Source organism: Camelus ferus, chromosome 31, assembly GCF_009834535.1.
Source record: "Camelus ferus isolate YT-003-E chromosome 31, BCGSAC_Cfer_1.0, whole genome shotgun sequence".
Classification (NCBI taxonomy): domain Eukaryota; kingdom Metazoa; phylum Chordata; class Mammalia; order Artiodactyla; family Camelidae; genus Camelus; species Camelus ferus.
Window position 1 is genome coordinate 10,880,106 of NC_045726.1, and position 144,179 is coordinate 11,024,284.

Here is a 144,179-nt window from a genome sequence, read left to right on the forward strand (position 1 = left end):
AGAAGTCTTATAACGGCACTTTCTACATTCCTCCACCAAAACTTCACTGGGTGAGTATTTAGTAAATGTTTTGTGAAACTAAATCTATTAATACAACTTAACAGAACTCCCTTCATTACCCTTCCCAGTCAAAATTACTGTCCTGTTTCAACCCAATGTCTCCTTTCCTATCGCTATTCCCAAGTGTTGACCAGGATACTAAGCTCCTGTTAAATTCATGACTCCCAACAGCTAACGGACATTAAACACTGATCAGCAATGCTACCTCATTTTCCTAATAAGTATGCTTTGCACCTTCTAGAACAATTAAATATTGCATACCTTCTCCTCTGTCATCACAAGTTTATCCCCCAACAGTCTTGGCTGAGAATCTTGCTTCTCAATGTATTGATAAAACTGAAGCAGTCTTCCCATCCACAAATGTATAATCAGCTGGCATCCATATTCATATCTCTGTCTCTCCTCGTGTTACAGTTTGTCCTATCGGACACTACTCCATTTGGATAGAGTCTTGTAACCCTTCTGAAAGACCTCACTCCAATTAGCCCTTCTTTCCATCATGAGCTCTCCCTCCACGGATCAGTCCTGCCAGTATCCAGGCATGGTCTAGGAGCTCTAATACCTTACGAATAAATGCTTCCTTGGCCCGAGAGTCTTCCTCGATTTGGTATCTTTTTCTCTACTCCCCTTTTCAGTGATTCTTTTTCATTTTTCAACCCATTTTCCATCGGTTTCATTTCTCATTACTCTATGGACTCTACCCATGTTGTCAATCATTGATTATCGCTGTACCCTTAGTTTCTCTAAATTTATTTGAACAATTTCCCTGTTCTTTGCTGATATCTGCATATTTTATTTTTTATTATACTATATTATTTATTTTATATTTTATTATTTATATTATATATTTTTTATTGTATCAAAAAGTGACTTCCTTTTTTTTGCTATATACAATTTATGCAGAAATAAAATCCTACAACCCATCTACCTCAGCTTTCCACTTGGGGGGCAGACTTTTTTAAATTTTGGAGGACTGCTAAATTATGTACATATCTGTTTTACCAACGGCATTTAAATACGCTCTGTGGTATAAATTCTATACATCATGCAAAATGGTCATTGGGTTCTAAAATGTACCAGAATTCTGAATAATTATCTTTGAAAATGGCAGGACCTTTGCTTCCAGTAGAGATGATTGAAGTGTGACTTTTTGTGCAAATTAGATTGTTAAATTATTTCTCTGGCTCAAGAGGGTCTAAATATATCTCTACAAGTACAAATTTGGATAACTCTTCTTAGTTTTCAAGGAAATTTCATATCCATTATTCTATCTGATCCTTACAATAGCCCTGCAAGATACTGGTATTTATCTAATTTTCATAAACAGGAAGAAAGAGGCCCCCAGAGTCTTCATGACTCACCAAACACCCTTCGGCTAGTTCTCAACCTAAACCCATGACCGTTACCCCAGTGGTTCCACCAAGAGTGCCCATCAGAATCACCTGGGGAGCTTTGGAAAATCTTGACACTCAGGCTGTACCCCACACCAATTAAATCAGAATCTCAGGGAAGTGAGACTAAGGCATTAGTAATTTTGAAAACTCTGCAGGTAACTGTAGTGTGCAGCTAAGGCAGAGAACCAGGAGGTTACCCTGCTCTTTCTGGAGGACTGCTGTCTCTCCAACTCAACCCCTTCTGCTCTCCCCTTCAAAAAGGATTTTTACAGCCAGTTAAAGGGGAAGATGACCCTCTTGGAACCAAGTTGCTTGCAACACAGTTATCAGCCTTTTATAAGAAAAAAAAGAATAAAGAAACAGTATCCCAGTCTCTTTAGGTATATAATCTTCTCCCAAGCCTCTGATGGATGTTTCTACATCTGTATTGCTTGGAAGATAAAAGATGTCAAAAAGTACACTGCAACTTGTGTAAAATATCAAAACATTCAGACCCATCTCATAGGTTTCTACATATCACATGGATACTCACATTCAAATTTACATTTACATATCTTATGAGTATCATCATCTTTTTCTAAAAGAATTACAAATGTGCCTCTGATAATATGGCTTACCTGTTTCTTTTTAATAGCGAGGGATGACATTAGAATAGTCTGAGAAAGAATATAAATATCTTAACATGCCCTGGAAACATACCTGACATATGTAAGGTCTGAGAACTGTTGGTTGTGAAATAATTTTTGCATTTCTCCACTTGGCTCCGAGGCTGAACTGGAAAATGGTAATGATTCTGCTGTGACGATGAAATGGCTCAGTTCCTAAGCTTGCACTGGGGAGAGGCAATGCTGGAAAAATGTAAACCGGGAACACACTGCAGTTTTTCAGTTATTAAGAGAGCGTTTTCCTTGAAAAGTCTGGCTACAAATAAAAAGTAAATAAAAAATAAATATTCCCAGGGTACAAGTATATTCTAAGGTGGATAGCAATATTATTGAGAGAAGAAGAAAATAAAAATTGAATTAAAAATGATGATCCTTAAATCCTTAAAATGGTGATCCTTAAAATGATTATGAGTTCTGAAGACTATAAGGTCACATTGCACATCATATTCTGAAACCATTGCCTCAGTTTGCTGTATGTAAAAATGGGGATAGAGTTGTTAAATTCACACAAAGCCTGAAGAGTTTGCTTCTTAATTTTCTCAGCACATAAAGAGCAGAATAAAATCAATTTTTTGTTACTGAATGAGTTTCCATGACTGTATTGTAAGTGAAATACATTTAATTACGATTGCCTAGGGGATTGATTACAAGGCAGCTGTTGGAAGCTAGTGCTCTGACCATTTATTTGTCTCAAGTATTGTGCTGAAATGGCAGGCGACTCTTTCTGGAATGCCAGTTTCATCAGATGAATGCCCAGCTCCAGAACATGGCCTGTTATTATTAAATGAAGTCTAAATACTTTCACCCTGATTTCTAAGGCTCCGTGTCTATCCATCTCGTTTCTTCCTGTTTCCCAGCACACGTTCTGTTCCAGACAGTCAGGCTGTTTTCTGCCACCCTTCCCACTTCCTCATGCGAATCCTCAGACCTGTGGCTTTGTTCTTGCTGCTTTCTCATCTGGATTTCCTTCTCTCACTTCCTGAGTGAAGGAATAGTCATCTTTCTTCAAGGTACCGCTCAATGCACATTACCTCAACCCCTTCCCACTGCTCTGGACCACCCTGATCTTGCCATTTTTCTAAGCCTCCATTATACACTGGCAGCAGATTCTCCTTGTCCTTCTACATTAAGATGCCAAGAGGAATGCATACAGATGTCCAACGCTGAGACAGCAAAGCTTGCTCTCTACCACTCCCACACACACACTGAAGAAAGGCCCTGTGTGGCAGTGAGCAGGCGGCCGTCTGTAAGCCAGTAAGAGAGCCCTCACCAAGAACTGAACCCTGCCATAGACTTCCCAGCCTCCATAACTGTGAGAGGTTAGATGTGTGTTAAGCCACCCATTGTAGAGTGTTTTGTTATGGCACCGAGCTGCCAAAGACTCTGCCCTCCCTCCTCAGTAACTGCCTCTTAATAAAACAGGAGTCAGACCACTAATTGCACGACCAGGCAGGTGTGTCCATCACTAAGAGGGGGATGGGAAATAAACGGGGAAGTGGGTTAGATATATCTTTAGTCAGCTCACATTCTCAGATGTAGCCTTCACACGTGACTCACTCAACTAATTCAGTGGCTTAAACTTGATGTTTATAATAGCTATCACTACCACATCCTTTTCAACATTCCAGAAGAGATCCAAACTGTCTTTTCCTGTTGTCTTGTTCTTTGGGCACGATGACGGTGGGGGCAGGAACAATCAGGGAAAGACAAGCTGTTCTTTTCCCGTTCAGTCCATCAGCCTCCCTGGGTAATCCACCCAGTGTGGAAGCAATGAAGCATAGATTTCACTTGTAATGATACAGACCCAGGCATATTAACCCAATTATTTTATTAAATTACTTAACAGAAAATTTCTCTTATCTGGTGCTCTAATATTACCTTTTTATTCCTAAAACTGAAAAAGAAAACTGAAGACTCAATTCTTATTTTAGATGAATCCCTGCCGGCCAAAATATTGATATCTGAAGCCTGGGTTTGGGGGTTAGAAAATAAGGGAGATTACATTAGAATTCAATTCAATTCGCCCACTGTTTATAAACTGTAAATGATAAGCAAAGCATTGGTTATGCTGTAGAAAATACAAGAAAACCTAAGGCTTGCTCTGCAGTCTAGTTAGAGATACATATAAGAACCAACAGAAAGCATTCACTTCTGGATATTTACCCAAAGGAAATAAAAACACTAATTTGAGAAGATATATACACACCGATGTTCACTGCAGCATTATCTACAATAGCAAAGATATGGAAGCAACTTAAATATCTATCAATAGATGAATGGATAAAGAAAATGTAAGATATATATATATATATATATATATACACACACACATAAATTTATATATATATAAATTATTCAGCCATAAAAAGAATGAAATCTTGCCATTTGCAACAACATAAATGGACCTAAAGGGTATTATGCCAAGTGAAATAAACCAGACAGAGAAAGACAAATACTGTATGATTTCACTTATGTGTGGAATCTAAAAAGCAAAGCAAAGAAACAAACATAAAACAGAAACAGACTCATAGATACAGAGAAAAAATGAGTGGTTGCCAGAGGGGAAGGGAGTTGGTGGCGGGGCACAAAATTGGTGTAGGGGATTAAGACGTACACACCTCCAGTTATAAAATAAACAGACCAGAGAATATGACATACAGCATAAGGAATATGGTCAATAACACCGTAATAATTTTGTATGAAGACAGATGGTTATTAGATTTATTGTGGTGATCATTTCATGGTGTATTCAAATCTCAAATCAATATATAATACACCTGAAACTAACATTATGTAACATCATATTGTACATCAACAATATATATTTAAACAATAACAGAAAGATATTAACAATCACAGCCCTTCATCTGTAAAGCAGATGAGGACTGTGTAGGCATAAGTGACAATTTGCACAATGTCTGCTATGGATTACATGTTTCTGTTCCCCTAAAATCTACATATTTTTCTAAATTGAAGTATAATCAATTACAATGTGTCAATCTCTGGGGTACAGCGCAATGTCTCAGTCATGCATATGCATACATATATTCATTTTCATATTTTTTCCCATTCCCTAAAATCTACATATTAAAGCCCTAATGCCAGATGTGATGGTATTTGGAGGTGGGGCCTTTTCAACATAATTAGGGTTAGAATAGGTCGTGAGGGTGGGACCAGCATCATCCTATTAATGCCCTTAGAAAAAGAGGAAGGAACATAAGATCTGTCTCTACCATTTAAAACAGCAAAAAGGCAGCCTGACAGCTGCCAACCAGGAAGAAGGCCAACCAGGAACCAGACACCGGATCTGCCGCCACCTTGATCTTGGACTTTCAAGCCCCCAGAGCTATGAGAAATAAATCTGCTGTTTAAGCCACCAGGTCTGTGGCAGTTTGTTAGCGCAGACAATGCCCAACACACAGTAAGTGCTAAATAAATACTGGCAGCTACTCTTATCCAGATTTCCAGCCCCTTAGAGAAAGTTTCCAGGATCCACCTACAGTCTCTCTTCTGAAGCCGCTTGATTTGTCTCAAAATCTCCTTTAATAGCTCCATTGCCTTGTGTGTAATTTTACCTCTTCTCGGTCTGTCTAATGCTCAGTCTGGCAGCCCACCTGGTTCCTGATTCTTTGCCTCTGGCAGCATCCCCCTGACTCCATGACCAAGGGCTGCAGACTAGCTCTACTCATCTCATTTTCCTCCCCAGGCTCCTTAAAGCTGACCTTTAGTCAGATCCAGCCTTCCAGGAGGCAGTTCAGGCAAAATACTTTATACAGACTGTGTTCCAATATTCATTTGATAGCAAAACATTAGAAAAATGTAAATATCCAACAATTTGGGAATGCATCAACAGCATTTGTATGGTAGAATATTGTGAAACCTATAAAAAATATATTTTTAGAGTTTTGAACAGAATGAAAAAATGTTTTGCTACAGTCAGGGAAGATTAAGAGCAGATTTGGGGGGATGTGTGGTCACAAAAACCTTTATGGAATTCTGGCTCCATTATTCATTAACTATGTGAGAAACAGCAGATTGTTTAACCTTAGTTTCTTCATCTGTTAAATGAGGATGTATCAGCTACTCTTAGGATCACTCTGATGATTAAGTTAGGTAACATATGTGAATCTTTAGTAATCAGGATATTTCAGTAAGAAACAACTCCTTTCTCGTGGCTTAAAACAGCAAAAATTTGTTTCTTGCTCATACTTGATGTGCATTAAGAGATGCGTGGGGGCTGTGCCCCAGATCATCCCTGACCAGGCATTCAGGCTGACAGAGCCTCTGCTGTCTGGACCACCACCTGCCCCCATGGCAGAGGGAAGGAACTTAGCAAACCATGTAGCTGATCTAAAGTTGAAATGCCTCATGCCTACACCTAAGTTCAAGGGGCAGAGAGTTGCAACTTTACCCACATGGAAAAGGAGGAAAACTAGAAATACAGGTAAATAGCACAAAAGACTACCACAAATGCCTATTTCAGTGCAGGCACCTAGAGGCTTTCGATAATAAATATTATGTATAAAACACTGCACATCCTTACATGTAACTATTTTAAATGAGTAAAAATGAGAACAAAATACGTCACCATTTCAACAATGACTTTAGCTGATCAGACCCTTTCTGCTTCTATACTTGTTCTGTAATTTGTAATTTTATGCAGTGTGTCTATGTGACTTTTTAAATGAAGATAAATGAAAAGGACTAATATTTGTTACTGCTTATGCTTAGTGATTTTCATCAAGATTTTTAAAGGTAAAATTGAATTTAAAAATCGTTCTTCCCTCTCTGTTAACCATAACTCTGGGAAGTCAGCTGTTTGGATGGTAAAGTTGTAACCAGGGGACTACTAATCAGAAAAAAAAAAAGGATATACAAACTGAAGGCAGAAAAGCAAAGAAAGACATAAGCAGACTATGTATAGCTAGCATTAAAGATTCTAATGTTCAATTGATAGCAAATGCCAGAACATGAGAGTAACAAGCTGCACTGCAAGTAGCCTTGTGATAAGATACCACTAATGAGCATCTTGTATAAGGAACAATCTCCTTTCAAATTGTTTGACCAAAGTTTAAAATCCTCCTAAAATCTCATCTTCCTTATATTCAATAAAATCAAAACATAGTCTTTGCTTAAAATATCCTTAAGAAGCATATTAAAAATTATAGCTTTTGTAATGGAAAAAGGTAGCCAAATGTTTCCAAAAAAGTCCCCTAGGACTGAAGAAACTCTAAGCTTGTATCTAATAACATAGAAACTCCTTTAAATGATATTGCAGGTTTAATGTTCTCCATTAAATTTCTCCCCATTCAGCAAGGAAAACATTTTCCTTCTGTCTCCTTTTGCAGTTATCAGCCTTTGACCTTGCACCCCAGTCTGACTCCCTGGAGAATTGTGGCCCCAGGGTATGGGGACAGGAGCTGGTTGCTTTGAGTCACAGCTGTCTCAGCCAAAGATGTCAGTTTTGTTCTGTTTTGTTTCTTGCTGAGGACAGGGTTATCGGAGAGGGGACTTTGAGTTACATGGTGCTTATAATCCAATGCAGCTTAATAATGCATCTCTGCTATTGAAAAGGATGCAGACTAATAGTTTATTTGCCACCAAAATTTTATTTTCTCCACCAAATTAATGTTATGGGAAGAAAAAGGGTAGAGGAGATTGCTTGTATTAAAGGAGAACTTTAAAGCATAACAGCCCTATGAAATGTGTGGACCCCACTTGGTTCAAACAAACCAAAGATAGAACTTTGACTAAAGGTTGAATATTAGGCAATGTCCGAGAATTGTTATTAATTTTACCAGTTGTGATGATGGTATTGTGGTTATGTAGGCAAACATTTTTATTATTTAGGTGTGAATGTCAAGACATCCGATTTTTTTTTAAGTTAAGAAAAAAATAGATAAAGCAAAAGTAGCAAAATGTTAATAATTATTGAAGGTAAATAAGGCATATTTAGAGGATTGTTTTGGCATTTTTTCTACTTCTCACTGTGCTTAAGTTTTTGTTTTTATTATAAAAATTTTAAGCTTTTCAGTAGTAGAAAAAGTACAAAGCATGAGAATACATTGATAATATCAGAGAATTTTAGAACCAGGAAAGATATTAAGGAACATTTAGTCCAACACCCTCACTTAGAGATATGGAAATTGCTGCCTCCAGTGATTGACAAGGTACCCAAGGCTACATAATTGGTTGGTGACAGAATCCAAAGAAGAAACCAGGTCTTCTCACTCCCAAGTGCCAGTTTACAAGTACATTCTGATTCCTAGATGCTGTATTGCCCACACAGGACATGTAACTGAGCCAACACCATTGCCACTCCAGAGCCACAAGCGCCACCTCTCCTGGACCACCTGCTGTGGCCTCAGGCACAGTCACCACAGGTGTATCTGCTGGTACTGCTCGGTCACAGGAGCTTCAGTGAGGAACAGCATCCCTATGCCCCGTCCCAGCTCAGATGCTGTCCCTGCCAACAATTCAGCGATGAGAAATCAGCACCCCCGCCTCTTCCTTCCAACACTCAAACTCCTTCCACCTCTCATTGCTTAGATTCTACCAGAGTGAAGTGAAGTGAAGTTTCACTGTCATTTTTTAACAAAAATGCTTTTCCTCCAAAAATACTTTACTCCCAAGAGATACATAAATTTAGCTATACTTGCCTTTCTCTAATATAATGATTCTGCTTTTTCTTTTAATTTATGAATCTTTAAGATATGTTGGCAACGAATAGAAATGATATAAACTAAATGATCAATTAATATTAGACTTCGATAGTTCAAGCTGAATTTCCAGGATTCCAGAACTTACTAAATAATAGTAAAACAGTGTATAAATTCCAAACAGAGGAAATAAATGGAATAATATGGTAAATCCAAAAGAAGCCAAAAATCAGAAGAAAAAGAAACATACAACCAGTAGGGCAAATGGAAAGTACACATTAAGATCTTCTGAAAGATTATCAACCTGCGTGGCTAACCTGAAAAATAAAGAGATACCACTTTTTTGTTGTTTTTTTTTTTTTACATTTTTTTTTATTGAGTTATAGTCATTTGAGATATCACTTTGTAAAGGCAAAGAGTGCTGGTTCTAGTGCAGCTCGGGGACCGTGTCTGAGGACAGGCAACGCAAGACTTAAGAAACAAAGAGACAAAGTAAAGAGCAAAGATGGGACCAGGGGACTCAAGATCTCACGGATCTACGGCGCTGAAAGCCTGGTTGAAATCATATTTATTAGGAGTACACAGCTCAGAAAAAAATGCAGTCGAAGAGGTGGGGCTTTGGATATTCCACACGATTAGCACTAAATTCTGCTTGCTGATCAACTGATTAACTTCAGGTCTATCCATTCCAGGAACAATCACCCTCCTCGGGGTATGCAAAATCTCTAAGTCTATCCTGTTATTGCGTCAGGGACATCTCGAGATAGCAAATATTTCCCCTGGGTTAAACCACATGCTTTCATGCCAGAACAAAGTTCTGTTAATGGACAATCTGGCTTTCCAGGACCGTCCATTGTTTTGCCCTAAAGAAATATCTCCCTCCTTCGTGCCCTTATGATCAATCTCAGGATTGCCCCTCACAAACTTTCTTTAGCATAATACATGTTGTAGGTCATCTATTGTGAAAAACATTAAAACAAAGCAAGTATGTGCATTTTAAGCAAGTAAGTGTGAGTATAGTATTTTAAGCTCATGGAAATTTAGATGTGGCACGTTTTCCAGCAGCTTGTTTCCCAGCAAAAGAGTTATGAAGTGATTTGCTCTAGTTTGCAAGCTGACTCTGGGGGTGTTTATCTTCTTTGGCTTGAGCTTCAGATCCTTCTGCTATTGGGTAACTGTGGTACATTTCAGGGAGCAGGGAGATTGAAAATCCCAGGAAAGCCATCTGTGGTTCTGACTGAACCATCTATGGTTCTCCACAAAGATTTGTGCAAGGGGAGAACTCAGAAGAGAGTCCGCTTTCTTCCATGGCTTTTGGTGACCAACTCTTCCTTTTCCCACACTCATCCAGAAGGTATGTAATAGACAAACCTTGCCTTAAATTGACAGCCTGCCACAAAAATGAATTGGGACAAATTGACTTGAGCTGGACATAATCTAAAAGCAAAGGAAATTTTTTGCTTAATCCTTCTGAATTTCTTCCTCTTCAATGAACGATCTCTTCCAGATGCTCCTGCACCTGGAGTAGTGGTCCATCTGTCAGCCGCCATCACTGTGTCTCCCCACAGTACCAACTGGTTGTAGCACAGCATGGGATAAACTTTCTCACAAACTGGGACTGGAACCTATTTGCATTTCTTCCTACAACCATGAAGATTCCAAAATGTCTTAGATTAGTTTTGCTTTTGCCTATGAAATGGAGTCCACTTACTTTTCCAGCTCACTTAGCTCCATGTGGACTTCCTTGCAGTGGAAGAGACTCTTAGTGGATACATGCTGCAACCAGGATGTGCACCAGTAAATATCTGTTGGGTGATATAGGGAAGGAAGCCTTCCTCTGAATGTTTCACATAAACGTAAGTTTTCATTGGCCTAAAAGGAGAATGACTATTTCCATTTGAACTTGGCTTGGCATCAACACTTTTTGCTTCTCTGGTTTTGATACCACTGCTCCCTTTGCCAATTTCTCATAATTCATCTGGAAGCCTGGGACAACTCAGAATGCCCTGATAGCCAAAGGAACTCCAGAGCGTGAGAGAGTAATTCTGTGAGCATCAGCAACATCCAGGGACTTGGGGCCAGTTTAGAAGGAAGCAATTCTGGAATCTCTGAGTACAGAGGGAAATAAATTGCAATGGGTATATTTGGTTCTCATATAAAGTAGAAACTGTGACATCTCAAAGTGAGTGAGCAAAACTGGAAAGTGACAAGGCAGAGCCAGTCTGGGATGGCAGCAGATAAAACGTATATTTGCATGTTATGTGAAACACTAAGGACAGAGCCACCCCAAGTAGCTGTCATGTAACCAGTGCAGCCATGGGACAGTGTCCCAGCTATTCCCTCTACCAAACCCTCTCACTTTCTCAAACTCGCTTTGACTGCGAGATGTGAATTGCCATGGGATTCCTTGTAACTTTCTCAGATTTGGTTGCTGCGAGTGCCAGCCTGAGTTGCCATTTGGCAGTGGTGGGATTCCTCGTTCAACACTTAAGTGGAAGCTTACGTGGGTTTTGAGGTTGGTGCTACTTGCCGTTTTATTTGTAGAACTTTCTTAGCTGGAAGGGCAAAAGCCTGCCTGGGATACAGGATGTTCTTAGTAAATGTTTGCGGTATTTCCTGGACCTCCTCTGAACAGTCATTGGTAAAGGGCTATGTCTAAAATTCATTTTAGCACTTAAAAGCTATGGGTGTTGTCAAGATTCAGGTATATTTGATACCAAAAATGCATTTATATGTATAACTGAATTTCTCTTTAATACCTATGATAATGTGTTAATGCAGTTATTCACATGTCTACCTCCCTGGCTGGTCCATGAAGTCTTGAGAGCAGGTATGTTGTTTTTATTCATCTTCAGAAAGAGACCTGAACACTTCCCAAAGAAGATAGTTGACTGATAAACGTATGAAACGTTTCTCAAATTCATTAGTAATCAGGAAAATGCAAACTAATGCCATAATAAGCTATTTCTACACACACACCAAAATGGTTCAAATAAGAAGATGGGCACTAGAGACCTGAACATCTGACAGGCGTGCCATTGATACAGCTACTTTGGAAAAGTATGTGTTAATATCTACTAAAGTAGAACACCTAGAGTTTACACTTTGCCCTAGGGTCCCGGAAGTCCATTTCTAAGAAAATATACCCAATGGAAATTCTGGCACATGTGCACCAGGAATCTTTGAAGTTCAGAGCAACATTATCCATAATTATACATAATTAGCAAATATCCATATTATACATAATAGGGAAACACTGGACAAAGAAAGGATAAATAAATACTGGCTTATTTACTCTGAAATACTACAAAGTAGTATCAGCGAATGATCTACATGATTTATATGAAAAGCACAATTGAATCTCACAAATATAATCTTGAAGTAAAGCCAGGTATGGCTGATAATCCATCAAGCTGTAATTTAAAATTGGTGCACTTTTCTGCATGTGTGTTTTATTTCAATCTTAGAAGTTTAAACAAAGAATAACAGATGAGGATTGTCCAGAAATAATTATGTGACTCTTCACTTTGGAAAGACATAGTAGTGCCCAACAGAGTAGGAAAAATTTCACATTTTTTTGAAACTGCAGAACATAAAAGGTAAAAATAAAAACTACTGGAGAGATAAAAGATTACATACAGATGCCAATTAGACTGATAGCAAAATCGCCAGCAGCAAAAATGAATAACAGCAGAAAAGGAATTAATCTTCTAAATACTAAAGAGAGAATAAATGTTAACTTAGAATTTTATCACCAGTGATACTATCTTTCAAGAGTAAATATGAAATAAAGATATTTTCAGACATATATACTCTCAGAAAGTTTTACATCATTATAGAACTTCTATGAAAGAACTATTAGACAGTATATTTTAATAAGAATTTTTAAATCTATAAAAGAAGAGATTTTTGTCTCCTTTGTTCATTGATTTTTTCAACTGCTTAAAGTAATGCCTGATACAGAAGTTCTCAATAAATATTTATTGAATGGAGAAAACTGAACACACAGGAAAAAAATATGACAATGAACAAAGTGAGGAAAAATTAGAAAAGATGCTGCTAAGTTTAATATAATATTGTTAATTTTTATTTGTAAAAGATGGAATTAAATTCTAATCGGCAAGAATGAAGAATTGGGAAGTATAGTTCAATGGGTAATTAAAACATAATAAAATGATTAGTTTTAGGATGGGAAAGAGAAACAGCGTAACTCTAGCTTTTGCTGGTGAAAAACATACATCTAAGTACAAATAACAAAAATTTGATAGTAACTACTAACAAAATATGAAAAAATACATGCAAAAAATTCAAACAAAGATTAAAGGAAGGGAAGAATACAGAATAACTTTATCAATATAATAGAAAGAAGAAAAACCAGGGAGGAGAGTAGAGAGAAGTGATAATCAGAAAGCAAAATAATATTTGCAGTAAATCCAATTTTGAAAACAGATAAGTGAAACCAAGCAGTCTGTAGTTGTAATACATGTGAACAGGTGAAACTTATGTCTTAAAATACAGAACTGCCCAATTATATTTACAAAAAAAAGTAAAGAAGAATTACAGCACCTACACAGAAATACCTATACAGAACAGTCCAATAACAAAATGACTCAGAGAAGCTGAAAATAAAGGTCTGGAAAGACATAAATCAAAAATAGGCTGCCTAAAACAAAGCTGGCATTGCAATGTTAATATGAGACCATTCCCCAGGGACATCCACGTTGCTGCAAATGGCATTATGTTGTCATTTTTATGGCTGAATAGTATTCCATTGTATAAATATACCACATCTTCTTTATCTAGTCATCCATTGATGGACATTTAGGCTGTTTCGATGTCTTGGCTATTGTAAATAGTGCTGCTATGAACATTGGAGTGCAGCTGTCTTTTTGCAGTAGGGTTCCTTCTGGACAGACTGGGATTTCAAAATTTGTGGATACTGACAGGCATATGCACAACAGATAAACAAGATTATACTGTATAGCACAGGGAAATATATACAAGATCTTGTGGTAGCTCAGAGTGAAAAAAAACATGTGACAGTGAATATATTTACATTCATGTATAACTGAAAAATTGTGCTCTACACTGGAATTTGACACAACATTGTAAAATGACTGTAACTCAATAAAAAAAGGTCTAAAAAATTAAAAAAATAAAATTGGTGATGTCAACTTTTCACACTCCAACTATTAATGAATCAAAGAGAATTATAGAGAAGTAACACTCTTAAAGGGTACATTTTCTTATGGAAACTGGAAAATAATGTTTAGCACTTTAAAAACACTAAACCACGTAAGAAATTACAGTGGGATTATCATGTTTTCTAAATCCATTTATCTGAAGAAACGAGATAGAGATCATATTTCATAAGGTTTAGATATGCTTACTTTGTTTTCCTGGAATTATGATTTTATTGCAGTCAGACTTACTGAGTTTTATCTGATTTTACGTTCATCTTAAAATATCTGCAGATAATTTACCTGCATATTTGGCATAAAAATATGCTGCTTCTTGATTTTAACAGAACCTAATCCAATTGTTAATTGAATTAAGCTGTTTAAAAGTAACTTTATTGGGCATTTCTTTGAACACATCAGACAGGAATATCTCTCTGACAAGTGTCGATTTTTCTTTATTTTTAAAATCAGATCATTTAAAGAAGCTATTTACCACAAATAAAAAAACCCTCCTACACTGCTGGTGGGAATGCAGTTTGGTGCAGCCACTATGGAAAACAGTGTGGAGATTCCTCAAAAGACTAGGAATAGACTTACCGTATGACCCAGGAATCCCACTCCTGGGCTTGTATCCAGAAGGAACCCTACTTCAAAAAGACACCTGCACCCCAGTGTTCATAGCAGCACTATTTACAATAGCCAAAAGATGGAAACAGCCTAAATGTCCATCAACAGGTGACTGGATAAAGAAGATGCGGTATATTTATACAATGGAATACTACTCAGCCATAAAAACTGACAACATAACGCCATTTGCAGCAACATGGATGCTGCTGGAGAATGTCATTCTAAGTGAAGTAAGTCAGAAAGAGAAAGAAAAATACCATATGAGATCGCTCATATGTGGAATCTAAAAAACAAACAAACAAACAAACAAAAACAAAGCATAAATACAGGACGGAAATAGACTCATAGACAGAGAATACAGACTTGTGGTTGCCAGGGGGGCGGGAGTGGGAAGGGATAGACTGGGATTTCAAAATTGTAGAACAGATAAACAAGATTATACTGTATAGCACAGGGAAATACACACAAAACGTTATGGTAGCTCACAGAGAAAAAAATGTGACAATGAGTGTGTATATGTCCATGTATGACAAAAATGTGCTGAACACTGGAATTGACACATTGTAAAATGATTATAAATCAATAAAAAATGTTTTTAAAAAAGTCCTTTCTCTCTCCCACTTTTTTAAAGTAAAGCGAGAATCCAATTCACTCAAAGCAAGGGGGTAAAAAAATGCATGCATTATATATATACACATACACACACAGTTGTGTGCATTATGCCTGCTATCACAGAATAATACGGTAACAGCAGGAGATTACGGTACTAGCTGGGGCTACCGACTGTTACGTCAGCGAGAGCTGCAAAGTTCCTTGCCATTCTTTGCTGATGTCGGGGAGCTGAATATTAAAAGGGTGAAGGTGGAGTTATTACTTGGCTGTATTTTTTTTCTTTTTCCATTTTCTCCTTTATTTTGAAAATCTCCAGGTAAAGCGTCTGCGAGCTAGAAGCTTACAAAGGTCTGTGGTACAGAGGTGAGTCAGCGGGCGCAAAAGGATTAGGAATTGGTGCGTCGGAGAGACGGTCCTCTCTTCCCCGAGGAAGGAGGCGGCAGGGCTGCTGCTGGGACCGAAAGCCGGTCCCCTCCCCGCCGCGCGCGGGCTGGCGGCTCTGCATCCGCGCTCCAGGTGAGTGCGCTGCAGCGCCGGCGTCCAGCAGGGCCGGGTGGCTGAGGGCAGACCTCCCTGGGCCTCGGGGTGAGACCGAACTCCCACTTTCCCCAAGCTCCTCCCGCTTTTTGCATCCGCATCCTCACCCCACCTCGTTTCCCTTATAGATTCTGGGAAGTTACCTCCTAGTTAACAAGTGTGTTTTTAACCCCATGTTTATATATTCCCGAGACAGGGGAAACGAGTTTCTGCAGTTGCTTGCTTTTAGTACCACCTGTGAGCTCTAGAACTTACGATTTTCACATTAGCCTTTGCCTGGGAATCCCGCCTCAGGGCCCAACCGCAGAGTCCTTACAAGGCTAAGTGGGTCCCCACTCCCCGGATTCCTGCGTGAGTCCCTGCGATCGGCTTGCAGCTGTGGAAACCTAGCTTTTCTTACGCAGACCGTGGCCCCCATCCCAGAAAATACACGGCGTCCCCTGTCCGCTGGCGCGGGGACTTGCTTTTTACGCTTACAAATTCCGCAGCGGTTGCTACTTGCAAAGCCCCTTGGGCGGAGTAATGCTTCCGGCTCCCACTCCTCCCCCTGTACCCCCTCCCCACTCGAGCCCGTCTGGGTGTGGCTCGAGGCTCCGGTCCTCTGGGACCGCTGATCCCTTGGCTTGGAAAGGAATCCTGGACCGACCTAGGTCGCGTTCAGCCCTCGTTGGGTCCCGAGGGCTTTGCTCTGGACCCGGGTCTCAGGCCGGTTTGGCTGGTCGACAGACCGGCGCGCTCCGCACACTCAAGTGTGAATTCCTCCGGCGTGAGCGCGCGCGTGGCACAGGCCCTGCGGTCCCAGGGCCGCAGCGGTTCCCTCTCCCAGGCCGCCCCCTCCAGGTGACTGCCAAGCAACCTGTTTGAAACGCAACTGGATAGATTCTCCCTGTTTTCACCGGCTTGGCTCCGTGCGACATAACCGCCGGCCGCAGTCGCGCTTCCCGTGCTCGGGGCTTTTAATTTCACCGTACGGTCGCGGAGCGCTGCAGCTTGGGGTTGGTTTGCTCCGGATCTTGAACCCGCCGGAGGCCGCGCGGCGGAGCGCGCCAGGCAGGTTCCCAGCGGCGGGACGCGGCTCGCGGTCCCCGCACGCGCGCTCGGCTGCGGCAGGGCGAGCGGCTTTGGGCCCGCAGAGTCGGCGGGGCTCCCAGCCTCGTCAGGCCGCCCGTCGAGCCAGGCACAGCCTCGCTCGCCCGGGCGCCTGGCTTACAAGCCGCATTTCTCTTTGGGCTCTTTCAGGAGGACGCTGGCAAACACCGCTCCGCAGCCGCCCGGGTCTTGGCTAACATTTCGCATCCACGTCTCCCGGCCTGCGCGCCTAGAAGCTGGATCTAGCATGAGTCCAGCCACGCTGTGGGTAACTGCGGGCAGGGAGAAGTGCCCAGATGCCAACGGTCCCCGCCTTTGAGAGTCGACGGCAGACCAGTACTTGCTTGTGGTTTGGGGGGAGACGGCGCTGGAGTTTTGAATTCCAAGTTATGCGCAAAATGCCGAATCTTCTAACCTGGACTAATCAGACAGTGCAGAAAAGGGGACGCCTGTAATTCTGGGATTGCATTTTGCAACACGTCTTTTCGAGCTTCTTGCCAAGTCTCGGGTAGGGAGGGAGCTGGGGCCCCGGGCCAGTGCAGCGGGTGGAGAGGGTCTGCGGGCAGCCCCGCGCACCCCTGCCATGTCGCCTTTAAATGCCCTGCCCCTTTGCGTGTCCATCCGAGGATTTCCAGGGCTGGCAGGGGTTGCTTCCCACCTGCACGCTCTCTCTTACCCCTAGACAACCCCAGCAGGCAAGGCTCCCCCGAGCTGAGACCTTTTGACTCCCTGCTCCCTGGCTCCCGCCTCCGCCCCCGCCTGGGGGTGGCCCTCAAGAGCAGGACGTCGCCCGGCCCGGCTGGGACCATGGTGTTTCTCTCTGGAAATGTTTCCGACAGCTCCAACTGCACCCACCCGCCGCCACCGGTGAACATTTCAAAGGCCATTCTGCTCGGGGTGATCTTGGGGAGCCTCATCATTTTCGGGGTACTGGGGAACATCCTGGTGATCCTTTCCGTGGCCTGCCACCGGCATCTTCACTCGGTCACTCACTACTACATCGTCAACCTGGCGGTGGCCGACCTTTTACTCACTTCCACGGTGCTGCCCTTCTCCGCTATCTTCGAGATCCTGGGCTACTGGGCCTTCGGCAGGGTCTTCTGCAATATCTGGGCGGCGGTGGACGTCCTGTGCTGCACTGCGTCCATCCTGGGACTCTGCATCATCTCCATCGACCGCTACATCGGCGTGAGCTACCCGCTCCGCTACCCCACCATCGTCACCCAGAAGAGAGGTCTCATGGCTCTGCTCTGCGTCTGGGCGCTCTCCCTGGTCATCTCCGTCGGGCCTCTGTTCGGCTGGAGGCAGCCGGCCCCCGAAGATGAGACCATCTGTCAGATCACGGAAGAGCCGGGCTACGTGCTCTTCTCCGCGCTGGGCTCCTTCTACGTGCCGCTGGCCATCATCCTGGTCATGTACTGCCGGGTCTACGTGGTGGCCAAGAGGGAGAGCCGGGGCCTCAAGTCCGGCCTGAAGACCGACAAGTCGGACTCGGAGCAGGTGACGCTCCGCATCCATCGGAAAAATGCCCCCGCGGGAGGCAGCGGGGTGTCCAGCGCCAAGAACAAGACGCACTTCTCCGTGAGACTCCTCAAGTTCTCCCGGGAGAAGAAAGCGGCCAAAACCCTGGGCATCGTGGTCGGCTGCTTCGTCCTCTGCTGGCTGCCTTTCTTCTTAGTGATGCCCATTGGTGAGTCTTTACAACACAGCATTTAGGGGTCTCCGCTCTCTTTTGCTACCCAAGACTAACGGTCAGGGGCGGAAGAGAAAGGATCTGCATTTCAAACAGCAAAGCTAGGAGGGCAGTTAGGAAAGACTCCTCTGTAGAAAAAGTGAATTTTCATTCCCTTTCTGCTCTGGTCTCATTTATTTTATGTCCTAGGGGACGGGACTTTTTCAACTACTGCAAAGAGGCTTCCAACCGGTGCAGATTAATTGGTCTCTTTAATAAGAATGTCAACTTTTTCTTAACGCTTTTAAGCATGTGTTTAATTTAAATACATCCATCCTCGGATTTCAAGTCTGAGTCTCCACCAGACACTTAGGCAGGGGCTGTGAAATGCCGCTTTCACGTCTGCTGCTGTAAGCTGCAAATTCTTTTGGCCTAAAAATAAGCACCAGGTTTATTCTGAACAAACCGTGCAGTTTTATTGTTTAATTAGATTATTCCTAAGGATTAGTTACACCAGTCTGCTTTTGTTCTATATCTGGGTTCATTTTATTTTCTCGCTTCAGTGTGAAAGGAGGTATGGTTGAGCCACTGACAGGGAAAAAAAACGATGAAAACCAATTTCACCTTTAAAGAATTCAACATAACATTTGCAATAAGCAAATACCTTCCCCTTTCTTTTAATAGTAAGTATTAAGCAAACACTACTCTGATCCAGAATCATTCAGGAAGCTGCAGATGACACTATTTGAAAATAATACAGTAATGTTACAAATCCAATTTTCACAAATGCTAAATTAGCTGTTGTCAAAACTAATTAGCTCATTATAAATGTCAGCAAGCTGATCCACTTGGAAGAGTCATCTGTCTCTGAAAGGCCTTCATGAGATCCCCAAGTGGCTGTTTGCTATTTTTAGCTTGTGCATTCAAATGTAGACCCACACATTGGTTATCCACTAACCCTAGTGAACAAAAAATTATAATAAAAATTAGTGAAAGTCTGTTTCTGCACTTTCGAGCCAATTTAAATGGCATATATACTGAAAGCATTTTAATTTGCAACTCTGTGTAGTAATAGCAGCTGGTTTTTTTGAGGGCTAACTATGTTTCATTTTATATCATTAATTCTCTCAATAACTCAGTGAGGTATGCATTATTATCCTGAAATCACACGTTGGGAGAAGGAATTCTTCAGATACCAGAGCTTTGCCGTCTAATACCATAGCCACCAACCCATGTGGCTATTTAATATGACTTAAAATTAAAGAAAATTAATATTCAGCTCCTCAGTCCCACTAGCCACATTTCGAGTGTTCAGTAGCCACCTGTGGCCAGTGGCTACTGTTTGGAACAGAAGAGACATAGAACATTTTCATCATGGCAGAAACTTCCACCCAAAAAGTCTGCTCAGGGGGCCCTTCCAAGTCCACTACCTGGCCTTCCATCACTATTGCTTATTCTAGAATAACATCACAGATTTTTTTAAAAAATACATTTTTATTGACGTATAGTCAGTTTACAACGTTGTGTCAATTTCTAGTGTACAGCACAATGCTTCAGTAACATTGGAACATACATATATCGTTTTCATATTCTTTTTCACCATAAGTTACTGTAAGATATTGAATATAATTCCCTGTGCTATACAGTATAAACTTGCTGTTTATCGGATTTTGTGAGAATCCTCCTGTATTTTGAAACAAGAGACATTCTGCCAGAGTTCAGTAGGTGTTCTGTATGATTCAGTGGGTTTATAGACATAATTCTTGGTGTATTTGTGGGAGAGGGCAAGCTGGGAGTCTCTCTACTCTGCCATCTTGGCTCAGTTCCCCCAACATCACAGCTTTGAATGTATTTAAACAGCATTCTTTACCTGAGCCACTGCTTACTTACCTACCTCTCTGTATTCTGTCTGTTCCTCCTGAAGTTTGCACGTTTATTCATGCATCCATTCACTTGTCAAGTATTTAGTAAGCATTTATTCTAGACACTTAGGATGAACAGGGCAGAAAAATCCTTGTAGTAAGATGTTTGCAATCTTTGGGGGGAAGTAGACAGAAACAAAAAATACATGCCGAGAAGTCAAAGATTAATAAGCACTATTTAAAAAGTCAGCGGGATCAGAGGATAGAGAGTGGTGTGACAACGTGGTGGGTGGTCAGGAAAGTCCTCTCTGAAGAGCTGCTATCTGAGCAGAGACTTGACTGAAATGAAGAGCAAGGATTTCAAAGTCTCACGGGGAAGAGATTTCCGGGCAGAGGGACCACCAAGTTCAGAGATGGGAAGGAAACTGATCTAGTCATGGCAGAGCAAAGAGGCCAGTGTGGCCAAATTACAGAGAATGAGGGGGAAGATGAGTTCAGAAAGAGATTAGGGGGCCAGACATGGTCAAGGTAATGTGGGTCTTTTAGGCCAAAGCAGAATCTGCATGTTATTCTAATTGTGATGGAAAGCCATCCAATCAGAGGGGCTTTAGCAGGGGCGTGGCTGGTCTTCCATTTTTAAAGGATCATTCTGGTTCCTGGGAGAAGAGAGGGCTGTTGAGGGGTGAGTGTGGAAAAAGGGAGACCAGTTCGTGGGCTGTTAGAAAAGTCAAGGGGAGAAAGGTGGGGATGCCCTGGACGCAGGTGAGGGGGGTGGAGGTGCTGCGAAGTGATCACATTTCAGCACTTATTTCAAAGGTGAAACTGACAAGTTCAGGCACAGGGTAGGAGAAGAGGAGAGGCGTGAAGATAACTTCCAGGTTTGGGGCCCTAACAGCTGGGTAACTAATAGTGCATTTTATGGAGCTTGAGAAAACTAGAGAATGACAGGTTGTGAGGGGCTTCCGGGAGTGTGAGGTACAAGGGCTTATTTTGTACAGTCCATGTTGAGAAGTGTCTATTAGATGTCTAAGCAGAGATGTCAAGCAGGCAGTTAGATACATGAATTTAGCGCTAAGGGGGGAAGCTGGGTCATGATATAAACTTGGGACAATCAACATATTTAAAGCCACAGAAATGGAAGGATCTGCAAGAGAGAGTGTGGAGAGAAAAGAGAGACATCTGGGGCATCCTGGTATTTGAAGGTTGGGGAAAGGAGGAGAAGGAATCAGCACAAGAAATTGAGAAGGAGTGGCCAGGGACGTAGGACAGTGTGGTGTCCCTGAAGCCAAATGGAAATGTTTGACAAAGGCTAGAGCCATCAGCTCTGTCACACACAGCTGCCAGGCCAAGTCAGAGGAAGACTGGGAGTCAGCATTGAGCTTGGCCATGTGGAGGTCCTTGGTGATCTGAGGAGGTCCCTTGAAGAGAGTAGTTTCAGTGGAGTGATGGAGACAAAAGCCTGATTGTCTGCTTTCTTGACAGAATGCAAGACGAAGTGGGAACAGTGAAAATAGGCAACTCTTTGGAAAGGTTTTCCTAGACAAGAAAGCAAGGAATGGAGTGTAGCTAATGGGATCTAGAGAGTTTTCAAAGGTGGGAGATAGGATAGCATGTTTAAATTCTGATGGAGATGAAGGAATAGGGAGATCCTGATGTAGGCGAGGGAGGAGACGGGAGGGTTGGGAAGTGACAGGGAAGCTGGGGGGTATGAGCACAGATGCGAGTACATATGGAGGAGGAAAGGTCCAGATTTGTTTGAAATATGTTATGTCCTCAATGAAATAAGAAGTAAGATCATTGACTAAGAGTGCGGAAGGAATAGGAAATGATGGTGGCTTGAGGAGAAAAGAATACATGAAATATTCATCTTTGAGGTGAGAGAGTAAATAGATTACGGAAATTTAGTAGAGTCACCAAGAGGTTCCAAAGACGTTTGAGAGTTTGGGTCATAAACTTAAAGCTAAGACCAGTCAAAAAGGTTGGACGTTGCGTTCTAACAGCTGAGAGGCTGAGAATTACAGGGAATGTAGCTGATGACTGACTGTATTTAGGGACTGCAGTAAAGAAAAGTTTGTGAAGGGACATACACTGGATCGGGTTGGGGTCATACAGAGTCAGATGAGGAAAAGCTCAGGTAATGGTAGGTGCCTGGGCATTTGGGACTTGGGTGGTAGCTTTGCTATCCAAGGATAGTCTGCATCCTGAGGTCCTCTAGGGGAAGGGAGACTCAGGTCTACCCATAGCCTTCCTCTTGGATCTGCTCTCTTGGGAAGTTAGTAATGTTGAGGTGAAGATGTTATGGCAGAGGGCAACACCCTGACATCATCACTGGTCTTCCTTTAAGTCCTAATAATGTGGTTACAACAGGAGGGAAATTACAAATGTATAGTTAACAGTGTCTGACCAGACTGCCAAGTAGAGCAAGAGATCCCTAAACCTATGGACCATAGATTTAGGACCACAGGTTTCTTCCTGACACCAAACAAGTAAGACACTATTTCCTCCAGGAATTTTTGACTGTATAATAAGTAGCAGGCACTGAGTTAGACGGAACAGAAAGATGAATAAAGCACATTCGCTGCCCTCAAGGGCCTCACAATCTAGTTAAGGAGACACATTGAAACTGATTATCCCAAGTCTGCGGGATGGGTCCTCAAAGTGGGCATTACAAGTGCTAACAGCTAACTGTGTTTGGAGATCACTGCAGAAGCTACCAGAAGTATCATGGTTGACTAAGCAGGGACTTGAAGACTGTACCACTTCTCCTGGGCAGAGCAGCATGCCAGTGAGAGGTTTTTGGGTTTTTTTTTTTTTAGTATCTAAAGTACATTTTTCATGCAAAATGTGAGCAGAAGAATAAATATGCCATTATATTATTATACACAAGGGACATGAGCTCTTAAGTATGACAAGTACTCTCTTGGGAGGAAAAGCTTATCGGTCTGTGCTGGGCTGCCGGGAAACAGCAGAATTAGAGACTAAAACCAGAGCAGGGATGAGTGTAGGATCCAAAGCTGAGAGGTGAAGCACCCACCTGTGTGGGAACCAGCCCAGGATAATCAGGCACGTGAGGACTTCCCTTGTCATTGCCAAAGGTCCCCCTCTGTGCTGTGAGAAGGCTCTGTCTCCCCGTGGACCCCACCCTTCAGTGTCTCCCCAGCTCCCCCGACCAGGGCAGGATGGGGAGCCAGGCTGAACAGTGTGATTGCAGGTAGGAATCTGACTTGCCTGCACTCAGGTCTAAATCTTGCTAGTCTTATTTTCTTTCTGCATCTTTAATGTTTGGTTGAAATTTAGAACCCCTTCAGGGGAGGGGGATCACACTGGAGGTTGTTATCAGTCATTTATAGCTTAGAGTCAATGTTTCTGAAAAAAAAAGAACAAGTGTCAATCATGAAGATGAACAGAGAGAACTTGGAGGCGTTAGCCTTCAATATGTGAAAGAAGAAAGGGTGTAAACTGTTCCTCAAGGAAGCTTGGGCACGGGAAGTATGCGCGGCGTCTCTGCCCATTTCATCCTTTTGTCTGGAGCTCGCTAGGACCAGAGGTAGAGTGCTGGGTGGAAAAAGTGTTGCCCTGAGACCTAAGCTTTCTTTTTCATAAAATATGGAATCTTATACAGGTCAGCTGCCTAGCATACTGTCTGACACAGAGCAAACGACAATACATGTTAATCTTAGAATTCGTATGATTTACAGACCATTACTGACATATGTTGACATCAGATGTTGCCACAAGGAGCAGGTGTCCTTGGTGGTCTGAGAAAGAGAAGGCATCAGAAAGGGATGGAGGGGGGGCAACATTTACCGAACGTATAGTTGCGTGTCTGAACTCTGGACCCATTGTCTGACTTAAATACAAAATAAGCATTACCATTGGACCTAGCCAATGCTATTATCTCTGAATCAAAGGAGGCAGCATTGGGCTGAGCTGTGGCTCAGGTGGACCTGGACTATTTGAGAATTATTTTAAAATTAAAAAGACAGCAGGCAGCACATGGTAAGGAAGGAGGATGTGTTTTGAAATGGGATGTTTGGGGGAAGGCAGCGCTGGCCAGGGGATGAGCAGGTGGAAGCAGTGAAGCAGAGAATGATCCATCTGTTCATTCATTCAGCAAAATTTCATTGAGCATCTACTTTGTGCCCAGCAGCCAGAGAATCACCGGAGATAAAGACAAACAAATCTTTCCCCTAATGGACCTGAGAATCTATGCAGTTAGATATACAGCAGAGTTTCAGACGGTGACATGTAAAACCGGCGAGGACGTAGAATGACAGACAATGACTCAACTCCTGTGGACGCCCAGGACGATGAGAGATTGGGTGGCCCTGCTGCAGGTACACAAGGGTCAGGCCCCTGATTCTTATGGAAAAGACTGCCCTCTTAGAGATGATGGTGTGGAGAGAACCCAGGAGCTGCTATGAGTCTAAGATGAGAGATCAGTTAACTTGGTTACCCTTGCTGCATCACAAATCATCTCAAAACATAGTAACTTACGACAACGATTGTGTTACGGTTGGTGACTCAGTGGGGTCAGGGATAAGTCAAGGGCCGGTTCATCCGGCTGTCGGGGGCTGGACATCAGAATTGGGGGTCTCTCTTCCTCCCCTGGCCGAGACCAGCTCTCCTGCCTTGTACACGCAGTTCTCCCCAGGAGAGCCAGGGCAGAAGCTGTCAGGCTTTTGAAGAGCTGGGCCCAGGCCTGGCCCAGTGTCACTGCTGCCTCATTCTGCAGTAAAAGCAAGTCACGAGGCCCGTATGGGTTCAAGGCGGAGGGAAATAGACTCATCTCCTGATGGACAAGCAGCAGATCCATAAAGAAACGAGGGGATTCCTGTGGCCATCTTGCAGAACATCGACCTCACAAGCATATCGAATAGTGTTTTTCTTAGCCTCCAGTTATTTATTGAAAACTTCCCATGTGCTGGGCTTTATGCACCATGTCAAAACGGTCTGGGTCCTTGCCTTCCTGCAGGCTTCTAATCTCCACGGGGAGATAGACGTTAATCAGATAACCACATAAAAAAAACTGTGTACAATGAAGAGGGTGGAGTGGTACCTTGAAAATGTATGCTGTGGATAAGGGTGACCCCGGGCAGAAAAGGCTTGCTGGGAAGGAGAGATTGACTGTTGTAGGAGAATCTGTAGAAGGAGGAATTCTTCGTTGGCTAAACAGGGAAGGGAGGGATGGGTAAAGGCTCTCACAGCGCTGGCCTGATGTTCATGAGGGTTTTCCAGAAGGCCAGTATGACCAGGGCTGAAAGGCTGATAGAAAACTGGTGTCCAGTGGAGCCTGAAAGAATGGGTCTAGACCAAATGAGCTGTTAGAGACCTTTTATGAGTTTATGTCTTTGTCTGAAGATGATCAGGGACAGGGATGACATGATCGAGTCTGTAATTCAAACTGTCAAAGGCTTAGTGAAAAGAAGACGGCAGGTAGACCGGCTGGCAGACCTTTACGCAGGACAGGTGAGCGAGAGCCTGCCAAGGAGGGTTCTTTTTCCTCACACTTGAAAATATTTATTTCCATGAGCAGCCACATAGTTCTCAGATGCCTCTCCTGTTGTTGCCTCCAGAGCAGATTTACAAGAAGACCTTTCTGTGGTCACAAATAGTATAACCAGACTTGGCTTTAAATGAATTTTAGCTCTTTCCACAAGACGGATCTGTCAATGGAGATTTACTGTCATATTCAAAAGAATGTGTTGCAGGCTCAGAAGACGAGTTCTAACAGAGCTTTGAACAATAGCCACCTCTTTCAAACCAGGCTGCAGGCAGGCAAGTCATATCTGGGAAGGAGACAACACTTAATGACATTGCTCTGTTTTGTTACTTCGTGGTTTCAGGTTTGGATGTGAGAACATTGCTCTAAAACATTTTCCTCGTTGGGCAGGTTCACTGTCTTTTAGCCCCTCTGCTTGGTTTTCCAGCTGGACTCTCACATAGTGGCTTCTCATCTTCGAATTGCATTATTTCTGTACCATTTGAAAGTGTCTCCCCATATTTTTATTAGTTATTTATATTTCAACTTTTGTGATGTGAAATGGCTCATCTGTGCCCTTTGGCCACTTTTTATTAAGTCAGTGATTTTTATTTCTTTTCTGTTTGTGAGATTGTCATATATATTAAACATATTAATCACTTATTACGGTATAGCCTGGGTAGCCAGTTTTCTCATGCTCTATTCGGACGTGCTGAGAAAATGTAGCTTCTTTATTTTTCAAAAACTGATGTGATCTTTTTCATGAACTCCCATGGAAACACACACACACACACACAGACACACACACTTTTATAGTTAAATCCATTAAGTTCAGTCAGATCCAATCAAGTAAGCAGCATCTTTATATACCCAGCCTCTGTTGGCTCACTCAGACTTTCAGATTTGCCTGCTAAGTTGTTAATCAGCCCAGGGCTCACATAACTGCATGGTTATTGGGACGGGGTGGGGGAGATAGGAAATTATCAGGCCCTCAGTTGACCTTTCATTGTGGTTTTTAGTTTCCTGCACTGGGGATGCTGGTTTAGTCTAGTGACCGGTCCCCAGGCGCCAGTCCTCAGTCATCATGCAGTTGTGTCTCGGTGAGTCTGAGGCTGCTCTCCCGTGGACCTGATGGCCCAGCCCCACTCAGTCCTCACTGCGACTACAGGCCCTCAGGGTCTGTCTGGGACTCCATTTGGTTCCTGGCTGGGGTGACACTTGCTCTGTTACCATTGACCAGGGAGTCACTTTGTCCACCATGTGATCACCTTTCACAGGCTCCTGAGCTAAACCCTCAGCCATGTTTCATCCCTGTCTCAAGGCATGGAGAGCCCTGTGGGTTCCTCCCACAGCACACACCATGCCAACCACCCAGGCTTGCCAACCCTGGCTTGCTCTCTGCCCAGGCAGGCTGGCTGTCACTTTAATATGTATGGTGGTGCCCTGTGCTGTCTTCCGGATGCCCAGAATGGAAAGTGGGGAAAAGAACCTTCACTTCCACCTTTATCTCTTTAAATACCTCTGCGGTCCGTTTGAGAGGGGAGCTCAGAACAAACACCTGGCTGCCTCCTGTCTCTAACTCCTTCCCCACTTTTCTCCACAGTCCACCTGTGGAAGATGGATGCAGAAGACATCCCCTTCCTTTTTCTGACCTTCCTCTGAACCATGTCTTCCTCCTTCCCTGGGTGGCTTCCATCTTCTATGGAATATCAATGGTACATGATTGCAGACAGAAAGAGAGAGAGGTTTACTAAAAAGGGAATAAAGATGAAGAGTATTTAACAGTGTTACAATCCTTATACATATTTAGCAACTATTTTTCCCACTGAGGTTTTCTCTTTTTTTTTTTCATTGTATTATTTTTGCGGTTTTTCCAAATACGTGGACATTTAAAATTTTTAGGTAGTCGTGTATTTTCATCTGTTTCTTAATGGATTGTACCTTCTCAGGGATGCTTGGAGAGATCTTATCCGCCCCTCCCCACCAGTGTGAGTCAGATAACCTCTATTTTCTCCTAGTTCTTTAGAGCATCATTTGTAATCCACCTGGAATTTATTTTTGTATTTTGGTAAGTAATGTCTAACTGTATTTATATTGAAATGGTTAGCCAGATAGATATTCTTAAAAGATTTATTGAATAATATATCCTTTCCTGTCTTATTTGGAAAACCATCTTTGTTATATTAGAAAGAATCTTGAGTCTAGTTTGAGACCCCCACTTCTGTTAACATTTATCAGTCTCTCTACTCAAGTATTGGTGCCAAGTTACCGTCATTACTGTGGTTTTCATAATACATTTTAATATGGGTTAAGGCCTCTGAGTGAATATTCTTTTTCCAAAGTATCTGGTCAGTCTTTACACGTTTATTCTGGAAATATTCCAGGAAAAGTCTGGGCTCATTTTGTCAAGTTACATCCCCTAAGCCACCCACACCACCACAAACACACACACCCATACACACACAAAAATCCCTTGTTAATCATACATTTTTAATATGTGTAGATTAATTTGAAAAGTGACATCTTTATCACAGTGAGACTTCCTACTGAGAAAAATGACGTATGTTCATCAACTATTCTTCAATAAAAGAAAAAATAATAGCCTGTTTCTCCATTTACTTCCCAAACTACTTTTGAACTATCATTTACACTTTACTTTTAATCACACTTGCTAACGTGTCCTGGAAAAATGGTTATTACAGTGAAGTTGGGAAATGCAGCTTTGGTATTTTAACATTAGCTAAGACACTGATTATTGGTTTTTAGGTCAATAACCTTCATTATATCAAGGTGGTATCTTTCCGTAGTTTATAGAACAATTTTATCAAAAACGAATGTTTAATTTTATCAAATGCTGCCTTTTAATAGCCATCAATATAATCTTTTTTCATGGACATAGATTTGATACATTTTATTTCCTAGTATTACTCTATCCATGTATTCTTGGATGAAATTCTATCTCTGATCAGTGGCATTATTCTTTTTTATGTCACTGCATTTATACTAAATATTTTATCTCTGTTTTGCATCTATATATCTACGTGAAATGTGTATACTATTTTAGTTTATAGTGCTGTTTTTGTTGCATTTTGGCTTCAAGTTTATGTTACCTTTATAAAACAAATTGTGACACTTTCCATTTTTTCTGCAATCTGTAGCAATTTAAATAGCATAAGAATTATGTGTTCCTTGAAGTTTTGAAAAAACTTGCCCATAAAACATTTGGGCCCGGCTCCTTTTATGGTGCAAATCTTGGAGACTAGTTTCTATTTCTTCCTGAATAGTGGTTTATTCTGATTGTCGGATTTGATAATCTTTGTTTTTCTTATTTTCCATTTTCTTTCTCACTGAGGTTTAACATTTCAGCACAGAATTCAACATGAAAGTCTGTAATTGTTCCATTTCTTTTCTGTCTTTCTCATTTCCCACATCATATACTTGTGTTTTCTTTCTTTTTGTCTTCACTGAAGTGCTTTGGACAATTGTCTATTTTATGAGTTTTTTTTAAAAGAACCCATATCCTGGATTTATTTGTATTGTTTTCATCTGTTTTCCTGTGCGTTAACTTAATCTCGGGAAATGTCTTTTATTTTTCTGGTTACATTTTGTCCCTTTACATTAACTTGAGCAGAACGTCTGGTTCGCGTGTTTTCCATTTTTTTCTTATCTGAGATGACAGTTCACCAAACTTCTACCTTGTCCTCTAAGCCAACTTGAGTTCCTTACCTGACGCTTCGCTCAGCAGTGCTCTCATCCAGCCGTTCTGTTTTCCGTCTTTTAATGGCTCCTTTGTCCTCTGTGGACAGAAAAGGATTCGTTGTATTGCTGTTACTTGTTAATTTGAAAATAATTGGTATTTTTATCCCCCACATTTAAAAACTAATTTCAAATTTGCTGCACTGGGGTCAATGTGAACTAAATACTTTCTAGCTTGTGAGATGTAGTGAAGGTTTTTTTAAAATGATGATTTATGGTCAATAATTAGCACTTTTGATAGATTTCATGTTTAATAGAAATATATTAATTAAACATTATCAGTGATGCTGTTAAGATTTTCTTTATCCATTATTCATTATCTTTACCTTTATCCATCATCTACCCTACTTGTCAAATATCAAGAGAGGTGTGGTAAACCTTCCTACTGCTACTGGGAAAAAATTCTTCCAATTATTTCTCATTTTTTAACAGATTTTGTTTTGTATATGTTGAGGCAGTTGCATGATACTTGAAAGATTAAGTCAATAGTATCGTTCTTTAAAGGGAGACTTTTTGTCTTATTTATTTTTCCTTGATATGTACATTTAAAACATTAATGTTGTAACCTCTACTATATTTTTGTTTGCATTTGCCAACATACCTTTCCCCATCTTTCTGTACATCGGCCTGTGTATCTTGTATCAAACGGTTTTTTAGAGTCTGTGTTTCTAATCTGGCCATTTGTCTTTTAGTAAAGATTTAACTAATTTCCGTTGATTGTAACAGATACATCTGGATGGATTTTTATCTCCTGGTTTTATGCTTTCTGGCTATGTTTGTTTCTCTTTCTTTGTTTTCTGCCTCTTGCAAACTGAATCATTTTATTTTTTGCTTTTGAAAAATTCTGCAATATTTTGGAAAGGTGGTCTCCTATTTTTAATTCTACTAGAGATTATCTTGGAGCTTTTCAAACTTTTTTTTTTAACCTTCATTTCTCTCTTAAACAACTGCGTGTATCACCCAATTTTGCCCATGTAAGGGAGGAAGTTTCTCACACTCCCATTTTCTCTTTCCTAAAATCTACATCTTTGGGTTAATAAAATTTTGTTTTATATCTAGATTATTGCTACTAAATGTTTATATTACCTGTCCTGTCTTTCATAACTTTCTGATTTAGTTTAGTAATACAAATAACCCTCTCATTATATACTGTGATTTACTCACTCGTGAGCTCTGGATTTTGCTTTATCTCTATGTGGAACAGCGGCCAGCAGACTGTGGCCTGTTTTTGTAAATAAAGTTTTATCGGAACCCACCCATGCCCACTTGCTTGCAAATCATCCATGGTGGCTTCCCTGCTACAGGGGCAGAGTTGAGTGGTTGCCATGGAGACCGCACAGCCCCCCCCCCCATTTAAAATACTACCGTATTAAAGAAGAGCATAATGCCAAATAAAATTTTATCAATAAAGACATAAGCAAAACGCATGTTTAAGTTCATGTGTACCTGAGCCTAAACACGTGAAAGGCAACTTATCTGAGTATAGAACTTGAGTTACATTTTTTTTTTTAATTTCAAAATACTGTTGTCATTACTCCTCTGTCTCTTGGTTTTTAGTGCTTTATAAATGACTTGAGGCCAACCTGATTATTTTCTTTTGTCAGGTATTCTTTATTTATGTGTTTATCGTCTAACCAAGATGTTTATAGAATTTTTTCCCAATTAAATTTTTAAAAATGTCTTCTTTGAAAATTTTCTGGCTTGGCAGTAACTTTTTCATTGCTATTCCCTGTGCACATTTTTTCTCCTGAAGCTAAAGACACACATCCTTCGGTGATCATTTCTTCTTCTCTTTCTCTTGGTATTCATGTTAATTGTGTTTTGGGCCTCCTGTGTCTTCCCCTCTTTTCTTTTCTTTGTTCTTTTTTTACTGAAGTACAGTCGATTACAATGTGTCAATCTCTGGTGTACAGAACAGTGTCCCAGTCATGCATCTACAGATATATATTCGTTTTCATTCTTCTATTAAAGGTTATTACAAGATATTGAACATAGTTCCCTGTGCTATACAGAAGAAACTTTTAAATTCAATTTTTATATATAGTGGCTAACATTTGTAAATCTCAAACTTCCAAATTTATCCCTTCCCACCCCTTTTCCCCAGTAACTATAAGATTGTTTACTAAGTCTGCGAGTCTGTTTCTGTTTTTCCCCTCTTTTTTTTTGCTTTTTTTCTCCTATTAGTCATCCTCTCACTATTTCCTTCTGGCATTCGTTCGAGGTTCTCAAGCTGGTGTTCCATTTCACCCCGTTAGCCTTAGTAACAAACTGCCTCCACCATTTTCCCTCCACTCCACTCCATGTTACTGGCACATTGTCCCACCTCCTTATTACCTACACTCAACCTATAAACCCAGTAGCTCCTCAAGTCTCATTTCAGTACAAGCTAGAGATTTTTCTTCCAGACCACTGTTTTAAAAGTAGGGTTCTGCTCACATTCCCCCAGATCGATCCCGTCTACCAAACAGCTAAATCTTTTCACATGAGCAGTAATTCTCTTTCTCTTCAGCCTCACCGAGGGTGAAGCAGGAATAAACTTGGAAATGGACTCTGTTTAGAACTGGTTGGGTCCCTGTCCACATCATTCAAACTCAGATTCAGGGGAGAAGGAAGAGAATTATCTTTGTTGTAGTTTCAATTTGCCAGAGCGTAGATCTGTTCCTCCACAGGGAGCAGAGAAGGAGCTAGAAAGCCAAGGATTCACTTTTGCACAGCAGAGTGTCCTTGTCCTGTTTGGTTGACACAGTGGTGCTGTGGCCTCTCTTCCAGGGGACATGATAGGCCCCCCTGGGAGCCAAGTCCCCGAGACCCTCCTCTTACTTGTTGCTCTTCTTGATGGGAAAACTGAGGGGCTGTTCCCCCTGCATGGACATCAGCAGCAGTGATCTCCTCAGGCACTCAAATGCAGTTGGAAGTTGAGATTCATCCTTGAAAAGCCACCCTTGAATCAGCCTGTGTCTCCAGCATCCATTACACCAAGGCCCTGGGGGGTGTCACCCGGCAGCACCTGGGAGACATCATCCCTTCACCCCCTTTCCTTGAGGTAAACCGAGGACTCATCAGTTCTTCATTCAGGCTGGTGGTGACCACACTGTCATTTCTGGAAATCTGTCAAAAGTTCTGGCTTACAGATATGGCCCTTCCCTCGTGTTTTTAATAGTGATGTAAAATTTCACCTATACGCATATTCTTTTGGATTTATTAAGATTTTAGGAGAAGGGTGAGGAAGTTCAGTTCGATCCACACATCAGTGCCTCAGCCCTGGTACCTTCTCACGTTGATATCAGAGTGTGAAGCAGGCATGAGAGCAACCTGACGTGTGGTCTTTTCCTTTGGTTTCCTGGAAGTTTGTGGTTCAAGGCAAAGCCATTAAAGGAAGATACATACAGGGTCAGAGCGTGGCAAGTCCCTGTGCGGGTCAGCGGGCTGAGCGTTCTCTTGATCACAGGAGGATGAGATGAAATTGTGTGAAGAGTTTAAGTCTCTTTCTAGGAAAAAATCAAAGAAGTCCAAGTGTAGGGTGGGAGAGGTGGTTGTGCTTGTCAGTTCAGGCTGCTGTAACAGAGCATCACAGACCAGGTGTCTTAAACAGCACACATTTATTTCTTACACTTTTGGAGGCTGGGAAGATGAGGATGCAGTATGGTCAGGTTCTTGTGAGGACTCTCTTTCTGGTTCACAGACGGCCGGTTTCTTGCTCTGTCCTCACCCAGCAGAGAGAGAGAGGAGCTCTGGTCCCCTCCTCTCCTTATAAGAACACTGATCTCATTGTGGGGACTCCACCCTCACGACCCCATCTAAACCTAATTACCTCCCAAAGGTCACACCTCCAAATACCATCACAGGGTTAAGGCTTCAACAGATGAATTTGGGCGGAGGGGGGAATACAAACGTCAGTCCATAGCAGTGGTGCTTGCAAGTCACCTTTTGTGTCTAATTTAATTCCTCGAACAAGTCTGTAAGATACAAGTCGCTGAAGCCAGAAAAAGAAAGAAAAATACCACATAATATCGCTTATATGTGGAATCTAAAAAAAAAAAAAAAAGCCACAAATATATTTATCTACAAAACAGAAACAGACTCACAAACATAAGAGAACAAACTTCTGGTTACCAGTGGGTAAAGGGGGTGGGAACAGATAAATCAGGAGTTTGAAATTTATACCTCTTGGAGAGTGAGGGAAATGCTAGCCATCTATTTTTTCTTTTAATTTTGGGTTTTTTGGGTTTTTTTTTCTTTGCAAGGGGGAGGTAATTAGGTTTATTTATTTATTTGCTTTTTCAATGGAGGTGCTGGGGATTGAACCCAGAACCTCAGGCATGCTAGGCATGCACTCTACCAATTGAGCTATAACCTCCCCGCCAGCTATCTTGATTGTGGTGGTGGTTTCATAGGTGTAGACATCTATCAAAATTCATCAAATTGTATGTCTGAAATCTGTGTAGTTTACTATACAAAAATTATACCACAATAAAAGTGTTAAAACAAAAAGAAAGATAGAAGTCACTGTGCTCATGTAGAGAAGTAGAAACCAAGATGCGTCAGAGAGGAAGCGACATCTTACTGGAACTCTCTGGCTGGAATAGAGGGAAGGGCTCCGGCTATGAGTCAAAAGCCCTGGGTTCCATCTCCTCATCCGCAGAAAAAGGGGCTTGTGGGGGACCAGTAGCTTTCAAACTTCTCAGCTTCAGAAGTCCCCGTTCCCATGAAACCTTGCTCAGAAGCCCAAGACATAAAATGGATAACGATGGCCCTGCGCCTGTGGAAGCAGCCAGGGAGCCCTAAGTCCTGGACACTCAGCCCTGGCCTTCCTGCCGCAGCGGGGCTGGGGGGTCCGCAGCAAGGCTTCCTGTCTGTGCTGACGGTATCTGACTCCAGACTCAGTAAACGGTATCAGAAGAAGTTCTGGAAGGAGTTGGGTTTGCATTTTCAAAGGAGAAGGAGGGAAAGCTGACAAAGGGCACATCAGCTGTCATTATTCTGGAATGCTGGCAGAGCAGTAGTCTTTGCCCAAAAAGGGTTTGAAAAGGGAACATTGCACACTAACTTTCTTTCTTTCTTTTTTTTTATGTGCTCTCCGCATTTAGCTCATTGCCAGGCACCGAGTTGCCAGTGAGAAACCTGCTATTTACAAGTTGGTCAAATAGTTGGATCCCTGACCATGAGAAATGTTTTTGCAGGTTACCTGCCACCTGCAGGCGTGTTGCTTTATAACCTGGTTTTGTTGTCATTAAGAGATAACTAAACGGGAGTCTCAGAAATGGATTTTTTTTTTTAATGGAAACTCTAGGAGAGGATGAAATCCCAGAATAACAAGCCATTCCTAAAGAAGTCATGGCAGTAGTTCTCAACCAGGGCGATTTTGACCCCAGGGCACATTTGGCAATATGTAGAGACATTTTTGGTTATCACGATGTCACAGTTGGAGTGGGAAATGCTACTGGCATCTACTGGATGGCGGCCCGGACACTGCTAGACGCACAACAGCATGCAGGACAGCCCCACACAGCAAAGAATCCAGCCCAAAACGACAACACGGCCGAGATGGATAAACTGTAGTTTATAGTATAAGAATTCTTAAAATCAATCACAATCTTTAGAAACATCACATTTAAAGCAAAATCACCAATTTTGATTGAGATTCAGACTTTTTTTTTTAACTGTGTTTCCAACATCTTGACTAGTGATTCCAAAAAAACCAAAACCAAAACCAAACAAACAAAAAAACGGGTCTCCAGATGCCTCAAGTTCCCTAAAAAGGTAATAATTGTCTACCCACTATTTTTTTTATCTTGGTAAAATTTACCTAGTCTAAAATTCACCATTTTAGCCATTTTAAAGCATGCAATTCAGTAGCATTTGGTACATTAGCAAAGTTGTGCAATCGTCACCACTGTCTACTTCCAAATCACTTCTTCACCCCTCAGTGAAACCCTAGTCCCACTTTCCCATTGGCGGTCAGTCTCCAGTTCCCCCTTCCCAAGCCCCCTCGGCAACCATGAAACTGCTTTTGTCCGTATGCGTTTGCCGATTCCTGATCATGCATGTAAATGAAATCATACGGTAGGTGGCCTTTTCTGTCGGCTTCTTTCACTCAGCGTAATGTTTTCAAGCCTCAGCCGTGGGTGGCATGGCTCAGAAATGTAATCCTGTTTTACGACTGAATAATATTTCTTTGTGTGGGTATACTATATTTCACTTATCCGTGCATCAGCTGAAGGACATTTGAGCTGTTTCTACCTTTTAGCTATTGTGAATTGGGCTACTATATATATTCAGGTAAAAGTTTTTGTTTGAATGTCTGTTTTCAGTTTTTTTCAATCTAAACCTAAGGGGGGGAATTGCTGAGTCATACGGTATGACTGTGTGTAACTTACTGAGAAACCAGCAAACCGTTTTTCACATCAGCCACCCCAGTTTACGTACCTACCAGCAATGTATGAAGGTTCCACATACTCACCAATCCTTATCTCCCCCTTTTTTTCCATTTAATTATAACCATCCTAGTGGACATAAAGTAGTACCTCGTGGTTTTGATTTGCATTTCCCTAATGATGAATGAAGAATATCTCTTCTTGTGCTTGTTGGCCATTTGTGTATCTTCTTTGGCGTAATGTCTGTTCAAGTCCTTGCTCATTTTTAAATTAGGCAGTTTGTCTTTTTATTGTTGAGTTGTAGGAGTTCTTCTTATATTTAGGATTCTAGAACCTTATATGACAAATATGTTCTCTCATTCCGTGGGTTGTCCTTTCACTTTCTTAACAGTGTCCTCTGATGTATAAATGTGTAATTTTTATGAAGTCCAATTTACCTACTTTTTCTTTTGTTGCTTGTGTTTTTGGTGCCTTATCTAAGAAATCATTGCCTGACCCCAGGTCACAGAGACTTAGCCTAAACCTTTCTTCTAAGAGTTCATTGTCTTAGCTCTTACAGTCAGGCTTTTGATCCAGTTTGAGTTAAGTTTGATGTATGGTGTGAGGTAAGGTTTGAACTGGATTCTTCTGCATCAGAAATCTGGTTGTTCCAGCACCACTTCTTCGCCTCATTGAATGGTCTTGGCACCCTTGTAGAAATTCAATTGACTGCAGATATATGGGTCATTTCTGAACTCTCTCTTCCATATTCCTTATGTCTGTTAATCTTATGCCAGTACCTCACTGATTTGATTACTGTAGCTTTGTAGTACTTTTGAAATCACTACCCACTAGTTTCTACATTTCCTAAAGCTTAATGGAGGCTTTAAAAAATACCACTCTTAAAAAAAAAAAATGACATAGAATAATGCAGGTACATGATTCCTTTGGAATTCCTAAGTTCAGAAACTCTGAAGATGGAAATTACTAACTTGGGGCCAAAATCTGACTTGATCAGAACTCACTTGGCACTGAACCCAATCTGAACTCACATGAATCTGTAGCTTCTATGAGCTCTATAAGAATGTAGATTTCAGGATATAGAGATAATAGATGTAAAACCTATATTTTAATAATTTTGTATATTTATATTTTTTCTAGATTTTATATTTTATATTTATCTTAAAAAAGATTTGTGAGTTTGATTGTGGGGTGCTGCCCCCCACTTCTCTGGTGGTGTTATGCAATGTATAGTATATGACCCATGTTACTTTCATAAAATCTAAAAAATCCTGAATTCCAAAACATACCTGCGGGGAAAAATAATTAAGTGACCCTGATAGTCAAAAGTTGGGAGTAGTTTTTCTGATCCTCTTTTTATAAGTCAAGCAAATCTTGAAAGGAAAACTCTGCCACAAGTTCAAGGTCCTGCTTAGCTCCGGTGGGAGGGAAACCGAAGATGATGTCTCCTGATGAAGATGACGTCTGGCTTCTGCGTGGGGACTGCTCCTTTCCCTTTCCCTTTCCCTTTCCCAGTTCTGTTCTGCCTCATCGCTCCTGAAAGGCAGCAGACCTGCTCAGATTCCCTCTCACCTCCTCGTGCCCCTCTGCCACCCTCCTGGGCTGTCTGTGATTTGCAGATGATTCTCTTCCTTCAGATTCGTTTACACAGTCTGGAATTTTGCATCTTTATGGGTTATTTTGGTTTAAATATTGCCCTTCTGGGACATTCTTTAAAGTGAAAATACTTCGGCCATCCATAGGGTGCATGCATTTTGCCTCTGGTACACCCAATCCTATATCCTCAGCCCATTATTCAAATGTTATTGTACTTAGCGCCATAGATTCCCTATAAAGTTGGGAAGAGGCATTTTTATTCTTGTTTTATTTGCCCAAAAAATAAGACTCATCAGGGTTAAATAGTTTATCCAGTGCCACCAAGCTAGTGACAGAAGGTCCATCGTGATTGTCCCTCTATAGCATGTTAACTTCTTCAATAGAACCATGTTGATCGTATGGCAGACAAGGGATTCGTCATGGCCACCATCCCCAGGAGAAAACAGCAAGTCCTACACTGTCTGTCAGCCCTCACCCTGTCATGATTAGCTCGTATAATTTTCTAGATGAAGGGAAGAAGGAGTTACATGAGAGGAACTGAAGCTGGAAAAAGCCAGGACAAGTAGAGGGATAGGCAGAAAATGAGAGGGAACAGGGAGTAAATTATTAGCAATGTGAGTCAAATGTTCACTGAGTTCCCAGATGTTTTCATGTCCAATTCTTCTCTGAACTTGCTGATTAATCAGAAATGTTTATGAAGCACTCAGCATCTACTGTGTGCTCAGCTCTGAGCTAAGTCTTATGGGGCATCCTGAAGAACACGACCCACTGCCTTCAAGTCTAATTGGGGAGAAAAGGACCAACGCCCATGATACAATAGTTTGCAGATCAAGGTCTAGGATTCAGAGGCAAGACATGCCAGGCAGGGCTTTAGTGGTCATGGAAATCTCAGTGGAAGGAGAGTCTTCAGTTGGGTCTTGAGGGGTAGGATTTGAAAAGCCAAGCTTCAAGGCAAGAGCGAGCATGGCATGTCCATGGGCTAGTCAGATCATCCCCCCGGAGAGGACGGTGAGTGTGTATGTGTGCAGTGTGAATGCATGCGGGGGACAGGCAGAGACCACTGGGTTTGGTGGGACAACATTTTCCTGGGTGTCTTTTTGAAAACCAGGTGAGGATTTTGGTCTTGAAGTAAGAGAACCTGGGGCAGCACCAGGGGATGGAGGTTAGGGCAGGCGAGCAACATGGCAGAGCGGTGTTAGAGTAAGGTTAGACCAGTAGTGGGGGGCAAGACCCAGGCTGATTGTTTAGGTTTGAATGAGAACCTGAACAGAGGTGTGGCCGTGAAACACAAAGGATGGCACAGGAAGTAGTGATATTTCAAGGTCCAGCCAGTGGGAATCAGAGACTGCTTATGAAGAATCAGAGTAAGATAAATGAAAGGTAGTGTTTGAGCTTTGAGTGTGGAGTGGAGTTGTGGTGCTAAGGACAGAGGTGCTGGGAGGAGGAGTACATTCTGGAAGGTCCTCCGTTTTGATCGTGCCTGAGATCATGGTGTTCAAGTGAAACTGTCTAGAACTGCCCTGTTCACTGTGGTAGACTCCAGCCACATGTGGTGAATTCAAGTTAAGTCAGAATTCATTGGAATTAGGCAACGTTAAAAACTTAGTTCCTCATTCAGGCTTACCACATTTCAAGTGCTCATTAGTGACATATGGCTAATGGCTACCATATTGGACTGTGGCAGGTCTAGAACAGTTTCCATCATTGCAGGATGTTCAAGTGGACAGGACTGATCTAGAGATCAGTAGCAAATAGCAGCATTTTGGTGATGGCAGAGCTCTTGGGATGGGAATGGGGACATGGTGATTTTAAGTCAATGGGTCATCTCTCTAGGGGTGAATTTAGGGCATGTATGGAGTTGAGAGAACAAGGTTTTGGGAAAGCAGGAGACAGCATAGCATAAAATCCTGGCAACAAAATGAGGAAAAAATGTCAGTTAGGAGGGAGCAGTGCCAATGTCAAATGCTGCAAAGACGTCAAGGAGCAAGAGAACCAGAAAAGAAAAAGTTGTGTTTAATAATCTGATGTCATTTGTGACCTATCAAACTCAATGGAGGAGGGAGGGAGAGATGTAGTTAAATAGGAAAGCCACCAGCTTTCTCTGAAACAAGCGTAGGCATTCAGGGACCAAGAACTGTTTCAAGAGAGTGGTGGGATGGGGGCTTGTTAAGTAGGATGTGGGGGATGGAGAACCTGGAGCAGGGGAGCAGAACCAGCTGCCAAGAGACGGGAAAAGGATGAAGGAGATTGAACGGTCACCACCAAGGGCTTTCTGGTCAAATTTCTTTCCCCAAGAGAAGGAAGATGGATACAAAAGAAGAGAGAATTTTCAGGGATTGGTTGAGAGGATTAGAAGAAGAGGGTAGCTGTGAAAACCAGATGCCTTTCTGGTTGGGATGGAATGAGAAAGGGAGCACGAGGAAAGGGGTCAGACTTTTGGGGACCTGGTGTATGGGCGGTGAGGGGAGCTGCTTGTGGCCGTTGTCCTCTGAGATGGGAGCAGGTGCATGATGCCGGAGGAGGCGTCCGCTCGGTCTGCTTGCTTTTGCGCTCCTCTCTTCCCCACTTCCTTTCCTCTGGATTCTTCCTTTAGACTCATTTAATTTTGCCTTTTTTCCCCTAATGCATTAGACTTTGACATTTCTGCCTGGTGCTACTCCCTAGCTTTCTAGATTTCTCTAAAATTGTTGCAGCTGAACGCGTGCACTTAATATTTGTCCAAGTCAGTGTCATCTGTTTTAGATTGGAAGGACAAGGACAGGGTCTGTTTCACTTGTCCTTATCATTCTATTAGGAACATATCAGCCAATTAATTCAATACTATTTAATTACAAACATTAGCGGTTGCACTTGTATTTGAAGAACTGCTTCTAAAAATAGATGTATGCAGCTGACTGTGTGTGCACGCATACGCACGTATTTGTTGGCAACTCCACTGACCACACAAAGATAATTTGTCCTCCTTGCCATTAGGGTAAAGAGTTGTTAGACATTGATTTGATTTTGGATTTTAGTTTATTAAGGGCTGATACCAGATGCTTTGTGTGCATTATTTCATTGAATCCTTGCAGTTGGAGCGACAGGCATTCTGGTTCTCATTTCAGAGTTGAGGAAACTGTAGCAGACGCTGGTTAAGGAACTCGCCCAGGGTCATGCAGCAAATACAAATGGCAGAGGAGGAATTGGAACCTGGTTCTGTCTGGCGCCCAGTCTCATGCTCTTAATGTCCTCTGTGTTCTCAGGCCAGTGCGCTGAAGCGACCAGTCTATTCCTGCTACCGTGACTGCGCTGGCCACAGCTGCGATCATGCCCACATAAGGACATGCTTGCTCTTTATAGACATAATTCTCGTGTCGTTACTGAGAGGTGGAGAAATGGTTATGGGAAAATAACACAAATAACACCTCCTGGTGTCAACCCAGCCTCCATGGGGGGACAAAATGCTTAGCAACTCTTTTGGAGTATCCAAGACAAAACTTGACCTTTAAGCAGTTTCTCCATTTAGAGTTCAATGTGTCTTCAACAAATATGGTTTGAATAAATCAGGCCCTCCTGTTTTAGCTCTTTAGCTGGGAAGGTAATATTTTCAATCTGATTTTAAAATTTTCTCTTGCCAAATTCCACAGGGCAAAGGAACAAAAGGGATGATAAAGTTCAGGAGAAAAAGAAACTCCCCAGGAAGTGCACTGATAACAAAACGTAGTCGTAAAGATCACTTTTACTTTGCAAACCGAAGTCCTGGGGTCTCTATGGTGACTGCTTTTACCCCAGCTAGTGTGCATCGTGTTTTTTGTATAGAAGCCAGTGGAGCAGGACCCGGCTATGTCACAAAGTTCAGGTGTCAATATCAGATGGCTCTCCTGGGACAAAGCCCAGAATATTGCGCACGAACCCTCTCCACCCAGCCACTACCCTCCCACACCCTTGCACAGCTACTGAGCTGACCAAGTGCCCAGAGCTTCTGAGAGTCAGCCGTCCTCCCTAAGTTAAACCGTCGGTTATGTTCAACTGTGACTTCTCTTTCTGTCTAACTGTGTGCATTGGAAGGGAATTAGAGCCACACGCTTTGATTTACCAATCATCCATCAGTGTTCTTGGGCAATCGTGTTTCATAAGGGTCAGAATGTGGATGCAACAGTTCAGGCCAATTGCAAGCTGGAAAAATTGCATCTTGCCTTCCTGTGACTCACCCTGGCTTCCAGATGGAAGTGATTTCCCAAGGTCAGTTCAAAGGTGTCTTGTATGCAGAACATATGGCTTGACGGTCAAGGGAATTTGTGTCGAAGGTCAGAACTGTCTTCCCTGTTTTCACCCTTGACCTTGGCAGAGTGCGCCTTCCTCTGAGAACTTCCTTCCAATCTTGGAAGAATCACAGGAGCCACGAGTGCCTTTCCTCTCCCTTACGCCCTTCCCACCACCCCTGCCCCAAGCCCTGCTCCTGCTTTCTCGGCGTCGTGAAGGAACCAAGGAAGAAATGTGCCTCCTTCCACCAAATCATTTCCATTTCTTAAAATAAACCTCAGCTTTCCTCTTCTGGGAAGTCACCCCACAGTGGACTGGGATCTCAAAATATCTTTTATTTACTTTATGCAAGAAACATATTGAGAACCTACTGGGTGGCAGACTCAAGCAGACCATGACTTCATGGTGGAGACCGATGCGTAACTGAGCCCAATCAAGGCACCATCGGAACAGGTTCCTTTTCCAATTTGGGGGACAGGGTGTCAGAAAGTCTTCATAAAGGAAGTGACTTCACTAGTGTGATCTTTTTCATATAATTAGCATGCACATTGCATAAATATAAGGTAGGTTTTGAAATACACATGTCTGCATGCCAGTCTGTCTTGATAGCTCCTTAGAGTACAGAAATCTTCAGCATGAAAACCTGGTCTTCATTACTCTGAGCTAAGTATCTGACTTCCCTAGAATAGAGCTGAGGACATGCTGAAGCTCATCGTGGCCTTGACTCTGCCTTCAGAACCAGGGGGACAGGCTGGAGACCCCACAGGCAGTTTATGTGAAGGGATGGCCCGGGGCAGACAGCGCGGACCTCTGAGTGTGCAGTGTCCAGCTGGGAAATGGTTTCATAACGAAGCCCCAGAGGGAACCTGCACACACTACCCTTATTTTCCACCATTTTTCTTTTCTACCACGTCTTGCAAAGTAATGGCGCCTACATTTTAACTGTGATTTTAAACTTTTGAATTTCCCTGCTTCAGAAGCACGATTTTAAAGGTTCCCACTTGCAGCTGTGTGGCTCCGGGAGGGTTTCCTCTCTCCAAGCCTGAATTCTGCACCCACAGAATGATGAGGCTGGCTTAGGTGATGTCGCGTGAGCTCTGAATTATATTCTTCAGACCTCGCCTGAGTTGGTCTTAATCGGCTTTGAATCCTCAGGTCCGATGCACTGTACGGAGTACTGAATAATATGTGTTTAATTAAAGAGACTCAAAGCCCAGTCCTATGGTGATAAAACTGGTCTTAAGGTAGAGTTTGAAGAGCCTGATCAACTGTGTCATATTGTGTCTGAAGATCAGAACCAAAAGTTGGGGTTCTGCCCCTGCCTCAGAGGCTCAGAAGCTGCTGTGACTTGGCTTTTCAGGTTGGCCCACCTTTGACCTTCAGATGTAAATGCCGGCCAAGACTGGCCTGAGCGTCGTGCTGTTAAATATTTAAATGTAAAAGGAAAAAGAAATGCAATTATCCAAAATACTTAAATGCAGTCTTGTAATCTGAAAAGAAGTCTCTAAGTTTCTTTTGGTGCCAGAAAAGGCAACATGGTGCGAAACATCTGTATGATTGAAAGCCTGTCCTGGTTTGTACTCAGTTCCTTGGCTTAACTACACAGCCCTAAGAAACAAGAGTCTTGTGATCAGTATAGACAGCCAACTGGAACAACTCAAGCCAAAAAAAAAAAAAAAAAAAAGAGAGAGAGAGAGAGAGAGAAGAAATCTGAATTGTCCTAATCGTATGTCAGTAGGGCTTCCAGTAACTTAAAGACCATTCTATTTCCCTGTCCTCTGAGTTGCCTTGTTAGAGAGTAAAATGTTAAGATAGGAATCACAAAGCCAGAAAAGGCAGGGACACTCCGAGTCCTAGGTGTTACGTCTCCTCCTTGTGTGTTACCTCGTTGGGCGGGCATTGGTGGGCTCTGCCAAATTGTTCTATAAAGCAAACCTTTATTTCCAGTTTTATTAAGAACCCCTGTTGTGGACATTAGTCAGCCCTCTGGCTGTCTACGGAGCACCGAATGGCTGGTGCAGACTTCAGTGCAACTCTCACTCCTTCCCCTTTTAACTGCCGTTTCCTGTAGATTTCACTCTCCTCCCGGCACTATTTTAATACTATGGAATTGGTGTGGGACAAAAATAAAACGAAAATCTTTTCAGAAGGGGCTTTTGGAAGAGATGCAGGCAGAAGCCTGGTAGAGGAAGTGAACTCTATCTGCTTTTCTAAAAATTTATTTACTAACGACAAGTATTTTCCAGCACTTATGTGCTAAGCCATTTACCTATACCTTTGTTTAATAATTACTGTTCTGTTAGGCACAGCAAACTGAAGGCCCATTTACCCAGTTAGGGCTGGCAGGGATGGGATTCAAACCAGGACCCGCGGACTCTGCACCCACATCCCCGCACCACGCTGCCTTCCTGGGCTGGTCATCTGCTTCCTTGCAGCCCTATGGAGGAAGCCCTAGGTGACCGGAGCACTTAGCTTTGCTCTCACCCATGCCAAACGCCAGCGCTGGCCCCTCCTGTAGAAAACAGAGAAAAGTATCCCTTTCTGCATAAAGAGCAAAGATTTTGTTTGAAATTTCTGAGATCTCTTTGTAGTTGAATTTGCAAACTTGGCACATGAAAGGCTACTTACTTGCTCTTGTATAATATACCTGCAGGTTGAGAAAGACAGCTGGGTGAGCAGTGCCACCTTGGGCATGGTCACATAGCCTCAGTAATTTGCTACACTTCTCGAAGAGTTCGGTGAGAGTTTTCAGTGACATTGCTGCAGTGTGATATTTGCTATTTTTAAAAAACTTTTATTGAAGTGTAGTGATTTACAATGTTAGTTTCAGGTATACAGCAAAGTGATTCAGTTATATATATACATACATATATATTTTTTCTTTTCAGATTCTTTTCCATTATATGTTATTATAAGAAATTGAATATAGTTCCCTGTGCTGTACAGTAGGTCCTGATTGTTTATCTATTTTATATATAGTCATGTGTGTCTGTTAATCCCAACTCTAATACATCCCTCCCTTTTGGTAATCTTTTTTTTTATTTTTTGAAAACTATAGATCATTTGAAATTTTTCTACCAACACAAGGATGCAATGTAAGAACAATATCCCTAGCCCCAGGGCTCTGGACAATTTGACGGGCTTTCCCTTCAAGTATATGGGATTGAGAAACGTGGGAAGGGACTTTTACAGTTTGAGCACTTACAATGCTTTGTGGACCAGGTCGATGAGATTAGACTCATCACATAGATCAGCATCCAGTTCATCAGCACCTGCGTGGCTCCCTTAAGGAGTGGGGAACAACTCGGGGCTGTGAATCACAACACTTCAGGTGAGTGGTTCCAGCTTCACCGCTAACCACTCTGGCCACATCACTGAGTATCTCTGCCAGGATCTAAGTCTCACAAATGGGGTTTGTTTAAAAGCGGTCCCAGTTGCCTAAGAATTATATTATTGGAGAGTCACGTGCGGGAAAAGATTTGAGTGCTATAAAAAGTTAAGTGTTATACAAATGTAACGTTGTCTTGTTACCTAGATCACAGGATGTGAAGAATCCTTTCCTAAAGTGGTAGCCAGTTTGGTGGTGATGGGGTTAGAGTGTGCAGTCAGTGGACGGGTGCCCGGCCGGTGACGGTTTGTCACTGGTCTGGGAAGAGAGTAAGTGTTTAAAAATGTTTATAGCAATATGACAGAGCATTTTTGTGTCTGTTGAATGTAGTAATAAAACTCGGAGTTTGTATTTGCTTGGCATTTAAGGGTTTTTTTTTATAATTTGTTTTTTTTTACATTAAATAAAAAAGGACTGGTACATGTTGGATTTGGATAAAATTGGCCCTCCGTGTAGATTTGAGAAGCCGTGGTATGTGAGGCATCAGAAGTCCAGGAGACAAGTGAAAAATGAAAATGAAAGTTGTTGCACATTTTACAATCCAGCAAGAGGCTGACAGCAAGTGGAAAATATGAGTTTGTTCCAATGGGATGGGTCACTTCTCTCAAAGATGTCTGGTGTCCTATAGGCAGAACCAAAGGACATGTTCTAATGTCCCCACCCTGGAGGCTGACCCAGTACCATCAAAAGGGATAAAAGTCCACGGGGTGGGACCACAGCTGCTTTTCCTGTGGGCCCTGGGCGGCGGTGGCCGGGAGACGAAATGCCATCCACAGGAGGCCGTGGTCAGCTGAAGAGAGAGAGAGTGCTGGACCATGCCTGGACCAGTCGGAAGTGGCTGAACGATCAGCAGACAGCCTGCTGTCTGTTTTGGTACCACTATTTACAAATTAATGTAGAGTTGGCCCTTGAACAACATGGGGTGAAACTGCACAGATCCACGTATATGTGGATTTTTTTTTCAGTAAATACCTACCACAGTACTACATGATCCCAGGTTGCTTGGATCTGCAGACACGGAACCCTGTGTACGGAGGATAAAGATATTCGTGGATTTTCCGCTCCACGAGGGGTTGGCGCCCCTGAACCCCCATGTTGTTCCATGGTCAACTGTAATTTTAGAATGTATTTTCATGTTGAATAAGACAATCTCCATCTCATTTTGACTTTTCATCCACATTTATTCTTCCACATAAAATTTAGATTTTTCTTGTCTAAATGAGCTCTAATTTGGAACTATATTAACTTACATATTAAAATGAATGAAAATGCTGTCTTCACAATATAAAGACGCCTCATCCAAGCACGGACCACTTCATTCAAGTCAGTCAGTTTTTGTAACTTTCCTTTTGTTTATCCCATACACTTCTTGTTAAACGCATCCCTAGGTATTTTATATTTTTATTGTTACTCTGAATGGAATCTTGTCCCCCATTATATTCTAAGGATTCCTTCTGTATAAGAAAGCTTAGATTTTAATATGCTTTAGGTTTAACCAGCCACATTCCTGCTCGCTTAATACAGTTCTAGTAATTATTTTTTTAGCTAATCTTTTTCGGTTATCCAGGTATACAAAAATCATCTGCCTTTACTCACTCTGTTCCTCCTTTCTAGTATGTATAAATCACCTTTTTCTTGGCTAATCGCATTAGCTCTTATTTCTAGAACAATGTTAAATAAGTGAAGATGTCCTATCAGAACATAGCAAAGTGTCAGATCTTTTTTTTTCCTACCAATGGAGACATGGAACTTTAAGCTCTGGGTCAGCCTCCTCTTCCTCTGCATTGTCCCTCAGGCACCTGCCGGTAGAAGTAAAATCTCCCTCAGGTGACTGTGAACGGCAGTCTTGGGAGAAATACGCAAGCTCAGTGCTTTCTCTCTGCTTTGCCTTAGTGATGGGGTGCAAGGAGCCGCTGGGAGAAGGATTGATTGTATGTCTGATTATGAGTTTCCCATTTTTAAATAGCATCTTGTAATTGACTGGACTTCAATTTAAAATTTTTTTAAATAAATTAATTTTAAAAATAAAAATAAATAAATGGCATTTTGGTCTCAAGAGGGTGCTGCACTGAGTCACCTGCTGGGCTTCCCAGTGCGGGCTGGGTCAGAGCAATTGTAAAATTGCTCAGTTTTACAGCATCCTATATTGTTCTGCTTTCAGGGAGACCGGGCGGGGGGGGGGGTCCCCGGCGGTCTTCACTTTGCATTTTGTGCTTGATTTCGATTCAAACTCGTATTCAAGGTACCCACCGCTGACAAGCAAAAAGGGAGATGAAATGTGTCCCTTGGTTCTATTTCTAACCCATTCAAAAATAGAAGGCAGGCAGCGTTCTCAGGAGGGGACGCTGGTTCCGCGGGGAGACTGGGCGCCTGGTTTCCATTGTGACAAGGCCAGGGGAAGCCACCAGGCAGTGTTTCCACCAGAACTGCCCCGGCTGACCGTCTCCGCTACTTCCCCTTGGTGTGGAGCCTGGTTAGGCTTCAGAATTGGCCGTGTTAGAAGTAAATGGAAAATCTGACTCTTCTCTTCTGCTTACTCTTTATACACCTGCACACACGCTGCTGTCATTTCTCAAGTACACATAAATGGGATCGTGTCCCGCGCAGTGGATGCTGTGCCGTGCTGGGCCCCTCCCCTCCGGGACCGAAGCAGCCACCACCCCCCCCCCAGCGCTGGGGGTGCCGATGGCTCAGGGCTCGGTCTCCCCTCTGCCGTGGGGGCTGCCTCCTTCCTGGGAGCAGCCACATCCAATGACAGCCTTCGTCCCAGTTTGGGGCAACTGTCCAGAGCTCTCCCAGCTCCACTGGGCTTGGCTTCACTTCCCCACAGGCGTGATCCTGAGGTCACATCCCATAAACCGCCTGCAGGCAAAGCTCCATCTCAGAGTCAGCTTTGCAAGAGTGGAGTCTACTTCCCAGAGTCTGAACCTCAATCCACTTCCCTGATCTATATAATCTGCTTGAATTTTTAGTGTCATCCTTTGGTTTCTTTTTTCCTTTTTGCCCACTCCTCCCTCACAGAGGTGCTTATGTACACAGGTGCTTTGGCTTCTATGAGATAGATTTCAAAAACTGAAGACTGCTGGTTTAAAGGGTACACCTGTGTTTTCAAATTTAAAAGATGCTGCCAGATAACCTTCTTAAGACGCAGGGACATCCTTTCACCAGCAACGTGGGAGAGCTCCCTGATGCTTGTATGCCTGCTTGAAGACCTAAGTGCTCATCTTTGAGTAGGGTTTTGTTCTGATTTTCGTCCTTTCTCACTACAAACCCAACCTTGTCTCTTCCCTGTTGAAAGGAAGGAGTTTGGTGAGGGGAAGACAAGGCTGATGGACTTGAGAGAGTCCCTAGGTCTCCAGGTGACTCCTTCCTCTAAATGGATGGGAGACGTGAAGGGGAGGCCAGCAGGACCAGCCCCCAGCCCGGAGCGCGCGTGTGGCTGTCCAGGGCGGGACAGCCTGCAGCCGGTGGGGCTGCTGCCACTGCCACCAGCCCAGGAACGTGAAAAAGAGCACCGCGGGGCAAAGGCAGGCAGGACGGGCATGGAAGGAGCTTCCGGGCTTGCTCCCCACCCCAGGCCCAAGAGGGTCCCTAGCTGGTTCCCTGTGAGTGGGATTCTGCTCTTCTTGTCCCTAAAAACAAACAGGAGAAGTGGCATGTCACTGACGTGCCCACAGAGGGAGGATTGAAGCAACTATTCTTAAATTGGGAAAAATCCACTTAGGATATTTGGGCACAGATTCACCTCCTCCAGTGTCCAAGACGTGGGATGTGACCTGGCACTTCTGTCACCTCCACACCCTCTCCAAGTTGGCCATGATCAGCGATGGGGTGTGGGGGGCTCGCTGCCAGGCGCTGTGTCTCTGCCTGGCTGGCTGGGCGCTGGCCACACAGCGTCCCCCTGTCTGGCCATCACAGCCCCTCCTCCCCTCTTCTCCGTGTGTGAAACCGCACTGACCCTCTGAGCCCCAGCTGTGACACAGAATCATTATCCCTAATAAGCATTTCACAACTCGATCTATTTTTGCCAATTGTTTTAAATCTTTCTTATTAGCTATGTTAGGACATGCTATTATCTTAATCTTCTTAACATCCATGTGAGAGTTTGACAAGTCAGCAGGGGATCTGGCCTTAGCTGCCAAGGATCCGCGACGGGGTTACAGCTCCAGTGACCTGTGCTCCAGAGCTTCGCTGCACCCCCATCCCCACCCCCGCAGACAATTCATCTCCCGAGCGTATTTCTTTATAAAAGACCTCAGTCTGGGAAGTAACGATGCATCAGTGAGAACAAAGACACTTAGGAAGACCAATATCTTGGGCTTCCATCAGATAATTTAATCTTCTGAAAGTAAGTGAATAAAGAGGAAAAAAGATGTGTGCGTGTCTGTAAGAGAGAGACTGGGAGAGAGGCAGGGCCCCCAGCCATCCCCAGTCACCCACATCAGTGTTGAGAGGCTGCAGAATCATATTTTAAAATTTTGTAGAAAGAGTAGTTGACACTGTGATAAAACTTGAGCAATTCTTTTCCTAAAATCGGTTCAGGGTAGGAAAATAATCAAGGTCTTGGAAGCTGAGCTGACTGGGCAGAACAGCTTATTTCTCAGCTAATTCCTTAAGTAAACCATCATCTCTGCCAACTCTCGCCTTAGCCGCGCTGAGGAAGCTTCCACTGTGCTGTCCCTGCAGCCCAAACATCTTTGGTTTTACCTTCTGCTAACTCTTCCCCTTTTTGTATTGAAGCCATACAGTCAGGCTCCAGAGCTTCATCCTCTCACAGCCACTTCCCTGGGGTCCAGATGTGGTCAAACTCACACTCAAGAACAAAGGAGTCCTGATGACTAAGTTTGTGGTCCCGGAAGCAGCAGAAGAAAGCGGGACTTGGAATGGGAGTTGACAAGAGCGAGTTCTTAGGGAGCATCATGGTTTCATAGCCAGGTCCCTCCAGGTCCTCCCCTTTCTTTGAAAGCAGGGTATCCATGGCTTCCTCCAAGGATCAAGCACAGGTGCAGACAGAATAGACCACGAAGCATCTTCTGTTAACAATGGTCTTGGGTGTTGATCCAGCCTTCTGCACTCCCCCAACAGGGGACCAACGGGCCCTGCCCAAAAGCAGACGTTGGTATCTCGGTGGCAGGTGCTAAAACTCTGGTGAATGTAAGCATGACCTAGGAAGCTTATTAACTGTAGAGATGCCCAGCCTCACGCCCAGAAATTCTGCCTCATGCAGGTGGGTGGGTCCTCACGGTTCTGACAGAGAGAGTTGAATCAAGTCTGTAAGAGGCTTGCTCACGCACCCGTCATGTTCTCCCCAAGCATTTGACATTTCTTCTCCCTGCAACACCCAATCCACCCTCTTCTGCGTTTAGGGATGTAAAGCCACTATTTCCCTCATGAACCTGCCTCCAGTCAGCTTGCCTGCACCTTAGATTAGGGTTTTCAGTATTTCCCCTGAAGACACTTAGCAGGAGTGTGTGGGGTTGTCTGTCAGTGGAGCGTGTGTTATGAAATTACTTACCTCTTCCTAGTATCCATTTTCTGAGGTCTTCTTCTGAGTCCCGAGACTATTTCTTTGCCCTTGTTCCTAAAAAAACTCCAAATGCAGGCTCCGTGTGTTCGGAAGTGGAATGAAGCGTTTCTTTGATGTCAGATTGAGCTTTTTATACTATTGTTTATTGTTCCTTTGTCATTATTTTATTTATCCACTTATTGAAACTTTTCCTTGCCCTTTCTTCTTAGGAGTGAAGTTTATAACATAATTTTAAGGGCCAATGAATATTCCATTAAAATTTAATTTATGAAAAATATGGGATGACCTGGAATCTGCAATATTGCTCTTTGCTGTAAGGAACATGCACCTCTCTTCACTTTCTCATTTTTTTTATAACGTTCTTTTGGAGCTGTCTTGTCTCCCCATTGCTTCCTTCCCGGGCAGCTCTGCTCTGTGGGGACCACTAGTAGCCATTAGAATTTGTGGTCATTTTCTTGCCTGCCCTGTATTCCCCCTCTTGTCATACGATCTTGTATCCAGCAGGGTTTATCCGGACTCTGGCTTTGCCAGCAAGTGAGGCAGGCACGTTGGTCAGGGTGCATGGTGGTTTGGTCCTCAGTTCAGGTGACAGCTAGAAGGCACCACGGCTCCTGGTGTCTCCCAGTTTCCAGCAATAGTTTATGTAGCACGGCTCTGCTGTACTGTAGGGTGATGCTTTTGCAAAATTACATGTTAGACACTGTATGCTTGACCGGCCCCGCCTCATGCACACAGCCCTGGAGGTCCTGTTATTATTCACATTCAAAGGAAGAAACATAAATGGAGGAACCCCAAGATGTGGCTCATATTGCTTGCATGTGGCGAAGGCAGGGCTGGGATCAGGTCCCGGGCTCTAACCGAGGACGTCCAGCGTGAGGTGATGCTGTGTCCCTGGCAAATGCACGTGCTCGCACAGCAGTGGGCATGGTTGCTGTTCCCAGTGTTTAGGTCAGTTGACTCTTGGCCACTGACCGCAAAGTCTAGAAAGAATTGAAATACACACCCTACGACTTCATTTCTCAGAGAAGAGGTCCATGGGGAGTGTAGTCACTCTAAAACCAGGAGGACTTCATCATATTGTGGTGAAGCCAATAGCACAGGAACGACATATGCACAAAGAAAGAAACGCAGTCAGTCCTCAGCACCCAGGTTTCTGCCCCCAGCCCTGGATTCTGAAATCTTCCCTCCTTCCACCAGCTGCTGGAGAAGCAATTTTATGCTAAAGTGTTAATGACCGATGAAGGACCTGTGCGTCACCCCTTCCAGGTGTACAGTGTTTTTATTTTAACACAAATGGGACTGGGAAAAGGAGCTAGCATCCTTGAGCTTAATACCAAACCTCCTGGTCTCCCATGAAGACTTTGAGGCATTTGCCTGAACCACAGGCAAGTAGGAGGCATTTGTTTAGACCAATCTTCTTCCTTAACAGAAAAAGAGGGGAGGCAGCGTGGGACAGGGAGACCCAGGACAGGTTTTTAGTGCTTCTAAAGTAACTGCTGTGATGATCTGATTTCACAGATGAGAAACTGAAGTCTCAGAGAGATTAAATACGTGTTGCATGTCACCTAGCTGGTAGGTGGCAGAGTGGAACTTGAATCCACATCTGTCTTACTCTAGAGCCTTTCTGCTAAATCTCAACATTCTCCATAAACCAGCTTTGGCTGCAGTGAGACATGAAAACTATAGTCACGGCGTCATCCTGTGGCTGTTCTTTGAAAACCCTAGCATTCTATAAATAAGAATCATTGTCACATTAAATCATAATGATTTAAAAAATTAACATCTCCGTAGTGCTTACCAAGTGACAGGTTCTGTGTTAAATATGAATCATATCATTTCACCCACAGTAATACCATGAGGAGGGTGCAAATCATGCGCTCCATTTTCTAGATGAGGAAACTGAGGTTTACTGAGTCAAGGAAATTGTCCAGTCATGCACAGTTGTGTTCTTGATGCACATAGAGCCCCAGCTCTGGGCAGAGCACTGTGCCGTGTGCTGGAGAGCTAGCAAGAGGCCAGGACCCTGCTATCTGTCTACTGTGTACCCCCATGTGTGCAAATCAAGCCCCGTGAGCCAGGTGTCAGAGGCATGGGCAGCCCAGCACCACGGAGGTTTGGACCACGAAGAGGTGATCTCAGGCTGGATGAGCACTGTACCGACGGGCCACGATGTTTCTAAGGGCTCATGGAAAGTTTTAATTTCTTTAAAATCCGAATCAGAAAATAAATACTTAGCTCAAAGAAAATGTAGTCATACATAATATATTCATCTTTCTACCAACAGAGTCATAAACCATAATTTTTTGTATTTTGTATGGAAGAAGAGGCTCATGGAGGCAAAAGCTAGAACCATGAAAGTCATGATGTGGTCCTTTATTATTATGACCTGGATGCAGGTGACCCCAAGCTCTGAGGGGGTGGCAGGGCCACAGGTGGGAGGAGCCTACCCAAGAGCTGCCTGCCAATCAGAACACCCAACCGCCAAGAGGAAATAGATTCAAAAGATCATCCCATGAAACTATCACCTTTGTCAATTCCTCTAGCATTCCTCATTTCATTTCCTTGGGAGAAATGAAGGAACTTACGGCTGCACAGCCTGAGGAAGGTCACGGAAGGAAATCCAACTTAAGCTGAGCCTTGGCATTTACTGGCTCAGCTGTAAGGTGCCCTGTTTTCATTATCTCCACGATGAGAATAAGGTCCGCGTGTAGGAGGGCAGGCCATACCCTGAGCAAGGGGAGGCTAAGGCTGCACTGCGCAGTGTGTTTCTGATCTGACCAGGGGCCAGCTCGGTACCTGGAATGCTGGAGGAACTCAAGAAGGGTGTTCTGTGTTGAACTGAACCATTGCACCCCGAAAGCCATTTCTGTGGCTTACCTCGTTCCCATCCTTGTGCAGACACCAGCGTGCGGAAATTGGAGGGTTGTCTGTTTTAAGCAGTTATCAAATAGGCAACCATGTCTGTGCCTAGCACTGAACCAGGACACCTGTGGAGGATGCAAGAGAGATGGGAGATTTGGTCACCTCATTTCAGGACCATTAAATCAGGACACGGAGTCTAAATTACATGACAATACAACCGGTGCATAATTACAAAGTGAACTTTTATGTAAAAAGCAGAAGGAGGTGTATGAGGGCTGATGTAACCAAGGAAGACTTTGAGGAGGTGGCACTTGATTTGGACTTAGGGAGTGAGTAGGACTTAAGTAGGAGGGACTAGGACATTTTGACAAAAATGGCTGATGGCTTGCCGGGCAGTAAACACGACCTCTGGGGGATGAGAGACCCAAGGCTGACCAGCCAGACGTGTTCACTGTGTCTTTGTAGGTAAGGAAGTCGGGCAGAATTAAGAAACGAAGGGAATCAGTCCTCCTCCCTGCTTGCCTTACACCTTTTGTAATGCAACCCGACTCTCTCGCTTTGGTGTTGAATGGATGGGTGGTTAAAGGCAGGAAGGAGAAGAAAGAAGAAGAGAAATGAACTACAGTTGGAAGGTGGAAAACGAGCGAGGGGGCAGGAGCGATGACTCACAGCAGTCCTTGGCGAAGAGAGCTCATGAAACCCTCCTAAAGCAGGTACCCTCCCCTCCCCCTCTCTCAGCACAGACATGGGGACGGAGGCCTGGAAGGTCAAGGTGAGACATGTGGGTGTTGGTGGCTTCTTTGCAGCATGCAGGCACCGCTGTTTTGTGCAGTACTTGAATTCAGGAAAATCAGATGCTTACAGAGTGGAGCTGGCACATTATCATGCTGGTAATTCAGTTCCCTGATGTAAATCTGCCCACTAGCTTAAGAACAATTACCGATGCAACTGAAATCCAACGTCCAGTTGGGAACGGAAGCCACCCTCTTTCTGCAGATGAAGAAGCAAGCATACTCATGGATCAGAGATGCTTGCTGTCTTTTTCCCCAGAAATAAAGATGGGCTCATTGAACGTGATTCCTACCTGTCCTCCTGCAATTAGTGCTTAAGTGACCATCTCTGGGTATTAGTCACTCCCAGGAAATGAAATGATGCCATGGTAATTGGCCATGTGGGTTTCTTTGCATCCCCGAGGATTCCACTTGGCTCAGGGAGCGTTTTTTACATAGGCCCTGTCTGCACTCTTTATTTAGTTAATTAGAGGGCTTAAGGGAATGAGCTGGCATTGAGGTAGGAGGGAGGGGAGAGGAAGGCGGTATATTATATCAGGAAGATCACTTGGTTGAAACACTCTCTGGGTTCTACTCCAAACTAATAAATTTTCTCTTCTATTACGTTCTTATCTTGGACAGCTCTGTTACATACATTGTCGCATTTAATCCACACAGTCACCCTAGGAAGCTGGTATCATGACCCCCGTTACAGAGATGAGAAAAATAAAGTTCAGAGAGGCAGCCCTGACAAGGTTTCCTGGCCGGAGAGCAGCAGAGGAGACTGGAACTCTGGCCTTAATTCCCAGGCCCTGCTGTCCCTTGTTAAATAAATGCTAAATACTAAATAAACCCCCGTTACCTGGGACAAGTCACTTCTCCTCCTCGTCTTCACTTTCTTTAACTGTTCATCTGAACAGATGGAAGCTACTTAAGCATCCTTTCTACTTTGTGTGTGTGTGTGTGTGTGTGCTCTCTGTTTCTTTTGTTCTGCATTCTTTCCCTTCCTCTTTCCTACATACCTAAACCAGGGCTGGTGTTAACAGATGTGGGGGGTGAGCAGGAGGGGTGCGGGAAGGAGAAAGAAGCAAATCTATTCACCAGGCATTGTGTTTTCCATCCCCGAGGAGTTCTTTCCTCCAAATGCGCTCAGAGCAACTACGGTGCGGGGCAAAGACCTGAGGGCTTGGAGTTCGAGATTCTGTTGCCACCGTCTTATTGTAAGGCTTTGACCAAATCATGGTCTCATTGCACCTCTGGTGCCTCATCTCTACAACTGTAACCATAACATACATCAGGTAACGTTGTCTCCTTGTTGTCACAAAAATGTGCACATGTCAGGTGTAAATAATAGAATTATGGGGCTGGTGGGGGTCTTGAGCCATCGAGTTCTGATCCTCCATTTTCCATTGGAAGAAAGGGAGCTGAACTTCCTGGTGCCACATACATAACTGGTGGCACAAACATCAAGAACCCAAGCAGCCTCATAGCTATCCCAGTGCCCCTGGAGCCAGGCCACTTGTCCCCATTTCCAAGGTGGAAGAAAGGTTCTTTTTCTTCATGGAATTTGCACTTGTCATGGGGGAATAATGAACTATCTGTCAGTGAACCTCAGCTACTTTCTTTCTGCAACTTTTTGAGAGGAGGAATCAGAGATAAGGCTCACTGGGGACGTGTTTCATGCCAGAGCACGTAAATAATGAATTCTGTGAGGTGATGCTTTGTGAAAAAGCAGAAGAAACTTGCTACCCATGCCCAGCCTCCAGCACAGTGCCAGCATGTAGGGCGGAGCTCAGCAGGTGGCAGTGTGGAAGGCAGGTGCTGTGTTGTGCAGCTACCTGCTGATAACCTGTATGGGCAGTCTCTTTTAACCCTTAAAACTATTCATGAGATAAGTGCAGTTTGACAGATGAAGAATGTAGGTCTTGGAGTTATTCGTTCACTTGCCAAGATCATACATGGTGGAAGAGTGGTGAATATTGGCTAGACTGCATCCAAAAATCTCCTCTCAAAACCACCATAGTATATACTATACTCCTGATGGATAAATAGCAACAAAAAATGCTCACAAAATGTGACTAGGTACTTCTTCCAGAAGATGGAGTAGATGTAGTTTTGCCTACTCGTCCCACTAATTCCAACTAAAAATCCTGCAAATTATTTATAAAGTAAACTTAAGAAGATCCTGAAAGGTGGAGCGAAGGTATACCAGCTGGAGACCTTCAGACCCAAGGAATAACACAGTGATGAGTTTCCTGTGTTTTCTCTTTTTGCCTCTTGTATCACAGACTTGGCAGAGTGGATTTTAAAGACATGACCAATCTATATATTGTCTACAAGAAACTGACTTCAAATATACTGATATATGAGAATTAAAAATAAAGCAACGGTCAAAAAACAGACTATGCAAACATTAATCAAAAGAAGGAAAGGGAATGGAAGGAAAGAAGGGAGGAAGACAGGAAGGAGGAAAAGAAGGAAGGAGAGGAGAAAAAGAAAGCTACAGTCTAATATCTTTCATGAATATAATGCACAATTCCTTAACAAAATAATAGCAAATAAAATTCAGCAACATATAGTAAGAACTGTATATCATTACCAAGATTTATTCCAAGGCTGCAAGGCTAGTTTAACATTTGAAAATCAATCAGTGTAATCCATCATATTAACACAATAAAGAAAAATCATATGCTCATAAAGCATTTGACAAATGCTTTATAATATCATGCAGATATTATAAGAAGTCTCAGAAAACTAGGAGCAGATGAGGGAATGTCCTCACCTTGATACAGATTATCCGCAACAAACCTACAAGTAACATTCGACATAATGGTGAGAAGAGTAAATGCTTTTGCCCTAAAATCAGGAACAAGGCACTGATGTGCACTCTCACTCTGCTTATTCAGCATACTGCTGGGAGGTCTAGCCCATGCAATAAGTCAAGAAAAAAGAAAGAGAAGGCATACAGGTTGTACATGCATGACTGGGACATTGTGCTGTCCACCGGAAACTGACACATTGTAACTGACTGCACTGCAACAAAAAAAATTTTTTTCAAGACATACAGGTTAGGTAGGAAGACATGAAACTGTCATTACTTGTAGATGACATGATATATATGTTGAAAATTCCAAGGAATCTTTTCTTTTTCTTAACTTGAATATCGTTAGTGATTACTATTTGATATAGTGATGAAACACTCCCTGGAATTAAATGATTACTTCAGTTTGATTTTAGTGTATCTTTCTTCTGCCAAATAAATTTAATTTAATATTTTTAAGTTAAAAAAGCACATATGTCGCCATTTTATAAGTTTTTTTCCATCCATCCATCCATCCATCCATCCATTTTTTTCATTTTCAGACTGTACTGGCCAATGATAATGGTAGTTATTTATGGATGCTGAAGTCTTAGATGACCTTTAACTTTCTTTTTGTATTTTTCTGAGTTGCTGTCATTTTTAGTATTCAAAAAAATCATTTTTACATAACAGTAGTCCTTGTCACTTAAAAATTCTTTAAAATTCAGATTGTATCTCCTTTCTTTTATCTCTTGAACTGAACTTTTAATGGATATGATTTGGTGAAATCGAAAGTAATAATAAATGTCATTTTTCAGATTATCAGAAAAACTAAAAACCCAGAGTTTCTCTGTTGGATAGCTTTCACCTCTAATACCAAATGTTATATATTTAACTAATTTTAACAATTTAGAAAAACATGTGTTTTATTCCTTTTATTGGTCAATGGACCAAATTTCAAAATTTTTCACTATCAAATTCTCATCAAGACATATTGAATTAACCTCTATGATAAAAACTTCTAAAATAATACTCTTAAAAAGACTTAAAGATCACATGTAGACTCTAATTTTTGGAAATAGGACAGAGAAGGCATATTGAAAAACCTTTTGTAACAAAACACCTAGACGTAATGGATAAAATTTAATAATCCCCCTTTAAGTATATAGTTAAGTTTAACGACAGCAAAAAAAATTCTCTACAGTCCAGCAGGAAGAGGTAGCTGGAAACAAAGCATCAATGTCACACTGACCTAATGCTGCTTGATGGGCATTTGTTGGTGTTGATTATCAAGAGATGTGGGTTTCTTGAACCACATGGGGACAGATCATGAAGCCTTGGGCTTATTTTAGAAATACGGTGCTGGCCAAACAAAACAAATTTGTGAGCCCCAGGCTACAAAACTTGACCTAATGAGAATCAAGACCTTGTCACTTGTAGAGAAATTATTCTCCTGCTCCAAATCTTATAGAGAAATGTCCGCTCTAAGACTTGCCCTTCATTTTTGTCTAGGTTTTAGATTCCAGTCTTAAAAGACCTTTACATATGAAATTGCCTTTTGTTTTTAATGCCCTATTACACAGTGGCTGAAACAAAGGTTAGAGCAATGGAGAATAAAATAACGAGAAAAACGCAAGGATGCTAACTTATCAGAGCTACTTGACCTTGTTACGTTCAGGAATAAGCTGGCTATTTGATTTATGTGGGTCCTATACTGGGAAGAATGAAACACAGACTGAATGTCCACATTCAGCTGGATACTGAAGCTTTGGACTCTTTACAAATCTTCAGTTAAATCTCAATTTGCAGGGGGAGGGTATGGCTCAGTGGTAGAGTGCATACTTAGCACGCACAAGGTCCTGGGTTCAATCCCCAGTACCTCTACTTAAAAAAATAAATACATAAATAAACCTAATTACCTCCCCCTGCCTCAAAGAAAAGATAATACAAAAGAAAAATTGGTATTAAAAAAAAAGTAATCATTAAAAAAAACTCAATTTGTTTTAAATGGAAGAAATTTGAGAGTAGATCCCCACTTACATACATGTGTTGATGAAAAGTGTTGTGAGTGGACTCTGAGTGGACTGGAGTTTAGTGGCAATGACTGAAGAGAGATTGGTATAAGGGTCAGTTTCGCTTTAGGCAGCTGGAGGGTGAGCCCCCTACAGGCAGGGTCCAGCCTCTGTCTCTGTTTCCCTCTCAAGGGCCTCACACAAAATGATAACGAACACATAAATGCACCCAGAGTGAGTTTATGTTTGTTAATGGATTTAGTGTTTCATATGAAATGTCCTGCCTGGATGCAAAGCATTTCCTTTCAATTCACGTTAATTAACCCCCAAAACTGACTGAGCACAGAAACACATTTGGAGGAAATCATGAAAGAATAAAATGCCATGCCAGGTGAATCTTGATTTTTTTTTCCAAACAATTGGTTAATCATAGTTTAAATTACGGCAATTCTTGGGGAGGATATAGCTTAATGGTAGAATTCATGCTTAGTATGCAGGAGATCTTGGGTTCAATCCTCAGTACCTCCATTAAAATTAAAATTAAAAAATAACCTAAATTAAGGCAACTCTGTTACTTTCAAACTCTTTGGGGGCAGTCAAGTAGGAAGCACACAAATTAAACATAACTGCAAAACCTGCCATCCAAGGAACAAAGATGTGTTGTCTATACGTGATTCTATGGGAGTAGGGGTGTTGGATTTGGAAGTTGGACATGAACTATGGGTTCCTGTCTCTGCTAAAATCTCTATGCCATCTCTCTAATGAACTACTTGGTTTTCTGCAAGGAAAAATCACTGTGCACGCTTTAGGCTGGAACATGCCAGGTCTGCCTTGCCAGTATGACTTAGGAGTGGGCTGTTAATAAGGGCCTGCCTTCTTATTCAAGATGCTTCAGCTCATCCCTTAAATATTCAGCTACCTTTAACTGAGCTTCTTGAAAGATTCTCCACTTCCCCCCTTAGTGCACTGCTGGAAGAGTCTAACATACGGTTTCGTTCAGGGTCCGTGTGCAACCGTTCTCCCCAGTGAAACGGAGCAGCTGTTTTAAGCTTATTGCTTGTCACCAGCTCTTAGGATGGAGCAAGGGAAAAAAATCCATAGTCACCATTACACCCAGTAGAAATTGCAGTGGGAATTCAGAAATGCAGCGTGAAATTAACCCAGAGTGGAAACTGCCTGCCCGAGAACTTACATGACTACTTTTTTGTTTAAAAAATATTACTTTGGTACTTGAGATAACCACATTACAAGTTGGTCAAGATATTGGTTTTTATTGACTTGACCTCTGAGCTTAAAGCATTCACAGTTAACAAAAAAAGATGTGCCCAAGCCAGTGGGGCTTAGTTAAGAAGAGGGCAGTTTTCAAGGGCAGATCTCCTTCTTAGAACCCAACTTCCACTGCTGTGATAAAATTTACAGGCTGAGACACAAAAGAGTGTTGAATAATCTAAGGAAGATGTTCTATTAACCATCTAGGAAATCTGAGAACCAAATTGCTGGAGAGACTTTGCCAAAATTATACAGCAAGCCATTTACAGAGGTAAGCCATGTTCAGGATGGTCACTCGTTCATCTTCCTTCGAGTAGGTGACATCATTTTGCATTTTACGAGGCTAACTTGGTGGCCATGACTGTCTCTCAGTTCTCTGAGGGAACAGACCATCCCTGCACTCCATGTGTGGCCCTGTGCCTGTGCTAGCATTCACAGAGGTAGAAGCTGAATATATGTTTATTTAAGTGTCACTTGTACATCACTGAAGTAGAGAAGATTTTATGTTCTCCCATCAAAATTATGGTGATCTGCCCCCCAAAAGCTTCTGTATGATTATAGTAGAAAAAACTAATTATATTATATTTTTTAGATGTCTAAGTATGAGTTAACAAGGACCTGAACTAGATAGTAGCAATTAGAATGAAAAGAAAGGATGATGGGGAGGGTATAGCTCAGTGGTAGGATGCAGTGCTTAGTATGCACGGGGTCCTGGGTTCAATCCCTGGTACCTCTATCAAAAAATAATGGTAATAAATAAATAAACCTAACCCCTCCCCCTAAAAAAAACTAAAAAAAAATTTTAATTAAAAAAAAGAAAGGATGTATGCCCCAAATTTTTGTACAAGAAAAAAAAAATTGAGTTTGTTGCCTCACTGGATACGGAGATGAAAGGAGAAACGTCACAGAAGTTTGAAATCTTAGTAGTAGAAGAAAGAGTGTGACATCTCGGCGCAAATGCCTTTTTCTTAGGAAAACCTACCAAAGCAGAGGAAGGCAGAGGACAAAATGAAGTGAAGTTTAGAGCTGTGGTTGAGATGTCTGTAAGATAACAACACTGTAATATTCTGCAGGCAGCTGGAACAGGGGAGGGAACACACAAAGGCAAGAGGGCTTTGTCACCTGTGTGGAAATCATCTGTGGGGTCTTAAGGGAGATTGCCAAGAGGCAAAAGCAACAACAAGTAAAAGACCAAATTTTAAAACTCCAAAATTCTTAGGTTATCCATTTCCACAATGTGTATAGTAAGAAAAAGACAGATCAAGCCAAGTATTCAGCAAGAGGGGACTGGTTTAATAAACTATGCTAAATACACACAATAGGAATACTATCCAGCTATGAAAAAGGGTGAAAAGCTCTTTACAACATTGATAAGGAAGTGAGTACCAGGATGTATTAAGTGGGGGGGGGGGGAAGCAAGATGTAACAGTTTATACAGTAGGCTACATATTATGTAGGAAATGTAAGCAAATAAAACTATATAGGCATACTTTCTTTTATTTGCATAAAATAAAACATTGGAAGAATAAACAAGAAATGAGTAAAAATGGTTTCCTGCCAGGGTTGAGGGGGAATTGCGTAGATGGAGTCTCTGGGGGTATGACATCTCAGTGCCTTCCTTGTTATATTGTTCTCATTTTTGAACCAAGTAAATATATAAGCTATTCCAAGTATGAACTTAAAAAATAAGGAATTGCAGAGAATATAGCTTAAGGGACTTGGGAACTGGTTTTATTTCCAGAGAGGAGCAGCAGAGAGGAGCAGAAGGTGGTGATGGAAAGAATTCGCCATCTTGTGTGGGCTTGAAAAGGCAGGAGGGAACAGAATTTACAGGGGAGGAGCTATAGCAGGTGGGTCCTAGCCTCTGGGGCAGGTCTGTTTCTCAGGACTCCCTCTAGCCAGGCCACCTCCCTTGCTTTTTCCTTAGTACTCTAAGGATGCTCCTGCTTTTGTTCATGCCACATCCCACCCAAGGGAACACTTTCCCATTGTTTCTCATCAACACAAATCTTCATTCATTCCCTTATCCAATAAATAAAGCACCTCCATCCACTAGACAAGGTGACAGACCCAGAACTGAATGAGGCACAGTCCCTCTCCTGAAGGGATCTACCTGCCTGTTACGAGGGATCAATAATACAGCATGGCATTCCAGAGCAGCTTCTCAGATAGGTGACGTTGAGTCTAAATCATAAAAATTAGCAAGAATTGACAGCGGGAGAGATGCCTTGTCGTCAAATCCGAAAGCATCAAAGTGACATCACTCTTTCCAATTTAATGGTACCAATCATGTGTATTACTTTCATTTCTTAAATTAAGAAATCAGCAAGCATCCATAACTTTTATTTTAGGTACAGCTGCAACTGCACAGAACAATGAATTTTTTTTTAGACTAGTTTCATTTCAGGATGGCTTCTGTTACATAAGGAAGTACTTCACAAGCAATTTTTCGCAAAACAAAGAACTCAGAAATCTGTAGTAACTTTTAAAGAGGTACTTATTTTCAAATCAGATTACAACCTAAGGTTACAAAACAATCTAGATCGCATCCACCAGGACGCTTAGTCACCTTCCCTGATTCTTGCACATAATTGCTATTTAACTGCTAAAAGAAGTCCAGTGAAAACGGCTATGATCATCCTCATTATCCAGATAAAGAAGGGAGGCTTGGAGAGGCACGCGGCTCACCCAAGGCCAGAAGCTACTTTCTCATAGGAGGCCCTGCTTAATGAAAAGGGGGAAAGTTTGCAATCTTTATGAAGGAAAGTAATCATCTTTGGAAAACTATTATAAGGCTTGTTTTTCTTATATTGATTCTACCTAATTATAGGACCTTGATGAGCCACGGGCTTTTGGAATTTTAAGCTCATGCATGGAGCACATTTTCTTCTGTAGCAACTTCCTCTGCAGAAGTTTTACATTATGAACAAGGCCACAGTGAAGCTCTGCAGGCCCCCAGGAAAGAAGCAGAGAGTCCACACAGATGCGAGCCCCGGCCCTCCTCCCACCCATCCATCCTCTTTCAGTGCTTACAAACGTCTGCCCCTTCCCCGCCCGCTCTGGTGACCTGTGGCGGTGGGCTCTGCCCTGTTCTCCGTTTACTTCCCTTAAGTGGAGTCTAGGATGTCACTTTCCTTTATCTGGATTCATGGCAGGTTCCTTCCCCTTTTCCAGGACTTTCCCTCACGCCATTTCTCACCAGGCTCAACTGCACCAGCTCTTCCTGTTTGGTCCTTCAAGGCATGTGGCTGCTTTATACAGTCAGTGACTGAGCTCTTAATTAATCCAAAGACTTGCTCCCAAAGAGACTCAGGGAGCATCTCCGATTCTCCGGCATTATCAGCAGCTCTGAACTCTGAGCCACCTTCACTTACTGCCCGGTGTGAAGACGACATCTTCCCACTAATTAATGGTGACCCTCTCAGTGATGAGTTACTGTCCGGATTCCCATGCACCATCTGGAGAAGAGCCTGGACACCAGAGAGTTTCTATTTTTATCAGACTCTGGCATTGCACTAACATTCCACTAAAACTGAGCCAGAAGCCACAGAAAACTTGAACTGTGCTTTTTCTTCCCCCTACCTAGGGCCACTGTATTAACTGATACTTTTTACACCTTCTGATCTATTATACCACAAAGCAAGAGAGAAACAGAAGCCTGCTTTCAATTTAAAAAATAAACTCTAAAGCGTAAACACTCAGCTCCTGGGTCTGATTTCACCGCAGCATCCAAAGGAAGGCTGGGGTGGAAATTATTTACATACAAACACAATTAGAAAGCTGAATGAATTGCAGCCCAGTTAAAAATAGGACGGTGACGATTCCCCACAGTGGGTCATGCTGGGGCCGGGGAGAGAGCAGAGGTGGCGCGGGAGGCGGGGACACAATAGAGAGTTTCTTTCTTCCTTCCGAGGACGAAAACTGTTACAGCGACGTGCCAGCTCAGTCTTCAGACAAAGAGGATGTGGCCACAGGTGGGAAAGCCAAGGGGTAGAGGCTGACAGCCCAGGTCCTGGATGCCTGGGTTGCGGGAATTCAAACCCTCTTCCATTTCCTTCTTGCGTGACCTCAGGCAAGTTACTCAGCGGCTCCTGTTGTTTCCTTGTCTGTAATAATACTTCATAGGATTGGGGGAAAATTAAATGAGATAATACGTGGGACACATTTAGAAAGTTCTAGGCACATAGTGAACATGCAAAGAGTGCTAGGTCTTGGTCTCTTTCTTTACTACAGCAAATGATTTGCTTCATCTTTAAAGTGCAAACGATACACCCATCTTGTTGATCCTAACCAAGTAAATATTGATTCAGTGTTAATTTGTTGTCCAACCTGTGACACTTTAGAGCACGGAAGAGAGTGTTATGAATAATTATGCCACGACAGCAGGCATGAACTTCCTGGGCAAACTAGGAAGATGACTTTAAGTAAAGAGGGAGGCATAGGGGACCCTCAATCTCACTGGTCACAATGAAGTTCCATCGAACTGATCTTTCAGGATTTGATTCCTAAACTGAGCATCCAAGTCACCAGCAGCATCAGGAAAAAATGTCAGAGCGATGCCCCAGATCCCCAGAATCAACATCCATGGAGCCTGGGAGGGATGCCTCTGTGTGTGTGTGTGTGTGTGTGTGTGTGTGTTTCTGTGACTCCAGAGCTGATTTTAATGCACCCCCATCGTTGACACTCACTGATGACCTATGAAATCCCAATTTCATGGCTTCTCTCTGGCTGTTACTAACAAAACAATAAAAATAAATTAAATTTCTATCAGACCTGATAATTGCTGTTACTTTTCGTAAGTCAGCTCATGTGATCTCTAATGCAGCCAACCTCTACGGCATCAGATATTCTCCCGATGGGATACACCATGCTTACCTGACTTAGTGGTCATTCTGGAATTAGACCCCAAACTTTTAGTTTAGAGATCCCCCATTTTATATGATCATTTGTTCATTAAATAAATAGTGACATATGTTAGAATAATTAAGACCTCAACTCTGGAGTCGTGGAGTTGTGCCCCCAGGCAAACACTAGTCTGCAACCCTTGTACGTTAGTGGTTGGAATGTAAATTAATACAGCTACTATGGGAAACCGTGGAGATTCCTCAAAAAAATTACAAGTGCTACTATGTGATTGAGTAATCTCACTTGGTACCTACTCAAAGGAAGTAGCAAGATGACAGAGAGAGAACAGCACTTGCATGTTCATCGCAGCATTATTCGTGGTAGCCAAGTTACCGAAACCGCCCAAGTCCGTTAACAGGTGAATGGATAAAGATGTGGTGCATATGCACAATGGAAAATTATTTATCCATGAGAAAGAGGGAAAGCCTGACTTTTGTGACTACATGGATGACACTGGAGGACATTTTGCTAAGTAAAACAAGCCAGATAAATACAAATACAGCATGATCTCACTTATATGTGGAATCTACAAAAAGAAATTCTAACTTACAGAAATAGAAGGTAAAGTGATGGTCACCAGGATCCGGGCGGGGGTAGGGCAGGAGGGGGTGCGGAGATGCTGGCCGAAGGATCCAAAGCTTCAATTATGTAGGATGGATAAGTCTAGAGATCTAATGTATAGACAGGATTACTACACTTAATAATACTGTATTAAACACTGGAAATTTGCTAAGAGAGTGATTTCAAGTACAGTCATCACACACAAAAATACATAGAAGTTCTTGACGATTTTTTTAATGTATTCCTAAGTTTTTTGTGTTTTAGGTGATTTTGTAAGTGGGATTTTTTTAACTTTATATTTTACAAGTGTTTCCTGCTAGCATTTAAGAGTACAATTGATTTTTATATACTAATCACATATCCTGCGACTTTTGCTAAATGCGTTTATTAGTTTCCGTAATTATTTTGTAGAGTCAGTCTTTGAGATTTTCTATATACACAATTACATCATCTGCAAATAAGGATAGTCTTCCTTCATCCTAAGGAACTTCCTTTAACAATTCTTGTAGAGCAGGTCCACAGCTGACAAATTCTCTCACTTTTGAAACATACTTTCATTGCACAAAAATTCTGGGCTGCCAGTTGCTTTTTTTTTTTTAGAACTTTAAAGATGTTTCATTGTCTTCTGATCCACGGTTTCTGATAAGATATTTGCAAGAATTTGAATCACTTCTGTGTGTAATCTTTTTCCTTTAACTACTTCAAAATCTTCTGTCTTTACCTTTGGTCCTCAGCAGTTTGATTATGATGTATTTAGCATGGTTTTCTTTAAGTTTATTCTGTTTGAGATTCACTGAGCTTCTTGGATCTGTAAATTTCTGTCTCTTGTCAAATTTGGGATGCTTTTGGCCATTATGTCTTCAAATATTCTATTCTGTCTTTGCTTTTCACTTTACAGAATTCCAGTGATGTGTAGGTCAGATTCTTTAGTATTGGTCCATAGATGCCTGAGACTCTGTTCATTTTTTTTTCAGTTTTTTCCTCTGTTCTTCAGATTGGATACTTTCTATTGATTTATCTCTAAGCTCTGCTATCTACCCTACTAGTGAGCTCATCCAGTGTTGTTTTTTTTTTTTTTCAGTTTCAGGTATTATATTTTCAATTCTAAAACGTCCATTTGGTTCTTCTTTATGGTTTCTACCTCTCTGCTGATAACTCACATCTTTTTGTTCATTTCAAATGTTTTCTTTAATAGAAAATAGTTTTAATAGATGTTTTAAAGTCTTTCCTTATACTTCAAACATCTTAGTCATCCCAGGGTTGGCATCTTTTCGTTGAGTTTTTCTTTGACAGTGAGTTACATTTTTCTGGTTCTTTGTATTCTGAGTAATTTTAGATTGTATTCTGGATATTACGAACATTCTGTTCTGCAGACTCTAGGTCTTCTTGTAATCCCCTGGAAATTGTCGACATTTTTGAATTTGCAAATTCTGACTTGCTTTCTGTGGGAAGTGATTCAGTTCAGTTCTCTAAGCTTTTGCTGTATTTGTTTGGGTATCTCCCACACATGCACAGTGCATGGTGGCTCGGATAAGAGCCTGAGATTTCTCTGGGTTCATATGCAAAATTAGGGAATATACTTCTCCAGTTATCTTTTTTTGGTATTTCCTCCAACCTCTGGCCCACAAGGACTTCTTTTTATGGTACCTCTGGCCAGAAAATTTGTTTTTTATTGAAAGTTTAGTTACCGATGTAACCACCACCATTCAGCCCCACAGCTAGGACCAACCCTCCAGGCAGAGCCATGAGGAAGAAGCAAGCAAACACATTGGAAACTTGCCCCATCCAACCCTATCCCCTCCAGTTGCTTCTCCAAGTTTTGACACCCACTCACAGTCTAGCATCTTTCACTCTTATCTTTTATTTATTTTATTGAGTCTTCAGTTTAGTTTTTGTTTTTAAATACCTGTCCAGAAATTTTAGTTTTCCTCAGCAAAAGGAACAAGGCATCAGGGGATTACACTGCCATGCTAAGACAAGAACGCTCTCTTTTCCTCAGCCTTTTATGATGAAAATTATCAAACACAGAGAAAAGTTGAAAGCCTTGCACAGTTAATGCCCATATGCCCACCCTTAGCACATTTCTAGCTATACCTCTGTATAACCATTAATCTACCTTATTTCCCAATGTGATTTACTTTTGTATTGTTTCTCATACAGTTTTATGTTGAGATATAATTCACACACTGTAAAATTCACATACTTTTTTAGGTGTACAATTCAGTGGAATGAATTACATTCACAGTGTTGCACAACCATCACCACACTCTACTTCCAGAAGTTTTTATCACTACAAATAGAAACTCTGTACTCAGTCAATAGTATATCCCCATCATCCTCTCCCCACAGAAATATAGAATATTTAATCACTCCCTGCCCCTTCTTGATGAATCTCTGCTCTTCTTAATCAAACCACAGTACTGGTTTTCATGTCCATAGATTCGTTTTGCAGATTCTCAAAGTTCATGTAAACACAGTCAGAGTTTATACTAGTTTGTGCTTCTCTGATTTCACTTGGCATAATCTTTTTTATGATTCATCCTTTTTGTTACAAGTATCAATAACTTGCTGGTTTTTAAAGCTGAGTATTTTCCACTGTATAATATGTGGTAATTTACTCATCCATTTTCCTGTTGATGGATGCTTGGGTTGTTTTCAGTTTGGGGTCTATTATGGATAAAACTGCTTTGAACATTCGTGTACTGATCTTTTTGTGAGTATATACTTTTATTTCTTTCTCTTAGGTAAATACCTAGGAATTGTTGAGTCATATAATAGGTATCAACTTACATTATAAGAAGCTGTCAGACAACTTTCCAGTGTTTTTTGACATTCCCACCAGCAACGTATGAGAATTCCAGTCACTCCACCATAATTTGGTGTTGTCGGTCTCCTTTATTATAGCCATTGCAGTGGGCATGCTGTGGCGTCTCACTGTACTTCTGAATTACATGCTTCTGATGGCTGATTGTGCTAAGCATATATTCATGTACCTAATAATCATTACCTGTCTTCCTATGTCAAGTGTCTATTCAATTCTTGAATCTATTTTTTACTGCATTCTTTGTTTCTTATTATTGAGTTGTAGGATCTCTTCATATATTCTGGATACAAGTATTTTCTCAGACATTTATATTGTGTGTATTATCCCCAGGCTATGTTTTGTCTAGTCATGTTCTTAATGTTATCTTTTGATGAGCAAAAATTTTAGTTGTGATGAAGCTTAGTTATCTGCTTTTATGGTTATTGCTTTCCAAGTCCTGCTGTGAAATGTTACCCTACTCTAAGATCACAAAGGTAATTTGCTGTTTCTTTCCTCTAAAAGCTTTATATACTTTTAACTTTCATGTTTAGGTTCATAATCTATATTAAATTGTTTATTTGTGAATATGATGTAAGGCGCAATTCAAAGTTCATCTTTGTTTTTGTACAGGCATCCAATTATTCCTACACCATTTGTTGAAAAGACTTTTCTTTCCCCTATTGAATTGCTTTTGTACCTTTTTTGAAAATCAGTTGACTCCATGTGTGTAGCCTATTCCCGGAATCTCTGTTCCCTTCCATTCATCCGTTAGCCCCTCCTCACTCCCATACAATGCTGTTTTGATTGCCAGTATCTTTGTAGTAAGTCATGAAGTTAGGAAACATCATTCCTCCAACTTTGTTCTTCTTTTCCAAATCGTATTGGCAATTTTAGCTCATTGGTATTTCCAAATAATTGGATATATTCAAAGGTTCTATTTTTTCATATATCAGCTTTGAAAATTTGTGTGTTTCAAGGAATTTATCCATTCCATACAGGTTGTTGAATTTATTGGTGTAAAGTCCAGAATATTCACTTATTATCCCTGGGGGCTGTGAGCTCAACAGAGATTGCAGAGGCCACACATGTGAGGACACGCTGAAGGTGAAACCAGCTAGAGTGGAGACCTTGTTCCATACTCCGGGCTCAGGCGAGACCCCAGAAAAGCATTAACTTCGGAGCAGGGCTACACAACCCCTAGAAGCAATGACAGAGGCTAACGCCAGCTTCAACAGAATCAAGTTGATTCTGCATGATCTGCTCACAGGCACCTACCCTGTGCTTGCACAGCTTGGCCATAGATTCAGGAGGAACCATTTGCAGATTGCTGAGACTTTCCTACCTGGATTTCTCCTCCCCAGGACTCTGCTTGCAGATGTCATCCGTCTCAGTATCCCTGAGCAACAGTTTCTGTTTCCTCCACCCAGAAAGTTGCTCTCTGTTTGAGCCTCGCTTCCCTGTGCCACAGTTTAGAAAATGCTCTTAGGGAGAAAGCCAGGAACACATCTAATGCAGTTCCTTCTTTCAGGGATCAAAACCCTAAATGCCTAAAAACAGATACTGCATACAATGTGTCCAATACTATCTTTTTTTTTTTTAAATGGCAGGAGAGCATGTCGATAACCATTACATTGTCATGACTGGAACCCAGTTGAAACTTTTGAATAACTACATACATTAAATAAATAAATAAATGCAGAATAGATGACTCTTAGGATTTTTTGTTTAAGCTAATGAAATTTAACATCCATTATTGACACTTGGCAGTGTGTAAGGCGTTGTTGAGAATCAAATATGAATAATGCAAAATATCTGCTCTAAAAGACCTTCCTAGGCAAGGAAGCAAAGCAAGAGGAAGTGTAACAAATTGTCACATGTGAGAAATTAATAAATGACATAAGATGAATATCAAAGTGCTCAGAGGAGCAAAAGGGGAGTGTTTACTTTTGACTTGGGGTTGATGGTAGGTGAGTCGTGTTTTGGAAAAGTTTCTTAAAGGAGTGACTCTCCATTTGGGTTTTGAAGAATGGGAACCTACAGAATTCCAAAAATACCCTCTTCTTGTAAACTTTAGAACATTTTATATGCTTTAATGTCTTTTTTGTAGGCATATACCATCCTAACTCTATTTTTCATTAGATTCCAGATAGTCAAATAAGTTGACTTTCCATACATACACTTTAAATGATACGTCAAGGCGAATGAATAATAATCTCTGTCTGGAGAAATAATTTGGGAATGAAAAATGTCCTTGGAACAAAAGTAAATGAGAATAAGCAGGAGGTAGGTGGGAGGTGACAGTGTTTATGACTTGTGTAAACAAAGGGATAAGTGTATTTGGATCTGCTGAATATATTAGAAGTCCTTTTAAGAACATGTTCTTTCTACAGGTTAATAAAGCTATGCTTTTCTTAGCGAGAGAGGTGCCACACTTTGCCATCCACTCAGCTAAAAGAGCAGATCATTTGGAGCATCACTAGGAGCTACTGAAAACCAACTTATGTGTCAATGCAGATAACAATCTGTGTCTGACTTTGAATCAAACAGACAGCCAGCTTGACAGCCCGAAGACATCTTTCATTTTCCCTGCCTCATTTCAGTACCTTGGACATAATGAGTGCCTAATGATTATTTGTGGAAGTAATTACCACGTCGTGACCTCTTTTCCCTTGAAATTTCCCTTGACTCCCTTTTTTCCTCCATATCCTTAATAAACACTCAATTATAGCCTTTCTCAGACTTTTTGGTCTCAGACCTCCTTTGCACTTTTAAAAATTATTGAGACCCTCAAAGAGCTCTTGTTTAGTGGATTATACCTGTTGATGTTACCATAGTAGAAGTTAAAACTGAAAATTTTTAATACTTATTAATTCTTTTGAAATGACAATAATAAACCTATTACATGTTAACATAAATAACATACTTTTGTGCTGAGAAACTATGTTTTCTAAACTAAAAAAAGAAATAGTGAAAAGAGTGATATTGTTTTACATTTTTGCACATCTGTTATATCCGGCTATAAAAGACAGCTGAATCCTCATATCTGCTTCGGCATCCATCCGTCACAATAACACACACATCATGTCATCATCTCTGGCACATTCCGCTATACTCTTGTAGAGGGTGAGAGTGAAAAAGGAAATAATGTCTTAGTGTTATTATGAATGTATCTTCCACCTCGCATCCCCTCTGGAAGAGAGCTTTGAGAACTGATGCTGTAATGTGACTTCACTTCACACTCGATGCCGGTCTCATCTCTAAATTTGTTCAGTATGTAAAGAAGTCTCTCCATTATACCCTGAACATAGCTTCCTTTAAAAGCAAGACTATCCAAGTTTCCTGCTATCACACATTGCAAAGGCTGCTGAATGATCATTGTATCAAATCTAAATGTCTCTGCCTGATTTCCGGAGCCTCCTCATCTCTGCCCACCCCTCCCCCCGCACACCCCCCCCCAACAACTAACTTAATCGTGTTTCTACCCAGGTTCTTTGTAATCCTCCTTTTGCATGGTTGCCTTCACTTGAAATGCAAAACTAACCCACAAGAGCGTTTTAAGAAACTTAGAACTGCAGATAAACACAAAAATCAGGTAATAAGTGAACTGTTCTGATAATTACATGCCTTCATTCTTTTTTAATTTTTAAAATATTATCATGGAAATTATCAAATGCAAATACAAAAGTAGAGAGAACAGCGTAATGAGACTGCTCTACCAAGCACCCAGTTTTAACAATTATAAATAGGTATGTAGGCTGTTTCGTTTTATTCAAATTCCCCACTCCATGCAGATTTTTTTGAAGCCAATTCTAGACAGCGCATTGCTTCATCTGCAAATAATTTTACTGTGTACCTCTACACAATCTATTTTGAAAGGCATAACCATAATATTATCATCTCTAAGACAAAAGTCAACAATAAATACTTATCATCAAATATCTAGTCAGTGTTCACATTTCTCTAATTTCCTTATAATACTGTTATATTTGGTTTGAATTGAGATCCAAATAAGGTGCACGTGTTATGATTTTATGTCTCTTAACTCTTTTTCACTCTGCAAGTTCCCCCTTCACCTGCTTTTTACCCCCTTTCCCTGAAACATATTATTTTTATTTTACTGGAACAGTTTTCCATAGTCTAGATTCTGCTGACTTCATTCCTGTGTTATGTTCCTTTTCTCCTCGTGCTTCCTGGAAATTGCTCATCAGAACCAGAAGGCTTTATCAAATGTTGTTCATTTGTTTCAAAATTAATGCATAGATGGTGACCTTCCATCAGGAGGCACATCATGTTTTACTGACTCTCTGAGATATCAGTAATGATGACCATTGCCTCGATTCATCAATTTGCTGTTTTATTAGGCTCGCAAAATAGTTACATTCTAGCCTGTTCTCCACCATTCTGTCTTCATTTATTATTAGCTGGGAAACATCTAAAAAGAGCAGCTTCTGCTCATCCACTATTTGATTAACTGAGGTAGAGATTTTTCAAGAGAGGCAGGATAAATGCTTGATTCAAACTTACAGATTGAAACTCATTATTAATCCTTATTGTGATGGTTAATACTTTTAAAAATCCTTCTCGAGCCTCAGACTGTAGCAACTTGGGCCAGTGGTGACTTCTCCAGATTCCTGAGTCCTTTTGACATGATCCCGTGGTCTCTCGTGACTAACATAGTTGGATTTGTTTTTGTCTATTTACTGCCCAGACCTGCAATCAGCCATTTCTCCAAGAATCTATGATTCTTTTTCATGGGAAACAGTATTTGAGGACACAGTCTAGTGGGGTGCTTGTTACAACTGCATTGATCACTGTTTCCAGGTCTTTTTAGTAGTCAGAGATAAGAAATACGATTTTTTTTTAATAAAATACACCATCTGTTTTCCAGGTAACAAACCATTAGTATACAGTAAACAAATAATAATTTGTCTTTTCCGTTATACAGCCTGTTTCTTTTCTTCTGTCATTGCATTGACTAAGACTTCTGGATCATTGTTCATTAATGATAATGTTAGACATCTTTGTTCATAAAAAACATTTTTAATAACCAAGGGAGGGACAGAAAAAATATTTCCGATCTCAGACGAATTCCTCTTAAAGTGAGAAATAAATCCTTCTTTGGGGTTAGCAAAGTATGGCCCATGGACCAAATACAGCCCACTTTCTTTTTTTTGAAGGCCTGTGAATTAAGAATGATTTTTACACTTTTAAAAGATTGAAAAAAATCAAAAGAAGAATATATTTTGCAACACATGAAAATTACATAAAATTCAAATTTCAGTATTTTCTAAGTTGTGTGTAGTTGCAGTTTTGATTTACTCTTCGACTGAAAAATTATCAATAGGTGTTTCACTGAGTCTATATTTTAGTCTACTTTAAGTATAGCTTTATCAATTTTTTCTGAAAGCATTTTTAATATATATGTATATACACACATACATATACATTTGATATCTTTTGGTGCATAAAATTCAACACATATAGCTCTGTTGGGAAGGATGCCTTTTATCAACATAAAATGAGCATCTTTATCCCATGAAATGCCGTGTGCCTTGGATTCTATTTTGTTTGATTCTAATATTGCTGCCCCAGGTTGGTTGGTTGGTTTTGTTTTGTTTTGGGCCTTGGCTTAATATCTATTTCCAAACCACATTATTCTTTTAACCATATGATGATATTCTGTTTTTTTTAATTTTTCTTGTATTTTGGTTCTTTCACAAATAGTACATATTTCATTTTTGAATTTGGAGAGGTTTTGTCTTTTATTATATTCAAGTTTTTACTTTTTAAACCAGTTTTTGATTCACAGCAAAATTGAAAGGAAAGTATGGAGGTTTCCTATATAAGCCCTGCCCCGCCACACACACAGTTCCCCTCATTATCAACCGCCCCCTCCGCAGTCGTACATTTGTCACAATTTATGAACCTGCATTGGCACAACCTAATCACTCAACGCCCATAGTTTACATTAGAGTTCACCCTTGGTGTTCTACGGGTTTGGACAAATGTAGAATGACATGTACCCACCATTACAGTATCATGCAGAACAGTTTCACTGCCTTAAAAATTCTCTGTGCTTCACCTACTTACCCACCTCTCCCCCCCAGCCTCTGGCAACCACTGATCTTTTTGCTGTCTTCATAGTTTTGTCTTTTCCAGAATATCTTATCATATCATTGGAATCATACAGTATGTACCTTTCAGATTGGCCCCTTTCAGTTAGGCAGATGCATTTGAGGTTCCTCCACCTCTTTTCACAACTTGATAGCTCATTTCTTTTTAGCACTGAATAGTTTTCCATCATCTGGATGTACCACAGTGTTTTTATCCATTCACCCACCGAAGGACACCTTGGTTGATCCCAAGTTTTGACGATTATGAATCAAGCTGCTGTTAACATTCATGTGCAGGGTTCTTTTCTGGACATAAGTTTCAACCCCTTTGGGTAAATATCAAGGAGCACGAGTTACTGGATCGCATGGTTAAGAGTACATTTAGTTTCATAAAGAGTATATTTAGTTTTCAGGTGTACAGCAAAGTGATTCAGTTATATATATTTTCTCAGATTATTTTTCTTTATAGATCATTATAAGATATGGAATATAGTTCCCTGTGCTATGCAGTAAGTCCTTGTTGCTTATCTATTTTATGTATAGTAGTTTGCACCTACTAAACCCATACTTTAGATTCCTTATATTGTATAATGTCTGTCTTTCTCTGCCTAACTTACTTCACTTAGTATGATCATCTCTAGGTCCGTCCATGTTGCTGCAAGTGGCAATATTTCATTCCTTTTTATGGCCGAGTAATATTCCATTGTGTATATATACCACATCTTCTTAAACCAATCATCTGTTGACGGGCATCTGGATTGTTTCCATGTTTTGGCTCTTATAAATAGTACTGCTATGAATATTAGCATGCATATATCTTTTTAATTACAGTTCTCATCTTTTTTGGTTATATGTCCAGGAGTGGGATGTCTGGATCATATGATAGCCCTGTTTTTAGTTTTTTTAAGGCACATTCATACTGTTTTCCACAGTGGCTCCACCAACTACACTCCCACCAACAATGTAGGAGTCTTCCCTTTTCCCCACACCCTCTTCAGCATTTACTACTTGTAGACTTTTTGATGATGGCCATTCTGACTGGTGTGAGGTGGTACCTCATTGTGGTTTTGACTTACATTTCTCTAGTGATTACAGATGTTGAGCATCTTCTCATGTGCCTGTTGGCCATCGGTATGTCTTCGTTGGTGAAATGTCTATTTAGGTCTTCTGCCCATTTTTTGATCGGGTTGTTTGGCAAATCAGTATTAGGGGATGCAGTGCAGGGTCAGGAGCCAGGCAGAGGTGGATTAGAACCCAGCTCCACTCCTACTGCCTGAATTGTTCTTTTGCAAGTTATTAAACTCCCTAAGTCCTATTTTCCTCATCTGCAAAATGGGGATAAACAGTGTAACCTTAAAGGACTGTGATGAAGTAATGAGATGATTCATGAAAAGCACTTAACACGATGCTGGACACTTGAAAGTGCTCAATAGTTAACATCTAGTTTTGCAGTTATGACCTGCCAGAACCACTGTAGTCACTCTCCTGGTCGCTGAAGAATTCTTGCAGGTTTTATGGGATCATGAAACTTTTAAAGCTTTAAAAACAAAACAAAAGAACTATGTCTCATTCCTAGGAGCCTTTTCATCTAAAACAGACAGACTGTCATGTGCTGGAAAGGCCAGGTGCCCTTTGTGAGGAAGGAATTCCAGAGGGAGACACAGTGGAACAAGCGTGTGGCTCTCGCTCTAGTCTGGACACAGCACAACCTGGAAAAACACCTACCATTTACCTAACTAGACTCACTCCAGTCCAAGAAAACTCCCAAAAGGACAAAATCATACCTCTCCTTTTTATTGCCACAGTTAGACGTTATCAGGCAGCAGGCTATTGAAGAAATGTGAACCCATGTCAATGTGAATGTACTTTTTCCCCCAGTGCACTGAGTAAGAGTCAGAGTTCTCTGAAAGTACCTGGGAATTCTCAGAGCAGCTGCTCTGAGAAGACGACAGGTGAGGTACCTGGCTGATTACTGTTTGAGGAGATAATCAAGTAGACAGGTTATCAGGGAGAGTCACCGGGGGCCAGGGCTGCACAGCCAGGACAGGAATCCCAGGTGCATCTCCATAGGAAGATGCGCTCCTGGAGAGTCAGAAGGTCTGATTTCTGACCTTGGAAAGGATCCCTGAAGGCTAAAAATAGACAAGATGAACACAATGAATAAGGGAGATACCCTGAAAATAGATGCAGAACTGACCTATGTGCAAGAAGGAATAAAAGGGAGATAACGTCTCACTCACCAGAATCAAACTGGAGCAAGAGGAAACAATGAGTGTCGACCAACCATCGTAGCTTTCTTTTCTTCCCATGAAATTTTTTTCTATTAATGAGAGAGGAAAGGAGACACGTGGGCAGCTATATCTAGCAGGTAAGGGTTCTGCTGCTTTGACATTTGCCCAGGGAGTGAACACAGCTGTGGTGGAGCTGCCGACGGAGGCCACTGTTCCAAACAGCACGTCCAGAAGATGTTGTTTGTGGTCATCTGATGTGTTCTGAGTTAATCACCTACTTTGAGGGGAATCACTACAGAGGGGAACAAACTTTCCTTAGAAACATGACTGTTTGGGGTAACGGAAAGTCACACCATACACCAAGGATTTGTTGTTTTGAGGCACCATCAAAGGCATTTGTCTCTGTCTTTGGTTTTTCTTCACCATTTTCCAGGTATACCCTTCAGGCATCTTTATTACCGACTCAGTCCTCCAGATTTTGCAAAGCTCCCTGAACCATGGTCATCACTGCCACTGGAACAGCTGGAAATTCACAAGTGGTTCTATTCCTTGGCCTTGAGACGACTTTTCAGTGGACATGCTGCCTTCTGGAAGCCATATATATGTTCTTTAGGAGTAAACTGTGATACATTAACCACTATAACCCTAAACCACATCCTAGTGAACAAAAATGCTCTATCACTCACTTGAGTTAACAATTACACACTGTCAATCCTATTGGTTATAATTTTCTACTTTTCCATGACTAGAGTCTTTGAATGGGAACTTGGATCACCATGCTCTACTAACTAGTTATCTAGCAAAGTGGATTTTCACTCTCTCAGACCCATGAACCTAGTAAATCCCACTACAGAATTTGTGCTTGATCTTGAATTCAGAGAAGAGTCACTGGAATGATTTAATCTAGGAGAGAAGATCAGGTTTGTTTTCCCGGAATCTATCGGTCTACGGTATGAAAGCAGGTTGGAAGGCAGTCAGACTAGAAGCAGGAAGTTTCATTAGTAAGCTGATCTGGGGTCCTCGCTCAAAATGATGGTGGCCTGAACTAGGGTGCATGGTGGAAAGGAGAGTGAAGGGTCAGTGGTCTGGACTAGGTGATGGATGTGGTGGAAGAGGTGTGAGAGGGAAGGGTTGAGGATGACAGTGGGTTTCTGGCTGGGACAACATAGAGGAAGAGGTGCCCTATAATGAGGATGGAGCAGAGAAGAGGGTTTTGTGAGAGACAGTGAGCTCACATTGGTTATGTTACAGGCAAGATGGTTTGGGAACATCAGCAAAGATGTCTGTAATAGTTGTGTATGCAGAACTGGAGCTCAGAGTCAAATACGGTCTGGGGATGGAGATCTGAGAGTCATCAAGCCGTGGAAGGGGATGAACTTCCCTGACCTCTATCTTCTCCATCTGCCGGCTCCCCAGGTCCCCTCTTACTACATACGCACCAGCCAACTCACCCATGTCCTTGCTGCCAAAGACTCTGGAATGGAACCTGCTTTAGCCTTTGAGCTGAAGGTGAAGGGACACCATCCCGAGAAACTCCCGGCACCCTCCCTGGGTGACCGATTTTGGTTGTTTCTGTCGCTGCTTCAGATTTGCGGTATTTGGCTTCAGATTCCCATCCCACGAATATGAGAGGCTGCTGATAACGATCGCTGCTTAATTACAGGCTCCGACCTTCCCTGCAGGACCCTATAAAGTATCTTTATAAGTACTGGATGTAATCATTTTATGAAGTGCCTGCAACTCAGCTGTAGAGAATTATTTGTAGGATGGTTTTATTCTTATGTAAATATGAGTGTCTTGAAGATCGATGGGGAAGATAAAGTGCTGGAATGAGAGTTAAGGCAGGCTCTCTTTCTCCCTTTAAGAGTGCATTTCCCGTTGTAAGTAGTTGAAGCAGGAGTTTTATTCAAAATGGCATTTTCTTCCATCAACAAATGTCATCCAGTGATTCGATACACATTTACTGAGAACTGTGTTCGTCGCTGAAGGAGATTTAAATAAAGGATGAGAAGTAGTACGTGTCTTTAATAAGACATTAAAAATAAGGAATGAATGTGTCATGCATTCAGCAATATCTGATGTGAGCCTACTGTATGCTATAAACTTGTTGGCATTGAGGATAGAGCAGGGAAATGACAAGACAAAAACCTCTGCCGTCAGGGGGTTCATATTAAAGAAAAGGGACAACAAAATAAGGGTATAGAAGATGGTGATGAATTCTATATAGAAAAAAGTAACTGAGGTTAAGTTACTTTTTAGGGGAGAAGGTGAGAAAACAAGTTAGACAGTAATGAAGGAAGGGCTCATGGAAGAGCTGGATATTGAGCACAGCTCTGAAGATGGAGAGATTTTGAATGGATTCAGGTTTGACTGGGGGGAGAGGGGACAGGTCCCTGACGGCGGAGCAGGAGAACAAAGACAAAAACCACATGAGCTGAGGCCATGGTCACCGTGGTGGATTAATAGAGTCACATCAAAAAGTCTACCATGGCAAGAAGAAGACCTTGCTGTTGGACATTCACAATTCAATTCAACAAGCATTGATGGGAAAGACTTACAAAATGTCAACTCCACAGGCAAGAACTTCATGCATTTTCCTGATGGTTCTGTCTCCTGTGTCTACAACAGTGCCTGTCTCACAAAAGGTGCTAAGCAAATTATTTGTTAATCGAATGAATAATGGGCGAGAAGGTCATGTAAGGCTGGTGAGACCAAATGAGGAAGGGCCTTGAATGACAGGGTGATGAGCTTGAACTTGACCTTATCAGCAAGAGAAAGATAGTGCCCAACACTTTATCCCATTGTCAGCAGATCTCACTGCTATGAGGCTCCCTTTGCCCCTTGAAAAACCTCCCCTCTCTTGAGTTATTTCTGTGGATTTTCCCTCATGGCTTCCACAACTTTCTTCCCTTTCTGTCCCATCCCCTTGGGTGTGACCATGTGATCACATAGCCTCTCGAGCCCAGATGTGCGTGTGTGCAGCCCCCGCGTTACCCAGGGGCGTGCGAGCTCTGGCGTCTGGACCAGCTGTGCTCCACACAGAAGGGTAAATGCCATTCCCACTCTCAGTGTGACTCACGGCCAGTGGGCCTCAGAGTCTCACAGGTGCCCCTACGCAGGTGTGTCTCATGACAGCAGCCCTTGGATTTCTCCTCCCAGCCTTTCTTTCCCTCCAGCTCAGACACACGTCTCCGGGACGGACATCAGGTTGTCCTCCCCAACACCTAACCTAGAACATCGGGCTTCCTCCCTTCCGATCTGCCCTCCTCCCTTCCCGCCATCTCCCCACAAGTTTCCTTAATCATCACCACCCCCCCCCACGGATTTGTGTGTCATCTTTGACTTGGTTTCCCTTGAAGCATATGCTTCTACACAGGAGAAGGGGTGGTAATGACTACCTGGTCCAAACCTCTCATTTTACAGGTGAGGAAACTGTGGCTCAAGCAGGGAAGGTGACTCACTCAGCTGTAAGCGCCTGATCCCAGCCTTCCTGGTTCCTGGTCCTGAACTCTCCTTTGATTTCTGAGCGGGAAGGTGGCGCCATCCTGACCAGGCTGCAGGGTGATGAGTCAGGTACCACAGGCTTAGCGACGAGTGAGGCTGGAAGGGAAGAGACCCTTCCACACTCTGCTGCCTCAGTGCAGGGTGCTGGGGGCATGAGCGGAGGGGAAAGGCAAGCCTGAAAGAGGTTCCAGAGGGAAAAATCAGTGGGGCTTGGAATCTAAGAGACAACGAGGAAGAGAGTCAAATACAGTTTCTTCTTTCAGGACCTGAACCGGGCTCTGTGCTCACACTGCAGCCAGAAAGACAGCGGGGCGCCTGCCACTGTAGTTTATTGCGCCCTCTGGAGGACAAGACAGTCAAAGAAAACAAGTAAACAAGAGAACTTACAGGGGGTGAAGTGGGTGAAGAGGTCAAATGGTACAAATTTCCTGTTATCAAAAGCATACATCCTCGGTCATTCAAAAGTCCACAGATGACAAATGCTGGAGAGGCTGTGGAGAAAGGGGAACCCTCCTACACTGCTGGTGGGAATGCAGTTTGGTGCAGCCACTGTGGAAAACAGGATGGAGATTCCTCAAAAGACTAGGAATAGACTTACTGTATGACCCAGGAATCCCGCTCCTGGGCATATATCCAGAAGGAACCCTACTTCAAAAAGACACCTGCACCCCAGTGTTCATAGCAGCATTATTTACAATAGCCAAGACATGGAAGCAGCCTAAATGTCCATCAACAGGTGACTGGATAAAGAAGATGCGGTATATTTATACAATGGAATACTACTCAGCCATAAAAACCGACAACATAACACCATTTGCAGCAACATGGATGCTCCTGGAGAATGTCATTCTAAGTGAAGTAAGCCAGAAAGAGAAAGAAAAATACCATATGAGATAGTTCATATGCGGAATCTAAAAAAAATAATAATAAAATAAAAGCAAAATAGGAACAGACTCATAGACATAGAAGACAAACTTGTGGTTGCCAGGTGGATGGGGGATGGGAAGGGACAGACTGGGATTTCAAAATGTAGAGTAGATAAACAAGATTATACTGTATAGCACAGGGAAATATATACAAGATCTTGTGGTGGCTCACAGCGAAAGAGAATGTGACAATGAATGTATGTATGTTCATGTTTCACTGAAAAATTGTGCTCTACGCTGGAATTTGACACAACATTGTAAAATGACTATAACTCAATAAAAAAAAGTTTATAAAAAATTTTTTAAATCCTTGGGCTGTAATGGACAGCATGGCGACTATAGTTTATATTACTGTATCGCATCTTTGAAAGTTGCTAAGAGAGTAGATCTGAAAAGTCCTCATCACAACAAAAAAGAAAAAGTTAAAAAAAAAAAAAGCTTTGAAAGGAAAAAGAAGAGTAAACTTACAAACCATGAAAGGAAGAAATCACGCTAACGGGTGCATTTGGGGACTACCCTTTTTTGCACTGAGCGGTAGGAGAAAGTTTTTGTGGCGATGATAAAATGTTTCAGACGTGAGACTCGTAAAACAACGGTGGCCTTAAGGAAAAAGGCCAAGTTTGGAAAATAAGCCGGTTTATGAAAGGAGATTGTTTTTAAGGAAATAACCCACAAAAGAACACGATGACCTAATTGCTATCATTTTCCTGAATCAAAATATATTTTGTTAAGTAAAGGAGAAAATTTACAGTCTTTCGAAAGTGTGTGAATTATATGTTCATTTCAAAAGGAAACTGACAAGACAGAGAGGGAAATGGGCGCAGACCCTAATGCAGCTGGGCCAGTCATCCTCTCCTGAGTTACCGTGGGTTTGGGGCCAAACAGGCATGTTCTGGGAAATGCAGTCCTCTTTTCTAAACGAAGAAATCCGGCTTGGGACTTCGGTAACTGGTGAGAGAAACCCTTCAGAGAGCTTTAAGTTCAAACAGCTTGGACCAACCCAGGATAAAATCCCTGATTCTGCAGAGCAACACAACCAGCATCCCACAAAGAATGTCTCCCACTTGCAGAAGCACACAGTGCGAGAAAACGTCTTCCCACGTGACCTCTTTCTTCACCAGAGTTGGAAGAATCAGTGGTCCTTGACAACAGTGACCATAGGCCAGTATACCCCAGTTCCTGGGAAAAGGGAAGGGGTAATGCTCCCATCCCGCACTGGGTGGGCCGTCCTCATAGTGCCCTGGGTTTGTTCTGCGCAGTGCTGTGTACCTAGCGTACAATGTGCATTTTTCCCCCTCCTCAATGCACCCTCCCACATTGCCATCCTTCCTCACTTTGACCACTATTTAAGCTTCCTGCCAGAAAGTTCAGAAAAGACCCAACATTTTAACTCTCTTAATGGGACAACCACATTACAAGACGAGACCTGTGCTATTTCAAGTCCCAGTTAAACAAGAGAAGAAAAGAACAGTTCCTTCTAAAGAGGTGTTGAACTGACATCCTCTCGCCGCATCTGTAAACTTGGCACGCTCATCCGGACACGTGGGCTAAGTGAGGGGCAACAGCCAGGGGCACAGCTTTTGCTCAGGAGCTGGGAGGCAGGCTTAGTCATCTTTGGTGTCTCCAAGACCACCGTGAGAAGCTGATCAAAGCTGAAATTCTCCTCAGGAAAATGAATCTCTGTTCACATGCAGACTTCTGTTTCATTTCACGGGAAGTCTATCCATGAATCTTGGGTTGAGAGCCTAGGGTTCTAATCTGCGGTTGATCTGGCCAGCATTCTTAGAGATTTCTGACCACCATTCCAGGCAGATAATCTAAAGACTCTAGTCTGGCTGAGAATTGCCCAAGGGTGGCCCCAGGGTGAACCTCAGGAGGGCTCAGGCAGGTTCCTCAGACACAGCCAAACCAGCATCCCAACAAGGAGGCATCTGGTAGACTCCAGGACGACAGGAAACTTGGATCTGTGCTTATACTCTGGTTCCAACAGCTTTTCTCTGGGGTTTAGTTCAATGGGGCAGAACTTGCTTCCTGGCAGAAGATGCCAACTGATCTGGCCTGAACGTTTGTTGGCACTGGAGCTCCTTGGCCTGGGGAACTGGCTGCATGTGTGTGTGGCAGCTTGTGTCTCTCCCTCATTTGTTGGATGTATACCAGCCACGATGGACGGGTACCACACACATGGAGAGACCACTCGTTGGACAAGGAGAAACAATAAAGTGTTATTTTTCTCCCGTGGTCACATAACGTTGGCTTCTCCTTGGGAGCCCACATTTTTTCACTGGAGTCATTTAAACTCCAGTTTTCAGAATGTGGTAGCCTTCAGATAAGCCCTTCTGAGATCATCGCCCATCGTCCTTTGTCCCCGTGTCTGAACAGCACATTACAACTTTCTAAATGATGGAGTTGATGGCACTCTGCTCCTCCCTCTTCTTTCTCATTATCACTGCAAAACCCATCGTCATCCTATGACAGTAGCCGGACATATTGCCATTCACACTTCCCATGCCATTGTGGGGCTGGTAAATGGCACCGCGGTCAGGAACAGAAATGAGGGAAGCAGAGCAGAGTCTGGGTCTCATCCTGATCGAGCCACAGGCAAGCACACGATTTTGTGGAAACCGCTTCCCCGCCTCCGTCATACTACCTTCATCTGTAAAGGAGGGGTTGACGGTGCTTGCTAATTTCTTAGTTTCTGCCAGTCTTAACATTCTACGTTCTGTGACTGCAGCTAATTAGGGTTTGTCATAACCCAGTGTCTCTCACAGTTGTCATTAAGACGTCAAGTTTTCAGGTAGATGGAAAGAAGCGTGGAAGTTGGGAGACCTGAGAAGATTGACTCAGAGCTTTCTGCTTCTATCCTGAGTCACCCTGATGCTGAACGAGTTGAATTGAAGAGGAACCTTCTAATTGTCAGTGCTGGGTTGGAATCTGAGAACTCACTGTGTTTTAGAGTGAACCAGAACACTGGTGGGGAGAACTCACGTAGGAGACCAGCGTTGGCAGGAAAATGGTTTTTTGCTTGTGCTGGGGGCATGGAGGGCGAACTTTGCTGTACCTTTGTAGCTAAAACGTGACTACGGTGGCCACACCTTCACAGGGATAGCTCCCAGCGTCCCCCATCATAAGCCTACAGATGAGCCCCCGATGAGAAACAGAAAGTCAAGTGCTTTCACGGCAGGAGATGTCAAGCGAGGAGCCCTAAGTGGCACTCACTGTCTAAGAAGCCAGCATCTGGAGATTGGCTTGGATCCACACGACAGTATTCCAGGAGGCTTAAAACTGGACGATCGAACTTTCACATCTTACTAAATTCATTTTAACCACCTCCTTTCTCAACTTATACCTCAGCTGCTGTGAGGAAATGGATGTTTTGAGCAGAACACGTAGAGGAAAGAACCAGTATTTACCTTTGAAGTTGCGGGCGCAGGTGGAAGGCCAGAGGAGCTTGGCTCCGGGTCGGCCAGACCTGGAATTAAGGGGGCCTTCAAGGAGGGAAGAGAGAGAGGAGGGAAGAGACTAAAGAGAAATGTTGGGATTTATGAATGTAGAACTTGACTCTGAGCAGAAAGAGTGTCCCTGAAGGAATTGTGGGAAATTCCAGGGACCCCCAATCACCTTATTCACATTCACATTCAGAATGTATATATTTTTCCTTTTCCTTTTCATTTAAAGTCTTCAAATAAGGGAAATACAGTCCCCTCTCTAGCTGATTTACAGAGTAGTGGAATTCTTAGACAACGGAGCTTGGGGCATGCCCTGCTCATATATTCTCATTAAGCCCAAGCCAAGCCCTGCCTTGTCACGGGTTCCCTTCATCATGTCGCCACTGCTATTAGGAAGACATATTGGACAACATAGAGGCATCATAATTAAGATGAATTTTTTCCAGAACTGACCATATTCACACAAAACTGCCATTCCTGCTCGTACTGGCCACTTTCTTCACCTCTCAGATGAAGTTTGAAAAACCGTCTTCCCGATTTAACTTCCCCAGCCGCACGCTTCATCATTGTCCTTACACCATCCTCATCCCCTCGAGGGTCTTATTCCAGTGCATTTTGAGGTTCGATGAAAGAACATAGGCCCTAAAATGAGACTTCCCAATTTCAGATCCCAGCTCTACTGTAACTACGTGCCTGAGTGACCTTAGTTGGATTATTCAATCTCATTAAACCTCAGTTTTGTCATCTGTAAAATGGGGCTGTTGATGGGAATCATGTAACTCTTAATGTTACAAATAAGTTTCACACTGTATGTAAAATGTTTAGCACAGATCCTAACTCAAACCAGACACTTAATACAAGTAAATCCTATTAGAATTACAGGAAAATGTTCAAAGCTTTGGAGCTAAAGAATACTACTTTCTCACTTAACAACCGTCATCTGTGTGTCTGTGTTTGTGTTTTCATTTCTTTGAGACACACTGGATTTTGCAGGGAGCGTGCTTCAGAGATAAAAATGCTCTCATCCATCACCGCAGCATTTTGCCTTCTACGGTTCTGCAATCTTTAAATTTCCTCTTTGTTTATGTTTATAAGTCCTCTATTAAATTTCAAAGCATTGTCTGCCAGAGTGGACTTTAAGCACACCCATCAGTTTCTCATGACTCTGATGAATCTTCAGGGCAGAGAGAAAAAGAAAGACATAAAATCAAGACCTTAGGCTGAGACAAAAGGAAAAAGCTGTGCAGAGAATAAAGAACAGTGGACCGGAAGTGCTCTAGCCCTTTGTCCATCACTGTGTTAGTTCCGTAGCTATTAAGTTTATGGCAACCACTTCAATCATTTCTTTTTTAATTTGGAAATTGGGTAATTGAATAAAATAAACTTTAAGGCTGTTCATGTTTTAAGGTGTCATGGTTTTGTTACTCTGCTGCCAAGAGCTATGAGATAGTTACCATGTAAGGTGTGAAACTCAGTTCCTGCCTTGTAAATTAACGGATGACTTAAATAGGGGAAGAGAACGGGAAAGGGCATTTTAGACATCCAGACCCAACTTGAGAGGACAAAAAAACATGAAAAGTGACTCGGAGGAGAGTTTATAGTGAGCCTGGTTAGAATGAAAGTATCAATATTAGAAATTGGTGTAGGAAGGGATGGTGGACAGGTTACTGACAGGCACTGGCTGCTGTTAGCGAGCTGAGGGGGTGAGTCCACTGTTACGTCACAAGACACCATTAAAGAAAAAAATCACTGAAAATCATTGGTCAAAGCTGGCAAAGCCAATATTTTTTAAATGTGGGGTTCTCATTAAAACATACAGCTATTAAAATATTCAGGAGAGAAAGAATTCATAATTCTTCAGGCAGTTCCCGTATAAGAAAGAACATCAAAGAACCAAAGGTAACCCTATTGGCATATGAATTTTTGAACGGCTTTCAATTTATATTTAAATTTAGGTGAAATAATTTGCATATGTAAACCCAGCCACAGTATCATGTTTTCATTATTTACAGCTTCATAGCCGATGTCAAGTGAGGTTCTATCACCAAGGACCAGTGCTGCCCCACGCTTTGGGTCTTTTCCTATAATTGATTCCACACACGTGGGCCAAGCAAGAATGGTCTTTGAGGATGCTGTGTTCATAGCAGACCATCAGTCACATGTGAAAACTCAAAGGCATTTGAAACCATTTGAAACTTTTTAAAGGCATAAAAAGAGGTGTTCCTTTGATTGTTCGTTTATTTTCCCAGCCAGTTGGCTCGTTGGCTTGCAAATAACATGTTATGAATCTGTGTGTTTTTCTTCCAGGGTCTTTCTTTCCCGAGTTCAGGCCCTCAGAAACAGTTTTTAAAATAGCGTTTTGGCTCGGATACCTAAACAGCTGCATCAACCCCATTATATACCCGTGCTCCAGTCAAGAGTTTAAAAAGGCCTTTCAGAACGTCTTGAGAATCCAGTGTCTCCGCCGGAAGCAGTCTTCCAAGCACACGCTGGGCTATACGCCGCACCCACCCAGCCACACGCTGGAGGGCCAGCACGAGGACCTGGTGCGCATCCCAGTGGGATCAGGAGAGACCTTCTATAAGATCTCCAAGACGGATGGGGTCTGTGAATGGAAATTTTTCTCTTCCATGCCCCGTGGATCTGCCAGGATTACAGTGTCCAAAGACCCATCAGCCTGCAGCACTGCCCGGGTGAGAAGTAAAAGCTTTTTGCAGGTCTGTTGCTGTAAGGGGCCCTCGACCCCCAGCCACGGAGAGAATCAGCAAATTCCAACCATTAAGATCCACACCATCTCCCTCAGTGAAAACGGGGAGGAAGTCTAGTGGACAGGAAAGGTCAGAAGGAAGGGGGGATGATCGCAGGCACCCATCCACTTCCTACCAGGAAGGTCAGTTCGCTTTTCCTGGATGACAAGACGTCACCATTAAACCAGGGACCGTCTGGGAACGGGCTGAGAAGGAGACCCGACTCCTGGGTAGCGGGTAGGGCTCAGGGAAGAGTGAGGATGTCACACAGCCTCCCAGGTCACACTGACGATAAACAGCATGTCCTTGAGGCAGATCCTCTCTGGGTCATCCTCTGAGCCTGCTTTCCACGCCTGGCCCTTTCAACGAAAAACACCATGGGAAACAGAATTTTATACACAATCCAAAAGACTATAAATATAGGGTTGTGATTTCATCCTGAATATTTTGAGCACGCACTCTAAGTTTGGAGCTATTTCTTGGTGGAGTGAGGGGATTTTATTTTCAGGCTAAACTTACATGCAGCCACGTTGGATATTTACAGGGAGAGGGCCTGGAGAGGAAGAGCCTTAAGATGGTGGCCGATATCCAGACACATTATTTTTAGAGCGAGTTTTAAATGTCACCATTTATGAGACATTCAGTTTCTCAGCTTGGGGGTGAAACTTGACCGTGAGATTTACCTTTTGCTGCAATTTGACCGGATTCTGCTCCCGATTGCCTAAGGTGAGGGCAAGGACACTCATTACGTCTCTGAACTAATGGAAGCGTGTTGTCTACAGTTGGGTCCAGAGAGTGCTGAAAGAACCAGTTGAGGAAAGGATGACTCTTCCCAGTGGAAGACAGTAGCGATGAGGGTCGAGTTTCTAGCTGAACTTTCTACTGAGTTTCCAGTATGGAAAAAATTACTATTAAGTAGTTCCAAGCGCAGATGGAGGAAGAATTCTTGTTTGACATTTTTAAAGGTCAAGAGGTTGGGGTGGGGTGGGCGCTAATTTCATGCTAAGATAGATTACTCCGCAGCCTTTCCAAAGTGCCTAGAAAGGCTTTTCTTGGCAAATCACTTACCTTTTCCAGAACTCCAGTAGGAAAAGCCAGAGCTTGTATTTTGAAAGGCACATCCAGACTCCCTTTTTTTTTTTTTTCTCAGCTGCTTCACTATTGCAGAATGCGTGAGGTTCAAGGTCCCCAGTGCCCGTGTGACACGCTGGAGTGGGCCTCATGGTCCAGGTATATCCTTCCTAGACTTTGAAAGGTGCACATGTTTAGCTGGGGAGGATACTTTCTGGTCATCAAAAACCCACCAGAAACAGCAATTTGCAAACAGTGTTTACAGAAGCCTATTTATTCTGCTAAGAGAGCCAATAACCCATTCACTTCATCTACGCCCACTTTTTACAGGGACTTGGGGAACACGCTATTTTGTGCTTTATGTGTACCAAATTTTGGTAAATCTTAATAACTCAATGTATTACAAAGATAAAGACGGTGACTGGAGATAAAAATTTAAATATTTTCACAATCCACAGTAAGGATTTAAAATAAGATCTATGTTTTTGAAATAATTCTTGACTAGAATCCCTCGTCTGAAGCTACTGACCATTTGTGTGCCCTCTTTCCCCTAGTTGGGTAATTCCCACTAAGAATTTTCAAAGCAGATCGTAGCTGTTACTGCACCCTCACGGCAAAGCTCTTGGCCCCATCACCTTTTCCTTCTTTCCTTGCGGCAAAATGATAATTTTCTGAAATCATTCTGAAAGGCTAATGTCTTCGCATACTGCCACGGAGGGTGTGTGTGCTTGTGATTTTGAGTTTGGTTGTTGGTTGTGATTTGACACGGATTATTGCTGCTCTCTCAGCCCTTTCTGGAAGGTGTCTCGTTGTTGGCCAGACAGACACTCTTGCCTTGTGCTCGTAACTTGGATTCTGGCGGTAGATGTTGGCTGGGTTTTTAGACTCTTCTGGTCTGTTTGCAGGTCCTATAACTGCTTTACCAGATGTGGGTGTCCTATTACGGATGCAGGCATCAGGGAAGGACTTGAGTATGCAAACCCCACTTAAGCTTCGTTGTTGAGAAGAGCTTCTTTTAGTATCTGAATTTGAAAAACCGCTTTTGCCAGGCTCCCCCTTACGGGAAGAGCATCCCCATGAAAAGACTCGTGATTTTTTTTCTTTGGCAGACTATGGCTCCATGTTTGAGATGTTCTTTAAACATTTTTACAGACAAATTTAAATTTTAGATACTAGAAAGCTTAGGATCACCAGAAAGCTAGGCTTAATGCCATTTCTAATCAAATTAAACAACTAGAAAATCTATCGGTCATCTGATAAAAGCCATGACAATTGTATTCATGTAAAACTATCCATAAATAATTGTCCACTACACTCTTCTCCACCCTGCTCCCTCCAGGGAGGCCAACTTTAACATTTTTTTCCTTTCCCATGACATGATACTAGGTATAAACATGCTAATTTTTCAAGAAATTGATAATTCACCCAAGACTTAGTCAGAGAAGGATAAACAATACACAAGTTATTTTTCACTCATCCACAAAAATCTCTGTACCTTTGAGCATGCCAAAAACTATCTAAAACTGTCACAGTTCAACAAATGATTGTCATATTTATACTCACATGTTTACTGCTTCTATTTGGAGTTTAAAGAATGTACCCTGAGTAACAGTGGTCAAAATGTTTTATCCAATGTGTTATAAAAAGCAGTTGCTTTAGGATTGTCTAAACATCACAGAAAATCAACTTGACATTATGGGATAGGTGAAATTTGAGTTTCTTCTGCAATTCAAATCGTGTGCATTAAGAGAGATCTTGAATCTCTTTATTCAAGAATTTCCCCAATCCTTTGCAAGGATTTCAGGAAAAAACATTTTACTTGTCAAGCTTTCTTCCTTTTACCTCCCTGGAGTCCCATCCAAGACCATTTCTGCCTGTAATCACTTAGTGATCTGCTAACACTCTCCAAAATATTGACCTCTAACTCTCTCACCACCTACTTGGATCGGTCCATCCTTAGTAGACAGTGATATTTGAGTAAATAAAATTTTTCTTGAGGCTTTTTTATTAGGTGCCACTGAATGCCAGGCATTGACAGGGCATTTGGAACCTGCTGTCTCTGAAAGTCTTAGCAATTCCACTATTTTTATTTGAGAGACAAAAAAACTTGATAGTGAAGAGTCATTAGGATACAAGTTTCTTCTGTACAGCACAGGACACTATATTTGATGTCTTGTAGTAATCTATAAGGAAAAAGAATATGAAAACGAATATATGCTATGTATATGTATGACTGAAACACGATGCTGTACACCAGACATTGACACAACATTGTAAACTGACTATATTTCAATTTAAAAAAAAAAAAGAGTGATTAAGGACTCACCCAAAAGCAAAGTGGAACCATGATTCTATCCTGGTCTCCTGAACCCTAAAGTCTATGTTTTCCACCCACAACCCAGCCTCATAAGTAGTGAGAGTCAGAGCCCCTCAGTTGTGATTGGATGTGCTGAGGATACGAACCATACCCAGACTTTTTAATGTTTTGTTTCTTTGGCATTTGCCTTCCAATTAACTCCAGTAAGTATGCTGCCAAATCTCCATCGCAGCTAAACCCAAGAGCAGGTCATAAATGGAAGAGCTTGGCGCCTACACTTCTGACTATCAGACTGCACCACTTCTTTAGGGGATACTGGCCTGGGATGTTATTTAGGCCTTGCAAGAAGGACAGATCATATCAAACTGGGGAGAAGACGGACACATAGGAGAACGCAGAAGAGACAGCATTGGCCTAGAACTGCAAACAGAGCTGTGGATACAAAACACATTGTACGGTGTGTTGAAGTTATTGGCTACCCAGCACAGTTCATCAGCACACTTTCAGAAAGTAGATCTCTTTTTAAAATAAATAAAAACAGATACGATATCAATCCCACTCACCTGTAATCCCACCCCCCAAATTTTCTGAGTTGGAGATAGAGAAGGAATTACAGGCATCTCACCAGGAATTGCACGGAGCCCAGAGAGTGTGCCAAACACGTGAATTTCTTGTCTGTCACCAAAAGGAAATGGTTCAGAATGCTGATCTGCAAATAGCCAGAGACCTAGGCAATCTTTGAAAGTGAAGACTCAGTTGACAGCTGTGGCTTCTTACTAGCTGGCATCCTCTTGTTTCTGGATTTTGCAAATGAAAGCTTTATGTCCTGAGCATCTCGGCTACCCCCACCCGTCAAAGCGAACCATCACGTAGACCTTCTGGCCTCATAGGTTTCTTGGTTTTGGTCTGGGACCGAGAACGTGTCGGGAACTATTTGCTTGGGCAGGTAATTATTCCCTCTTTAATCACAGCTACTTAATCACTGCTTGACGAACATTCTCGCTTGCTTCTGGGGCTGTTTCTGCTCAGATCCTCTTTTGTCAAAAGAGATGCTGCCTCTGTGTATGAGCACTCGTTGACTTATTTAAGAAAAGAGTTCCGCTCACCAGCAGAGGGAGAAGGGAACCCAAACACGTACAAAGTAAACTCTGCAAGCAAAACCAGGGTGTCTAAAAAGAAGGCAGCGGTGGCAAATATGGAGGTACCAGAGGTGTGCTCATTTGTTACTCTGATTTCTTTTTACACTGCCAGGACTATTAACCATGAAACTACCTGCACACAGCTCCGCCCGAGCCCGGTTGGAACACTGGTGGCACCTGCTCCTTGTCTACAAACTGTGCTGTGGAGCAGGCTGAGCCCAGGCTGCTGTGGGCTCTACCATCTTCAAAAAGCACCGGGAGCCATGGCCTCTGGCCCTTCAAAGTCCCTGCAAGACGAGTGAGTGGCGATGACTGTTGTGGGGCTGGGCTGGCAAAAGCGAGCTAGGATTTGAGCCGAGGATACGCGACCTCTTGCCAGTGCTCCCATCAGCTTTACCTCTTTCACGTGTCCCCGGACCCAAATGTCTTGGGGGCTGAGGATGGACCTTATCTGCTCCGTATAGGAAAAGATCTCATCTTTGCACCTGCAACACGGACTACTGAGTCTCTCCCCTAAAGGCAAGGCCATGGCAGGTGGGAGGAGGGTGTGGAGGAAGAAGGCTGACCATGGACATGGCTCAAAGCAGGATGGCTTTCGGTAATGTGTTGTTGCATTTGATAAACAAGGAACTGCCCTAAAGCTGATGCTTTTTCATTTCCAAAGACAAAATAATTGTCTTGACCTGTGGCTCAGGAGTTAACTCCGTTACCTTCCCTCCATACCATAGTCAATGTTGCACGTAATAGGCTAGAAACGATTATTGCTAAACTATGAGAAATACAGATTTAATTAGGAAAAAAATCTAAGAGCAAATTCATACTGTATTTGGTGGGAAAAAAATAATGAAGGCACTGATCTGTGAAAAAGCGTGAATACAGTCGGTGCGTTCAGATGTGACAGAAAAGAATCTACAGAAAATCACAACATGAGTTCAGTATTTTCTCCTATTGATACAATTCTTCATACTGGTCAGGGTTCTTTTGCTTATCCCAAGGCATTCCTGTGAGGGAGAAAGTGAAGAAAGGAATTACTGTCTCTACTTAGCACATGAAGAAACAAGGGGAAAGATGAGGTGAGGGTTAAGGGTTTCTTTGAATATCCCCAAATCCAGCCTCCGACTTCTTTTTCCAAGATGCCTTCCATTTCCCCAGCGTCCGCTGTGTTTCTTGAGACCCTGACATTCGTGTTTCACTCACTCACCTCTGAGCCGTGCTTTCAGCTCCGTGTGCACCCTCTCTCCTGCTGCATCTCTGCCCCCAGCTGGGCCAGTCAAGATTGTTCAAGGGGCTGAGTGCATATCTGTCTGTGCTTCTCCCATTGGCTAAAAGACCAGCAGTAGAGCTACGCAGAGAAGCAGGCCAGGGGGCTCTCGGCTTGCTGAACGGGGTGATGGGTCAGGAAAAGCCAGCAGTGACTGACACCTTAAGGACTTCAGGAACGCCAGGGTCTCAGCGGGAGTTTGGGGAATGTTTGTTTTCCAGTGAGCCTGAGGGTTGTGTACTCCCCAGTCATCTCCCATCAGCAAGCCGTTCCCTTCTTCTCCTGCACCAGGCACTGTACTTGGCAGAAAAAAAATACAGAAAGGCACAGACAGTCCCCAGCTTATGATCTGGGTGTGTTCCAAGCTCATTGGTTGCATTTTTTCCGAGAGGCATTGTTAGAGATGGGGGCAGGGAAGGATGCTCTCAGAAGAACCAAAAAATTAAAACTCCCCATAATGGACACCAGGGGTTGGCAAACCTTTTCTGTAAATGGCATGTGGGCCACACAGTCTTGTCACATAGTTTTCTATGTTTAATTTTTTTCTTTTTTTGTTTTTTTGGTTTTTTGTTTTGGACAACCCTCTAAAAGTGTAGAAACCATTCTTAGTTCACAGGCTGTACCAAAAAACAGACCATGGGCCAGATTTAGCCCACGGGCCGTAATTTGCCATCCTCGATGGCTGGCATCACTAGTTTACAGTGTCGTACAAATCCTGCTAGGCCGTAGGATTTTTTTAATTTTTATAATATACCCTGACACATCGACACTTGATGACATTAATGTTCCCAAACTGGATGAGTTGTTAGGGAGGGTGAGCAGTTCACATTCAGGGCTGGCACTTGCTCCGTATGACCTGCTCACCCAAAGGATGTACTTTAGTCTGTCATTGATTTCCAGCCCGCCCTCCCACTGCCGGATTCTGCAGGACAGCAGGTCAGCGGAAGCCCCGGGGAGTCCACACAGGTCTTTGCAGCCCTTCACCTCGTCGGCAAAGTGCCCAAGACAATCTGTCAGCTCTGAGGGTAGCAATAGCCAGTCAGAGCCATTGGACCGAGGCCGGTATGAAATTCCTCCCAGACCCCTGGAGCCAGCTGAAGGGAGTTCCCTGGAGGCCACGCTTGGCTCCTTGGGAAGGTCTCCTGACCACAGCATCCAGCACCAGGGCATCTGAGGGTCCTCCCTGGGACTCACCCGCACGTGGGATCCAGAGGAGGTGCTGGGTGGGAGGATGGCTGCCTGGCAGGACCTCTTTCCCTCCTCCTCTGTCTCCTCCTCCTTTTCCTTCTCTTTCTTTTTAAGTCGGAAATGACCTAACTAGCCTCAAAATGGTGTTTCTAAGGGAAACATATTTGGCCCTCCCCTAGGATGATTTCTCTGAGCTGGCGCTTTGTGGGAGGGGCCTCCTGCCCTGGCCCCTCCCAGTCCTGACGGGCGCTGGAGGGAGGAAGTGGTCCCAGTTGGAAACAAGGTGTGCAGTTCCCCTGGCCCAGGGCAGGGAGTGCCCAGCACTGAGAGATGGCCGTAGAATGGTGGTGGCAGCTGACCTGATCGGGAAGGACCTGGGAGCATCATGGCCAGCGGACAGTGACACCACTGCTGCGGTGGACGCAGAGGAAAGGCTCGGCCCAACCCTGTGAGGCAGCTTCCCTTCCCTCCCCCTGACCCTGTCTGTCTTCGTCCCTCCCTTCCTTCTTTCCAGTCTCCTCTCCACAGCCCTTCCCCTCTCTCCATCATTCCACCCTCCACTTCTTGCCAAACATACAAGCAGTGATGATGTCGGGGCAGGTGCCCTCGCTCCAGAGGGTGCCGTTTCCCATGGGATACGTGCTCCCAACACAGTCCTGGGTCACCAGATGGGGCTCCCCTCAGCTGCTCCATCCCCTCCCACGCTGAGGACAGAGACGGCCCCCGGGGTGAGCGCACATGCGAGGCTCCCCAGGGACACTTACCCTCTGCCCGATTGCCATGTCTGTCTTCTTATACTATTAGTTCCAAATGAAGGCTGCAAATGCCACACGCAGTCACATCTTAGAAAAGAGCTGTCGTCAGGATGGCTTCTTTGCCCCTCCCTAGATGTGCGTCTCTCCTTTCAGCAGCTGCCACCTCTCCCCTCTTACAGTTCAGAAGTCTTTACCAAGCCCTACAGAGTCCCCTTCCCTTTCTCTTCTTCATCATTTGTCCCTCCCTTTGAATCTTGCCTAAGTACACCGGAGAGCCTCTGGTGTCTTGATTAACCCTGTAAAGTGAACCGGGTTTCGTGTTAGCGTGACGCAGCGATGATTCGCCCAGAAGGGATCCTGCAGGCAAAACTCAACTGGGTCCAAGGAGGGCCTTCTCTTCTGGAGCTCCCGTGCCCTGTCCCGCGCCCACCAGCCCCCCTGCGCCTGGACCTTGATCGTGGACTCTTTCTATTCCTTCATCCTGTCCTTGCACCGGGAGCCTTTCTACTCCAAGCCAAGGATCCTCTCCCACCAAACATGCATCTGCGTCTGCTGACACAGCTCCTAGCGTATGTAGCCCGCCTGTCTTAGTCAGCTCAGGCTGTCATTACAAAGTACCACGCAGCGGGCGGCTTAAACAGCAGGCAGTTACTCTCCCAGAATCTGGAGGCTGCAAGTCTGAGATCAGGGTGTCGTCGGGGCTGGCTCCTCCTGAGGCCTCTCTGCTTGGCTTATGGATGGTCGTCTTCTCGCTGTGTCCTCACCTGGCCTTCCCTCTGCGTCTCCTCTTCTTACAGGGACACCAGTCCTGTTTGATTAGGGCCCAAGCCAATGACCTAATTTAACTGCAGTTGCCTCTTTCAAGACCCTCACTCCAAGCACAGTCCCCTTCTGAGGTCCTAGGAGTTAGGATTTCAAATATGAAAGTTAGGACATGGGTGCACGATTCAGCCCTTAACACTTCCCTCCCCACTGTCTTCATTCCGCCCGTAAAAATGCATCCACGATTCTTTTCCAAATCCAGAAGTTCACATTCAAGCCTTCTCGGTCACCCTCTCCAAGTTCTTACAGCAATTGTCCAGAAAATATATTTGGATGCTTTGTTGTGCATTTTATTGTGATCTTTCTGTTGCTTTTCAAAATCTTTATTTTTTCACTTTAAAACATCCTTGACGCTCTATGTAGGTTTCATCTTCTCAACTAGATGAAAACTCCTGGAAGGCAGGAACGATCATACCATTTCATATGCCCACGGCAGTGCTCAGCCCCTGGGTGGTCCTATCTGCAGCCTGGGAACCCTCCTAAGCAGGCAAGGAGGAAGGAGACAGAGAGCAGCAAAGGATGACTAATCCAAGCACTAGTTACCAGCAGGAGCTGGGGGACAGGTACACAGATCCCTGGGGACACCCGATGACCCACCAGGAAGGTTCAGGTAATAGCTGATGGTGCTGGGATTCTGAAAAGATACCGTAAGATTCTAATCAGGGTGCAGAGCTCAGCAGTGGGGAGTCCCAGGCTGGTGACCATCTCCAGGCCCGCGGGCATGGGATCCCTTTGGAACCATCAATGAATGGGACACATGCTAGACCCTGAGAGAAGATGAGATAGATCAAGAGGCAAAGGCAGAGCCCAGCCCTGGGAGACGGGTCTCCGAGGCACCCAGGGGAGGCTGAGATCACCACGGAGCTCCAGTGCCAGCCCTGGATGAGCTACTGCTGTTTCAATGACGTCTGCCCTCCATCAGGATGAGCTTGGAAATGGGTGCCAACAAGCCTTCTGGTAGCTTTTCCTCTGCTTTGTCTCACATTTGAAAAGGAAAGGAAAGGAAGGTACGCTGACTTGATTGGGTATGAGGTTGGAGACAACCGTTCCCTGCTGAAAGGCCTTTTAATTCAGACTTTCCGAAGGCCCCCGCCCCGCATTGCTGCTCAAGCCTTCAGTGACTGCAGGATAAAATCCTCGCTGCTGCTGCTCCGGCCTCTTGGGTCCTGCGGCCCTTTCTGTACGACCTTAGGGTACCTTGGCCTGGTCCTCTTGCTTCTCTTGAGAAAATCTGATCCCACTTCCGTTTCATCAACTCACCCAAACCCCTTACTGTAGACAAACGTGTTACCTGCATGGCGCTTCTCTGACGGCCGTGGAGTGATGCCTTCTCTTCTGCCTGGTTTTTGCTGAGAAGCAAGAGCATTTATCCTCATTTGGAAGAATCAGGACTATTCTAACTGCAAGGCATCTACTGTCTAACTTTCTGGTCGAAGAACAACACTGCTTCAGCTACCCGTCCCCCCCACAGCCTCTCCCCCAGACTCTCCTGTTGGAAGTGTTTCTGGCCCAGCAATGTCTGTCACAAGGGAACCCCGTTTTGTCTCAAGCTATGTGGTTTGCCAGCTTCAGTCTAATCTAGAAATTGCGGGGAAAAAAAATCACATGAAAAGGCTGGTCCTCCAAAAGTATTAAGTGTATTTAAGCCAAAATCACCCCAAAACAGGTTTGAATGAGTGCAGCAATGGCTGATTGATGTACCCAGGGAAAAGAAACAACTTGTCTTTCTTCCCCACTCTGGTCCCCAGGCTTTCTGCTTAAATCCAGCCTTATCTTCATAATAAAAAGATTTCAGCTCTGCGGCTTGGCTAATTGAAGTCTCAAGGGTTGGAAGGCCCTTGAGCACATTAATCAAAAGTGGAGCACCAATGTCAGTGTATCTTGGTCCCCGCGCCCTCCCCACCCAGGCCCTGCGTCACAGCAGAGGTGACGGTCCTGGTGAAGAGCCAGGAAAGAGGCGGCACTGATGGACGAGTAGATGCGTGAGCAGATTTAATCAAAAAGAAAGATGCTCAGATTCAACCTGCCAAGTCAGAAGGCTATTAAAAAGTAACTGATGGAGTATCTTAAAGAGCAAAACAAGCAAGGATTATAAATATTTAAATAACAAGTTATTGTTCGTTTTCTATGTACTTTCTTAATGGAGTTAAACATTTATTAGGGAGCAATTGAATAAAAAAGTGTGGTCCCATTTTCACTCTTGTCTCCATTTTCAAAAGCTCCCCAACCCTCTGCCTTCCTAGTCTGAACATCACACACCACCCTGATACCTAACATTCAGCACATGAGAGCAACAGAAATTTTGCTTCAGCTTTTTAAGAGCCTGAATCAAAACACATGCTTTCTTCATCAGCTGTGCAGGGAGGAAAATAGCTCTTTGTGTCTCTGGGGTATCATAAGCCATAAGCAATCCACTCTCCAGTCGTACCACACCTACTTAACCCAATACTGCAGACAAGGGAGTGAGTTTGCTCCATACAGCGCGCTGTGATGAAGCACGTGAAGAGGAAGTTTAAAGAGTAAAAATCACATTATTGGAGCAGCTACTATGTGTCCAGCCCTTTCCATATCTTTGATTTGGTAAAATATGAAACTTTACAGTCGCCTTACCAAAGAAGTATTTTCGCAGAGGACCAATGCAGTGACGTGGATGTGAGAAGAAGACGGTACGGGCACAAAGGAAGACTGGGGAAATGTGAGCCTTCTGTGCGCCTTTTTCTGAAGTTCACCTGTGCTGGCCTTGCTGAACCCTTGGCCTGACCTTACCCCAGAGTCCGTCATAGGAGGGGAACTTGTGAGATTCTGTAAGCAGTGGCCTGGGAGCCACAAGTCCTGGGTTAATTTCAAGCCCCAACTCTGTCCCTAATGAGCGAGCCTGGACAAGTCATGTGAGCTCTCTTGGTCCCATCACCTCACCTGTGAAATGGGTGAGCAAATGAAATGGTGGAGCTGATAAAATGTACGACAGCACAGTAAGCCCCCAGTCAAAGCTAGCCCTCTCCCCCTGTCTATTTCCCCTCCCAAAGGCTAAAAGAATAAAACATTATTACAAGTTAGATCACCTTTACTGCAAGCTCCACAGGCAGAACAAGGCAGAACACATCTTTCTGTTTTCCTTTGCCCTGAATAGGCTGATACTGCCTAGGAGCTGGTCACCACCAGTTCAAGACACTGATTACTCTTTTCACTAGAATGGAAGTCACACAAGGAGGCTTCTCCCATTGCCTGGGCGCTGTCATTCCTAAATTTACAGCGCTCGGCAAAAAACCCCCAAAGTTTCAGTTATTTCTTCACACCCTCCCCCCCGACCTCACCCCTGTTTTCTTTGGGTTAGAAATATCCCAGCCAGAACATTTTGTTTTAATTTTTAGAAGTCACACCCACTGTACTACTTTGAGGCTTTCCATCAAACTTTCAGATTAGAGACAGCCCAAAACAAGAGGACCCAGTCCTGGTGTTTGTAATCTTTCTCCCACTGACGACTTACTTGACAAGAGAAAGTCATTATCATTGTTCTATGAGAGACACTGTATAGGATGCGGTCATTACATAAAAGATGGGTATGTGTTGATATATCCAATGTTATGAGAAAGAGAAGTAATTTTGACCACTGGAAGACAGCAGAGCATTCAAAGCAAAACTTGGGTTTAAAATCATCTCAGGAAAGAGAGTTGGGCACAGCTTGGCCCAGGAAACTGTCAGAAATAAGTGTTTACAAAACAAAATAGCCAATTCCAGTCATGAACTATGGGCAGTTTTGACTTCAGCGGGGATGAAAACCCACATCAGGGGAACACAAGCTCGAATTTCAAGTTCTGCCCGTGAGAGCCTCGGCATTTCTGTGGACACTTTGAATGATCTCCAGGACACTTCTGGGCGAGTGGTTTGACAGGGAAGCCCACACCGCAAGCTCAGCTCAGCCGTACTCAAAAGGCTGAGTCTGGCAGGAGACCTGCCACCATCTCCCTGCCAAACGGTCTCTCATGACTCAGAATCTCAAACTTGTTTTAAACAGAGGGGAAAAGTCTCTTTCCGAGATGAGCTCCTTGGCCCAGCTCAGCTTTGTACAAACACAATCTTTGTCTATTTCGGTCTTGTGGGTTTGGAGAAGCAGCTGCTGAGTTGGGGTGAGGGCGAACGGATTGGTGATGGCCCAAATTAAGGAGAAGAGTTTTCCGTTCTTTCCACGCTGGGAGAAGAGAAACACAGGGAGTAGAATGTGATGGGGCTGGCCCCAGGGAAATGAGGGTGGGCCTTGACTTACAAAAAACCTGCCCGCCCAAGTCAGAACTTGTAAAAATAAATACACTGGGCTCAAAGTAAGAATTCTGAGTCTACAGGAGGGTAAAACTTTGCCCATGTTGATGCGTAATGTCTAGTATATTAAAAGTATTCCTAGACTTCATTAAAGGTCATCTGCTTTGGGTTTTGAGGGGACATACACCCGTTACAGGAAGCTAGCTTCATGCCTGTGCGTGCTGGTCCTCACCGCCCACTGAAGGGGCGTCTCCGGCCCAGCCCCCTTTCCTGCCACCTACCGTCTCTTCCTTTTTCCATTGAAATATAGTCAATTTACGATGCTGTGTTCTACCTACTGTCTTTTGAACCCACCTCAGAAGCGGAGAAGTCCTCCCTGCCATGTGGATTTCCTTCTTTATCAAGCATTTATCTGCCTAAAGCGTGAATCTAACACATTACTCTTATCAATGCTGGGACAATAGCGACTTAAGAAATGATTTTGAATGTACAGAGAAAGAAGAAACAGGTGTGAGGGACGAGAGCTCAATGCCTGAGGAGTCAACTTAGTGCAACGCCCCCTGTAGTGTGCTTAAAAGTTAAACGCTGAAGCTCCCTTTGTGTCCCTCAAATTCTAGTGCATCCGGAGAAGCAGAAGAAGCCACACTGAAAACAAAATCACCTTCCTCCAAGGGAAGCTGACTCATTTTTCCACCCTGTAGTATCTAGTGAAGGCTCCAAGCACAGGTCCGGAGGGTGGAGAGAAATGATGGAGGACACGTGGTCCTGGCCCTCCCCCTCCCCCCCGCCCCCAGTGCCTGTGGTCTGTGGCATCCAGGCAAGTCAATTACAGTAGAGCGTGGTAAGCGCTCAGACACAAGCATTCATGGTACCACGGGAATTTAGTGGAAAGCACCCAGTCCGGCCTCCAGTTAGACTTCTCAAGTGGGGTCCTGGAGGACAAAATACGGTCGGGAGTAGAAGGAGCTGCTCCAAGCAAGGGAGGGGTGCACCCACGCAAAGACCCGGGGGCTGTGAACCTCAATCATCGGGTTCTCCTGGACTGCCTCCTCCTCCAGGGGCCCAGGACACAGGGAAGTCAGCCTCGCTTGTCATGGTAGCCACTTGGTTCCACAAACCCCCATCCCTCACGTCCTCAGCAGGCAAACCATGCTGGCTTTTCTTCTCATTTTTTAAGCCAAGGAAGAGCCAGTAAATAATGAGTGCAGGGGCTTTGTCAGCTCCCATGTTTGGCTCTGCTAGAAATCGAAATGCCTTGGTCTCTCAGTCATCCAATTCTCTTTGGTCTCAAGACTTTAGTACAGCACTGCAGTGGGATGGCCACACAGGAAAAAAAATAAAAGTCTATTTCTCATTGTGCAAATAAACATTTGCTCAAACATGAAGTAGGTAACCCATTAGAATAACTAAATGCTTTGGGAGCCTTTACAAGCAAATCTTACATGATGCAATTGAATGTTGTTAAAAATGGAAGATTTTTTTTTTAGCAAGAAAATGTGCAATAATTTTTAAAGAAAGAGTTTTTTCCTACCAAATAACACAGAACATAATTGGATCATTACAATACCCCCAGAAGCTGGTTTTCCCTTTGTCCATCATTGAAAGGCTCATATCTTGTGCTGTATCCAGACACATTATTACTGAAGGGTGCCTGGGATTTTATTACCAACCAAGGGCAGCAGGGGTGGGGAATGGAGGCGGGTGGGGACTGAAACAAAAGTAAAGGTCTTGGAGCTGCACTTTTATAACCTACTAGCAACGAGGAAGGACTTGACTTTCTGGGACGAAGGAAAAGAAATCTGGAGGTCCACTTTGTTTATGAAATTAAAACTGTATTTTAGTAAATAAAGCTGATGCCACTTAAACATGAACCCCCATGACATCCCTGGCTTACTGCAGCTTTGCTGCTTGTCTGCTCATGAAATCTGTTCAAAATACAAGCACAGCATTCCCACATTGCCAGAAAAGCAGATATGGGCTGATTTTAGCTGCTATGATCTTCCTGTAACCCTTACCCTTGTTGTGGCAAATAAGATTCCCACGAGGTACGGTTTCTAACTCTGCATTGTTCGTGAACCCCGCCTTCTCCAGGTTTTGGTATTTGATCAGCTGACTTGATCTTTCCAACCTTTACCTCCATGTAACAAAGCTCATGTGGTCGTGCTGAGAGTTCGGTACAATGCTCTATCCTATAAAAGGCAGAATTCCCTCAGATGTCAGATAAAACGTTCGTGTGTGAATTGTTATACTTGAATTTGCTGCAGCATTTTGTATGGATGCATAAACAAGACACCCAGGCTGACTGCAATGGCTTCTAAAGCATTTAATTCCTTTTAAACGGACTTACTCTCCATGGAATGTGCTGTTCCTGAATTTTCTACATGTCATTTTTACAGATCCATTTGTTTATGATGTGATGTGGTAAACAATCATGTTGGTTATTTTTTTAAGAACACAAATGTATAGATTACTAAGCAGATGAATAAATTATTAAAAGAATATACTTTATGAATCATGCAGCCCACTGGTAAAAAGGAATTTTATTTTATTTGTTTAATAAAGTGACTGTTCAAATTATAAGCATTTATATTGTCCTTCTGAATATGAATGCCATAATATTTAAGTTGTGTTGTTCAATATTGATGTATGTTCTCTAATAAAATATTTTAAACCTCTTTCCTTAGACACACGGTGCCCTAGTTCTTCAATGATAAGGCATTGTTAATATGTCTGCTGAGAAGTAGGGTGGGTAACTCTAAAAAGAAGAGGCGATGTCTTCGGCCAGCTAAACAGAGTAGATTGTACATGAGATGAGCTGGTTGGCAGTATTCAAGGCACAGGTAAGAGCTGAACTACAACTGTATCATCAGGTTTAGAGGCAGGGAAGGTGACAGTGGAAGTCAGACACACCAAAATGCTGAGTGTGTTCAAGGCTGGATGTATTCAGTGACTCAAAGCCAAGGCAATAGGTTAGGGGGGCTAATGGTCAGAAGAGGTCATGAGAAACACAGCTCTTTGATGGAGATTCTTGTCTGACCATGATCTCAGAACCTGGAAGGCTCAGGACCACACTTGAGCCCCCTTCCCTCAATGGGGCTCCTTGACAACATGGTGCCATCACTGGGGACGAGGACCCTGGAGTCAAATTGTCACAGGCTCCAAACTTCCTCAACCGCTTGCCACCAATATAATCTAATGCCACTCATTCAGCATCTCTAAATCTTAGTTTCAGCTTCTAAAACAAAAATGGGAACAATTACTGTACATCATTCAGAAGATTCCTGGGATGATAAAATCAAACAATGCATGTAAAATGCTTAGAAAAATGCCCAACGTCTAGTTAGCACTCAGCAACTCAGGTTGCTCTTTTTCTCATCCATCTTGCTGTTCTAGCTGTGGCTGCTGTTTTTGGCTGCCCACAAAGATCAGCATTGCCTTCCCGGTGATGAGAGATCATTATTTTTCACCCAAAGCCCTTAGCATCTAAGTCAAATGATGGGACCAGATCTCCTATATATACTGATTTGGGTTTTGCCAACTGGCACCATGTTTTACGATGCTCTGTTGGTCACTGTCCAGCTTCAGCTGCCATAACTGTGGCTGAACTCCGTGGAGTTCTACAGAGGGCGTGGAGTGCAGGGCACAGGAAGCGGGGGAGGGCATCCTAAGGGACACAGAAGTTTGCAGTTGCTCAGGCTTTGTTTTCATGGAGCGTGGAAGTGTCAGAACCGGTTTGTAAACTAACATCACTGGATTACCCTGATGACTTCTCTTCTTAACTCATTTATTTTTTTGCCCAAGGATATAGACTCTGGAAGAGAGAGAAAATGGAGATAGGGTCCGTTTTGCCCTTCATTTGTTCCTATGAAGGTAGAGAAATAATTTGATATAGATGGTTACAATGACGTTAGGGCCATATCTCTTCTGGGCATTCCTCCATGGCTAACATTTCCTCCGGAACGCCCTCTTCTAACTAGTTCCAATGCATCATCTCCTTTAATCCTCATAACAATAAGGAAGTGCTAGGAATCCATGAGGGCGAATTTGGCTGGAAGTGACAGGATACCCAAAGGAAAGTGGCTCACACAATAAGGAAATGTACAGTACTATTACCGATAATTTGGCATGAAAACATTCATCTTTGCCAAAATGATCTGGAATCAAACCACCTGGGTTAGAATACTATCCAGTGATGAGTCAGTAAATCTTTAGCAAAAAATAAACAACAACAACAACAAAAAAAAACCCCACACAATTTACAGCATTTGTCAATTCTTGTGGTGTCAATTCTCCCAGTGTCTAATATCAGCATGAGGTCATTGAACCTTGTGTTGAGGAGAGATGGACACACCGTCTCTCTGGAGACACAGGATCCCACCCGGCCCCTTAGTAGTGTGTGACTTAAGCCTACCCATGTGTTCACTTCCTCACGTGTGAAATGGTATGAAAAACAGCACCTTCCTCATTGCACTTAACTCAGGTAAAGAATTTCTGTGCTTATTTCGCAGCAAGCATTCAGTGGATGATAGCTGTTGTTGGTGCGGTCATCATTAATACAATCCGAGTCCATATGGGCGCAGAGCAGAAACCGTCCCAGAATAACAAAAATGATCATCCTTACTCAATTCCTCATAGAGCAACTCTTCCAAAATACGTGCGGCAAAATTACAGTCCCTCTTTAGCCGTTATATAGCAACTGACTCCTCGCGCCATCCAGTATCTGTTTCAGACACCAAATTTTTTCAGTGATAATTCTACTTCTTTGCATTTTTATCTTAACCAAAGCATTTAATGACTCTATGAGCCAGTCTTCTCAAAGAGCCTCTTAATAGCGATCTGTTCTGCCTGCCAATTATTATTTTCTCTCCTGCTCATACATACAAATTGCCTTCAATAGAGTTTATGAAAAGTAATTAATCTGTTGTGTAGGTGGACCAAAAAAAAGCCATCATCCCTTCTCATTTTGATATTAGCTTCTGATCCATACACTCTTTTCAAAGATAATCTATGCACATGGTAGCCTAAATAAATAAAAGCCCTACAGCGTCATGGGATTGGGGTGAGCTTTGGGTCCCTAAATGCTACCACACGCCACCTGCAGCTCCCCTCTGCAGGAACTATATAGAGCAAGCTAACGGCCAAGTGGAAACTAAGTGCAACGTTTATTAATCCCCAAGAGAGTTCTGGTCCCGTTCAAGCTTTCCTACCCCGACTTGCTTGAATCTAAAATGTCCAGGTTTGAAGAACAAACTCCAGTGTCTACTTCCATCCAGCCCCATGAGCCAGGCTCTGGTAGGAAAGCTGAAATTAAGAGTCTGATCATGGCCACGCCTGCTTTTGGAAGTGACTCCCCAGTTCATGACGCAACGAGGATGGGAAATGGACAAGAAGGAATGGACTCCTGCCCACTAAGAATGTAAGAACAACCATCCAGAATATGCATTCCTCCTCGATGTGGTGGGTTTGGGGGTGCAGTCATAAGGGCAAAGGACAACAGTGGAACCAGGGCAGATGTTTCTTCCTCTGCTGTAGGAAAAGGTGCAAGTACAAGGGAAGAAGTAGACGATCTTCCCACCTTCCCCCTATAGGTACCATGGTAGGTAAAAGTCAAAAAGCAGTAGTTCCACCAACCGCCAGTCCTGCTCCCCAGAGGGGAGCACCTTTACCAGCCAACGCATATCTATTGAACATCTGTTGTACGCCCGGCATCATCTTGTGATTCATTAATGGACAAAGCAGGGGAAAAAAAGGTTTGCCCCATGAAGTTTCCATTCTAGAGCATCTTCCAGAAATGCTCTTTGCATATGCAAATATATGGATCCTTTAAAAATGTTTAGAAAAGCAGAATGAGCCAGGTATTCTGATTGGTTTACATTAGATGCATTTTTATAGGTCAGAGATTGAGCAGTTGGTCGATCTCTGATTATCTTAGATCTGTAAGGTTTTGCTTTGAAGAACACCCCACAAAGTTAACAAAACAAAGTCCAGTCTCCTGCCCTTTGGAAAGTTACTGTTTGATATTTTGAGTTCTACAAAAAAGAGCTTCTAGCATTTTTAGGGCCCATAAACTTATTTCAACAGTGTTGTCACTGCTTAAAATATTTTCAGAGCTCTTTTGAGATTGCCTTTGGAGTCAATTTATTTGTGGTACCTCCACCTCCTCCTTCCCTCACTACACACTCACGACCACAAACAGTACTAGCCTTGGCCGCTGGGTCTTTCTGGAACACGGAAGGTGAGCCTTTCAGCCAGGGGACAGCTTCAGAGGTCCACTCTGTTTGATTCCGTATGTGGCTGGTGCCAATGGCTTGGCCAGATTGCTCTGTCATCTCTTTGGCCAAACACAGACCAGAAGGGTCGAATCACTATACAAAGCCGTTCTGAAAAAATTCAGTGGAAAAAATTAGGTCAATGGTTTTCAAATTTAAGAAAAAAAGAAAAAAACCAGTGCAACCCTCTCTTTGCACAGAATCCCACACAGAAGGCTGACATGGGGAACAAAGAACGGCAGAGAGGTTCTGGACTGATGGGAGGAGTAAAACCCCGAACACTCAGACACCCCCCACCGCACACCCACTGTCTCCCTGGTGGCCCCTGAGAAGCCCCTTCAGGACCCTTAGGACCCCCCAGGAGCAGGGGTTAAGCAGCACAGATAGCACCGTTTTCGGGGCCAGTGGGCATCTTACCTGCTCATAGACTTGGCGCGTAGCAGTCAGACAATACAGGTTTCCCAAGTGAGGGAGGGAACCAGGTAGTAAAAGGCTTTTAAGGGCAAAGCGTCTTCATAAAGAGCTTGGTGTTTAAAGAAACCTGCTAAAGATGAACGGGGGGCCAGTAACCAAAGGTGACTGCCAGGCAGGGTCTCATATCTGCAAGCACGACTTGCTGAAGGCTGAAACCCAGAGCAAGCAGGAGGTTATGAGGACTGCGAGGGAACACAGCGGGGTGCACCAACTCCCTTCAAATCAAACGTGTAAAGGAGCAGGGGAGGGGCCCACGGCCATGAGAATGTGTCATGATGACTGATGACAGCGGAGAAAACTGACACTCAATTTCCAGTCTGATTCCTTCTTCTCCAGCAGAGAGAATCATCTATTTAAAAACTGGAGAAGTAACACACGTGTAAATACCAGGAATCTGCGGGGATGCCAGGCGGGGCAGGTGAGGTCGTCAGGAGAGCCCATAGTGCAGGGGACCCGTGGACGAGCTGAGACTGGGACCGGGTCTCTTAGGGACCCAGTGTCCACCGTCTGCTACCCTGAGCCAGTTCTGAAGAAACTGCTGCGACCAGGAAGCAGCAACTAGTAAACACTTGTTTACTGTTTACAGGGGCAGGCAGTGCTCTAAGTGTTTGACATATAAAAACTCATCCAATGCTCCCAAGAAACCTATATAGTAGGTTCTATTACTTTCCCCCCTCTTATAGAAGAGAAATTGAAGCCCAGTAGGGTTTAGGGGTTTGTAAAATTTATACACCAGTAAGCGGCAGAGCTAAAGTTTGAAGCCAGGTACTCTGACCCCAGAGCTCAGTCTCTTAACCAATCTGCCACGATGCCTCCAGAAACTGAAACTGAACTGTCAGTGCCATTGCTAACAGAGCTTCCCGCAGGAGGATGCAGTTTCTGTCTGTGGGCAGCCGTGCTGTGTGAGGCGCTGCCCTGGTTGCTTTTTCCAAATTCTTCCAACCAGGAAAGGCCAGGGAAGCAGTGAGTCCTCAGCTCCAGTAAGAAGCAAAATTCAAAGCAGTATAAAGACCCGGCGGCAAAGCAAAGGACGACAAGCATTGTGTGGCTTCACACACCTTCATGTGTCAGGCTCTGAACACATGCCGCCCAACCTGCTCTCGACAGCCAGCTTTTGGAGCACGTAGTAGGCTGTTTTTAAAGATGAGGAAACTGAGGCATTGCGAGGTCAAGCTTGGCTCACGGTCTCCCAGCTGTTGCGTGCCAGAGTCCTGCTTCCTCTCTAACAAAGCTCACTTTTTGGCAAAGAAGGCAGAGAAACTTGCTGCCATGCAAAATATTCAAATGCTACCCTAAATTAGAACATTGCTTTTAAAACTCTCCACTGTGCATAATAAAACTTTTAATAAAAGCTTTACTTTGGCTGTGGCTTCGCTATAAAAGCACATCCGCTACCTACGGTTAACAATATTCTCTCATTTCAACATGAGGACGTGGGATTTTCAAGCCCAGACAAAGTACTTCAATGGCAGCATCCCTGGACATATGGTTGCTTAACGACACTGTCCCCCAGTACCCCAAGCAAACATCGCCAGGTTAACACTCTCCTGCACGCAGCTGCATTAAGTAGCCCCCGAACTAATTTCATAATCCCGTGAGTGAGCTGATCCAGTCTGATTTCTTGACTTTCTGATGAGGAAGTGAATGAGAGACCAGCACCAGTAAGATGTGGACACCAGCATCCAGGCACTGAAAATTATTATTCTTTTTGCGGCCACATCCGGCCTTGCAGCTGGCGGCCTCCCTGAGGACTCAGATCTTGAAATTCTCCAGATAGTAGATAACACTTCCAGAAAAATTTCCTCCTAGAATTCATTTCAGTAACACTCTTTTTAATTACTTGCAAAAACAGCACTGGAGTGAACACCCGTGCCCCCAGTTAGCTGGTAATTGGAGAGTCGCTGACTTAATCACTGCCTGCTGTCCTCAGGAAGAAGGCAGGAGGGGTCCTGTCACATCAGGATACATACTTAGGAAGGGAAAAAAGAGACTCTCCTCTCCAGGCTCAGTACTCTGTGGAAATTTAGGCATATTGAGGTGTGAGGAGTCGCGTTCATACCTGGGAGAGGCATGTTCAAGTCGTGCCTGCGGCTGGAGGAGAAACACTGATACTAGATTACCTAGGAGAGAAAACACTAGAACAGAGCAGGAAAGACAAGAGTTTCATGACTCAGGCACGAGGTCCCCGTGCACTGCTTTGGACTGAAGCCATCTGAGAAGCAATCAGTGCTCCATAAGGCCAGGGTGATCCCTCCAACCTCCTAAACCGTGTCCTAGGTGCCCTGGAATGCCCCAGATGCTCCGCCCAAATGTCCCTGAGGGTGCTATCAAAGCTCACCTGTCTTCCCCAGTCTGTCCGCTTAAGCCCAGCAGGGGCTGTTTACAGGGTTGCGGGCAGAAGCCGCACCTGCCGCCCCGGAAGCTCAGACACAGGCGCACGTGGAGCTGGAGGCAAGGCTTGGAGCGACAACCAACACAAACCCGTTCTCGTGTGTTGTGCCTGGATTTGCCGGATTTAGCAAATAATGCTACAGGAAGCCCAGTTAAATTTTAATTTCAGCTAAACAGCAAATCATTTTTTAGGATAAGTATGTCCTAGGAGCAATAAAGTCCTTCGTCTCCAACTCAGGAGACTTGTGTCTTCTGCCAGTTTCCACGAAACAGTAACGGGCTAACTTCTTAGCTTGGAAGGAGGGTAAAAATCAAATCCCACGCCTGACCTTGGGCAGCCCCCAGCTACAGGGCCCTCCAGATCCCCAAGTCCCATCCTCATATTCAAAGATGCAATGTGAGTTTCTGAAGCTAAGTAATCAGCACCCTTCTATCGGCAACTGCCTGATTCTCTCGTAGGCGAGTCTGGTACCAGGGTTCAGATGTGCAGCATACGTCTATATGTTCCCAGTCATGCTATCAACTCTAGAAAAAAGCTACTTCAAACAACTTGAGAACTTGAGTGAATTAGCTGAGTCTCTTGCTTTTCAAATGATTGCAAGTCCATGGTTCAAACAACCTTGGTTTGCAGACTCTTCAGCCTGTTTTGGTGCCCTGCACAACCTGACCCCCGAATACAGGGCTAGACCATTTTACTCAGGTCTAAGCGCAGTCAGTACAACTGAACTGAGCTCGGCATGTGCTAGACAATACCAAGTGTGGCAGACAGAATTCCTGACTGCAAGCAACGGAAACCAGCTCCCACGAGCTTGAAATGTATCAAAAGGCTATCGACAAGCTCAGAGAATTGACAGGAAGGCTGGAGAACCAGGCTAAGAAAATGAGAAGGATCCACGAAGGGAGTTCGGACAGGAACGTAGATGAGTTCATGACACAGAATTTATCAGGCGAGGACACTATTCCTGGCTCTGATTCCTCCATTGCCACCACCAGCAGTTTCCAGTGAATAACCATCCCTGTGCTAGACTGGCAAGGCCACCATTGTCCCCTTGAACAATTTGTCAGCTCTGGTTTTTTTTTCAACCTGCATCTCTGCAGTACTCTGCAAATTCAAAGTTCCACACTGGTTCAGCTTAGGTTACGTGTCCGCATCTGTCTGCCAGGCGTGAAGGGAAGCAGTGACAGAGTTTCCGGCCTCTTCGGATCCCATTGGAGGGAAATTCTCCTCCACCAAGACACACATAATTTGGGTTTCTCCCATAAGAAGAGAATTGATTCAATTACCAGACAGCCAAACATGACAAATGGCCACTTTGGGGGGATATCAAAAAAGCGTGAGATGGATTTTGCGTTAAAGTAATTCAGCTCAGGTACCCATAGTGACACAAAACAAAACAAAAAATAGGATAAATGTGACCTGATGCCTAGAGAACTAGGTAGAAGGACAGAAAAAGCTATGAGATAAGGGATAGATTAGTGTAAGCTGGAACCACCAGGGGAGTCTCATCAGGGAGCTCGGTCGTCATCCAGGATTAGTCAGTTAGGAAAACTCTGCCAGACAGAGAAGGTGGGAGGAGGTCATCTCATGTGGGGTAAATAAATGAGCAAATATGTGAACGTGAGCATGAGCAGAGTCTGTGGGGAGCAGGGTCAGAATGCCTGACCTGCCTGGAGAAGAGAGTCTCCCTTGGAAATCAGTGGTACGTTGGTGGGAGAGGCAGGGAGGGATCTAGGAGAGATCTGGGCTTGTAAGACCAAAGGGAAGACATGCACATTTGGTATTTAGAAAAATTCTGCCTTAAAAACAATGGTGCTTCAGAAAGATTTATCTGGCATTAACAGAATGGTTTGGACAAGGAAAACACCAACATTAAGGTCTGTGTAGTGGCGGGACCTCTTTTCCTGACTTCACTTGGAGACATCCCTAATGGATGTCTGTTAGTAATAGTCCTGGTCTCCCTCCATCCCCATCCTCCTTGGCTGCAGGAGCGCGTAGAGCATCTGGATCAAGAAACTGAGTGTTCGGGGCTCAGCCTCTTTCTGTAGCCTCCTCTTGGGGTTCTCCTTGGCTCCTCCATGCTCTAAATGTCACAAGGGTCGGCACCTACAGGGATGCCTGTAACGCTGCCGTGACTGTGAGCAAACCTGGCTCATTGCACACTGACCTATGAGCCAACCCATTTGGGACTTCAGACCCGATGTCTTCCTCCTCGTTCCATCCCTCATTTATTACAGAACTCAGGCAGCCAAAATGAGGTGATACCTGTGGAACCCCGCAAAAGGCCCCCTGGAGGCCAACGCATGAACCCAGGAGCAGTACGAGGAAGACTTGGTTCAGAGTATTTATGATGTGGACCTTGAGATTAGGACTCAAAAGTTCTGGAAACTGCTTGTAGCTCAGCTACTAAACGGCTGGGTAGCCTTCGCTTAGCTTCTCTGAACCTCAAGCTCGTCCTCTGTAAACGGCGACTGACTCCTGATCCTCATCTCTCGGGACTGTTGTGAAGGTCATGCCGCAAAGGATATACCACTCAGCGTCTGAGTGTCCCTCCTTCCCTGGGGGCCAGAGGCTTCGTCAGCATACAATGGCACTCTAGATCATGGAAGCCCTCAAGCTGGCATTTGGAATGTTGCAAGTAGTTTCAACACTTCAGGGTGAAGCACTAAATTGTCTTTAAGACAGAGCTGCTCTTTGTTCTCCAACTGCTTTGTGAGATCTGTTTAGTTATGCAGACATCGCTGTCAGTGCCCTTATCATCAGAAAGTAACTCAGCGCAGGTGCTTCGGGCTCATATACTTAAGTGTTCTATTCAGTGAGGTCACTTGAGTTATCTAAAGCAAAACCATGCCTGCTTCTGTGAACTCCGAAAAGGTTTTCCTTAACTTTCATGTTGACTTCTCAATCCTTGGAAATAATGGTTTGCCCTTCGGGGGTGTGTGTGTCCTTTTGTCCAGGCATTTGCTCACCAGCAGTGAGGTCCTGAGCCTGGAACGCAGCGGGAGGAAGATGTAGACGTGGTCTCTCCAGGAGGAAAGATTATGAAAAGATCTGCGTGGAAATTGGTGCAAAGCACACTGGACTGGTGGTGTCTTGCAGGAGTATTTGCTTAGAAGAAGTAACATGCTTTGCAGCAACACGGATGGACCTGGAGATCATCTTACTAAGTGAAGTAAGCCAGAAAGGGAAAGAAAAATACCATACGACATCACTTACATGTGGAATCTAAAAAAAAAAAAAAAATGAGACAAATGAACTTATTTACAGAACAGAAACAGGCTCACAGACATAGAAAACAAACTTACGGTTACCAAAGGGGAAAGGAGGAGGGAGGGATAAACTGGGAGTTCACAATGTACTAACTACTATATATAAAATAGATAAACAGCAAGGTCCTACTATGTAGCCAGGGAACTAGATTCAATACCTTGTAATAGCCTAAAAATGAAAAAGAATATGAAAAGGAATATATACATATCTGTATAACTGAATTACTATGCTGTACACCAGAAACTAAATGCCATTGTAAACAGACTATACTTCAATAAAAAAAAATTTTTTAAGAAGTAATGTATAAAAATATATCATTTATAGGAACAACAACAGCAAAAATAATATTATACACCACACTTTGAGAAATCTCCATTGTGGCTGTTTTATCTGCCATGAGGGTGGAGTGAGGTCAAGGTGTCCTCCTGAGGGACCGGGTCTCCATCCATCAGTCGTCCTGGGGCAGCTAGGGGGGCTCTGGGCCGGGGAGGTGAGTCAGACGTAGGCCCACCACCACCAGACCTGCTGGGATCAGGAAGGGCAGGCTGGCCTGCTGTCTCTAACAGCAACTGTTTCTGTTCACCCTTGTAGTTTATTCTCAGCACTTCCTTTAGCCCAGAACCTTCGATCAGGCCATGCATGGAGTCGCAGCTTGGCCACGGTTGTGCTCCAAGGAAATTGGAAAGGCACGTAAGCTGTCCAAAGCTGGAGTGTGGGGTGTCCCCTTTGGTCACAAACAGAGATGGGGCTTCCCAGCAAAAGATGGGTCTAAAAGGCATCAGCGTGGAGGCAGGAGGCGGGGAAGATGGAGCACTGATTCTAGACACTGCCACGTCAGTGCCCGGGGAAACCCTCAGACACAGCTCAGGGAGGAAAGGGTTGACATTGCCAGGGGATAATGTTTCCAGAAAGTAAGTCAGTGTATGAAAGTTTATATAATCGCATTTTATAGGCTCAGGATGGTGAGCTGGGGGAGGTGTAGGACTTAAAGTGCTCTGTGCCATGTGACCTGTACAACGGCGCTGTGACCTCTTATGGTCTTCTCCTCTTACCACTGGGGAGACAGAAAACTAAAGATGCTAAACAGCTGACCGAGGTTACATACCTGCCAGAGGGAACCGGTGGGACTCAAACTCTATGTCTAAGACCAAAATCCCTGCCCCCAAAGCACCACGCTTAATGGTGTCCTGGAGCGGGTCCCTCCTTGAAGGCTCGGGAACAGCAAAGTCAGATGGACTTACAGAACGGACACCTGGCCAAAGACCCCAGTCAGGTAAGTCAGAGAGGGGAGTTGGGACAAGCCATCCTAACCGAAGAGAAGCCCCTTAGACCCAGCGGCCCATGGAGGCAGGGCTCGGAGCAAGGAGGGTCGGGGGTTAGGGTTAGGGCCTTTTCTGAAAAGACTGGCATTTTGACGGGTCTCATCCAATCCACTGAGGGCCTGACTCGAACAAAAAGGCCGAGGAAGGGGGAGTTCACTGTCTCTGCCTGACTGCTTGACCTGAACATTGATTTTTCTCTGATGCTCTGGCTGCCACGTACACCAGAGGCTCCCTGGGTCCTCAAGACTTCAGAATAAGACTGAAGGGCAGCACCAGCGATCCTGGGTCTCCAGCTCACAGACAGCAGATTGTGGGGCCTCTCAGCCTCCGTAATCAAGGGAACCAATGTAATTCTTTGTATTAAATCTTCCTCTCCCTCTCAGTCTGTCTGCCTGTCTCTGTCTCTATCTGTCTCTCTCTATATATAGTTTATATATATATATATATATATACATAAAATGCCAAGGCACAAGTCATCTATTTCCCCCATGCTTCCTCCTCCCAGCCAATCTCAGCCCCCCAAATTTCCATTCACCACCTCTCTTTCCTGACCCCAAAGTGTATACAGATGCACACACAGGGACATGTCTGCACACCGTTTAAAAATGAAACAGGAGTCCTGCTGTTCAAAAGGACTGCGTCTTGCTTTCGCATTTAGTGATAGATCTGGAATGAATAGCATACCTGGGGTGACTCAGGGCATCTGCATCTACTTTGGCCACTTTTAAGGGCACATGACTTCTCCAGCAACTCCCCCACAAATGGGCATCTAGGTTGCCTCCACTGTTTCTCTACTATAAGCAAGTCTGCAACAAACCACCTTGTGTCCATATGTCTTTACATAATAGTGACGTTGTTTCTGAAAAATAGATCCCTTGACATGATACTGCTGAGTCCAAATATAGATGTGTCTTCCACTGTCTACTCTCTACAATGTGCTCATCGGGGAGGATTATGAATACTTTTGTTTCATGCATGCCCGTACTGCTTAGATTTTTGTAACGAGTGCAAAATTTATGATAAATAAAACTTCTTTAAAAGAAGATACAGTACGAAAAGCTTTTTATCGCTTGGAGTTGCTCCCTGTAAATCTTCCCTCCCAGAAATGTTCTCCACTATTTAGACTTTTCATTTGATGCATGTTGGAAATGTGTGAGTACAGGATTTGTCTGGTTGGTTTGTTGATCCGTTGGATCATTGTTTGTTTGACTTGTTAATTTTGAGCTGTTTAAACAACTGGGAAGGGCCTCTCCTTGCATTTCATGAAGAGGTATGCTAACATCTTGCAATCCGCTAAGAGATTTCTGCACAAAACTTCAAAAGGACCTGTTGCCGAGCGAAATCTCTACCTGCCCAAGCCTACCATTGACAACGTGGATGGCTGCGCAGCCAATCCCATTGATGCCACCATTTCAATTATTAATTCATTGCCCAGCATTTGCTCATTATGAGCATTTAAAAGTAAATGTATTAAAAAATCATTCAACCTGAACTTCAATCCAATGAGAGACTCACACAGAGAAAAGAAGGAATTTTATTTCCTAATGAAGCAACAATAATTCGATATAACAGTCCTTTGACCTTAGAGTCCCAGGACAGGAAGTCAGGACCTTTACAGAATGAATAGGCTCCCAACCCTGAAACCTTTTGGTGAAAGACACAAATTGTTTTCTGTAAAACTGTGTGCGTGACTTATTCTATTGTCGACAGACTAGTATCTCTGTTGCCAGAAGGATACCTTCCCCAGTCTCAGGTCTGCAGTCTGGCTATTTTTAGGTGAACCACTGCAATATCACTCACTCCCCGCAGACATCCCACAAAACCAAAAGAGGCAGTTAAATGAAATTATGAAGCTTAGTTTTCTTATTCCTGGCCTCCTAGCATTACCCAGAGAGGTTTCTACTTCCATTAGAGAACATTCAACCATAAATCTGGCCCCAAAAATGCATTTGCATGTGGCTCTGTAGACACTGATGGGCTCCGGGGGCTTCCTCGAAATTACCCTGCACTCTCGTCTGTATCCAGGTACCCATCCTGGGGCCGCCAGAGGATGGGGAATTGCCACTGAGGGGATGGGAGGAAGGGGCCATGGTCCAAGGAAGGAAGGCAATCCTATCCTCACAACCAGCTCATAAAAGAAGATGGAGGCTGTCATTCCTCCAGGCAAGCCCCTGACCCACAAGAATGCAATGTAGACCCATAAGTGTCCTGAGACTTCCCCCACGGTGAATTGGCACCATGGTAGATGGCACCTTAATTAGAATTAAGCTGTTGTTAAGAGACCCAGTTCAGTGATGATCTGACAAAGAAGTGCCACAAAAAGAAACAGATTTCATCATTTGCTTGAAATTTTGTTTTTGCCTAGGGACATCTGGCAGCAATCATCATTTACTCATTTGGACTGAATGAATGGTGTCTTATTTCCTTCCCTGTGTGCAAACCCTCAAGCATGGCCATTAGAGGAGGTCGAGTTCTTGCATGTCATCTGAGGCTGCTCTTTGCCAAGAAAGTCTTGTTCCCTATTTTTAAGCACTAAGAACAATCCCATTTTAGGATATTTTTATCTGGAGTAGCTTTCCAATAATTTGCCTCACCTGTTTTCCTTTAAAAATGATTTATCTTCTTTACACATCGGTCGCCTTTCTAGATCTCCTGTTGGAATGTTCTTGGGTCTCTACCCAATATTACTGCTCATTCAGTCAAAAAGGAAGCAGCCCTCACACTTACGGAAGGAATAAGCTACAAAGAATGCCGGTGGTTCTCAACCTTGGCAACAGGTTAGAATCACCTGGAAATCTTTTTAAACTCCCAAAGCTCCAATGATGGCATGTATATAATTCCATTTAAATGACATTCTTAGAAGGGGGTTGGGGAGACTGCAGGGACTGAGGTCAGTGGTTTCCAGAGTCTGGGGCTGGGGATGGAGGTGGAGGTCAAAAGACAAACCAAGGAAATTTGGCGGGGGGTGGGGGGGGACTGTTAGGACTGTTCTGGATCCTGATCCTGGTGGGTGTTACAAGAGTCTAGGCATGTGTTTAAACTCGAAGTGAGAAAGGTACATGGGGGCAAAAAAAGTGAATACCATTGTATATATTTTATTTTAAATCCCAACGCCCTGGCCATATCTGGACTAATTAATTCAGAATTTCTAGGTGGAATGCAAGCATCCACATATTTTTAAAGCTCTTCCAGGATTTCCTGTATACAGTCAAGATTAAGAAGCACGAGTCCATGTGAGTAATGTTTGATTGACACAGAAATTTGCTGCTTTGTTAGGAGCTCGTTCCCCCACCTCCCAGAAGCAATCTCCATCAGTCAGGACCCGCCTGCCTCAGGTGTGGGTGGCAGGTAGGTTTTTGTGATTTGATTCTCAAAGAGATGCTTTTCCTTGGGGATGGTGCTAATTTCTGTCTCTGGGGTCCCTTCCCGATGAGACATAGAAGAGACCGGGGTTCTGAGTTTCTGGTCTAGTCCACATTCGCTCTGCCCCTCCCCCAACCACAGAACATAAAAGACATTAAAAATTGGCATATGTGATCAGAACCAGGCAAGGGCTCTTTCTGCCATGGGTCATTTTATGTGTCAACGTGACTGGGCCACAGGGTGCCTGCCGTGCATTATTCTGGGTGTGTCTGTGAGGGTGTTCTGAGATGAGATTAACATTTAAATCAGCAGACTGAGTTCAGCACATTGTCCTCCCGAACATGGGTCCAATCAGTTGAAGGCCGGAAATCAAACAAATAGGCCAATCCTCTCACGAGTAATTCTTCCTCCCTGTCTGTTCTCAAACTAGGACACCGGCTTTTCCCCGCCTTCAGACTCAAACTGAAACATCGGCTCTTCCTGGATCTCAAGTCTATCAGCCTGTCGGCCTGTCAGAATGAGACAGAAAAAAGGGGACAGGGCACAGCCATTCAAGGAGTGACACAGAATGATGGAAGATTCAACCCCCAGGAGGCCTTGAGGCCCCAGATGGCGGAGACTTGACTTCCCGTAGTCCTTGAGCTTCCTTCGCTCATTGTAATATATTCACTTGGTAAATGACGCTCCCAAAGCGCCATGACGATCCGAGGCTGATCATAAAAGGTCAAGAAGTGGGTGGTGGCCCAACTCCTGGGAATCTCAACCCCTTCCCCCAGATAGCTGGAATAATCTTCACACTTGTTAGCATGTGAAGTTACCAAGCCCAAAAGAACCAACCACCCGCACACCTCATGGCCTTTCTGTTGCCTTTGGAAACAGCCTGCACTCTGTCTACAGAGTACAGCTCTCTCTGAATAAATCTGCCTTTACTCAACTGTGGCTCACTCTTTAATTCTTTCCTCCGCGGAGCCAAGGACCCACACTTGGCGGGGCTCATCCCAGGGACTCAACCAAGACCTGGGACATGGCCCTCCACATTCACTGTCCTGTATCAGGACCAACCCCAGCTCTCCTGGTTCTCAGGTCTTCAGACTTGGATTAGAATTACACATTGGCTCTCCTGGGTCTCCATTCTGCTCTCTCACCCTACAGATCTTGGGACTTGTCAGCTTCCACCATTGCATGAGCCAATTATGTCCATGCATATATATGTATGTGTGTACATGTGTATATATATGAAGGTATGTGTGTGTCTACACACATGTATGTGTGTATGCATACATGGGTATTTGTATCCATATCTGTGTGTACATAGCATGTATCCTGTCTTATTGGTTCTGCTTCTCAGGAGAACCCTGCCTAACACAGATTTCTTAAAATTCACAGCTGCTGGTCAAACAGACCAACGCTGCACCAGTTTAAAGGTAACAAGAAGCCACTGACCTGGACCCTTCCAGAAAAGCTACATTCCCTATCTATTATGCATTTCTTGTTCCAAGGCACCACATTTAATCCTCAGAATGTAAACCTCATTTCCTTGTACCTCCTCACAGATCACTGTTCCAGAAGTGAGAGCACCAAGGAGAGGAAGGAAGCCTTTTCACTGCTCCCTCCTAGAACATGGCGAACACGCCCCCCTTGGCACACACTCAGGATGGCTGGTTCAAGCAGATCCTTGATTATTGCTTCCATTTTGATTGTCTTGTTTCCTCCTTGGGAATATGTGAAATTCTGAGGCTGGCTCTCTCTTTTCTGTCTTTTCCACAGTTACCCACTCCCACATCATCTTGGTTAATAGCCCTTGTACTTTCCCTCTGCAGATCAGAAGAGATTATGACACTGGTTCTTCACTTCGGTGGTTCCATTGTTTTCTGCCCACCGTGCAGTTTACTGCCTTCGGTGTGGACGGCAGTTCAGCTCTTGCATGTTTGACTGCCTTGCAGTGGTTCCTTAATTTGCCCAACTCCCTTCTCATTTCATCTTACATATTCACGGCAGCACATTCTCCCTTTATAAATTGCTATCCCTTCATCACTGACACCGCATCCTCCTGCATCCTGTTATGCAAACGATGCCCTAAAACGTTCTTCTATTTCTGCAGTGGGTTGTTCAGACTTTGCTCTCCAACCGCATGTTCAGGAAGATGTCCCCTCTCCTTTCTTTTGCAGGAGGATTTCATAAGCCCCATGATGAAACGTTTTCTGTTGACTTAACCAATAAAGAGAAGATATCCATCTGAACTCAGTGTTTACCAAAATTCCAGGTGTGTGGACTGCCCTTGGCCCTGAAATCGCTCCACTAGGGTGCTGACTGAATTTTATTCTTAAATATGCAGCTAGAGAGGGGTTGATATATTCAGCTTCTGGATCAATTTTCATGTCCAGGAAGCTTTTATCTGATATGCTTTTGTTAAAGCTAAAATGTGATCAAATTTTGCTTCCAGGACTTAACTCTGATGCTGTGAATAGATGAAGCACATATAAAACGACAGTCCACAAAATGTGCTGCTGTCAAGTTCTTTCAGTCTCGGGCTCCCACCTGGAGCACTTAATTATGTGGAGCAGAATGGGGGTGTTACACGTCTCGTGATGCCATGCAACCTTGCCAACGCCTTCCTTCTTCTTTCTGCAGGCTGTGAGCGGGAGTGAAATAACAAGTAAAGATGGGATGGAGCTGCCTCTAAAAGCAGTAGTCACTCGGTATACCATTTTTCAGTTTTCTTTCATTGACTAGATAGTGAACACCCACGCTGGGTTCGGCACTCTTCATTACGAAAATATCTAAGTTCTACATTAATGCAGTTCCAAGGATTCAATTGCAAAACAAAGTACCCCCCTCTCCACTCTCTCCATGTATGTATGAATACATATCTTACTGATTCTGTTTCTCTGGGGAACTCTGACTAATACAATCATCTAGAACGGGGCTTTGGGCCACTAGGAATATTCTATTTCTTATCCTGGATGGTAATTACACAGACGTTCACTCCTCAATAATGCACTAAGCTGTATATTTATGCTTTGTACACTCTTCTGTGTATGTATTATATTTCATGATTTTAAAAAAGGATTTGTAAAAGGACTGTTTTCTAGCTAGCATGAAGTTCACAAATAAACACAAGATATTGTGTCTAGCATGAGATGACATGCCTTGTAGCTGGGTGGCTGGGGACTCATGATGAAATATCCAAACATCTCCAGGTCATGTTTTCTTCGGTGATTTATCTTTGACTCCTTGCGCACTCTAAACACTCAAGTCTCCTCTTGAACCTCCACAATCCTTCTTCTACACTTCTTTCTACCTTTTCATACCTCCTCGCTAGACTCTAAGCTCTTTGAGAAGAAGATACACACCTCATTCATTTTTTCATCCACTTTTGAGCACAGTATACCTTCTGAACGGCGGGCATATTTGCTGAGATGGGGCAGAAATTATGAACTGAGAGGTAGAAAAAAGCTGGTCAGATACATAAAGCCAGGCAAGGAGACCGGGTCTGATTCTCTAAGAAATGAGAATCAGTTATTATTTTCTTGTTCTTTTTACTTTACACGAAGACCCCACTTTGGAGAAGAGGAACCTGCAAACTCCAGTTCCCCACGCAGTGGGACTCTTCATTACAAAGATATCTAAATTCTACATTAATGCAGTTCCAAAGCTACTGATGGAACACTTAGATTTGTTCTTTTCTTAGAGGCGGGATGGGGGTGAGGGGGTGCAGTTTGCCCAAGGAGAAATGTATTTGTTACTAAAGCATTAACAGAGGACTTTAAAGCATAGAGATGATTGAGAATTATGGCCTTCAGTTTTTCTCATGTTAGCCCGAAACCCAAGTTCTTACATTAAATTATTGGACACAAGACACAAAAGGTTAAGATCTCAAAATTGTTTGGATTGAGTTTTGTCCGCAGAGCTGAGTGGTATTTTTCTGTTATTTAAATGGTTATTTGGGCTTTTGCTTTCTGTACACTTGAGTTAATACATTTAGAGTTTAGTGTTTAGAAAAATTAATAACCTTTATGATAATGCCAGTAATGCCATAGAGAGATTGCCGGCGTTGGGGAACATGATGGCCTGTAATTTCCATCATCTCTGGGCCATTGTTCTCTCTGAAAACTTCCTCATTACTTTCCTTTCTCTTTAGATCTACGTAGGCTCCTAACGTAGCTTCCTTCACTCTATAGCTTTTTTCTCTTTTAGTTTATTACATTCACAAAAGAAAGATAAAGCAGCCCTCTATAATTGAGTCCTATGTTAACAAAAAAAATGGAATTTAGAAAATGCAGAGAAGATGGGAAGTCAGGAAAGCGTCTGAACAAATGGTTGAAATTGTGGGCAGTGTTCCAGCTTGATTTATGCTGCTCTTAATTGCTAATTCCCAGAAGCCTCTTCTGCTTGGCCTTTAATAGAAGAAGGATGCTCTGTGTATGACCCAGAGTGAACTCGGAATGATGGATGGCACAGGCATTCAACAGTGACGCTCGTGTGTGTGAAGGAAGCGTCCCCTGCCTCCGCTGAAAGCTTGGCTCAGTTGGCCTGTCACATCCAGAAAGGACAGAGCCCAGGCTCAGTGTGCATTTGAATGCCACCATGTCACTTCACCTATTTTAAAGGATGATGTTTGTTGTAAATTCCTTATCCTGGATTTCACAGAGAATGTTTCATACCTCAATGCAGAACTGGGGGAGAAACATATTTGGAGGTTACTGTTCAACTGTAAGGTCCACATCTTATAGTAACAGCATGTGTTCCCTTATATAAAAGGTAAATTTCTCATGAAAAAAATTACAAATATGCAAAAACACATCCCCTCTGGCCCCCTGTGGTCCTACCACACAGATAACCATTGTTAACTTATGCATGTATAGTATTCCCATGCATTATAGGTGACCGTGTTGTTATGAATTGAATGCGTGTTCCCCCCAGATCATACATTGATGCCCTGGTCCCTGATGTGATGGTATTAGGAAGTGCTGGGGAACTGGGGTTAGAGGAGGTTATGAGGATGGGGCCCCCATAACGAGATTAGTGCCCTCACAAGAAGAGGAGGAGACTAGAGCTCTCTTTCTCTCTCTGGTGCACACAGAAGAGGTCATGTGAAGACACAGCAAGAAGGCAGCTGTCTACAAACCAGGAACCGAATCAGCCAGCACCTTGATCTCGGACCTTCACCTCCAGAACTGTAAGAAACAAATTTCTGTGGTTTAACGCACCAGTCTGTTATATTTTGTTATACCAGCCAGAGCAGACTAAAACAGGTATATATATTTTCATGTGGACCAATGGTTTTTCCATCCCTCTCATTCCCACCTTTCTTTTTTAACTTTGCTCAGGTGCGAAGTGCTATCTAAAGAGAGAAAAGTTGGTCTGATAGATGCTACTCTCTATAGCAGAGTGGTGAGGAGCAAAAGCTCCCATCCGTCTGTGCTCACATCTACCACTTATTAGCTGTGTGACATTAGGCAAGCTACTTAACCTCTCTGTGCCTTAGTTTCCTCAACTAAAATAGGTTCTGTGCTGTACCTACTTCAAACGTCTCTTGGAGAGATTCAATTAGTAAATATATGTGTAGTATTTAGAACATCTGTTAGATGGTAACCACTCTACAGGAATTCACAGCTACTTTTCTTGTTACTACAGTGTAGTTATTGGATGGAATCCCACCAGCATGAAGCTGAAACTTGAGGAAGAGGTCAGAGACACGGAAGGAAATACGAAGGAAGAGAAAAGAGGAAGAGATATCAGAGAGAGAAAGGTACTCCGAGACAGCTGCCTGGCTCCAAAAAGACTGAAAAGCAACATAGAAGAAAAATTGTCCTAAGCCCAGCCTGGGGCGGAACCTTTTTGTGTGATGTAATTCTAACTCATTTTGAAAAGAAATTTCTGATCAAATGCTTGAGCAATTTTCTGATAAACTTTAATGGGATTAAAACTTGTTCTGGGAAACCATGCTTTGCACTGGCTGTCAGTCAAGTCTAGAGGTCACGCGTCCCTGGGTGCAGGGAAAGTCCAGGTTCATCTCAGTGTAATCATTAATCGTACGCCCGTGCCCTCTCACACTCTGCCCGCTGGGACAATAAAGTCTTTGGGCAAATATTCCTTTCTTTTTATATAGTGTAGCTTTTTGTGTATAGTTTAACAATGATTAGCTAACCATTCTCTTTTCCTTCAAATGTGTCTCCTGAAAGTGAATTCTTAGAATATATTAATTAGCATTTTCCTTTGCAGCAAGATTAAAATAAAACTCTGACACATGTTCTTAGCTAAGCTGCCAGAAAATATGTTTTCTTGACAACAACTTAATAGATAAGAGAAAAGGTGTCTGGTCTCATCCTCCTGTGCGCTCATGATCTGTTAGAAATGAGTTGGTTAACGGCAATGAACAACTGGAATTTGAAATTACAAATACAGTAGAATTTATATCAGCACCAAAAAAGTACTTGGGTGTAATTCTAAAATACATATGTAAACAAGATCATAGGTATAATTTTTAAAAATATATATACGTATATACATATATGAGGTCTGTGTAAGAAACTGCAAAACTCTGGTGAAAGAAATCTAAAAGGAACTAAATAATTGGAGACACATTCTATGTTGATGAATAGAAAGACTCACTATTGTCAAAGGGTCAATTCTTCCCAACTTTATCTATAGATTCAAAGCAATCCCAGTCAAAATCCCAGAAGGCTATTTTGTGAATATTGATGAATTGATTCTCAATTTTATATGGAGAGACAACAGACCCAAAATGGCCAACTCAACATTAAAGGAGAAGAGCAAAGTTGGAGGACTGACACTGCTTGACTGTAAGATTTGCTAAAAGCTACAGTGATCAAGACTGCACAGTATTTGTGGAAGAACAAACAGTATTTGTGAAACAACAGAGAGCCCAGAAATAGGCCCACATAATTATAGTCAACTGATCTTTGACAAAATAGCAAAGGTAATTCAATAAAGAAAAGATGGTCTTTTCAACAAATGGTGATGAAAATACCGGACTTGCAGGTGCAAAAAAAAAAAAAAGACACAGTCCTTACATCTTTCACAAAAACTACCTTAAATGGATTATAGACCTAAATGTAAAGCACAAAGCTATAAAACTCCCAGGAAATAACATAGGACAAAATCTAGGTGACCTTGGGTTTGGTGATGACTTTTTAGATAGAATACGAAAAGCCCAAACTCTGAAAGAAAAGGATTGATAATTTGACTTCATGAAATTTTAAAATTTCTGCTCTGCAAAAGACATTGTTCAGAAAATGAAGTAAGTCACAGGCTGGAAGAAAATATTTGCAAAACACATATCTGACAAAGGGTGGTATCCAAAATATACAAAGAAATGTTACTCAACAGTAAGAAAACAAGCACCCAATTAAGAAATGGGCAACAGATACCTCACCAAGGAAAACATATTGATGGCAAATAATGAAAAGATGCTAAACATCATGTGCCATTAATGAATTGTAAATTAGATCAGTGAGCTAGCACTAACACACCTATTAGAATGGCCAAAATCCAAAACACTAAAACACCAAATGCTGGCAAAGATGTGAAGCAAAAGGAAATTTCATTCATTTGTGGTGGAAATCACAATGGTACAATCACTCTGGAAGACAGTTTGGTGATTTCTTACAAAGCTAAACATACTCTTACTATACAATCTAGTCATCACACTCCTTAGTATTTACCCAAATGAGCTGAAAATATGTCTACACAAAAATCTGCGCATGAATGTTTATAGCATCTTTGTTTATAACTGCCAAAACTTGGAATCAACCAAGATGTCCTCTAATAGATGAATGAATAAACAAACTGTGGTACATCCAGATAATGAAATAGGATTTAGCAGTTGAAATAAATGAGCTATCCTATTATGCCATACACTAGAAATTGACACAACATTGTAAACTGACTATACTTCAATTAAAAAAAGAAAAGAAATGGGTGATCAAGCCACAAAAAGACATGGAAGAAACTTAAATGCATACTGCTAAGGGAAAGAAGCCAGTCTGAATGGCTGCATGATTTGGTTGCTCTATGATTCCAACTCTTTGACATTCTGGAACAGGCAAAACTATTGAGATAGTAAAAAGATGAGTAATTGCCAGGGATATGGGGGAAGGAGAGAGGGAGGAACAGTGGAACACAGGAGATTTGGGGGTATTGAAACTATTCTGTATGATACCATAATAATGGACACATGACCTTATACACTTGTCAAAACTTGTAGAATCTAAACACAAAAAGTGAACCCTGATGAAAACTATGGATTTCACTTAATAATAAAGTATTAACATTGGCTAATCAGTTGTAGCAAATGTACCACACTAATGGAAAATGTTAATAATAGGAAAATGGTGTGTGGGGTGAATGGACATACAGGAATTCTGTGCATTCTGCTCATTTTTCTATAAATTAAACCCCCTACACTGCTGGTGGGAATGCAGTTCGGTGCAGCCACTGTGGAAAACAGTATGGAGATTCCTCAAAAGACTAGGAATAGACTTACCATATGACCCAGGAATCCTGCTCCTGGGCATATATCCAGAAGAAACTCTATGTCAAAAAGACACCTGCACCCCAACATTCATAGCAGCACTATTTACAATAGCCAAGACATGGAAACAGCCTAAATGTCCATCAACAGATGACTGGATAAAGAAGATGTGGTATATTTATACAATGGAATACTATACAGCCATAAAAAATGACAACACCATTTGCAGCAACATGGATATCCCTGGAGAATGTCATTCTAAGTGAAGTAAGCCAGAAAGAGAAAGAAAAATACCATATGAGATCTCTCATATGTGGAATCTAAAAAAAAAAAAAAACAGAAATACAAAACAGAAACAGACTCATAGACATAGAATACAAACTTGTGGTTGCCAAGGGGGTGGGGGGTGGGAAGGGACAGAGTGGAATTTCAAAATTTGTAGATACTGACAGGCATATGCACAACAGATAAACAAGGTTATGCTCTGTAGCGCAGGGAAATATATACAAGATCTTGTGGTAGCTCACAGCAAAAAACAAAATGTGACAATGAATATATATATGTTAATGTACAACTGAAAAATTGTGCTCTACACTGGAATTTGACACAACATTGTAAAATGACTATAACCCAATTAAAAAATGTAAAAAAAAAAAAAAAACTCTCAAAAATTAAGTCCATTAATTTTTTTAAAAAATGTGTTTTCTCTCTGACAATGAACTGTGCCAGCCCACCCTTCCAGGCTTTTTTTCAGTATATGTGCTGCTGAAGCAAGCACCTTCAAGATTTTTTTTTTGCATAAATGAAAAATTAAATGGAAATCAATGGATTCATGTGATCAATATTCTTCTGTAGATTTTATCTTTTTTGTAACTGTCTATCATGAGGATTTTTCCAAGCTACTAAATATTCTACATTATTTTAGCGATACTGATTTCCATTTATATATACAGTTAGTGATTAAACCATTTCTTATTTTAGATATTTAGAGTCACCCCAACAGCTGGTGAATAACTGGCACTGTGATTACCTTCTTCCAGTTACATCCTTTCAAACATGAGTGATTCTTTGGTTAGGATAAGCTCCTAAAATCAAAAGTGTTTGATAAAATCATACACATAATTAAGGCTTTTTATATTTATTACCAAATTTTCCTCCAAAAAAGTCACAATTTTCACTCCCACCAGTCTGTTCCCTTGCCAAATTGAGTATTATCATTATGTAAAAATCAATTACTGTAAGTGAGGTAAATATATCTCATTGTTATTAGTCTGAATTTGGATTTTACTACTAATGAGCTTAAATTTATTTTAATATTTTTGGCCATTTAGAATTGCTTATGATTTCACAGAAAGGTATTGTTTAATTAGTCAGCATATTAAAGGAAATGTTGGCTAGGGACCCAGTTTTATTTTTTTATTTTTTAATTTTTATTTTTTATTGAAGTGTAGTCAATTTACAATGTTAGTTTCAGGTGTACAGCATAGTGATTCAGTTATACATATACATACATTTTTTTTTCAGATTCTTTCCCATTACAGCTCGTTACAAGAAACTGACTATAGTTCTCTGTTCTATACAGTAGGTCCTTGTTGTTTATCTATTTTATATATAGTAATGTGTATCCATGAATCCCAAATTCCTAATCTATAAACTCAGTTTTATTTTCAAAAAGCACTAAATCTCGAAATCGATAGGCCCACATATTTAATGATGGCAATGAATTCAAAGCATGCTTTTCAGTGTAAAAAAAGAGATGGTAGTAATTAATTTTCTTTTTTAAAAAAACTGGATTTATAATTTCCAGCTTTGTTAGTAGCTGTTTACTGATTAAAAAAAAAAGCATAGCACCTATTAAGCTTTTTGATATCAGCTAGAAATTTTTTAAATAAGATTTCGTTATACAGCACGTCTAGTAGAAAAGAATTAGTATGCAAGAAGACAATAGAAAAAAAGTAAATGCCCAAAGGCTATTTCCACTTGCCAACGTTTTCGTTCACCTGTATCATGGTGAGATTGTGCTAATTTGCTAATTGATTTGAATCAACCATGCTTGCTGTGAATAGCTGACCTGGATTCCCTAAGGCCTGAGAACCATCACTCAGAATGCCGCAGAATGATAAAGCTTCCATTCACTTACTTTGAAACTCACCACCCTGCGACTAATAGGCTTACAGCCAAATTCTGAAAGTTTTATGAAGGGAATGGAAGTTCAACAGTAGATAAGAGATTGCAGTATGTCTCTGAAACATGGGAGTAAATGCAAGTGGGTAGTCAGCGAAGCAGAGCTGAGCATGGATGGCCTGGAACTCAGCCCTGGAAGCCTCAGACTTGCCCTGCAGCCAGGGAGGATGTGACTGGACACAGAGCCCTAATGGAAAGTCTATGTATGTAGAAGTTCTCCACCCACCTACCCTGACAACCACCACAAAGCAAGCAGAGAAAGTGGATGTCTGTAGTCTCCTTCCCAACACACTAGCAGAAAAGACAGAAGGAAAAAAGCAAACACAAACTAGGGATGTTCTTTTATAAAATGAACAAGCTGCCTGGCTGTCAGCCGAGTAGCGACACAATTTGAAGTAATTACTGATGTAACAACATACTCCCTACCCTCTCACCTAGTTAGCAGATCCCCTCCAAATCTGTCTTTTTATTGCCTCGTATTTGGATATGAACAAGCAATCAGGGTTTTCCAGACATTTGAGGAAAGCCTGCAACAGGAAAAAGAGAGACAGACCAAGACAAATGTCCTAGCTGCAAGATTTCATGTGCCTGGATTCCTTTTATTTCATTTGCTACCAACTATGAGCACAACTACAGGTGTGCTTGCAAATTCCAGATGAGCAGCTGGTGTGGCTTCCCTGAAGGCACGCAGAGAGCCAGATTCGTGACTTCAGTTCCGCCAATCAGAGGTTTCCGCTCATGTCTGGGGCTACCATGGCGGGAGTGCATTTTAGTTTGCTACGTACCTCAGTACTTCGTTTCACCCACTATGGAGTTAGGGTGGTACTTGCAAAACGTTTGCAAGAATCGGACTCCTGTTGAGAAGACAGATGCTGCTCATGCTCTGAAGTTGGGAGGAACACTAAGTGTTACTATGCAGAACGCAGTAACAGAAAACAAAAGTAGTGTGGATGGGCTTGTGTTGACACCTGCTCTTCCAAGAGAAGCTGTTCCCTTCCCTTCATTTCCCTTGCCGTAAGTCTCACATGCTGCTACCTTTTTAATCTCAAGAAATAGACAGGAGATGCTGGCGTGTATTCCTTCAAGTCTCAGGAGAATTAAGCCACCCCACTCCTGTAATTAAGTTGATTCCCCAGGCAGCAGCCCCAGTGCACCCCAGAACTCCTACAAGGGAACACAGACAGAACACTCTTTGACATAAATCATAGCAATTTTTTTTTGGATTAGTCTACTAAGGCAAAAGAAATACAATCAAAAATAAACAAATGGGACTTAATTAAACCTAAAAGCTTTTGCACAGCAAAGGAAATCACTGACAAGAAAAAAAAAAAAAGACAAGCTACTGAATGGGAGGAAATATTTGCAAAATAATAAGACCAGTAAGGGGTCAATATCCAAACTATGTAAATACCTCATATAACTCAATGTCAGAAAAGCAAATAAGCCCATCAAAAATGGGCAGAAGACCTGAATAGACATTTTTCCAAAGAAAATTTGGATTCCAACAGGCACAAGATAAAATGGTCAGCCCTGCTAATCATCAGAGAAATGCAAATCAAAACCAAAATGAGAGATCATCTCATACTTGTTAAAATGGCTATCAGCAAAAACTCTACAAATAAATTTGTCAAGATTGTGGAGAAAGGGGGCCCCTAGTACTGTTAGTGGGAGCGTAAATTGGTGCAGTCACTATGGAAAACAGTATAGCGGTTCCTCCAAAAACTAAAAATAGCACTACCATATGATTTAGAGATTTATAAAATAAATAAGTCACGCACTGTGTGGTACACTTGAAACTAACACAAAATTGTAAGCCAACTATATTTCAATGTGAAATTCTTTTTAGTTAATCTGTATCCTTGGCATTGAGAATGATGGCTGCCATACTGAACAAAGCCCATTATTTTTTGAAGGAAGCTGGAAACATCATTCTACTGGTTCTTTCAATTCCTTTTTCTTTTCCCACTTCAGGAATTTATAACCTTGCTCTATTTTGCTTTCAGAAATAAAATTTGAAGCAAGTAGCTGGTATGCTTCCTTGACATTTTATAGAAAGCCATCGCAAACAAACTGTTATATTTGTGGTTTAACAGCGGACACTTTGGCGGTCTCCAACAGTGCACAGTACAGCTGTTGTTAAACTGCTTTCAATAAAACGATGACGACTTCATCAAGCTGGTGCAAACATCACAATCAGGATACTAATCTGTTTATAAGAAGTGGACTTGAGCAATTAGAATGAGTTCTCAGAAAGAATTGAAAGACACAGCCTTCAGTGGAAAGCAAAAAGCACCGTTCGGATGCTTCATGCTACCTAAGGCCAGAAGGAATGCAATTCATGAATCACCCCTCCCCTTGCAATTGCTATGAAGGCTGTAACAGTACAATCATCATATTCTCAGGAAACAAATGGTGATGAGTAGTGAGGGGTATGAATGCATGAGCGTACAACTTGGCTGCATTTCAACCGTGGCCATATGGCGTTGACAGAGGACGTCACAGGCATTGCTATCAGTACCTAGGACCAGAATCTTTGTGCTTTTAACTGGTTCTCATGGAAAGGTCATGGGGTTCACACCTGATACTCCCTCTGCACAGGGAACCCACCTAAGAGCAAATGTGGCCCAGTCTGCACACTTGACACTGATCAACGCCGATCAAGTTGGAAAGTGTGCAGAGAGGAGCTCTTCTCCCACGATTAACATTTAAAATGCCCCCTAAGTCCAAGTCTTACAAAATAAGTGCTAAGAGGAGCATCAGTGTCAATGAAGCAGTGACTGTAATATTTCATCGCACTTCAGCTGCCACATTATTCGCCAAGGATAGAAACTTCCAATCGCTGGTTTCTCAGATATTTCTTAAACTGTAAGGAATTCGTTCCAGTTATCCGATGTGAACGCAAACCCAATGAGCAAAGCGGAAACTGGTGGCTGAAGAAAGGAAGGAGTTCGTTCACACGCTCTGACTTGAACTCAGCCCTGACTTGCGTTAGTACTCATGGAAATTTCCAAACTTTGATCTGGATTTCTAGAACTAGAATTTAAGTTCTCCTGGGACGCTCTGGGGAACTACAGGAGCAAATAATTCAACACCGGCTGCTTGATCTTTTTAATATCAAAACAAAAGTAGTTTGCAAACTAATTCATTGCACTTCGGAGCTGGCTGTCACGAGCATTCAGAGAAACTTCTAAATAATCACTCATGTTACCTAGGACTAGAATCAAAGCTCTGAATCTTGTGCAATCCTCCCTGAAATGTCAAGGAATCCACACCAACGATTATTTGTATTTTTATATTCTGCCAAGACAACACTGTGGATTTTCTATCAGAGGAAATAAAAATCAAGCCTACTTCAGTACTGAAAATGTCTTCCTGAGACTGCATTAAATCCAGATGAACAGACTCTGCATTTCTTGTAAACCCACCTGTCCGAATGACATGGCTTACTGGGTAACACAGAGTTAGTTTACTATACAATTGCATTTTCCTAACTGTATCAGTTTCTGATAGATGCTTACAAACTTCGCTTTTGTTCTATGAATTCGGTGTATGACCTGGTTCTCCCTGAATCTCTAAGAAATTGAGATCAGATACTCACTGAAGTTTCGATTCTTATAAACAAACTTGGGTTTGCGATAGGAGCTCCAAAATTTCCAAAATACAAGCGTTAATGCAACAGCACAATGCATCCGTTCTCCTTGACAACACAGTGCAGAGACCTCTTCGTTTAACCTCAGAGAGTCCGTCTGCTACTAAGAAACTGGTAACAAGGCTCTGTGCTATGAGATTTTAGCAAGAAATAAAGGTACCTCTTTAAAGTATTAACAAGTGTAGATAGAAACATGTACCTATTCCTGTTTAAGGGTTAAAATAAAAATGTTGGCCCCTGTGGTCCTCTATTTTCCCTGCACTTCTAGGGATGGACTCCAGGTGGCCTTTGCCATTTGATTCCCATAAAATAAAAGGATTTTTTTTTTACTTTTTAGCCTCACAGCAGGTGCAAGGAAGACATTAACAGCCTTGAACAGGCAGCATTCAAAACAGCTTCCACATGTTGGCCTGTATTGTTTGGCATCAACTTCAAAGCCTAGAGCTTCTCCCAAACTTTGAAAACCACACCAGAGGCTTCAGCCGGTTTTCCTTCCCAAAAATTGTTCTCAAAGTTTTATAGCTTCTCAGATGACGACATTGGCGCATTCTCTTTGCCCAGGTCCTAACTACGGTGACCTTTCAAAGAAGCCTCTAGACACGGCTGTCACTCTCCACGCAGAGAGCACCCAGGTGCCGGGGGACGCGCACGCGGCCCTCGGGGGATTGCCGAGAAACTGGCCCTAGCTGCCTCCTGGAAGCCTGCTTCTGCAAATCGAATTAGTAATGACAAATGGATTTGCGACAGCAAAACGCAAGTGTTAGCGTGCTATTTAATTAGTCGTCAGCCTAACAAGACACCCCAGTATTGTTATCTCAGCCAAGGAAGAAAGTTGAAGCTGTTATTTCTCTCACTTAGGACGTTCTCAGCCAGGGCGGAGGGCATCAGTGGTTTCAGCCGGGAGGGCCTGCCTGGCCCTTCGGAAGGGCAGCAAGCGGCCTGCCCGGGCTTCACGTGCTGAGGGCCGGACGCCGCAGTTCGATGCTGACGCTTAGTAACTTAGCTCTAGTCTGAATCTCAGAGTGCCCAGGAGGTCCGAGGACCACCCTTGTAGTTATTTCTCCATTTCCTGAATGTATGATTGGAACAGCCACACTCACTGACTGACAATGCCCATCCTGGCTCCTGACTCACGGGGTGAGAGCTGCTGTGGAAGGAAGGCCTGAGCAAAGCCCCCGAAACACCCCCTGTCTGCTGGGATGTGAAACCCAAAGCCACGCTCCATCCTGGGAGGAACGTGCAGAAATCCGGCCACCGTCAGACCCAAGGGAAGGCAGGAGTAGTGCTGCCACTTTTCTCCTTTCACGAGCCTGGTAGGTCTGTCAGGATAGACAGGCTGGTAGATCTCGGGGGCTGTTAATTATTGTAACTTGAAACAGGTGCTAGCTTCTGTCCCAGCTGCCGCTCCAGATGCAAAAACCTTCCCAGAGCAAATCGAACAGCTCAATGCACCGTGTCTGCAGCGCGTACACGGCAGATGCTGCATTTTCTCTACGCTGGTGTCCAAGGACCGCAGGAAGCAATCTGTTTTAATTGACTGGGCCAAAAGCACACCTTCAAATTTTGCCAGAGGGTAGAAATGTTGATGGCCCTGACACCCCATACTGGTCTATGGACAACGTCATGTAGATCATACCTGATGCACAATGAAAAGCAAGTACTTAGACACTCTAGTGAGAAGACAGATGCAAACCGGAGGCTGCGAGAGGCATCCTGTGGTCCAGACAGAGCAGGGGCCGGGATGCCCTCGCCAAAGTGAAAACAAGACACTGATCCTCTCACCTCGTACTACTGAGAAGGACACCGTAATGCTTGGAGGGTCTATTTTGATTTTACAGGGGACATATCCCATTAAACGTGCTCTCCTGACCCATCAGGCTTCCGGTTTTGAGTAGGGACCAGAGGCACGGAGGGGACCTTCAGTAGTCCCAGGCTCCCAGCAAGCTTCTCTGTCATTTGGGCCTTTTGACCCAGAATATCCGTGATGCATGAGGTTTCCATGGAAACTAAACAGGCAGTATAAAGCCTCTGATAAGCTTCAACAGGGGAGTCCTAGAGCAGAACATTAAGGTTTAGGAGCAAAGCCTTGCCCTCATCCACAGACAATTACTCTTTTTTTGAGAAATGACCCCCTCATTCTCCCAGGCCTGATAGGCACTGGATACTTCGCCGTGGGACATCACAGGGTCGTGGGATCCCAGGGTCTCATCGCAAACCAGCGTTATCTGATACACTGTGTCATAATGTTTGGGGTAGTCAAGATCAGAGATGCGCGTGTCCAGGTAGAAATGGTGCAATCAGTCGGGCTCGAGCAGGCTCAGAAGCCGCAGATGATCTGCACGAGCAGGTGTCTCAGACTCCCTGACATCTCTGCCTGTTCAGTCCACTCACACGGCCTGGTGGCGAGTTGCTTAGGACTCGCTGACGGAGGAGGGGAAAGGCCCTGCCCTCGTTTCAGACGGCTCTGCATGGCACGTGAAGCCTGCTGCCCGCCGCCCCAGTCAGGAGCCCCCCTGAAGGACGGCGGGAAGAACTCCAATCAGAACAGCTGTGGCTCTCCTTGAAGAGGGAACCAAGGTCTACACTGATGGGGGGCTGATGGTTTGGCAGTCGGTCATGGACTTAAGAGAGAACCGGATTGGAGAATCGGTGATTAGAGTGGTCCGGTGATGAAGAGGTATGTGAACGGATCCCTGAGAATAAGCGTGGGGGGTGGGGGACGCTAACTGCAGGGCGTCGCTGCGGGGGTGCTCCTAGCAACCAGGTGGGAGGGAGCCAGCCCCTTTCCCGGAGACCCTATTCTCTCTCTGCACGTGTCTGCGCAGGAGGCGCTGGTGTGGGGACTGGGCGCTCTTTTACGTGGCTCAGGCTGCTATAGCAAAATGCTGTGCACTGGGGGGGGTGAACCAACACACATCTATTTCTCACAGCTCTGGAGGCTGGAAACTCCAAGATCAAGGTGCCGGCAGATTCGGTGTCTGGTGAGGGCCCTCTTCCGCGATGGCCACCTTCGGGCTGGGTCCTCTCGTGGTGGAGAGAGAGAGAGCTCTCTGGACCCCTCTTATAAGGATGCTAATCCCATTCATGAGGGCTCCATGCTCACAACCTAATTGCCTCCCAAGGCCTCAATTCCTAATGCCGTCACACTGGGGGTTAGAGGTTACTGTATGAATTTTGGGGGGATGCAAACATTCAGGCCATAACATGGAATGTGCCTGAACCCGCTAACGCGGGCTACTCTCCACCAAAGCTAATCGAGGTATTGCCACGGCCTCATCGGTCAACTGTAGAGACCAGCACTGGGCCCGCACCATAGCATCTTACCCCGGAAAGGCCAACCAGCTGCCTGGTGCTGGGTGAGCTTACCTGACCACCCACTCAAGGAGGAGGCAAGGCACAAACCCAGCCTCGTTGAAAGGACGTGCTTTTGCCTTTCTGGGTAAAAATGCTTCTCCCAGCACAAGGATCTGAGGATTTGGGGCACACTTTATTCACCATCATTCCACACGACATTGCTTCTGACCAGGGAACTTATTTTACAGCAAAGTAAGCAAACCAGTGGGCTCACAGCCATGATATCCACTTGTCTTAACACGTGCAACATCCCTAGAAGGGACAGGCCTGGCAGCACTTGGTGGCCTGGTGGCCCTCTGAAGGCTCATTTGATGTCAGTTAAGAGACAACATCCTGGAAAACTGGGGTTCGATCCAAGGAGAAATAGTGTGTATGTTGAATCCACAGCTAATATCCTGGTGCTCTTTTCCCTCGTAATCAGAATGTCTGAGTCCCTGAGTAACTCCCTCCCCTTATGCTCAGCAGAACCGCTGTTTTCCATCCTTGTGACTGCAAGCTTTGCTGGTTTGGGGGGCTAGTCCTCAGGGGAGGCACGCTTCCCCCGGGGACAAATACAGTGGTCCCAGGATGGTTGCCACCCCCCATGTTGGGCTCCTCCTGTCTCTGAACCAACAGCAAAAGAGGGCAACCACGAGTAAAAGACTCCTGAACCCGCCTCATACTGATTTCAAGTAAGTGGGTTATTTCTATACAGTAGAGAGAGGAGGGTATGTCTGGAACCAAAGGCTTCCAGTGGATTCGCTAAGATTCTCTTAGGACTTCCCTGCCCAAAAATAGTAGTTGATGGAAAACTATGGCAACTAAAGAAAGACAAGACCACGGAGGATTCAGACCCTTGAGGAATAAACATTTGGGTCACCCCAACAGGTGAAGAACCCCAGCTAGATGAGGAAAAGAAGAACATGGAATAAACAGTGGAAGAAGGTAAGTTTTTAATACTTTTGTATATTGGAATATAAAAAATATGGTACAGGGAACCCTCCTACACTGCTGGTGGGAATGCAGTTTGGTGCAGCCACTGTGGAAAACAGTGTGGAGATTCCTTAAAAGACTAGGAATAGACTTACCATATGACCCAGGAATCCTGCTCCTGGGCATATATCCAGAAGGAACCCTACTTCAGGATGACACCTGCACCCCAGTGTTCATAGCAGCCCTATTTACAATAGCCAAGACATGGAAACAGCCTAAATGTCCATCAACAGGTGACTGGATAAAGAAGATGTAGTATATTTATACAATGGAATACTATTCAGCCATTAAAAACCAACAACATAATGCCATTTGCAGCAACATGGATGCTCCTGGAGAATGTCATTCTAAGTGATGTAAGCCAGAAAGAGAAAGAAAAATACCATATGAGATTGCTCATATGTGGAATCCAAAAAACAAAAACAGAAACAAAAAAAAGAAGCATAAATACAGGACAGAAATAGACTCATAGACATAGAATACAGACTTGTGGATGCCAGGGGGGGTGGGGGGTGGGAAGGGATAGATGGGATTTCAAAACTGTAGAATAGATAAACAAGATTATACTGTATAGCACAGGGAAATATATACAAGATCTTGTGGTAGCTCACAGATTAAAAAAATGTGACAATGAGTGTGTATATGTCCCTGTATGACTGAAAAATTGTGCTGAACACTGGAATTTGACACAACATTGTAAAATGATTATAAATCAATAAAAATGTTTTTTAAAAAATGGAACAGAGGGTGCCTGTCTGCTCCGTTCACCCAGTTTCTCCTCACGCTGTCATCCTCCATTACTGCTGGACGTTTGCAAAACTAGGAAACCAACGCTGGGACGTTACTAGTAACTAAAGCCCAGACCCGATTTGGGTTTCAGCAGTCTTCCCATCAGCGTTCTTTTTCCTGTTCCAGGATCCCATGCACAGTATGATTCCTAGATTCAGCGGCCACGTCTCCTCCGTGTCCTCCGGTCTGGGGCAGTTTCTCAGCCCTTCCTTGTCTTTCGTGGCCTTGACCATTATGAGGCCTACTGGCCGGAAATTTCCAAGAAGGAGGCTCTTCCGTTTAAGTTTGTCTGACATTTTTTTCATGATTCAAGTGGGGTTATAGGACTTGGGAAAGAACATCTCCGAGACGAAGCGCCCCCTCTGGGCACTGAGGGGAAGCACGCCATCCACACGGCACCACGGGCAATGCGAACCTCCACGCGTTTGCCAGGTTTCACCACCTTCTGGTTGCTATTTACCCCTTTCCAGACTCTGTGCATTAAAAGGGAGTCACTTGTCCAGTCCAGCCTCAAAGAGCGCGTGCGGGAGAAGTAAGCTCCCTTTCCTGAAAAGAGGGTGGCATCCACGGACCCCATCTGGAGTTCCTCTGTAAGGAAGAGTTGTGTCCTCTCTGCATGTATTTAGCCACTCATTTATCTCAGTGTGGACACCTTCACACTTTGGGTTATAATTCAGTACTATTTAGATTTTGTAGCTCCAGTGTGTTCCGTGTTGGCCTTAGGGAACCCTTTCAGGGTGGCTCCTGTGTCCCTTTGACATACCTTCACCTTTTTGATTTTTGAGCACTCTGTTTCTTTCTGGCACTGCAAGATGCTCCAGGCTTATTTCATACTTTCCCTGTCCTGGATCTAAAATCAGCCATTCCTCCAAAGAGTTCTGGTTCTTTTTACTGGACAGCAGTATGTAGAAGTCAAGATCTGGGCACTGGGTGTGCTCATTGCTACTGTCTCAGTGGACAAAGACGAGCGATGTGTGTACACACTGACCCATGTGCACACACACACATCTGCCATTGTTTCAGCATCCGTCCACCTGTGTACAAATATTTAGTGAACCAATCCTAATTCAGTACCACAGAGTTTATTCTAGTCTTTTATCTGTAACTTTGGGAAAAGGAAGTTTTAAACATTAACTATGGCCTTACAAACAAATAAGAAAACAAATACTCTAGAAGCTTATGTATATTTTCCCCTTATTGTCCTTTGAGTGTGTATTGACTGATTTTTCTTTCTCTCTTGCTTTCCCCTTTATATTTCATACGAGGATTGTTGGTAGTGGCTAACTCGGTTTATTATTTAGGTGACCGAAGGAGGAGGCTCTAGCTGAATTTGGCGAGCAGTAAACACCACCCAGAGACGGGTGTCATGACCGACTCCTAGAGGGGCTACTTTTGAGCCTTCATGTCTCCCTTCTGAGAGGAAAGTCAGAGCATCTTCATGTATGCGAAATACAGTTGCCCCTGATTAGGGGGAAGCAGCAAGTTGTTCTCGCTGTCATTTGGAAGTTCAGGTGTGGGTAGAAGGCTGTGTCTATGGAGGCTGAGGACCACGGAGGTGAACTGTCATATTACGCTCGTAGCTCTCAGCTCCCAATCCACACTTCTCCACTCTGCTCTGTGAGGCGAGGACTGGAATTCTGCAAATTACGTTTCAGTGACATCCTGTTAGGTTCCACCAAGAGGGGGCAGTAGCAGGGGATTAGAAGTCTGGAGGGGGACCAGGGCCCTGCTCCCTCCCTTCTGCCGTCTGTCTGATGGCACCAGCAGGGGAGGCAGCAGCTGCTCTGTTTCCAGCCTCCTTCCAAATTTCCAGAACAAGCCTCCTGTGCCACCTCAGAGCCTCAGAGACCTGAGTCCCCGCTCCCCAGAGACCTCCCCACTCCAGGATGATCCTGTTTTCTGATCATCTCACTCCCTTCCCTTCTGTGCCCCAGAATGGTAGCTGCTCCTTACAATTACTGTCTCTGTGTTGTCTCAGTTTCCCCTTTTTACTTTGTCAATTTTCCACTTCCTGTGTAGCCAGTTCTCTGTATTAAAGTTTCCCTGTTGGAGGAGGGTAATAGCTCAGGGCTGGAACACGTGCTTAGCATGCACAAGGTCCTGGGTTCTATCCCCAGGACCTCCATTAGAAATTAATTAATTAATTTAATTTCCCTGGTGAAATAACTTATTTTAGTGTCTGCTGTCCTGCCTGGATCCTCGCAGACACTGAACAAAAACACATAAGCATGCGGCTAAGAAACCACAAGCGATACACAAAAAGCAAAATGTTGTTTCAATGTGCCAAGCTCATGGACGCTTCTGAAGCTTTTCCCCAAATATTTCTAAATTCCTGGTATGATTTGGTTTCATAACTGTACCCTTTTCCGAGCACAGCGTGTGCCCTACGTACCGGGGCAAGCTACCCCTATGTGTAATGATAGGTAAGGAAACCAATTTATGTAACTCACTGGTAATTGCCAGATGGGAGGGGACAGAAGGCAAGGCTGGGAGGAACAGCAAATAGAATACTGACAGAGATGCTATCTAATGGAGAAAAAATGTTTTCTGGTAACAGGAAAACAATCCCAGAGATCAAAAAGAGAATAGCGTTTGATTACATTAAAATTTGTCCTTTTTCTTTCCCTGCTATTTAGAAGTCGATGGGGTAACAAGCAAACTGGGGTACTCTCAGGAGAAACAAGCTGTGTTTCTGGACTCATTCTTCAAGGGAGACTGACGACCTGGCCTGGCCTGCCCTGGGAGCCGGGCTGCCAGCCTCAGCGCCCTCTGCTGGACAGGACTCCGGGGATGGGGGGACAGCACCCTGAGTGTCAGGGACTGAATTGTGCCCCCTCCAAAAATTCATATGCTGACGTCCTAACCCCAGTACTTCAGAATACAATCTCATTTGTAGATAAGACCTTTAAAAACGAAGGTGATTAGGGTTAAGTGGGGTCATAATGGACCCTAATCCAACATGGCGGGTGTCCTTACAAGAAGAGATCAGGACACAGACATGCAGAGGGAAGACCGTGTGAGGACACAGGGGGAGGGCGGCCGTCTGCGAGCCAAGGGGAGAGGCCTCAGGGGAAACCCCGACACCCTGATCTTGGATTTCTAGTCTCCAGAACGGTGAGAAAATAAACGTCTGTTGTTTAAGTCCCCCATCCTGTGTGCTTTATTATGGCAGCCTTGTCAAACCAATATACTGAGTCCTTGGTTTGACCCCACGGCAGAAAAATACATATTCCGTTACTGGTTACGGCCATGGTCTCAAAGCCCCATCAGATCTCCTTCGCTGGTGGATTAAGCTGGAAAATGAACTGCGAGGTCTCATCCCTGGATTGCCTCAAGTCCAAGGTGCACCGACCTCCCATCCAAGAATAAGGGAGCAGAGGCTGTGTGGCTCAAGGGGAAGAGCACCAGCTTTGCAGTCAGCAGGTCTGGTTTCAGTCCCAATAGCGACACACGTTGCATGAGAAAGCAAAGCAATTCCTACAGAGGCCTCCTCTGTAAAATAAAGGTAATGATACTCACCCCATTGTCATGGACTGAATGTGTACCCCCTAATTCACACGTTGAAGCTGTCACCTCCGGGGTGGCTGTATTTGGAGATGGGGCCACCAAGGAAGTAATGAAGGTTAAAAGGTCATAAAGGTGGGGCCCTGTCCCAGTGGATTAGTGCCCATGTCAGAAGAGACACCGAAGACCATGCTCTCTCCCAGCGCACACACACTGAGAAGGGGCCATGTGAGGACATAGCAAGAGGGTAGGCGTCTAACAGCCAGAAGCCAAACTAGGCAGAATCTTGACCTTGGACTTCTAGCCTCCAGCGCAGTGAGAAAATAAATTTCTGTTTTGTAACCATGCAGTCTTTGACTTCTTGTTGTGGCAGCCGAGTTAACTAACACACCATAGAGATGCACTAAAGGATAAAATAAGAGAAATTCCAGCCAGCTCCCGGTGTTCAAGAAATACTAGCAGTGATCCTTAAAAACCTGGGACCGGTGGGTAGAAATGAAAGGTGAGCACCCACAATGGAAGAGGATGCTGTGGCAGGTACGACGGTCGCCATGAAGATGTTCAGGCACAGGCCAGAAATGTAGGGGAGCCTTGCCACGGGGATAATTCAAACATCACGCACCATGTGTGTGCGTGTGTGAGCATGTGTGTGCTTGCAGTGTTGAAAATTCTGCCTTTCTTGCTCCTCTAACATCAGTGTGACAGATTTTTCACAGACCACCTGCTGGGCAACAATTAAGTCATGTACACACGCACACAAAGGAAAAAGCCAAGGAAATTTGATCTGCGGCTTCCTTAACCACGTGCGACACAGCGAGGCGGCCCCAACCAACCCCTCCCTGTTTGGCTTATCAGGGAAACTTCTCCCCACCTCAGGCACTGCGTGGGCGTTAAGGGTTGGTTTTATTAATTAGCACCTCAGGGCTGTTAGTCAAGGGACCCATTCTTGGCTCCAAATGTGTCCGGACCTTTTGCTCCTGCAGGGAGACCCCTGCCTGGCCAGCTGGTGCCCCATCTCCCCGGCCTGGTGTGTGCCTGTGGGACGTCGGACTTGGGCTCTGGTCCTGGGGTCCCCCTCACAGGACCCAAGAATCATCACCGTGACTCAGACCCCTCGGCTCCTCTCCTGGATTCCTCTCCGCGGGAAAAGCCACAGCGAGCACAACTCCTCCTGTTTCCAGTATTTGGAAGTAACAGTTCCTTTGTGCGTCCTTTGAACACCTTTGGATTTTTTCAAAGGTGGACAACTTTGTCAAAGATGGGACAACTGTCATCAGTAGGTAATCGCACGGGCCCAGTGTGTTAGAACCACCAGACTGAGAAGCATGAACTCGGGGATTGTGCTGGCAGCGCCCTCTGGTGGACAAAGAGAAGGCTGCCTCTGGGTCTCTGCGAAACCGCTAAAAAACTGTGTCCAGCTGTATCCAATCCATTTGATAACTTTAATAAAGTCAAGCGCATTTCCCTGCTTTCCAAAATTGATTGGTAAGTTTATTTAATGCTATTGAAATAGCATAGTGACTAGGTGTGCAGGATTTAAAGACAGCCAGCGTGGGTTTAACTCCCAGCAAAGCTACTTTCTGTTTATATAAACTCAGGCAAATTATTTTAACTCTTTATGCTTCAGTTTCCTGCTCTACAAAATAGCTCATACCAGGTTGTAATAGTTAAATGAATAAATACATGCAAAGTGCTTAGAACAGTGCCTAGTGCTAAATAAATGCTCACTTTTTGTCTTAAAAGATGCTGAGAAGTCAGGTGTCTAATTCAAAGTTACCTTCTTCAGAAATCTTTGATTAACCAAGGGCCCTGCTTTGATCAGTCCCATAATGACCCAGATCCTATGACAAATACTGTGCAGTATTACTTCTGTGTGGAACCTAAAAAAGCCAAACTCAAAGACGCAAAGAATTGAGTAGTGGTTACCAGGGGCTGGGGAGTGGAAGAAACGGGGACATGTTGGTCAAAGGATACAGACTTTCAATTGTAAGACGAACGAGGTCTGGGGACCCTATGTACAGCACGGGGATTATAGCTAATAACTCTGTATTATATATTCACAAGTTGCTAAAAGAGTAAATCTTAAATGTTCTCATCACAAAAAAGAAATGTAATTATGGACGTAATGGAGGTGTTACCTGAAGCTAGGGTGGTAATCATTTTGCAGTATATAAATGTATCAAATATACACCTTAAACTTACACAATGTTATATGGCAACTATATCTCAATACAGCAGAAAAAAATTTTCAATAAAAGTCTGGGCATGTCCTTTGCTCATTTATCTACAGGGCCTTGTGTTCCGCGGGTCTATTTTTCTGAGTACTTCACATATGGAGATGCTGATGTCACTGTGTTAGTACCAAATATTGTTTGCATCATACTGTGTTAATTATTTCTATATCTTATGTTTATTTCTAGATAATCAGATCTTTATTTTTAAACATAAACATATCTCAATTGAAAAAATAAATAAAATAAAAATTAAAAAATTAAAACCACACCCATCAGCGGACTCTGGACAGGGCTATTGGCACATAACGCCGTTTCTGAATCAGACAGCGCAGAAGGGCACTAAGTTACTCAAGGGCTTCTACTTCCCAGTGAACACCAGCGTAGACTGAACCAGACTGCAACCGTTCAACACTTAAAATAGCTTCAGGCCCGATTTAAGACTCAGTTCATGCACCTCCTCAAGTCACCCGCCCCCTGGGCTGAGCCACCTGCTCTTCTCCCTAAACCAAGAAGCCCCGGTCAGGCCACTCCCATGCTCAAAGCACCTGGCCGCCGCCCCATCACTTCATTTTTTTCTCTCGTGTAATTTTTATTGAGATATAATTCACATATGGTAAAGTTCACTCATTTAAACTATGCCATTCAGGAATCTTTAATATATTCAAAAACTTGTGCAGCCATCACCACTAATTTTAGGACATTTTCATCACCCCCCAAAAACAACCCGTGTACCCATGAGCAGTCCGTCACTTCCTCCCCATCTCCCCTCCCACCATGCCCCGAGGGGTGCTAATCTATTTTCCATCTCTAGGAGTTTGCCTGTCCTGGGCATTTCATGTAGATGAACTCATGTAGCAGCTGGCCCTTCTGTCTGGACTCTTTCACGTTGTGTAATGTTTTTGCTGTTCACCCATGCTGTGGCAGGCATCAGGACTGCATTCTGTTTGTGTCTGCATAATATTCCATTGTATGGCTATTCCACATTTGACTTAACCATTCATTCATTGCTGGACTGTTGGGTTATTCCCCCTTTAAGGCTATTATCAATGAATAACATTCATTCATGTATGCGTTTTTTCACGGACACCTTTTCAATTCTCTTGGGTGTACACCCAGGATAGAATTGTTGGGCCAGATGGTGTCTCTCCATCTGACTTTTTGAGGCGTTCCCAGACTATTTCCATAGCCGCTAGAGCAAGTCACATTCCCGCCAGCAGCGTATGAGGACTCCAGTCTCTCCTCAGCCTCGCCAGCACTTTGTGTTTATAACCATCCCAGCAGGGGGAAGTGGTTTTCTCCTGTCTTTCCCTAATGACAACAAGCATCTTTTCATGTGTTTATTGACCATTTGTGAATATTTTTGGCGCTATTTCCACTCAAATCCTTTGCCCATTTTTAAACTAGGTTTTCTTTTTATCACCTAATATT

At 43.2% G+C, this 144,179-nt stretch overlaps 1 protein-coding gene across 18 annotated transcripts; it reads left to right on the plus strand.

The window, feature by feature from the left end:
• Nucleotides 1-15,405: 15,405 nt before the first annotated feature.
• On the plus strand, nt 15,406-112,815 carry ADRA1A (adrenoceptor alpha 1A). 18 transcript variants are annotated; one of them, XR_004316433.1, is made up of 5 exons: nt 15,410-15,713; nt 16,974-18,513; nt 87,232-87,617; nt 88,216-88,397; nt 92,311-92,445. XR_004316433.1 is itself a non-coding variant. In XM_032471044.1 (5 exons), the coding sequence occupies exons 2-5, from the start codon at nt 17,631-17,633 to the stop codon at nt 92,498-92,500; spliced, it is 1,563 nt and encodes a 520-aa protein (XP_032326935.1). In that variant the 5' UTR covers nt 15,410-15,713; nt 16,974-17,630; the 3' UTR covers nt 92,501-103,166. The 18 variants fall into 18 exon arrangements, 15 of the variants coding, with proteins under 15 accessions (XP_032326942.1, XP_032326943.1, XP_032326944.1 ...); XR_004316434.1 differs by lacking the exon at nt 92,311-92,445 and adding an exon at nt 88,822-88,839; XM_032471044.1 differs by lacking the exon at nt 88,216-88,397 and adding an exon at nt 88,822-88,901 and having other exon boundaries at nt 87,232-87,641; nt 92,311-103,166.
• The last annotated feature ends 31,364 nt before the right edge of the window (nt 112,816-144,179 follow it).

What these genes read in the sequence shown, in the direction of transcription:
- ADRA1A (XM_032471044.1), top strand. Translation starts at nt 17,631, where the DNA reads ATGGTGTTTCTCTCTGGAAATGTTTCCGACAGCTCCAACTGCACCCAC. An exon ending in GAAGTAAAAGCTTTTTGCAG is followed by an intron (nt 87,642 to 88,821) that starts GTCTGTTGCTGT and finishes TTTTTTTCTCAG; the next exon opens with CTGCTTCACTATTGCAGAAT. An exon ending in GAGTGGGCCTCATGGTCCAG is followed by an intron (nt 88,902 to 92,310) that starts GTATATCCTTCC and finishes TTACACTGCCAG; the next exon opens with GACTATTAACCATGAAACTA.